Genomic DNA, 141,919 nt, shown 5'->3' on the forward strand with positions numbered 1-141,919 from the left:
AAATGCAAACAATTTCTGGATATTTATTTTGTATCCTTCTACTTCACTGAAGCCATTTATTAGTTGTAGTAGTTTTTTGGTGGAATCCTTAGGATCCTCTATATACAGTATCATGTCCTCTGCAAATAATAACAGTTTTACTTCTTCCTTTTCAATTTGGATGCCTTTATTTCTTCTTCTTCTTCTCTGATTGCTGTAGCTAGCACTTCCAGTACTATGTTGAATGAGAGAGGTGAAAGTGTACATCTCTGCCTTAGTCTTGATTGTAAGGGATACATTTGTAGTTTTTGTTCGTCGAGTATGATGTTAGCTATGGGTTTGTCATATATGGCCTTTGTTATGCTGAGGTATATTTTCTCTATTCCCACTTTGCTGAGAGTCTTTATCATAATTTGGTGCTGGAGTTTATCATACAATTTTTCTGCATCTATTGAAATAATCATGTGATTTTTATCCTTCATTTTGTTTATGTGGGTATATCACATTTATTGTTTCAGGATATTGTACCAACCCTGTATCCCAAAATAAATCCTACTTGATCATGGCGAATGACCTTTTTAATTTATTACTGGATCCAGTTTGCTAATATTTTGTTTAGGATTTTAGCATCTATGTTCATCAGGGATATTGGCCTATACTTTTCTTTCTTTCTAGTGTTCTTATCTGGTTTTGGTATAGCATAAGCTGGCCTTGTGAAATGAGCTTGGGAGTCTTCCTGCCTCTTGAATTTTCTGAAATAGTTTGAGAAGGATAAGTTTTATTTCTCAGAATGTTTGGTAAAAATCTCCTGTGAAGCCAATTCTTCCAGGATTTTTGTTTGTTGGGAGTTTTTTTTTTATTACTTCTTCAATTTCACTGGTTGTAATTGTTGGTTTCAGGTTCTCTGATACTTTCTAATTCAGTTTTGGAAGATTGTATGTTCTAGGAATTTATCCTTTTGTTCAGATTATCCAATTTGTTGGCGTATATTTGTTTGTAGTATATTCTTATAATTCTTTGTATTACTTTTTCTCTTTCATTTCTGATTTTATTTATTTGGGTCCTCTCTCTTTTTTTCTTGATGAGTCTGTCAAAAAAAATTGTCTATCTTGTTTATCTTTTCAAAGAACCAATTCTTGGTCTCATTGATTGGGGGGGATTTTTTTTGGCTCTATTTCATTTATTTCTGCTCTGATTTTTATTTCCTTCCTTCTTTTCACTTTGGGCTCTGTTTTTTATTCTCTTTCTAGTATTTTTTAAGTGTAAAGTTAGATTGTTTTATGTATTTATTTATTTTTTTAAACTTATTAGAGTGACATTGGTTCATAAGATCACATAGATTTCAAATAGTTATGTTGTTTATTTGAGATTTTTCTTGTTTCTTGAGGTAGGCTTGTAATGCTATGGATTTCCCTCTCAGGACTGCTTTTCCTGTGTCCCACAGATTTTCAGTTGTGTTCTCATTTTCATTTGTTTCAAGGTATCTTTTGATTTCCTTCTTGATCTCCCCTTCATTGTTTAGTAACATGTTATTTACCCTCTGTCTCTCTGTGTATTTCTTGTTTCTTTTTCCTTGTGATTTATTTTTAATTTCATACCATTATGGTCAGGGAAGATGCTGGATTTTGTTTCAAATTTCTTAAATTTATTAGCTCTTGTTTTGTGCCCTAATGTGGTACATCCTAGAAAATGTTCCATGTGCACTTGTAAAGAGTGTATATTCTGCTGCTTTGGAGTGAAATTCTCTGAAGATTTCAGTTAAATCCATCTGATCTAGTGTGTCGTTTAAGGCTGCTGTTTCTTTGTTGATTTTCTGTCTGCAAGATCTATCCATTGATGTCAATGGAGAGTTTAAATCACCTACTATGACTATTATTGTCAATTTCTCCCTTTCTGTCCATCAACATTTGCTTTATAGACTTAGGTGTTTCTATGTTGAGTACATAAGTGTTTATAATGGTTATATCCTCATGTTGGACTGCTCCCTTTATCATATATATGTACTGTCCTTATTTGCCTCTTACTGTAGCCTTTGCTTTAAAGTCTATTTTATCTGATATAAGTATTGATATCCACAGCTTTTTTTTTTTTGCCTTTCCATTTTCATGAAATATGTTTTTTCATCCCTTTACTTTTCATCTGTGTGTGTCTTTGTTCTTAGATGGGTCTCTTATAGACAGCATATGCACGGGTCTTGTTTTTATATCCATTCAGCTACTTTATGTCTTCTTGGCTGGAGCATTTACGCCATTTACATGTAAAGTGGTTATTGATAAGTACATATTTATTGTCATTGAATTCTTTATAATGAGGTTCCTCTGTTTTTCTTCTTCTACTTAAAGAAGATCCTTTAAAATTTATTCTAATATTGTTTTTGTTGTAATGAGCTCCTTTAGCTTTTTTTTTTTTCAATCAGGGAAGCTCCTAATTTCTCTTTCAATTGCAAATGATAGCATTGATGAGTAAAGTAGTCTTGGTTGTTAATCCTTGTTTTTCATCACTTTGACTATTTCATGCTTATCCCTTCCGGCCTGAAAGGTTTCTGAGAAATTTCTCAGCCTGAAATGAGAAATCAGCCAACAGTCTTAAAGGAGCTCCCTTGTAGATAACTGTTTCTCTTGCTGCTTTTAAGATTCTTTCTTTGTCTATATCATTTGCTATTTTAATTATGTGTTTGATGTGGGCCTCCTTGGGTTCATCTTGTTTTGGACTCTCTACACTTCCTGAACTTGTGTGTCTTTTTCCTTCACCAGGTTAGGGAATTCTCAGCTATTATTTCTTCAAATAGGTTCTCTATCTTTTGCTCTCTCTGTTCTCTTGGTTCCCCTGTGACGTGGGTATTGTTATACTTTATGTTGTTGCAAAGGTCCTTTAAACTATTCTTATTTTTTCACATCCTTTTTTAATTTTGCTTCTGATTCAATCCTCTGCTTCATCTAACCTACTATTTATTTCTTTTAGTGTATTCTTTATTTCAGATATTATATTCTTCATTTATTACTGGTTCTTTTTTTAAGGTTTCTATGTCCTTTTTCATGCTGTTGAAGTTCTCACTAAATTCCTTGAGCAACCTTATAAGAATATTTTTGAACTCTGTATCTGGTAAATTGCTTGCTTCCATTTCGTTTAGCTCTTTTTCTGGAAATTTCCCCTGTTTTGTTCATTTGAGATATGTTTCTTTGTCTCCCCATTTTGGCTGCCTCTTTGTGTTTGTTTCTACATATTAGGTAGAATCCTAATTTGCTATGTCTCCCAGTCTTGGTAGGGTAGCTTTATGTAGTAGGTGTCCTATGGGACCTTGTGGAGCAGCCTCCTTGATCACCTGAACTGGGTGCTCCAGGAATCTCTTGTGTTGGTTATGTGAGCCCTCTTGTTGTAATTGAATCTTGATTACTATTGGTCCATTTGTTTGTGGGGAGAACCTTCAGGCTGGCTGATCGTGAGAAGCAACCCTAACCACAGAGTATGAGCTGTTGTGCAGGTGCTGAGCACACGAATGGATTTTGCCTCAGCAGGGTCTGGAGCCTGCCAAGATCTCCTTTTGGATTATGAAGCTAATTGGATCCTTCTCTGATGCTGACTGAAGCTGGTCACTATATTTTTCTGTTCTGGGATGTCTTGGAAGGGACTCTGGTATAGGTTAATGTCAGATGCTGCTTATAACTGGCCCTAGGCATGCTTTTTGGATTTCCAAAGCTATCCAAACTTCGTGTCTGCCTCTGCTGGGCCTTAGTATGTGTGGTAAGAACCACAGCCAGCTTCCACCAGCAATGAGCCTGAGGGCTGATTAGCAAATTGCCCAAGGTACCCTAAGATCCACCTCCACCTGCCTCTTCTCTTGGAAGCTGCCTGTTAGGCTCAGTCAACAAAAGCCCCTCTGACAGAATTCAAGTTCTATGAGGTAAGTTTTCAGTGAGTCATCAGGGAGGGGCAAATTTCACTAGCTTGATATAGAAACTGGGTGTCAGTGCTGGTCTCAGGCCACCCAGCAAAAGTCCCAGGGTTTACCAAACTTAGCTGACTCCCTGCCAGGTGCCCACACACCTTTGTGGTGGGGCAGAGTCTCAGGGAGCCATGAGGGTGAGGTCATCAGTTTATCAGGCCCAAATAGACCAAGATTTTGCTGTGTGAAGGGAAGGTTCTGCACTGGTCATCCTACAAAGGAAAAATAGTCCCCATCTTAGAGCTGTACAACTCAGTCTGTCCCAGATTCTGCAAGGAGATGGAGCTCAGCAGGGTGAGACAGCTGAGAGTCCGAAGGGTAGGGCCACTGGGAGCCTGGAGGATGGGGCTAGTGGGGAAGGTGGTGCCCCTGGTCAGGTTCACGGGATGGGAAAGTGAGGGGAATGGCCCCTGCCCCAAAGCTACACAACTCAGTCACTGATACCCCCTGAGTCTTCCCTGGCCTCTACACCCTGGCCCAGGCAGCTGACTCCTCAGCAGGGTATGAGATACACAGGTTGGGGTGACAGGGAGTCCAGAGGGTGGGGCTATTTCATTCCTCCAGGTTGATGGCATAAGAAGGCGAGGGATCCACCCAGGAAACAGGGTGTCTGCAATGTGGAAGAGGGACTCAGCACAGAATCCTGGTGTCCCTTCAGCTGTCCCTTCAGCTGTCTCCCCAAAGCCCCAAGCCCCAGTCTTTCTCCACATGACTCTAGACTCTAGTTCACTCCACCCTCTATCCAGCAAAGCCCAGGGTAAGGGGCTGTGAATTAGATTTTGTGTGTTGGCTCTTTAAGAGGGCACTGTGTCTCTAGCATCTCTAGCAGACACTTGTCTCTCCCTGGCAGAAAGAATCCCTGTTGCTTTTCACAGCCAAGGCCTTTTCCCAGCTCTGGTGCTCTGGGCTGGGGAGGCCGGCTTGAGACCCCTTGCTTCTCAAGGGGAACCTTTGCAGCTGAGATATCCCTCTGGAACCTCAGCTGCTGCCCTTGGGAGCAGGCACAGCCCTTTTCTCTGCCCTTTTACCAGTCTCCATGTGGCTTGTTGTGTAAACCCTTGGTTATAAGGTTCATCTTCAGCTAGTCTTCCATCGGTTATTCAGGTTGATTCTCTATATTCTAGTTGTATTTCCAGTTTGGTCCTGGATGGAGGTAACTGTAACATCCACCTAGTCTGCCACCATCTCAGATCTCTATTAACTTTTTACCTGGGATTTGCTCTGATTTAGAAGCCAGCTCTAACCCAGTTAGGCGAAGATGTCAGAGGAAAATGAAAACTGCTCTCCTCTGATGACTCCCTGGAAATTTCTCATACTGTCTCAATCAAGCTACAACTCAGTAAAGAGGCATTTTGCTTTAAAACCATGTATTAATAATTATTTATTGCATGTCTCTGAATTGAATGTTCTCTGGCTAATGTATCACATTATGTTGATCTTAGATACAAACTTTATTGGTGTTTGACCTAAAAACATTTGGTTCATGTTCAAATGTGTCACTAAAAGTTTTTATCTCAATTTTTCAATTTCACTTCACTGGTGAAGAGTAATTTATGAGCTTAAAACTCACTGAGTAGAAAATAATTTACATATATATTACATGTCCATTTTTCCCTTTTAATGGCTTTCTCCTAAATTATGTTCAATATTTCAACTTGTCCTTGGTAACCATTTAAGATATTCTAAAAATTTCAGGACACTGAAGAACTGGGTCCAGATTTCTTCCCTCTCTCTCTCTCTCTTTTTAGAACACACCTCTCCCTCACCCAACTCCAGCATCAGCTCTGAGGCCGTCCCATGTTTACACCAAATAAACCCAACCTTCTCTGATGACTAAGAAGGTGATACCTGATCCATGAACCGAACAACCCGATTACTTTTCTCTTCAGATTTTACCTGAGAGACATAGGCTACAAGTCCGGTGGTGGCGGTCTCTAGAGCTGCAAGATCCTTTCAAATGAGAGACCATGACAGCCTTTGAGGACCATGCATTCGAGAGCAGGCAGAGAGGGCGGGTCTTGTGAGGGGAAGCTAGGCAAGGCAGGGGAAACAGAAAAACATAGACAAGAGAACACGTGGCCCCAGAAAAAAGCTGATAGTTCTAAAGACTTTTCAGCTTCCAGGTCTGATTCTCTATGGGGCTTGGCTGTCCTTCCTCTCTTAAATCTGACCAGGAGCTGCTGTATAATAAATACGTTTTTACTGAGTTATCCAGAGTGGGTTTCTGTTTCTTGCAACCGAATGAGCCATAAGGCAGAGCAAAGCCATATTATTTTTTTAGAAATTCTACACGTCTAACTCCCTTTAAAGCAAAAGAGTATTTGATAATGACATCTTTGAAATACTTCCACCGAAGATTTGTGGATTCATTCTTCTGAGACTACCGACATTTAAGACAGGATGTTAATTACAGTATTGGATTAAATATATATGGCCTTAGGGAAAATCAGACCGTCATATTTTGTAATTCAATTCCTTTGCTGAGCGTGAGTTGTAAAATTTATGACTCATTTAACATTCACCCTACTCTTTTCAATGTGAAGATGCTTCTGTTTTCTAGGTGAAGAAGAATGGTAGCGGCTGAATAGTTTTACCTTCTTCTGGGCATCTGTTAACACTTCCCATCTTCCCCAAGCAGTAGGCCTGTTCGTTTCATGGCGATTTTCTCTTCTAAACACTGCTAAACAAGCTCTGGTAGCTTTAGCATTTTTGTCAAGCCTCAACTTATTTGGGCCTCAGCGAAGGACTATTTCTGATATAAAGCTAATTCATGTACCTTTTTAAGCTAAGGGATAAGGTAAGAGTCGAATGAATTTGAGAGGATACAAAAATAGGGTAATTAAAAATAACTGGCAGAAACAATTGGGGTAAGTAGATGAGTTAAGGATCCACCTCGTGGAGAAAATAAGTGACAGCATAGGTTCTAAAAACATCCTTAGAGCCAAATGGAATAGGTTTAAATGTCCTACGTGATCATTTGCCTTTCCCTGGCATCTCTACAAATATGCTCTTTCACGGCCAAGGCATGCACTGTTTGAAGAGTCACAATCAGGATGCTTCCAAGCTCGTCCTGTCGGACACAGACCACTCTCTCTCCCTGACCTCCCTTGTTAACGAACGATAGGGTAGCAAGAGCAGCAAATGTGGTGGTTACGGACAGGCTCTGAAACCAAACTGCATAGTTTGGGATCCCAGCTCCACCACTTAATAGCTGTGTGATCTTACAAGAAACCACTCTGTGCCTCAGTGTTTTAATATGTAAAATGGGATAATACCACTACCTACCTCACAGAAAGGATGTGAAAAGTAATGAGTTCCGATGTATTGTATGTGCTCCACAAAATCAGCTGTTAGCATTAGTGTTGCTGTTATTAGTACTATTTGAGCAAGTCACTAGGTGTGAGGCTTGGCAGTATGAGGGTCAGCAGAAAGTTGAGTTCGAATCCTCCCACAGGCCCTTTACTCTTCCCACTGGATGACAGACAGAGGGTTAGGAGCAGGGAGGGACCTTGAGATCAGGCTTTCCCTCCTACTGGCCTCATGACCTTGGCCAAATTATTTAACTTCTCTAAGCCTTTGGTTTGCTCATCTAAAGTTGGGTGTCATAACAGGGCATACCACATCATAAGCACTCCAAGTTAGTTACAGATACAGTGCATAGCAGGCTTGAGTACCACTCAATACATATTGTCATTAAGTAAATGGTCTAAGAATTTTGAAAATGGGGAATGAAAAAAGTAACTGTCAATAGGAACACAGAGCAAAGCGAACCAGGGTCCAATTGCCCCTATTCTATTCAGGCTCCCACACAACACCTTCCTCTTCCAGCACCACCCTGGGGAAGGAAGTAGGAAGAGCCAACACATCTTTGTCTTTATCTTGCTTTAAGACTTTGTCCTTGGTTTCACCGGCATTGTCTAGGTATGGTTTTCTCCGCAGACATCTTTTTTAAAATTCTATTTTAATGTCCCATGCTCTCCCAAAATACTCAATCTTGCCTTTTAATTTCTTAAATGTATTTATCATAATTTAAAAACTTCTGTTGAATAATTCCAACATCTAAATTCCCTACCAATCTGTTTCTATTATCTTCTGTTTTTCTTTCAATTCATCTTCTTATATGCTTGATAGTTGTGTTGTGACCGTTTAAGCCCGGACAGGTTCATGGTATTCACGTAGATGGAGGAATATTCACGAGGCCGTTGGGATGTCTGACATGCCGTTATTCACGAGTGGGTGAGCCACGCACGCTGCAAGCTGCGTATCTCCCCACAAGTCTCTGCACGGCACACTTTGTGGCCCTTGCTCCCCAGAGTGACACGTGTCATGGCACCCAGCAGGGAGTCTCTACCCTGGAGGCAAACAAAGCCAGCTTTCAGCCAGAAAATTATATCACATAACATAATTCTGTGCATGCAAGTCCACTTTGTGTTATGGGAACCGTTTATCAGACCCAGTCTCAAAGCTGTGAGAACACTACTTATCAGGCCCCTTCAAGGCTATGGGAACACTGCTTCCCTCAGCTACCCAGATACCTGGGTAAGGAAGCCAGACTGCCTCCACTTACCCTACATACTTTTTAACTGATTGCAGGACTTTGATATAAAACATTTAGAGATAATTCGTGGCCCTAGGTGATGTTACTTTCCTCGAGAGAGAGTTCATCTTGCCTCCGGCAAGCAGCTGGGCCAGACAGAGAAAGTAGCAGGCACAGGTCACCCCGTCCCTCAGGCCCTGCTGTCTGAGAGGGCTGGTCAGTGTCCAGTGGACTCTTCCTCCTTGGGTTTACCACTTCAGGGCTCCAGCTGAACACTTGGGGAGTTCGCCAGGTCCCACCCTCCTTGGCAAGCTCTGGACTTTCAGTTTTCTTCCCCCGGTTCTGAGCATCTGTTGAAAGCTTTGCCCAGGAGCCGACCTCTCAGTCCCCATGTTTGAACTGGCAGCTGACTGAAGAGCAGGACAATTGCAGGCTCACTTCTCTGGGCTCCCCTGTGTCTTCATCTCTGGGGCCCACAAACCCAGTTCTTTTCCACCTGGATAGCTTTTCTGGTTTTGAAAGAAAAGCTTACTTCAAAGTATCCTCATCCATCATAGCTTGAAGCAGCACTTTTGCCTATGTTTCTGTTGTGTATCTGATGACCTTGCTTTTCAAGTTTTAAGCAGCATGCAGATTTCTATAAAAATAAGTGAGAGTTCCAAAGAGCTTGCAAACAAACTTTTAGTGGGAAAATGGGTTTTAATGACGTGGGTGCGTTGATGGGAAAAGTTGAAACATCTCCAAGGAGATCCAAACCTTTACCCAGATGGCAAGGTCAACATATTCTTTCACATTGTAAATCATGTTTTTAGTACCTTGAGGAATCTTCTGGGTGATTTCTGAGTTTTCAGAATGTTACACCAGTCCTTGGGAGTCTTTATTTCTGAACTTTTAGGTTTTCATCTTTCTCCTAGCCCATCCTAGGGTTACTTTCAATGACAAAAATATTGATTTATTACCCTTTATAAGGCAACTGCAAAGCGACAATAATCTGTTTTATGTTTTTTGTTTGTTTATTTTAAGAAACCAACACCGAATTAAATGACTGCAAGGGATGAAACTGGCTTCAATCACAGCCAGGAAAATTGGTTAGGATTTAGATGCAACATGGTTCATTACACATAAAGTTATGCAATAGATACCTGTTGAATTATTTATTTATTAAAAAAATCTCTCTTCTAGTCTATAAAGAAATCTGAGCTGATTGCACCAAGGATGGCCATGAGCTGAGAAGACCTCCCCCTCCTGGCAGGGAGCATTTGGCACTGCCCCTAGAAAAGATAGGAAAGATGGTACAATTAGAAATTTAAACATTTTCTGGAGAACAGAACTCAATGTTAGAAGCATTAAGCAAATCTAGTTGGGGATTTCTTTCCCTTTCTTTGAGTTGGTATGTGTCACTTTCATATTTATTTCATTAAGAATAATAAACTCTTTATGTCTCCTGTCCAGATGAATCCCTCTCTCATTCTCTCTCTCTCAGCTCAAATTGGCTATTCTGTTGGCAGAATTCATACCTGTTGTTGAAAGACAGGAGCCTCTGCTTCCAGTCTCTATTACAGTAACAGACAGGAAATCCCTCTGGCAAAAACAAACAAACAAAAACAATTCATAAGAATGCAGCAACAGTGCAGCATTTTTTCCCATCTCAGATGGAGGCAGAGGTGCAGACATCCCGTGGCTTTATATTCAGATGTGCCAGAGTGTGGGCTGCCATCCGGATCATAAATGTTGGAGTATACCTCCCCTGTTAGACTTCAAACAACCACCATTAATTGAATGTTTTCTCAGTGCCAGGCATTATATGATTGCATTATGTTTTAACTCACTATATGTTCACAGTGACTCTTCAAGACATGTTTGCTGTTTGATATTCTTTTACGAGATGACTATTCAGATGTGGCCATAAAAGGAGACAGAGGGAGAGGCTCAAAAAACATTTATTATACTCCCAGGTCCTTGACACAGGAGGCACATGTACCTGCAGGGCCACACAGAGAATGACAGGGGGGACAGGAGGCAGAAGACGGGACGGGGTGGGATAGGAGACACTTAGGTTTCCGTGGGAAAGGCAGGGCACGGCAAGGTAAACAGTTTAGGATTGGCTACTTTGGCCCATAGGGGTGTCCCTAGTTGTCTGGTACCGGGCCCTGAGTTGTTGAAGGCAGAGGAACATTGCCTCTGAGATGCACAGGCCTGATAGAAGAGGTGTGGCTCTGGATTGGTTAATTTGCATATCACTGTCTTGCCCCAGGCTGCGCCCTTTGCTCAAGAATGAGGTAGCCTAGGAAGAGACAGTCTCTCTCCAGAGAGAGTTTTTTATAATGTTTTTTATGTCAAACATCATAACACAGTATATAGAAAATTGTATGTACACAATACACCATTAGTATTTCTGTGTAATAGAAGTGGTAGCTGAGGTTCGGGGAGGTTCAGTCGGAGTTCAGGATATTTTTCAGAGTGGGATGAAGTCTGAAGTCTGGCCAACTCTAAGTGCCATCCTGCATTAGGCTTTCCTTAAGTAAAGTTTTTCCAAATCATATTGTATCCCTAGATGTGCATTTAGAAAAATGAGATAATACCTCTAAAGCGATTTAATTTCTTGATGGGTTATTTTGTAGATTATGTTAATATGCACATTTACCAGAGTTGAAAACACTCTGTAATCAAAAACATTGATCTACCAATGTCCTCCAACAGTTCAGTTTTAATGCATTTCACATTTCAGTTTATTTGCACTGGAAAGTAAGGCCTTGCTCATTTAATAAGCCATATGGTTTAAGCTCTGTGTATTGTGGTGTTCTGTTTTTCTGCCTGGAACAAACCGAGTTAGTGTAGTCTTAACTGGTTTAAGTTATACACCAGGAACTTTCCAACAAGGAGTTTTGAGGTCTTGGAACTGTATTTTGCATCTTCATTTAGGAAAAGACTATTCTATGGGAGACAGTTTTTATTGTTTGAACAGAGAGGGCAAAAGTGATCTGTTATAAAGAATGTAAGTTAAACATATATAGGAAAGATAGTACAGTTAGAAACTTAAACATTTTCTGGAGAACAGAACTCAATGTTAGAAGCATTGAGGGGAGAAAAAAAAACTTAATGGGAAATACTAAAACAACAAAAAACTAAGCTACAGCTTTTTTAGAGCAAGCCTAAAAATTAAGAGTTGGGAGACTGTCTTTTCATCTTGTTCTTTATTGAATTTATTTTAGCCCTGCTTGTTTCCAAAATGGACTTGAGAAAAACCTCAAAAAATGACAATATAAAATAAAATAATAAAACTCTGTTTCTTCCTATTCACAACATGTCTGAACCCAAATGTGTGGGTTTTCTATACCAAGCAATTCTCCCTCTCTCTGAGGACACCAGCAGGATGTCCTACAATTGGATTAGTTATGACACCAACTGTTCGGAGTTAGTGCAGACCCCGCAAGTAAAGCCTCAGTCCCACAAGACTGCCCCTGCTTCAGACACCAGTCACAAGTCCCAGGTTGTCACTGGTACTTCTAACTGACCAGCTATAAATCAGGGGTTCCCACGGCACTCCCATCAGGTGCAATACTTGCTAAAATAACTCACAAGACTCAGGAGAACGCTTCACTTACTATTACCAGTTCACTGTAATGACTACAAGTCAGGAACAGCCAATAGAAGAGATGCATAGGCCAACATATGTGGGAAGAGGTGAAGAGCTTCTGTGCCCACTCCAGGCCACCTCCCTCCTGGCACGTATGTTACTGAACTTTGAATGCCAGCTTCTTCAGTCTCAATGTCATAGAAATGAACACTGAACTCATATAAGCTCAAGCAGATAGAGTTTATTGAACAGAGTTTGTGCACAAGGAAGTCAACCAGAAAAGAGAAACTGAGCTCCCCAAGGGGTTCTTGTGGATGGCTTGTGTGGGGCCCTTAGGGTGGGCATAGTGTTCGGGAATGAGGATGAGGTCAGTTGTCCCATGATCATCATCTAGCAGCAGTTGATCTCAGCATAGTCACAAGATGTTTTCCAGGGTCAGAGGACAACTCTAAGGGCCTGTAAATGAACATTTGTGCAAATATTCTAGTCAACATTTAATTGACAAAACAACAAATTTGCAGAACATGATGTTAAGAAAGGATGTGTAGATCCCAGATGGCAGAGGAGAAAGTAGAAGACACACTAACCTCCTCCCAGGACCAATCTGGAATTACAACTAAATTGTAGAGAAGCATCCTGAATAACCAGTTGAATGGTAGCTGGAGAGAAGCCTTATAACCAAGGACAGACAGAAGAAACCACTTCACCACAAGGAGATTGGTAGGGAAGGCAGAGACACAAGAGGGCTGGCTGGGCTCCCACAGGCAGCAGCTGAAGTTTCAGAGTGGTATTTCAGTGGCCAGCGGCATTCCCCCTAAGTGTGGGGTCTAAACCCCAAGCTGGGCTCCCCAGCCTATAGCACCAGAGTTAGAAAGGAACCCAAATAACATCCAACTGTGAAAAGAAGCAGGGGTTCTGTCTGACAGGGAGATATGGCTGGAGGTGCAGAGAGTGTCTTAAAGGGCCAATGCACAAAATTTTGTTTGCAGCCACTTAACCTGAACTCTGGAAGAGGGAGTGCAGAGTAGACTAGAGATGCTTGAGGAATGTCCGGGGTTGGTGGCTCTGGGGAGAGAACTGAAGGAGCAGCCGCCAGGATCCTTGAACTTAGTCATTCCCCATAATGCAGAAGCCATCTTTCTCAGGCAAAGCACTCTTCTCCAAGTGGCATCAGCCTGAGGGGAAGCAACAGCCCCACCTGCAGGAATTCCTTTGCCCCACCCTGTGGAGCTTAAGCAGGCTGTGATCAGTTTAACAACTGATTAGTTTAGCAGTTAAGGCAGAAAAAACAAAGCAGCCAAAATGGGAAGACAAAGGAACAGACCCCAAACAAAAGAACAAGAGAAATATCCAGAAGAAGAACTAGATGAAATGGATATAAGCAGTTTTTCAGATAGAGAGTTCAGAGTAATGATTATAAGGATATGCAACAGCATGAAAAAGAGGCAGAAACCATAAAAAAGAACCAGTCAGAAATAAAAAATGCAGTATCTGAAATAAATAATGCACTAGAAGGAATAAACAGTAATTTAGATGAGCCGAGGATCAAATCAGTAATTTGGAAGAAAACAAGGTAGATAAAAACACCTAGGCAGACCAGAAAAAGAAAAAAGAATTTTAAAAAATGAGAGCTTAAGAAACATTTTGGACAACATGAAGTGTAACAACATCTGCATTATGGGAATACCAGAAGAAGAGGGCGAGCAAGGGTTGGAGAACCTGTTTGAAGAAATAATGACTGAAAACTTCCCTAACTTGGTGAAGGAAATAGACACACAAGTCCAGGAAGTTCAGAGTGTCCCAAACAAGTTGGACCCAAAGAGGCCTACACTGAGACACATCATAATTAAAATGATGAGGCTTAAAGACAAGGAGACAATCCTAAAAGCTGCAAGGGAGAAGCAGGTACCACATCTTGCTGTGTATAATGTGCCTTTTTTTGCCCAAATTTTTCAGGGAAAAGTAAGGATGCCCATTGTATGTGGGTAGTACCTGAAATATCTTGTATCTGTTCGTGTGTTTTGTAATTATTTGTTACATAAAATTTATTGTACCATAATATGTTCAAAAATAAATTCTAAAATCCCTTTATAATGTAAAAAACAAGTACCTAAATAAAAATAAAATAATTGAATTAAAAATTGAAACAAAATATTTTTTTCCTGAAAGTTCAGGCCAAAAATGTGGGTACACATGATGGTGGTTACCCATACAGAACCGATCCGCATGGCAATGGTGAATGTACTCAGCCCTGGTTTGGAAAACTGACAGGTGCGAGTAAGCACATGGGAGCCAAGCCCACAGATCGGCTTTCCCCGTGGGGAACCAGGCCTGCATTATATCTAGGCTGCTTTGAAGCTTGCTTTTGCTAAAACTCCCTCACCCTGGTTAAGGCAGCAAATGTTTAATGCATATCTTTGAAATAACTTCCTAAAGTCTGTGCTAAACCTCCCAAGGATGGAGTGTAACCAATTCAAACACTTTTTCCCTTGCATTTGCAACATCATTTTCTTTGTTATCTGTAAGAAGTGATCAGCAGCATCCCTTTCTTTGTTATCTGTAAAAAGTAATCACAGAAAGCAAACTTGTACACACTGAATGAGGACCTTCCTTGATGTAATGCTCCCAGAAAAGCAATAAAAGCCTGTCCAGGCAGGGGTCGGGGCACTCTCTTACTCAGAGAGTGGCCATGCCGTCGCTTTTCTCCACAGGGCTTCTGCAGTCCTTGTGAATTTGTTCGTCACATCCACAACACCGCGGATACTGCCGGTCGGAGTCCGCATCAGTTCCCTATGAAGGAGCACCAATTAGACTGTCATGGGATTACTCAGCAGACACATTTCAGACCAGAAGGGAGTGGAGTGAAATAGTTAAGGTGATGAAAAGCAAGGGCCTACAACCAGGGCTACTTTACCCAGCAAAGCTATCATTTAAAATTGAAGGAGAAATAAGGAGCTTCCTAGACAAGAAAAAACTAAAGGAGTTTGTTAACACCAAACCAGTACTGCAACAAATGCTAAAGGGCTTGCTTGAAGAAGAAGAAGAGAAAGAGAAAGAAGAAACAAAAAACAACAGAAGAAGAAAGGATGTTATTGTCCTACTTCTCTCCTTTAAGAATGTGGTTAGGCTAATTTCAACTATGGAATTTTACTGAAAGCAAAAAGTCATAATCAGGTCTCTGAGATGGAGTTCTTTCAGTCAAGATGGAGTTCAGTCCTACTCCTATCTTTTCTCACATAGGTGTGTTCGCCAACACAGAACCACTCTGAACCCAGCCTTCTAGGGATTTTATGGAGGTTTCATTGAATAGGCATGACTGATTAAAACTGATGATTGAAATCGATCATTGGAATTGATAATTTCTCTAAGCTCTCAGGGTGGGGTTGAAAGTTCCAACCTTCTAAACACATGGTTGCTTCCTCCGGCAACCAGGCCCCATCAGGAGCTACTAGGCTCCCATCAGGAGTCATCTTATTAATTTAAACTCAGGTATGTTCAAAACAGGCTTCTTATGAATAACCCAAGACACTCCTCTTACCCAGATCATTCAGGAAATTACAAAGGTTTTAGGAGCTCTGTGCCAGGGAGCAGGACAAAGACCAAATGTATATTTCCTATTATACAAAACACCTCAGATAATAAAATTGAAAGAGAAAATCAGGGCCAGTGAGAGCAGAAAAAGAGCAGACAGGCTAACCCACCACCCTAAGAGTTAAAGTAACTCTCGTGGCAGAATTTAACTCTGTGATTCCTGTTAGATGCTTTATATATATATATATATAAAATGTACACATTTATATACTTATATACATATTTATGTATTATATAACATGGCATATATTATGTATGTGTTATATATATATATAAATTGTCCTTAATTTTAAATAAGTAACAAACACAACTGCCATACGAATTATAAATTTGACAAGAATGGATGGCAAAATACATACATTATTTCTTTTTAAAAAGCACTTTAATAGACTTTATTTTTTAAAGAAATTTTAGGTTCCCAGCAAACATGAGTTGAAGGGACAGAGGTTTCCTGTACATCCCCGGTTCCCACTACCAATATCCTCTGTCAGAGTGGTGCATTTCTTAGAGCTGATGCACCAACACTCAGAACCACCCAAATGCACAGTTTACATTAGAGTTCACTCTGGGTGTCGTGCATTCTAGGCGTTCTGACAAAGGTACGATGTCATGTACCCATCCTTATAGTGTGACACTAAAGGGTTCCACTGTCCTAAAAATCCTCTGTGCTCTACCCAGGTACCCCTCTGTCTCATTAACCCCCGGCAACTACTCACCTTTTTATTATCTCCATAGTTTTCTGGCAGCTGATTTTTAAAAAGAAAGTTAATAAAGTAAGTTTACCTCAGAAAATAGGAAACATGAATTTTTTTCAAAAGAGATATTTTTTTCTTGGCCCTGAATTGTGTAAGAAACTACTTTATGAGATCAAGATAGATACATCAGATGACATATACAACAATCTTCCAAAAAATGAGGGAGCAGATCTTATTTAGCTGTATCTTGCAACAAACTCCTAAACGCTGGAAGTCCAACTCAGTAAGAAAAGGCTATTTCAGGTTCTAAGTTGAGTTCCAAGAGACTAACTTGATCCAAGGTTTATGTTTGGAAAATCCAGAGGAGTTGATGGATAACATAAGCCGTCTAGAACCGGCTTCCATAAATATCATTTATTTTAACAATGATTTTTATAAGCACTGAAGTTTTGCCTACAGAACTGGTCCTCCATGATGTTTGAAAGCACACCCATGTTCTAGAGGCCAGAAGAGTAGGTTGATATTTTATTATGAAAGGTGAAAGTTTAACTAGTACTTCTCCCATATGGCAGTGGGATGCAAGGGTATTTTAGGCAACTTTGAATTTGCTAAAACACTTTGATAAAAGCTCAGGTGAGATTAGTGATTCAAACACAACATGCCAGAGCTGGCTTAGGCATGGAAATGTTAATGCAACTGTCGCAGGCACCTGCCCTTGCACATAAAATCCTTGGTAGAGAAGCATTTCACCCCAGCAGTAAAACTTTGCCTGAGGAGGCAATCAGCGCTTGCTGAGTACTTAACTACATGTACCGTGTGCTGGACTAGGCATTTTATATATTTACCTAATTGAATTGGGTGAGCTCTATGCTAAGAATTCCCAAAGAATATATTGAGTTGCTGTTTGATGAAAATCATTGCCTAAGTGAATTTAGAAGAATGATTTTCAAAGACAATGACTTTTTTTTTAGTGGTGTCAATTATGTAAAGATTTCTCTCCAGCAGTAATTAAACGCTAAGTTCAATGGTTTTTTGAGGCCATGGCAAAGAGAGTACTCAGTAGTCAATTAGAAGTTGTCATTTTCTTCTTTGGCACACTGGAAAAATACATTTTGCAGTTATTCTTGTAATTCAGTTGAAACCTTGTGACTAGGTAGTAGATGCCAAAAATCTCAGGTCTCCTGCCCGTGCTGTCTCTGTTCTGTCCACATGGCCACCTGAGAACTCTAGGAAGACAGACCACAGGATGGAAGGAGCCCAGATCCCTGAATAGACAACTGGTAATGTATCACTTAGGAGATCCCTCCAATGTGCATTCAATTTTGCACTAACCGAAGGAATTTGTATTGTGTTAAGCCAAAGGTATCGGGGGTGACGTGTTAAACAACTAGCTAGTGTTGCTACTCCTTGTTTTATAATACTAAAAACTTACTGTCAACATTGAACAATCTTTCTACCTTTGTGCATAAAAACATGAAAATTTCTTTATACTTTGTATCAGAACATTAAAATACAATTTTAAAAAAAATTAAGATTATTTATTTATTTATTTTTAGACCGAGGGGAAAGAGAGGGAAACATCAGTGTGTGGTTGCCTCTCAAGTGCCCCCTACTGGGCACCTGGCCCGCAGTCCAGGCATGCACTCTGACTAGGAATCGAACTGGTGATCCTTTGGTTCACAGGCCAGCACTCAGTCCACTGAGGCACACCAGCCAGGGCTAAAATACAATTTTTAAATGACTGAAAAGTAGGAGACTAAAATGTAGCTCTATTTTATAACACTTGAAATTGCTTTCTAATTTGTCAGCCATCGGCGCCTACTTCAGTTCTTCAGGAGATTCTATAAGAATCAGTCTTAAATAAAATCTTCCATCGTCTTTGGCAGAATTACTAGTTGTGCCTGGACTCACTGGTTTCTCCCGTATGCTGCATTAAACCAAAGACCAAGTCCTTCAGTTTGTAAAGACAAAGCCAACACAGAAGTGGAAGATCGATCTTTTAAACTGGTAATTTTTGAATTGTATTTTAACTTTTTCATATAGGTGTGTGTTTATAGATGAGAGGACATCCCCCCAAAACTGGAATTATCTTCTGGAATGGGAAGCCCTTGTAGTACAGGCTTCCCCCACTAGATGAGTGTTCTAGGAGCCCATCTGTATCAGTGTACCAGCTGGCATTGTTGTGAGAGGCTGTGTTTGGCTTCAGTAACATTTTTTTGAAGACTCTTTCAACACCTTTGCCCATTTCATCATGGGTGATTTTTGAGCACGCCAGCCTACAGCATGCTGAGTGTTTTGATAAAAACAAACAAACAACAACAAAAAAGCCCCCAGCATAATCCCTGTGCCCCACCCACCTAGAGTAATGGTTTTGTTTCGCTGGATGAAAAAAGTCCTTAAAGGGAAACATTTTGCTGATGTGGAAGAAGTAAAACAAAAAAATAGTAGAAACACTAAAAGGCATCACAATTGACAAGTTCAAAAATTGTTTTGAGCAGTGGAAAAAACGTATTGATAGGTGTATTGCATCAAACAGAGAGTACTTTGAAGGCAACTGATGTTTAAACATGTAAAAATAAATACAATATTTTTAATAAATAAATTCTGTTTCTGGGGTACCCCCTCATATTTAAGTCACCAATTTTTGTAACCATCTTAATGAATATTCTTATATTTTCCAATACATTTTTAAATTACTACTTGGCTATTTCTAATTACATAATCATATCATCTTAGAGTACTTTACCTCTTACTTTCAAAACTTCACATTTTTTTCCTCAACTAATTGCATGAAATACTTGTAAAATATTATAAAATAAAAAGTAGTGATATGGCATTCTCATCTCATTCCTGACATTAATAACAAATTCTCCCAGTGATTACATTATACATTATTTTGGCTTTTAATTTGAGATATACATCTTTTTATCTTATCAATAGTTTTTTTTTTTAATCAGGAATCAATAGTGCTGATCATAGAGTCTGCGGCAACCTCAGGTCTTCGTAGGGTTACGAAAACATTCAGAACATCCAAGCTCACAAGACTATAATGGCATCTGTTCACTCGGGAGGATATAGGACGGGGGCAACAGTTTCCTGGCACAGCACCATCAAGTGCTCCTCGTCACTGGAACTCCTCACACGGCAGAACAGCCCAGGCGCAAGATGAGAAACAGGTGAGAGACTGCTCTGGCCTAACAACCTCAGGCTCCTCTGGAGCCGGCATCTCCTGTGACAGCGCCATAGGCACGGTGTCCCAGGTCTCTGCGTATAAGAGTCACTTGACTCAGGTCGGTCCAGTGCTATGGTTCGCTATCGGGTATATTTGGCTCTCCTTGTCTAAATTCAGTTTATCAATCAGGGATCCATTTTCATCGAAACATAGTTCACAAACCACCTTATCCGGTTGCCAGGGGAACAGAGCTAGAAAGTTAACATCAGGTCACATTCTGCTGTAGAAGGGGAAGGGGTTTTGTTAACCCTTTACCTATATAAAGGTGTTCTATAAGCTTTATTATAATGGATTCTTCTAGTATATCCCTGAATTATACTTGCTAATCTTTTATACAGAGCTTCTGCATTGATATTCATATTGGAAATGAGCTGTGTGTTTGTTGCACAGATAAGAAGGCTATTTTTTTCAGGTTTATATAGCAATGACTTCTTAGGAATGGTTTTTAAGCATTCCTCCTTTCACATTTTAGAAGAACTTAAATAGTACTGAAATGATCTGTTCTTTGATGGAATGATATGCTCTAATTGTGGTATAATTATAGCTGCTGTATATGAGCTGGAAAGCTTGTAACACTCATGCTACTTTACCAAATCATTACCTATGATCACTGGGAAGGCACAACATATGTCCAGATAAGGTGAGTATTGTTGTAAAAAATGAAAATGTTGGCTGATCCTTGTTGCTTTTAAGAAAGAGACGAGCTCAGGCAAGAACTAGCTGCTTGGCAAGCAGAACCAGAAGAAAATGAAAATATCCAGAAACTCTGGGCCCCCCAGAATTGAAAAAGACACTATTTCTATGCCCCAAACATTAATATAGTTAAAGGGTTCCAAGCCTTATGGCAGGGATCAGAGTCAGGGTGTTGCCCTCCTGAACAACCCTATTATGTCAGCTAGCCTCAAGGTGGCCTCCATTAAGATGAAAGAGTAAGGCATGGGCATATGGAAGCAAAGAAATAAAGCAGGCTTAAAAACTAGGATCAGAAAAGACTTTGGGTATGGTTATCTGCACAAAGTACTGACTGGAAGCAATTAGAGCAAAAGCCTATTCGGGTTTTAAGGATACCTTGTACTCACAGAAACCATGAGTCTGGCCTGAAAATGCCTATCTCTTTTAGCTCCTTAAAGCAACTTTCAGGACTTCAAATTTGTACCAGCAGGACAAGAACTGTATACGATATACAGTCCCCAAGGAAGGCATATGCTCCAACAGTCACTTCTGATGAGCCTTTGCATGATTAATGGACAAGGTAGTAGAAGCAGGGGTGACCTGACTATCTGACCACGGTGTCCCCTGCACTGCCAGAGCAGAGACGCTCCCTAGTTCTTGCTTAGCTGGGAGTCCGAATTGCTGTGAATGAGCAGCTGCGTGTTCCTCGTCCTTCTCTTTTCTTAATGGGAGCTTTTAAAGCAGTAGTCCTATCCCTGGGTCACCACTGCACGGGGGGCGAGAGGGGGAATGAGAGCTTGCTTTGTGGTTAGCATGACAATGGCTAGAAAAACTTGGTAGAGAAAGTACATCTCTCAGCCTCCTGCCTGGACACCACCCCCACCTCACACCCTCATTACATTCAGTCTTTGTTCAAGTGTCACCTCCCTGGAGGTGAGCAAATCACTCCACCTAAAACCATACCCCATCACTTTCTATCACCTTATCCTTCCTATACCTTCTCTTTACACCTTTATCCTGTAGCGCTTTCTGTTTTGCTCCCCCACTGCAATCCAAACACTTTCAGGGCTCAACTTGGTCTTGATCCCAGCTGAAGTCCTAGCACTTAGAAATGGCCAATACCTTGCAGGCTCTCAATAAACATTTTAGGCGGGGGAAAGACCAAATAATTGAGAGCTTCCAATCCCCAAGTGTTGGAAGTTGTGTTTGGCTTCATGTTGTTGTTTATCTGATGATATTGTGACCAGGGATAGATAATTATTTGTGTGAGAGAAAATTGGGATTACTACTTGCCAGGTGGCATTACCTTGTATAAAACCTGAACAAAAGGTTGTCCTACTGGAAAAGTATAGATATTGCTAAAAGCACCTTGTTTTGATCCAGATCTTTCTTGGTTGTTTTTGAGACAGGCAGTGAAATGTCAGTACCATGGGAACCCCACCTCCGTTTTGGAATGATCACTGATGGTTGAAACTGCAGCATATTAACCAGCTGGAGCTTGGAATTTCTTTAGAGTCTCCTCATTCTATGATTCAACAAAAACTGATATAATTAGCTATAGGTCACTTAAGGGAGAAGCTAAAGCTCACCAAGCAGATTCAGTCCAATCTAAGCCAATCTATTTAATATTTGCTGATTTTAAGCCTTGTGCCGGGCATTGAGGTGGGCACAAGGGACAGAGTGACAACTGCCCTTGCCCACCTGTTGGTTAGATTAGTGTTTCATGGGAACCCTGAGTGGTACAGATGCAACTACAACAATGCATTAAGAGTTACTGCAGGGAAGGTGGAGGCACAGGTAAACAGGCCTCACCTGCTCACACAACCACAGCAAAAATTACAACTTAATTACAAAATAACTATCACCCAGAATCCTCAGAAAATCGAGCTGCACGAAAGTCTGACAACCAAGGAATTAAAGAAGTCGCATTCATCCAGATGGGTAGGAGGGAAGGAGATGCAGAGACTCGGAAGGGGTAGTCCCACACCCACATGTGGTGGATAAAAATCGGTAGGGATACCTCATGAACAAAGGATCCCAGCCCCACACTAGACTACCCAACCTAGGGTTCCAGTGCCAGGAAGGTAAGTTCCTATAACTTCTGGCTGTAAAAACAAGTGAGGGTTGGGGCAGCAGAAGAAACTGTGAGATTCCCGGGTGTCTCCTCTTAAAGAGCCCACAATGGACTTAGGACTTACACAGACTCATTCCCTCTGGGCTCCAGCACTGGGGCAGCAGCTGGAAGGGCACCAGGAGCATATAGGGAGAAACTGAAGTGTCTGGCATCAGGGCAAGTGGCAGGGACAACTTCCTCCAAGATAGAACTCTAGTGGTCAGGCAGTGACCATTGTCCCCTTTCTGAGCCCTCTCCCACACAGAGCCACAGAGTGGCAACACCATATCCAAGACTCCATCAACCTGGTTCACACAAGTTGCCATGCCCTTGTGATTACCTAAGGCTCTGTCCCATCCAATTTATGGGTGCCCTTTTCTATAATCAGACATGTTACTAAGTCAGGGAGTCAAAGCAGCTCTACCTAATACATAGAAACAAACACAGGGAGGCTGCCAAAATGAGGAAACAAACAAATATGACTCAAATGAGAGAACAGAACAAAACTCCAGAAAAAGAACCAACAAAAGGGAGGTATGCAATCTATCAGATGCAGAATTCAAAACACTGGTTATTAGGATGCTCATGGAACTCATTGGGTAGGTACTTCAACAGCACAAAAAAGGCCCAGGCAGAAATGAAGGTCACACAAGTGAAATAAAGAAAAATTTACAGGGAACCAACAGTGAAGTGGATGAAGCCGAAAATCAAATCAATCATTTGGAACATAAAGGTAAAAGAAAAAACATTTAATCAGAACAGCAAGAAGGAAAAAGAATCCAAAAAAAACCAAAGATAGGCTAATGAGCCTCTGGGACAACTTCATATGTATCAACATTCAAATCATAGGGGTGCTGGAAAGAGAAGAGAAAGAGCAAGAGATTGAAAACTTATTTGAAAAAAATAATAAAAGAAATCTTCCCTAATTTGGTGAAGGAAATAGACATACAAGTCTAGGAAGCACAGAGAGTCCCAAACAAGATGGACTCAAAGAGGACCACACCAAGATACGTCATAATTAAAATGCCAAAGGTTAAAGATAAAGAATCTTAAAAGCAGCAAGAGAAAAGAAGAGAGTTACCTACAAAGGAGTTCCCATAAGACTGTCAGCTGATTTCTCAAAAGAAGCTTTGTAGGCTAGAAGGGACTGGCAAGACGTATTCCAAGAAATGAAAAGCAAGGACCTGCAGCCTAGATCACTCTATCCAGCAAAGCTATCATTTAGAATGGAAGGGCAGATAAAGTGCTTCCAAGACAAGGTAAAGCTAAAAGATTTCATCATCACCAAGCCCTTATTAAATGAAATGTTAAAGGGACTTATTTAAGAAAAAAAGATCAAAACTGTGAATATTAAAATGGCAATAAATTCATAATTATCAACAATTGAATCTAAAAAACAAACTAAACAAACAAGCAGAACAGAAAGAAACATAGATATGGAGATCATTTGGAGGGTTATCAGTTGGGAGGGAGAAGGAGGTGATTGGGGGAAAAGGTGCAGGGATTAAGAAGTACAATTGGGGATGGGGCAAGACTGTAAGCTTGGATGGACATCTAGGCCTGATTTTTCTCAAAAGTGAAAAGTATTTTGCATCTAGTATAACATTTACTTATAGTTTGAGGTCATGCCATACCCATTTTCAGTTTTTATCATCTGACCATGAGATAAATTCCAATTTATTATGGCCCATCACTTCCCATTGGAAGAACTCAATTGCCATTCATTATTAATTTGATTCCCACTAATTGTGCAATTGGAAGATGTAACTTTAAGGTTTACTAGGGGCCAAGATTGTAAGAACACAATGCTGTAAATTGCAATTACCATCTATAAGTCTATAAGTTGATCATCACCCAGTCATTATTATATGAAATGTCAAAGGGATTTACTTAAAGAAAAGAAGATAAAAACTATGAACATTAAAATGGCAATAATTCACAACTATCAACAAGCTAAGCAAACAAGCAGAATAGAAGCAGAATCATAGATGTGGAGATCATTTGGAGGGTTATCAGTTGGGAGGGGGAAGGGGAGAATGGGGGAAAATGTGTGAGGATTAAGAGGTGCAAATTGGTAGGTACACAATAGACATGGGGGGGTAAAGTACAGTATAGGAAGTGGCGAAACCAAAGAACTTATGTGCATGACCCATGAACATGCACTAAGGAGGGATCGCTGGAAGGAATGGTTGGTTGGTACCAGGTCGAGAGGGGGAAGGGGGAAAAATTGGGACAACTGTAATAGCATAATCAATAAAATATATATATTTTAAAAAGAGTTACTCCAGGAAATGCATAAGGTTGTAGAAGCATGTACCACCGAATTTTCAAGCAAGCAAAGAATCAAAGGGCTTTCCTGGTGTCAGCTAAGCTTGGACCCAAAGGATAAGTGGAGAGTGTCCAAATGAAGAAGGGAGATGAATGGAGTGTTTTCTAAGCCAAAGAAAAGATATGGAAAAATAAGAGGCATGCAGATGGCACATTGCTCTTTTATTCCAGATAGTAACTAGTTCTGTTTTCACTCACCACGGTTCTTCCTCTCCTTCTACTGCCAGTTTTCAGCCTGTAGATTCGCCCCTTCCCTAATCATCATTGCTCTGGTGGGGCTTATTTGCAAATTCAATCCAGGAACTGATAAACAAAGAAAATGGCTGAGGAGTAGCCACTGGAGACTGGAACCAAGCCCATATTTCACTTACAAAAATTTGATTTTCTGCAAAAAAAATATTTTGACTCCTACGTTTTTGGACTTCATTAGAAAGATCTGAAATGGATGACACCAAGCTGTTTGCCTAAAATAATGTCCCGAGCCTGAACTGGCATGGATATTTCCTGAGATTAAAATAGAAACTTGTTTGGCTAACAGAAAACAACTTGGAAATCAAAGAGTCGTTTAAGTTGAAACATTTATTTTTCCCTTTCTCAGAGAAAATTCCTGTTTTTATACACACTCAGAGATCAGGATAGTGAGGTCACTCTGCCACAGAACTTTCCATTAAAATTTTGATGTTGAGAAACCTCAAAAAGAAAATAAAGATGGGGAGAAAAGTTTGTAATGTAACAAATCCATTCAATAAATGTTCATGAGTACTTACTCCTCACCAGGCACTGTTTTATGCACTAAACAACAAGCTTGTCCTTGTAGAGTTTGCACTGTTGCAGAAATAAAACCTACAAAGAAGAAATAAGCAAATTATATAGGAAACTATTGGATCAGCGGTATGAGAAAAATCAAAGTAGAACAGGCAGGAGGCAGCAGGAGGGGGCAGACTGCAATTTTAATTAGGGTGTTCAAGGTTGGTCTCCTCAAAGAGGTGATATTTGAGCAAAGACAGAATGAAGTGACAACGTGAGCCATGCAGACATCTGTGTCCAGGGAGAAGTAACAGCAGGTCAGTGGCCCTAAGGCAGGGGCATGACTGGAATGTTCTAGAAAGGCAAGGAAGCCAAGGATTAGGAGAGGAGAGATAGGATCTGAGAGGTTTGGGAGAAGGCAGGTCACTGCCTTGGGGAGTCTTTCAGGGGCAGGATTTGGGAAGAGGGGTGACTCGATTGGACTTATGTTTTAAATGTGCATTTTAGGATATTGGTTGCGTGTTTTCATTTGAGCGCAGTTCTTTAGTACAATATGTTGTACTCTGCCACAACAGAGCGATGGTTGATTAAGATGGTTTCTAAAAGACCTCTGCGGGATCAGGCACCACAAGACTGCTAAGTAGTAACAGCCTTTCCTCGCGGGCGGGCACGTCCTCCTGGAGGGGCACCCGTCGCTATCCTCACGTGCTCGGAGCTGAGCTGGCAGAGATGGAAAGTTTGCACGTTTCTTCTTCAAAACTAGACTGGAGAGCCAAACGTTTCTTTCGGTTGGTTACAAAATAAAAATATGCCTTTGCCAACTCTGTGGAGAGGCAAACTCCTGGAGTTTCCCTTGGCTAATTTGCCCAAGTCTTGCTGTGGTTTCACTAAATGCAGACGCTGCTCCGTTCCAGCCCCATAAATCTCTCCGGTCTCGGATACCTCGGCTATCGAGGGAAAGCCGTGGCTCTTCCCTGTGTTCATCACCTGTCGGGGCCGAACCCTCATAGCGCGCTCCTAAGCCCCAGTCCTTTTTCTTTTCTTTTCTTTTCCTTTTTTTTTTGGTCTCAGGCTCACCCTTTCTTGCTGAGCACCCTGCTTTACTCGTCCAGGCCGGCGCGTAACGTTCCTCCCATCCTGGCGCTTGCCCAGCTTGGCTGGTCCCCAAGAGACTCTGTCTTTCCGACCACCCCCGGCCGCGAGCTCCCCGCAGCGGGGCCCGGCGCCCTCACCCCTCGCCCGCGGCCGGGAGGGCTGCGATTGGAGCGCACGCGCGCCCCCGCCCCTCCCCGCAGGCAGCGCGGCTCCCCCTGCAGCGCCTCCCTCGCGGGGAGGGAGGCGGAGGGGCGCCGGGCGCCGCGCAGCAGACCTGATCCGGCTGCTCTCCTCCGAGGGTGGCAGCAGCAGCCGGGGCGGCCGCAGCTCCTCCGGGGAAGCAAGAAGGCGAGCGCGCCTTCACGCCGCGCCGAGCACCCCAACCTGGTCCCCACGTGTTGCCGCGCCGCCGCCAGGCCTGGCCGCCGGACATGGATGTCCTCCTGGCGCTGGTGCTCGGGTCCTCTCTCTACCTGCCCGCCGCCGCTGAATTCGACGGGAGGTGAGTTGGCCCCAGCGCGACCTGCCTTCCGCCTTCTTTCCCACGTCGATCACCTAGAGTCCTGAGGTCCCTTCTGCCGGCGTGGTGGCGCGGTCACGGAGGCGTCTCTCTGTCCAGAAGCTGAGCCACCTCATTGCCTCGGCAGGAGGACAGTCGTCGAGCCGCTCTCTTCCCCCGGGGGGACCCCCCGCGGCTCCCGGCTTGGGGATTCGGGCTGGGGGTGAAGGGAATCTTGAGCCCAGCATCTTGCCTCCGAGGTGACGCGCGGGACATCCCTTGGCCGGGACATCCTCGCTTTGATGTAGACGGCTCTTCGGTGGGGAAACTTCCCAGTGGCCAGGGTCGCATCCGGGCTTGGAGCTTTCAGGGCCGCGCACACCGAGGGTAGCGGTGAAGGAGCCGCTGGGCTTCCAGAGGAGACCTGTTTGCTTTTCCACTTGATTTTCTAGAAAGACTCAAAATGAGGACTGAGCTGTGTAAGTGTGTGCGCGCACAGACACCCACAGCCACCGCGGAGACCTGGGGCGAGCCCGACTACGGCGTGCTCTGACAGGTTCCAACAACCAGACTCCTACCGCCGCGCCGCCGAGTGCGCTTCGCGGGTGTGTGTGTGTGTGTGTGTGTGTGCGTGCGCGCGTGTGAGTGTGTGTGTGTGTCAGGAGGGCGTGCTCGGTTACTCCTTCTCCGCACAGTTACACACCAGACTCCCCCAGCGCAGATCACTGCTGCTCCAGCGCTCGGCAGGAGGCGCCAGGAGAGATCCTCACCTGGGTCACCCCGCCATCCAGCTGCTCTCTCCAGCGACCCCTACTCGCCAATTATCTCCCTGCGGGGCCCTAAAGACTGCCGCACCTGTTTTGCTGGCAATCTTGGAACGAATCAATTCCACGATTGATTGATTTTCTTTTTTGTACCTGGAGGGGAGCGGAAGGGAACCAGTGGAGCGCAACAGCTTGTTTACCACCTGGTCGGAGGCAATAGAAAGTTCGGGGTTATTTTGTTCTTTGGGCTCGGGGGCATGGGAGAGGGGAGATAAAATAAAGTAAAAGGTTAGTGGAGACTGGGGATAGCGTCCAAAGTCTGTATTCCTTTTTGAAGCAGTTATCCCCCACGTTCTAGTATGTTGTGCATTTCTTGCACACACAGATTTGCAGCAAGAAATGCATCACGTGATTAAGCGTAAGATTTGAATGTAGCTTTAAAAAGATGTCTAAAACAGCCAGCGAAGATATTGATCCTCTGAGGGGGGGGGGGGGTCATTTAGGTGTCTAAACAAGGAGACAATTCACCAAATAAGGTGCCAAAGGGGAATCTGGTGGATGAATCAGAATCCTGAAATCGAATACCTTCTTTAGCCCTTATTTACATTACAGAGGAAGATAACATGAATTGTTGATCCAGGCAAGTTTCAAACCACAAGAACACTTGAGATGTTAGCTATGCTTTAAACTCCCTTGGTTTTCCTTAGACTTCTTTTTCTAGTACATTTTTTTTCCTGGTAACTTTTTCTGCCAAAGAGTCCTATCTCCCAAAGAGTTCTGTTTCACTTGATTTTGAGAAAGCTCCCCCTTTCCACCCTCTCCCACATCTACCTTTTATGTAAGGCAGAATTTTTTTTCTTTCTACTTTGACATGTCTTAATACTTTTCAGTTTATGATGAATCAGTGAAAACTGTGCCCCTACCTCCAAGTATGTGTGGGTCTTTGAGGAATCTGTTTTATCTCAAGCTTCAGAAACCACCCTGTGAGTGGCAGCCTTGAGAATCTTGTGTTTAGCCAGTGCTATTTCCGTTGAAGAAAGGCTCTTCCCTCTCTATTTTTGCCCTGCTCCCGAGCACTGTGTGTTTAATTGTCTGAAACTTGAAATTAGATCATAGCAGAACTATTTCCCCGAAGGTGTCTTACTCTTAAATTTGTGCAGGCATGGAAGAGTTAGTTCATAGAAAATTGGATGTGATTCAATTTTTTTCTAAAATAATAACAAAGAAGAAATGACTTTTACTTTCAAAAGTGTTTTTATTTATTTTGCATCTTTTTGTTTGATAGGTGGCCCAGGCAAATAGTGTCATCAGTCGGCCTGTGTCGTTATGGTGGGAGGATTGACTGCTGCTGGGGCTGGGCCCGCAGGTCCTGGGGACAGTGTCAGCGTGAGTATCCTCACCCTGGGGACTGCAGCTCCTTCCTTGGGAGGCGGGGCTCTCCACCCTCCTTCAGGGCTTCCCTCTGCACACCCGAGGGCTCATTACAAGCATGGCTTGATAGTGTGGCTCTGACATGGGAGTTTTCCGGTACAGTCCCCAGCTCCTTATTCTGCCTCTTTCCAAAGTGAGCCACCTGCATGTAGTAAGGAGCCAGTTTTGTTATTCACAGGATGCTTATGTCAGCATTTGTCCCCAGTAGCTCCAGCTTCTGTTTTCTCATCACGCTCACTCTTTTCTTTGCTCCAGGCTCTGAGATGGGGGTAAGATAATGAGTCTAGACTGTATTTACACTAAGTATACTCTGAACCTTATAGCACTTACAAAATCCTTACCATAGCTGTTGTGTAAAGAGGCCCTATTTGTAAATCTTTTTTTTTGAAGTGCGGTTGTATTGATTGTGTTCTAAAGGGACCACCCAGTATAATCAAACAACACCTCCGAAAAATACACATTTTTAAGTTCTATAATTAATTATACAATAAGTATCAAGTCAGAACCCTGATTTTTTTTACCTTTTCCATGATCGCAAATGGATACCTTTTATGGTGAAAATCAAAGCTACGTCAGAGAAGTTTGAGAAATTTGTTTCCAGAATTTTATTTGGATCTCAATTTTACATCACTCCTCCTACCAAAAAAACAGAAACAAAAACCAAAAACCCACAAATAACTAAGTACATTTCAGGAGCATCTTTAGAGTACTAGGTTGACGAGTCTGTCGAGATGATGGGAAGGAAAGTGGGTTCTCTATATCCCAGTGTTTTATACCAGTAAGAAAGGGGCTTAGAGGAATAGAGAAGTGTAGTTAACAAAGCTGAGGCTGGAAGGGGAGGGGCCTGCCTTAGAGATGTGTTGGTAGTGAGAGGAATAGAGTAAATTTAAGTTCCAAAAAGTTAGGAGTTCTCTCAGCTATTTCAGTCTTCGAGAATTGCATGTGATGTCTATTCTGAACTTTCTGAAGGAAGGAGAGGGACAGAGGGATGGTTACAGGGTGACTTGTAGGTCCAGGTGCAGGTTGGCCTCTGTGGCTAGGGATGGAACCGTAAAGGGGACCACTGTTGGTCTACCTGCTACCTGCACGCCATTAGGCCAGGCTTTTTGCACAGCCGGGCCATTGCATTCCATTGTAAAGGGAGTGGTGACAACTCCAATTTCTAGTAATCAAGAGAACTAGGCAAAGCTGCTGTGCTCCCCACCCCTCCCCAACTACCACCCCTCGGGCACCCGTGCATACACACACACTACTTAGTTGATTCAACACTTTTTGCGGGAAGGTGGTCAAAAGGGAGAATGGTACCTGGAGGGATACAGTCTTCTGCCAATTTTACCTCAGAAGTATTTGCACAGCTGGAGGCCACAGGTGTGGAATTTGAAGTGCAATCAGGCTTTGAAAATCAAAGGGGAAAGAGGACCCTTTTCTTGGCCCAACATGGTCATCTTTCCCAAATGAAGAATGAGTACTTCTTTGCAGGAATGGAGCTAGTTTCCTCCTTCTTTGCTGCCTTAATTTTCAGGACACTCCCAAAGGAAATGTTGAGGTGCTTTGGGGTGGGTACAGTCCCCCAACCTCTGCCAGGACAAGGCTGCGCTGGCAGAAAGCCCTGAGCACAGTGGCGTGCGCCTTCCCTGAAGGCAGAGTGCCACAGCAATGGGCGGAGGAAGAGCAGTGCATAGCTCTCTGCCAGATGTGCTAAGAATTCCACGGAGAAAACTCTATCTCTTAGAGATATTCCCCAGAAAGAACCTTGAGGAGCTGTTCTGTGTCTCTTTGCCTATTGTTAAATTTTCTCTAATATACACCAGCTTGGCGATTCTGAATGTAAAGAAAGGCCTTTCAAAGTTTCAGTGGCACTACAGAATTTAAACCTGCTAACAATCGCTTTTGCACAGTAGCTTTCCCAACAAATACAGAGTGCTATTTTATTACTTTCTATACCTTCATTTTGTTTCCAAAAGATTTAAAGTGATCAAATATAGTAGCTGATAGTATTTACATTTTCCTTCTTGTTATTCCTTAAGAATTTGAGAAAGCTACAACATGGCATGAGTTAATTATTGAAATGGTAATGTTATAAAAATGTGTTAGATGATCTGCCCAAATCACAATTGATCTTAGTTTAGATTTGGTGACAGTTTGTGGGCAGAATATAGGAGGGGAACGTGGACTCTGGAGCATGACTCTGGGTTCAGATTAGTTCTGCCGCTTGCTCACTACGTGACCTTGAGGGAGTCATTCAGTCTCTCTGCGCGTTATTTGCCTCATTTCTAAACTGGATCTGCAATGGTGCGCTAACTCATAGGTACACCTCATAGATGTAACCACAACGATGCTTAAATAATTATCTCTAAAGCACTTAAAATTACTCCTGGCACACAGCAAATACTACATATGTGTCTGGTGAAGTTAAGAGCAGGCAAGGGAGTACTGCTGTTGAACAGTGCCGTGGGATGGGCTCTGCCCGTGCTCTCAGACCCTTTGTTCTCTAGGCGTGGTATGTGCGTTTTGCATCTATACTGCCAAAATAAAAAATGGTTCCAAGCTTCTCTGTTGCAGTAAAATAAAATGCCTTTAAATTACAAAGGGCCAGATGGATCTTTACCATTAATAATGTAGATGGCAAAGTTGTAAAAACGAGTTCAAAGATGGATGTTTCCTTGTGTGTGTTTTATTTTTCCAGAATCTCAGATGGTCCAAATGTCTCTTATCAGAGAACCCACTGTCTTTGTTTTGCTATAAACAGGTAGAGGAATGCAGAGGCCACAGGTCAGCTCAAAGTGGGAAGAACTGCCCCGATAGAGGATTTTTAGGGACAAATGGAAAATTTCTGATTAGTTTTTAAAGCAAGTCTTCGTGAAATTAAAATATTTGCCACTATTTATTCAAGGAAAATGCATTTGCTGTTCTTTAACAGTTACATCTGGTAATGGATTACTTATAAAAATTCCAAAAAGCTTCTGGGAAATTTAATGTGAGAAATGTTTTTGCCTTTCTGACCCTTACTTAGATAATCTCAATGTTCTTTCTTCTAAGGAGCATTCTCCCTTTAAAATTTTTTTTTTCATTTTATGTATTTACTTATTCTTGTTTATCCTACTACAGTTGTCCCAACTCTCCTGCGTTGCCCTCTTCCTGCCAGCCCACCCCCACTCCCACAGTCCATCCCCACACTGTTGTCCCTGTCCATGGGTCATTCACACATGTTCTTTGACTAGTCCCTTCCCCTTCTTCCCATCATTTGCCCCCACCCCTTTCCTCTGGCAGTTATCAGTCTATTCCCTGTTTCCACATCTTTGGGTCTGTTTTGCTTGGTGGTTTATTTTGTTCATTAGATTCCTCTTATAAGTGGGATCATATGGTATTTGTCTTTCACCAACTGGCTTATTTCACTTAACATAATAGTCTCCAGTTCCATACATGCTGTCACAAAGATAGGAGTTCCCCTTCTTTCTGATGGGTGGTATTCCATTGTGTAAATGTACCACAGGTTTTTAAGCCATTAATCTACTGACAGGCACTTAGGCTGTTTCCAGCACTTGGCTACTGTAAATTGTGCTGCTATGAACATTGGGGTGCATAGGTTCTTTTGAATTGGTGTTTCAAGATTCTTAGGGTGTACTCCTAGCAATAGAATCACTGGGTCAAAAAGCAGTTCCATTTTTAATTTCTGAGGAAATTCCATACTGTTGTCCACAGTGGCAGCACCAGTCTGCTTCCCCACCAACAGTGCACTAGGGTTCCCTTTTCTCCACATCCTCGCCAGCACTTGTTGTTTGTTGATTTATTAATGATGCCCATTCTGACCGGTGTGCAGTGATATTTCAGTGTGGTTTTAGTTTGCATCTCTCTCATGGCTAGTGAGGTTGAGCATTTTTTAATTCTCCCTTTCTTATCAAGGGTGCCCAGCTTCTCGTTTCTCTGAATGACTCACTTTGGAATTTTCCTTCAAATCAGCACAGCAAAACAAAAGGAAGCTATTCCCACCTATCTATACCCAGGACCTCCCAATGTATCCCTACAGGGTTGTCCAACCCGTAGCCTTGGATGGCTTTGAATGTGACCCAATACTAAATTGTAGATTTACTTAAAACCTCTTTTTTGGCTCATCAGGTTTTTTTTAGTGTTTGGGTGTTTAATGTGTGACCCAAGACAACTCATCTTCTTCCAGTGTGGCTGAGAGATGGCAAAAGGTTGGACTCCCCTACTTGGAAGGTGTGTGTGTATGCTGGGGAGGCTGTTCCATTGATATATTGAATATTACTTATCAGATCTTGTGCCCTAGTGCAGGGACCATGTGCTCAGTGTTTACTCCATTGGGTTGAGCATATGTGAGATGTTTTGACTCAATATTTATGGGCTTAAATATACGAGGTCTGTTCAGAAAAGTCCAGCTATTGTTAATATAATGAGAATGGTTTGTGCAACATCTGTGTAACCTGGCATCCAAGGAGTGTGGACTGGAATGCACATGTGTGAACAATGATGACTCCACTGTACTAGTCAGCGGGGGTTGTAGAAGCCATTGGGTGAGCATGTAAACTGTGTGGCTGTCACATTCAAAATGACTGAGTGAGTAGCAATGAATGTGCATCAAATTTTGCATTAAGCTTGAACATTTCTCTGTGGAAACTATTCAGATGACTCAGAAGGCAGCAGCGATGGGCAGCTGGTGACTGGCAGCTTCATCATGACTATGTGCCACTCACGCATCACATCTCGTGCAGAGCTTTTTGGTGCAATATCACATAACTCAGGCGAATCAGCCTCCTGACAGCCCAGATTTGTCACCCTATGACTTCTGACTTTTCCCCAAAACTAAAATCACCTTTGAAAGGGAAGAGATTTCAGACCATCCATGAGATTCAAGAAAATATGATGGGGCAGATGATGGCGATTGGGAAAACTGTGTGAGGTCTCAAGGTGCCTAGTCTGAAGGGAACTGAGGCATCATTGTCTTGTGTACAATGTTTCTTATATCTTCTTCAGTAAATGTCTTTATTTTTCATATTATGTGTCTGGGTACATTCTGGACAGACCTCATACGTATTTACACAAAACACGCTGCATTTTATTTCCGCTTATTCCTTCCCCTCTTCACTGGCTTGTTTGGAGAGGCCCACACTGCTGTGCTGCAGGGCACTTGTGTTGCTTAGCCTCTGCTCTTGGCTCACGATGTCTGGCCACAAAGCTGCATTTAGCCAGACTTCCCGTCCTCCCATCTGGAACTGAGGAAGGAAGGGTCAGAGATGCTACCCAGGCAGAAATAGGAGCTGTCCTCCTGCTTCCTGCCTGTGCCACCCAATACTCCATCCCAACATTCCCGCCAGCTGGGAAACCGTGACCTATTCCAGAAATAGGCAGGTTGTGTTTTCATAGTTCTCTTAGAGGTCATACTCTGGCTTTCTTTCTGTCTTTTGATTCTTTGTTTTGTATTCTTGACTTATAAACAGATCTCCACACATTGAGGATTCCAAATTTGATTTTTCTAACTGTCTTGAGCTTTATTAACTATTGATATGGTCTTTATTATAGAGTAAATTTTCTTTGTATGTTCATAACACACTGATGGTGACGTATTTAAAGTACACAGCACCTAGTCACTCAGATTGCCACAAAATAGCTGTTTCTTGCTCTGCCATTATTCTGTTCCTTAACTTTTCCATCACATTAAGGCACACCTCATTTTAATTATTTTAACAATGTTCTACTCCAACCAAGTGGAGATCTCTGTCATCAAGATTTCTCAGGGCTTGCATATTTTATTTTAGAAAGCCGTGTATGCCTTGGCAGTAGATGTAGCAATTCCAAGCACTGGACTAAAAGCATTGGACAAATGGGGACGTCTGAGTCCGTCCAGCCCTGGCTTCTATACCCAATGAGCTGTTTAACATTTCCGAACTGCAGTTCTCTTATTTTGCAAACAGATTTCTAAGATTCCGTCATGTATGAAAGAGTATATTGGATCTGGATGTGGTGTTTCTATATGGTTGTCTGTTTACTTGGAGATTTGTCTGTATATGTGGCTATAACGATAGCGTTTCTGTTGAAAGTGCTTTATAGAGGAGTGAAGAAGAAGTCAAAATACAACTAGTTCCAGGTTTCAACAAAGCAATTCTGTTTCTGCATTCTTCGGCTGTCAGTGAGTAATTTGTGGTTTCTGAAGGAAATTATGTAAATTGGGGTGGTTTTGCATCAATTTACTTAACATCAGGCAAAATGCAGATGTTTTATGTTCCTCTGGAGATTTTGGAAAGATATAAAACTGACACCTAGAGTTTGATTTTGCTTTATTAGCTTTAAACCTCATTTTCTCCTGCCTCTCCCTGTAGTTAATAAAGGCTACAACTGTACAATTTCCATGTAAAGTGAAATGTTTGTATTCTTATCAACATTAGATACAATTTATAGGTTAGTTCAAAACAGGCACTGTGAAATAGTAATCTATTCTAAAGCTACTTTGGAGTTATCCAACGATTTCAGTTGGATGATCTATATTACTGGCTAATAATTGTGGATCACTGGAAGGAATGACTAGCAAATTGTTGAATTCTTTCTGTATTTCAAATGAAAAGCAGAGAATTTTGATTTAGAAGATGAAACATTTAAATTTCACGTTCCATCTCCTACTTGTATCTTGGCTCAGAAACTCGGCCTCATCAGTGGAACATGATTTATTAATTTTTGCTCCCTACACTGGCCATTGAGTTCCTGCCCCGAGTCACAAATTCATGTAGATTACACCTTTGATTATTTAGATTTTGAACATGTTCTTTAACACAATCAACAGTAAATAAGGAATGTTGGAATCAGCTTTGAAGGCCATACATATTGATCCCCATCAAAGACGTTATTTCTAATGAATCACTTTCCATTTGCAGTCAGTGACGGTGGCAACCTCCTTGGAACATGAGTTGGCATTTTTTATACCTGTACAATCACATGCACGCCAGGGGTAACTGGGAGTCTCACGGGGGGCTCTGCTGCCCGGAGGCGTGTTTAAGACTGCCAGAAGGTCCGGGGGCCTCCTCAATGCAGCTGAGCAGGCTTCGCTGTTGCTGTCGGTCAGCGTCCTCCTCTAGATTTGGGGTAAGAATGCAGAAACTGTTTGGTTTTCTTTTTTCGAGGTAGGAATAAAAGCAAGGTGGCGGACAATCATAGAAGTATTTTGAGTACTAAACCTGAAATCTCCATATCCTTAGAAAGTTTTGTTTTGTTTTTAGCTCGATTTCAGTAATTTCCCCTCAGTTTATTAAGATATAATTGACATACAGCACCATAGAAGTTTAAGACATTTGACTTCCATATGCTGTGAAATGATTACCACAGTAAGTTAGTAGCTATCATCTCATATGGTAGTTAAAAAGAAAAAACATTTCTTGTGATGAGAACTCTTGGGATCTGTTCTCTTAACAACTGTCATCTATATCCCACAGCAGTGTTAAATGTCGTCATCAAGTTGTGATTCCATCCCCAGCACCTCTTCATCTTAGAACCAGAAGTTTGTACCTTTTGACCACCGTCCTCCATTCCTCCTCTCCCCGCCTGAGCCCTCTGGTGAGGAAGTGAACTTTTTGGTTAGGATTATTCAACCACCACTTTCTGCAAGGTTATTTAAGAACATCACGTACTTTAGGTAACTTCAAGTGGTCTTGGAGTGCAAATTCCAGACGTAAATCAATGTTGAAGAAGTTTGACCTTTTCAAACAGGTAGTTTTTGAGCATGTACAGTTTTCAAACTTAAATCTCACAGAAATTACTTTGTTCCTTCATTCTTTGTCTCCGTTAGAACTGACCTTTATATAATACTATTAAGACCTACTAATTTCCCAAGATCGCCTCATAAAGTTAATCTGGGCAGGTCTTAACCTCTGTGAATTAAAAATCTCAGTACCTCCCAAGATGGGAGGTCAGGCCCAGTACAGGGAAGCACTCTAGTTGCTCCAAATTCAGCTGCTAGATTTGCCCTCCAACACCTGCCATATCTGGCTGGCCCCACAAATAACCCTGGTTTTCTAATTGGAAACTTTTTGATAAACTTTGAAAAGTATAGGTGTGCTTCTCCCTTTTCCCATTACAGCAAGTGCAATGGACAACATTTGGGTATGGTGCCTTTTATCTGTAGAATTCATGTTATATACATTTTCCTGGTTTCTATTCTATTTTTCAATAACAGTTTATAATCTGGATTACTTTGCATTAGTTTCAGATATACAGCATGGTGGTTAGACAATCACACACTGTACAAAGTGGCTCCCTGACCCAGCTGGCACCGTACACAGTAGCGGTGGTGAGTGACTCCATGCGCAGCCTCAGTGGGGAATGGAAGGGACTCACTGCAAAGCTGGGCCTTCATCACGGGACGGGGGGGTGAAAGGGAAGGAGAGAAGGGTTCTGATAGCCTAGTCCCCATTATCCCGCCCTCCCCCCCACCACACGCAGGTACTTTTGCCCCTTTCCCACCAATTTTGTGCAGGTTTTTAAATTTTTCATCAATGGTTTAAAATATTTATTTTGTAAGAGAAAAATGCATTTATATCCTTAAATATTCCTCCTCAAAGCAATGGGTATTATCAATTTTTTGTGTACCTTTTAGAAATATTTTACATACTTGTGGGCAAATTCCTATATATCTTGTCCCCCACCCCTTCTATACACATGAAAGCATATTGTATATACACCATTCTGTGCCTTGCTTATTTTTTCTAACTGTGCATCTTAAAAGGCTTGCTTTGTCACCAGCACATGAAGAGCCTGCTCCCTTTTTGATGGATTCATAGTAGCCCATCGTATGGCTATCCTGTAATTGTTTAACCGGTTTCTTATTTTGGACTTTTATGTTGATTGTAATATTTTATTAATATTAAAAATGTTTAAATAAGCAACTTAGAACATACATCTAAGTATGTATTTCTAATATTTCTGAAAGATCACTTTTTTTCTTTGTGGTCAAATGGCATGTAGTTGTAACTTTAACCAATTGGCCAGTGGCCTCTTACCTGGCAGTAGGTAGGTAATGGGAAAGACTGGATTGCAATGCTGGCACAAGGCCCTGGCAACCCTTTATCGAGAATCTAATCTGTTGCTTAATTCAAGGATTCTCTAGTCTCTGCTCTTTCCCTCAACCCTCTGTGACAAGTTAGTGAAGGACCACTTACCCCATTTTCCACCTCTTTCCTCTTGGGCCAGAGGTACCTGGCCGACATTGGGAGGATGGGGTGAGGTTTGTCCACTTGCCAGGGTTTCTACCTGGCTTCTTATGTATCAATTTTGTATTTTTTATGGATGAGAGTTTCTTTTATATTTGAGAAAGACTCACAAATGTCTTTATGAGTTGCTTAATTCATTGACGCTTTATTCTGTTTATAGGCCAGCCATAATTTTTATGCCCGTGTAGATAGTGTTTGCTTTTTTACTAGACTATGACCTGTTAGGGAGGATTATGTAGAATTTTGTTATCTAAATAATGTTTTGGGGACACCTGTTAAGATAAAATGATTTTCAGGAAACAGTAAAATATTTTTGTACTAAAATACTTTCAAAAAGTGACTTGAGGCCTAACCACGTGGCTCAGGTGGTTGGGCATCATCCCGCAGTTGAGGGGCCACTGACTTTGTTCCTGGGCCGGGGCACGTGCCTGGATTGTGTGTTTGGTCCCTGGTCAGGGCACATCGGAGAGGCTGCCGGTCGATGTTTCTCTCCCTCTTTCTCTCCCTGCCTTCCCCTCTCTCTAAAAAATAAATAAATAAAATGTTCAAAATGTGATTTAAAAAGCGACTTTAAAACTGTAGGAGCATACTTTTTCCATCACTTATTCTAATCCTTGCCCCAATTACCTACTTAAATTGTCTAATTAAAACAAAATAAGAAATGCAAGTGTAAGTAAAAGAAAAAAAACAACTCAGGCTGAGAGAGAGAGAAGGCACTGAGGGTCTTTCTGGCTTCCCTATTTTTCTGACTCCTACTTCCGATCCTGAGGAATTGTTACCTATTGATCTTTACAGAGATTTCTAAGCATTTTCAAAATTTTCTTTGTTCATAAAATAGCATAAAGTAAGAACTGTTCTGTAACTTCTTCTTTTATGTGATATTACACTTCGAAGACCAGTCTTAATCAGTTCATGTAAATCTAATTCATCCTTTGAAGTGCCTGCACAGTGTACCGTATGAAAATCCTCTATTTATGCACATTTGGGTGGTTTTCAATATTTTGTTTTTATGAAATATGCTGCAATGAATATCTCTGCAGCTTCATCATCACTGTTACATACATTTAGATATGAGAGATTTCTAGAGACATCCTATTTCTATGTAAGTACAGTAATTAAACAGGTCTCATTTTATTTTTTATAATTTTTATGTAAAATATGCAACTTAATGGAGATTAAATCATGGATAATATTGCAAAGTGGAAACCCTCTGTTCAGTCACTTTCTAATTTTGATTTCTTAGGAGGTACCTTGAGAGGTAAATAGAATTGATTCCTTAGTTTGAATTTGTTTATGTCCTACTTTGTGTGGGGAAGGATGTCACATGTCTTCCAGGAACGCATGCAATGAAATAGGAAAATAGAATTAACAAGGTCTAGAGGGAGAAAAAAAGAAAGGACAGAATAAAAGGTAAGATGTCAGGAAGAGAGTTGTAAAATATAGGTATATATGCTGTAGGATCCTCAGTATGTTTTGTAATTTGGCTCTTCACTTCTGGTAGCCAGGGAAAAAAGGGAAGTGGTATTGCTCATGTAATTCATGTTCTTTGTAAGGATAAAGTGAAGCATTTATTTGGGGAAATTAAGGCTTTTCCCACATATAGCTCTGAAGGAAAACTTTCGTGTGGTCCTTCATAGAGTGGGAGTGAGTGATGGAGTGGAAGGGCCACGGCGACATTTCTACCATGAGGCTGGTGTTGGTTTGTAAAGCCCTTTCATAGAAGATATTCCAGCCTTAGATGAGGCCCTTACTCTAGAAGTACTGTTCAGGAAGGCTATTCTGCATGTAGTTTAAGGAGCATTATCTATGCACTTAGCTCTCTGATGCCTCCGGTGGATCCAGCCCAGAATATCTAGCTGTGACAGGTAAACAGTTTAGGGCTTTATGGAGATTTCCAGGTGAGGTAAGAGAGTTTCAAGTTAAGATCTCTAACTCCTGAAGTCTGCTGTATTATTAATTAAAAGCCAGTCCGTATATTTTTGCTTTTCAGTCCATATTTTGAAGATCATCCCTAATCAACTGATGGAGTTGGTATATAGACACATTGTGAATGGAGTGCAGATAGGTGTTTCCTAGGATCCTCCGGTATGAGGTTCTGCAAAGAAATCAATGGGAAAATTTTTCATATAGTTTTGTATGATTTATTATTTTCATATTCATTGGATATCTTTATGTAGCTCATCACCATTTTGCTATGTTCCTATTTCCATGGAAATGATGGCTTGGGGTAGGAGGTGAGGCACAAACATTGCTTCCACACATAATTTATCCCATGTATGCTGTCATGTGGAACAAGGCCTGGTGAACCCAGGAGAACCAAAAGCTTGACCAGTGCTCATTTCCCCAAAGCTCCTGATTGTTACAGGCATGCAGAGGAGCCAGCCTGACCCTTAGTTGTTACCCTAGTTCCCCTGGGTCTGATGGAGGGCTGCTCTAAACAAGCCGCTTACGCGTGAATAGACCCAATGCAGAGCCTGTGGTAAGTCCTCATCTTGTCCCCGTCCAAACCCAAACTTAACTCCTCTTCACTGTGTTGTGAGGAAGGGCTGGTTCCATCCACAGCTGACGCCCAGGGACACTGGCACCGGAAACCCCCACGCACACATGCTCGAGGAGCTCAGCACCAACCAAGAGTCCAACCTGTCCAAGAGTGTTCACCCCTTAGCGACCCGAAGGGGAAATGGGGACTGCGCATTGGCAGGGCTAAGGTCTTTCACGTCTGCGTGGGAACAAATAAATGATCAGTTCTCAAAGATGTAGCCAAGATAATTTGGCTTGAAAAAATTGCAGTGATATTAACCACTGACTACAGGCATAGAAAAATACCGATAGCATAGGCCTCATATGATTGACAGTGCATCTCGGTATCTACCAGCCTGGGCAAATAAGTTGCAAAATGTACACCTATTCACTAAAAAATTGGTGTATTACAAAACATAGAGTTTTGTTAAGTAATATTAAATGTAAAGAAATGTTCCATTTTAGTATACTAAAAAGTTTTATTTAAAGTTTTCTGATTTTATCACTTAATTATACTAGTGCATAATCAAAGAGAAAATTGTGGTCATAATAGAATTCATAGTAAAATTTCTAACAAAGCAAGCATATAGAAGTACACTAAAAGCTAGATATGATAGAGTGCTATGTATTAATATGTGTAGTGAAATAGTGGCAGATATCTATATGTTCATTCTATATTCTTACATTCTCTCAAGAATTTTAGTTTTAACTCAGTCTGATGAAACACTGTTAGGTCAACTTGTTACTTTTAACTCTCATGGAAGAAAAAATATGAATAATCAAAACGGTTTTTTAGCTTTAGCATATGGTGGTAGATTTTGGGAAGAAATAGTTTTTCCTAGTTACATTTAACTAGAAGCCCTCATTTCCTGCCACACATTACCTAAAAGCTGGAGACAGCCAGGTAGGTGCACGGTGCCAGGGGAGAGCCAGTTTGAGATGAAGGATTTGCTATTGGTGATTTGCATGTGGATAATCTAGAGTCAACTAAATTTTAAAGCTGAACACCTCATTTGGTCAATATCTCTATCCATTCTTTAAAGCCAGTAATTTTCAACCGGTGTGCTGCAAGAATGTTTAAAACATGCAGTACCTGACTATTTAGTCGGGGCACTGCCCTCTTTTCCCTTAAGCCGTCAAATTAGAAAATGACAACAGCCAACACAACAATAGTTGTCTAGTGTGAATGAATCAAAATTATACCTATTTTTGACAGATCAGCAAAAAATATAATACACTTTTTGGTGTGCCACAGAATTTTAGTAATTAGTTGATGTGTGCCATGAGACGAAAAAAATTGAAAATCGCTGCTGTAGATTAGTGATATAAATTCTTCAAGACTGACATTGTTTTCCTATGGTAACATCACATCACAAGGTTAGGGTTGCCTTCTGTAGGTGTTATTGTCTTATTCTGAAGTTTTAGGAAATATGTCATCGCAGTTTAAGTTTGTGCTAATATACACAAAGGAAGAAACAATTAGGAATTTCTGGATTTAGGGTTACTTTGCCAAAAACAATGTTTTTCAAAATCGTTAGCCTTGTTTTCATAAATCAGAGTTCTCAAAATCAGTTTCTGTGAAAGATCCCTAAATGGTCAAAGGTGTATGTTGCTCAATTTATGAAAAACTTCATGGATAGACTTTTCAAATATAAGCTTCCTGCCACCCAAAATATTGTTTTAAAGCTCGGTACCTCCTATTTTACTTCAGTGTTAAGGTTTTGTAGGTACTCGGTAATTATCTGCCATATGCTTGCATTTCAACAAATAGCAAATAATAGAAAAACACAAATGGCAACTCATGCTTAGTTGTGTTTTTTTAATGTATGTGGCTGTTTGGGGTTGACTTTCTATCATACACACCTACTGGTGATAGTTTCTACTGGGTAATGGTTCAAGGTCCTTTGGCCCTTGGATTGAATTTTAAAATCATGGATGAATTAAAAGATTTAATGTATCTTGGTGTCTATGTTTGGCCAAAAATTAAGGCATTTTCATGTATAGTTTAATTTCCTAAATAAGGCAGATTGTTTTGAAATAATAAAATTGAGGGAAGAGAACATAAATTTACAAAGAAATACTTTGTAGATTTGCCAAATGTTCTGTTCCCTAATCTGTGTTAAAGACTGTTGAATTCTACAGCTTTAATGCTTATTGTGCAGAGTAGCGGGTTAGAAGTTGGGACCATCCGAATTCCTATGCCAAATGCTCTCCGTGGGCTCTATTGTCCTGCCTGTTGGTGTTACAAATGTACAGAGCTGAGCAGTTGTCTATGGATAGTGCTTGCCAGGCCAGTGCTAACTTTTCTGACAATGAGAGGTAGATGTAGAGCGTCAGGGTGGACCTTTCCCTCTGCGCATGCACCTGGCATTGGCCACCTGGAAGGAGGCGCATGTGTCCTGTTATGCCCTGTGCTTCAGAGGCTGTGTGACTCCTGCCTGAGTCCTGTGGTACCTGAATCCGTTATCTCATCCCGAAGCTCTTTATTGTTTCCTTTTCACAGGTTGTGATAGGCCTAACATTGGGGCCTTTTTAGAGTCCTTTACAGTAAATTAAACTATACACCAATGGATAGGCATACATTCGGATCATAAGTGGCCTCAGTTCCTTAGGGTTTCCCATCCCTTATTTTCTTTGACACTGTTAAAAGCCCAGGATTGACTCCAAGTCTGTAAACCTGTGTTTAGCAGGCAAGGAGTGATCCCTGAATAATTTCGTTTCTCTGGTTCATATTAGTCCCGATTTCATGAAATCGTCAGAGGGCTTATTATTTTTAACTGTGCCTAATCTCGCTGAGAACCCTCAGTGAAGTGCACGTGTCACCGCGAGGCCTCAGATGAATATAAGCAGCGGCAGGAGAGGGGTCTAGGTCTGTAAATTGCGGCTGAGCGGGCTCCCCGTAACGCTGCGTATACTTACTCGCCTGGCCGTTTTACACTGGCTGTAGAGAAACAGTGTTCGGAGAAAATGGGGCAGAATCTTCTACAGTAGGTGCTACTAATGAATCCTATTTTAGTGCTTCTCACAGTGGAGTTTCAACCACAACAAAGGTATGAAGGGCTTTTATTTTGGGCAACTTTCACAAAAATCATGGTGATGGTTGCCTATGAACATTTCCGTATGTGTCAATAGAAAATAGACCCCAGAAACCCCCTGGAAATAATCTATTCCAGGTTTGACTTTCCTTTGATTTAAAACGCAGTTTTGTATAGTTTTAAAATGCAAACGCTAAAATATGGAACGTTGGCTAAAACGTCAGGCTAAAAGTCTTGCTAATGGAGGTACAGATCGACAGCATAACACTCACTAAATCTACGGGTGTCAAGGCTGACTTACGCTAAGCAGGAGAAATGCGACCCAACTTTGAGATATTGTAAAGTGAAAAGAAACTCTACAGAACTGTTTGGCTGCTTGGTACTAATACAGCTAGTTAGAAAGTAATGATGTTTGCTATTCTTTATTGAGTCGTTTTATCTTTGCTTAAAATCATTTAATGTACTTTTCTTGATAAATTAGATTATTCAAAATTGGCAATTAAAGAGTATTAAAGAAACGGTATCCTTTTATATTTTTACCTTCTCATATATAACCATTGTTACAAACAGTTTTCTTTAACATATGATCTAGAATCTAATTTTTAACTTATGTTTTGATTTAATTTCAGCTTTTTTGCTTAGATTGCACCTGATATATTTCATTATTCTCTTTTAAGAAATGTATCAACATCAAGGTATGGTGAATGCTTTTGAAGTTAACAACAACAATACAAAGAAAAACATTAATTTCTTACAACCTAACCAACATGAAAAAAATTTCTAACAAGTAAATGTAGTGTGTGCCTTTCAAAATACAGAGCAATCATTCTGGATTGATAATTAAATGACTACTTTATTTGAATCAAATTGTACTTAGAATTTTTCCTTCTGGTTATTACCTGAAAGAAGGCTCCATACACCTAATTTTAAATTATACAAATAAATGCAAAAATGAAAAGTTAAAGTGAGTGTTTTATGCTTTAAAGAGGGAAGATGTTAATCCCAAAGAGAAGTAATGAAGTCATCTTTTCCCTCACCTCCACGATCTCTAGGCTGTGGTCGAACCCTGACCATTATTAGTCGTGTGAAAAATGTCTTCCATTTACTTTCATTAAACTGGGTTATTTATGTATCTTCAACTGAAGTGGCTGAGCTTTCAGGGTAATTCTTGTTGCTATTGACAACCAAAGCAGCCATGCAAGAAGAAAATGCTGTGGAAGGAAAGAAAAAAAAAAAGACGTATTATTTCTTTCCCCAAAGTTGAAGAGAAAAGGGAACATACAGTGTGTAAGAAACAGGTAAGTAAAGATTTATCAATTTAAAAACTATCAGCTCTGGTTACTTATTGATCAAAAGTTTTAATTTTTTTCAGCTACGTTGCCCAATACCCATTTAAATAAAAGGATACTGTCTCTTGGAACCAAAAATTAATATTCTGAAAGTGAAAAATCAGATTAGAAGATACAGTGTTACAGAAGGCCTGAAATATTTTAATTTAGAATTTGGACTATGAAAGAATAGCACAACTCAATTATTGGTTAATATTTTTGTTACAAAATGTTTTCTAATGACAAAATGGTGACTAAGATATTACTATTTTAAACATGTCCTAGAATTTTTTTTTTGTTTCAGAAAAACACTGAAAAGTTGAATATGTGTAAGTCTCCGGGAATGTAACAAGTTGATAAATACCCAAGTCCCGCCTCCTTACAGAGAAAAGATCTGGAATTTCTTTTTTTGGACATTTGTTTTGCAGCCTTCTACGTCTTAAGGCAGAGAATAGCCAGGATAAGGTGCCAGCTCAAAGGTTAGATGAATATATTTCTTGAAATAATTTTGGCTAATATGTGCTTGAAAGGCATAACTTCTAAATAATAACTTCACAAAACTTAAAAAATTTAACCTTAGTTGTGGTTTTCTGAATTGCTTTTTTTGGGGGGGGGAATGATATTCCTTAGAGATTTTTTTTGTTCATAATTATTCTGTTAATTTTATTTCAGTTATTATATTAAACTTTTTCCATTCAGTTTGTAATTTCTTTCTCCTCTTTTATGAATCTAATAAATTGACCTCCATTCTAACCTAAAGGACAGTTTATATTTTTAATACTTAAAGAAGCAAATAAAAAATAAAAATACCAAAGTTCACCAAATGAAATTACTAACACCAGCCTATCATTAACCTGAGGGGATTGTATTCATATTAATTCTTCATGGAAAAACGCAGGTAAGAAATATTTTTATTGTATAAAAGATATAAGATGTTGTAATAGCACCTATAGTATCCATGCTGTTCTTTTGTTACCTAAAGCGTTCCTTATTTAAAGTATTTCTGGAAGTGAATAATGTCACTTAACAAATCACCCTAAAGACACTTCAGTGGAAAATTTTGATGAAATATTCAAAATTCTATTTAATGAAATTGGTGCCAAGAAGGCAACATACTTTCACCTAATAGAGGAAAGAGAGGATTTTATTTTGTTTTATTTTTTATTTTAAAAAATTTTATCTCTACTTTATTTCTTTAAAAAAAAATTTATTGTTATTCAATTACAGATGTCTGCATTTTCTCCCCATCCCTCCACCCCACCCCAGCCAAACCCCCCTCCCTTTTCCTCCTCCATCCTCCCCCTTGATTTTGTCCATGTGTCCTTTATAGTAGCTCCTATAAACCCCGGAAAGAGAGTATTTTAATAACCACATTTGGGAATAAAAATTGATAGTGCTAGAAATAAAAGTTAAGGAATTTCTTCAGGGAGACTTAAAAAATCAAAGTGTAGGTATTTTATAGTGACAACAGTTACAGGATTAACTAGCAGAGCTACGGCTGAGTTAGGGAGGCAGTGCCGTAGAGAGTGGAATGTGGGCTTTGTCACCAACAGATCTGGGTACAGGACCTGTTCCTGTTACCAACCATGAGATACTAGATATTTCATTTAACTTTCCTGAGCCACAATTTCCTGTTCCTTGAACCTCCTTTGCAAGATTGTTGCTGCCTCTGCTTCCCTCTTGCAGAATAGTTCTCGGTACATGTTTGCTATTATTACTGCGTGGTTGATACAGAGAATACAGATGAACCCTGCACAGTGTCTACTAGGGTCCATCGCAGTATCCATAGTGTAGCATATTTTTAAGTGTGTTTTGTTTACCCTGCCCATCTTTGAAAATAATTAATTGGAAGTAAAAAATTTCTCAAATTATTCATTTCTACAGTGTGAACTTTCGTTGGATAGCTGTCTGTGCTTTGGACCATTCCTTTTCCACTTCTGTAACATCCATTTGCAAACCTCAGGGTGGAGTACGGTTTTCGTTACCTAACCAAAGGAAAGGGAACTGAAGGAACTAGGACTGGATTGCAGAATTACCTTTAGAGTTACTATGATTTATCTGACGAACATTTGAGAGCTTACTGGAGGCAAGGAGTTAAGGCAGGTGCTGGGAGAGATACAAAGGTTAGTAAAACGTGGATTCTTGCTTGCAAGGAGCTGATTTGGTAAGATGGTTGTTTCATTCCTTCCCATATTCCAAAGTAGGAAAGAGTTAGAGATGAAGCATTCGGGTTGTTCAGGGGAAGGATCACTTCCAACTGGAGAGGATCGAGGAAGATTGCACACTCTTAGTGGTGTTCAGTTGATTTATTCATTCAACAGCTATATCTTGAGTGCTGTTACCTCTGTGACCCTGGGCCATCCACTACAGACACCACATCAATAAGATGAAGCTGTGGGCATTCATGTCGCTTATGGTCAGTGTTGAAGGCCCACAGATGATGACAAAGCTGATGAGAGGTGTGTTTCAGTACAGGTGTGTTTTGAGATAGGACACTGCAAGAGCATACCTCAGGGAGAGGGGACTTGTGTGTGTGTGTGTGTGTGTGTGTGTGTGTGTGTGTGTAGCCCAGACAAGGAGTGAAGGGTTGGTGGCCCAGCTAAATCTTGAGGGATAAGTCAAGTGAAGAGCACCCTGACCAGAGAGAAAAATGCATGAAAACTTCCGGAGCCGGAGTGAGGGGCCCATTCCAGGAAATGTAAAACCTCTAATCCAGCCTTGTGTGTGTGTGCACGCAGGGCGTCTGATGAGAGTGCTGTGGGACAACTAGGGATGGATTGACCTAGGGAAGGCCTTTGGTGTCACCTTGAGTAGCCCAGCCTTTATCTCAGAGCTGTAGAGTAAACAGGGACATTATACAATCAAATTAATGTGTCAGAGGTTATAAGCTGTTGCTAATGGGTCAGATCTGGCATATAGGTGGATTTGGTTTCGATCAGAGTGTTTTAACAGTTTTTGAAACCGTTGCCAGGGTAGATGTCAGGCTTTATGAAAAATCAGTAGCTCTGCATTGCAGCAAGGAGTTGGGCTGGAGTTGCTTAGCAGCTGCCCCATTGGGAAGGGACATGTACTTCATTTCACCATGCGACCCATGTCTTCAGGGCAAATGCCTGGGGCCTTGTAGGCCTTTGAGGTCCTGGGGTCCATCTCTGAATGTTTTCTCAAGTGGTCATTTAGAGAAGAGCCATTTGAAACTTGGAGCTAGAGGTTATTATAGTAAACCTGGTGAGAAATTAGTTTTTGTCTTAAGCCGTAGTGGTGGGAATGGCGAGAAGGAAAATGCAGGAAAAGCACTAAAGAGAAAGGGCGGAGAGGCGTGCGTCAGGACAGGGATGGGAGTGTGGACTTTGGAGACCAAGAGACCTGGCTGCTACTGTGAACTGTGTTTTTGAGAAACTTACCTTACCTTTCTGAATAATAGCTTTGTTGTGGGTAAGATGTAGATAAGAGGCCTATCTCATGGGGTCTTTTTTTTTTTTTAATGAGGATCAAATGAGGCAATACTTACAAAGCATTTAGTTCAGTAACTGGCTCCTCTTAGTTCACATTCAGTTGTGAACTAAGTTGTGGTGATGATGGCTGCAGAGTTCTCACTCCACAACCGGTGTGTTGTCCAACTTCCAACTTCCGGTGTGTTACTGAGGGAGCTAGAGAACAGAGAACATGCAGATGCTGACTTCAGGTTGGATGTGGTATGTGGAAGTGCTCTGTGACTGTGAAGTCCAGAGGCTGACACATGATTGGATTCAACGCCAAAGTGAATAATTGTTAGGAATGAATGACCGCATTTTTTTTTGAAGCTGGTATTCTCTCTTAACTGAACATACTGAAAGTCAGCCCTGACTCAAGTGCCATCTGGAGTTCCACCTTCTCCCCTCTGCCTGCCTTACAGCAGCAGTAGGAAGTCTCCTCTCCTTTCTCCACATTTAGTTAGGACACTTACATGGAGCCTGTCTCCTGCTGATCCACAGCGTGCTTATCTCTGGGGCTGTGGTGTTTGTTCTGCTTGACTGGGAGTTCCGTGAAGCCGGGGGCCGTGTCCTACACACCTTTATACCCAGTGCAAGAGCTTCCGCAAGGCCTAGTCCAGTTCAGCTCGGTATACTTTTGAAGGTGGAAGGACTGCACACATACTTCTTTAGAAAAGGGATACAAAAATGAAGTGCAATTTTAATAAGCAGATTGTGCTTTACAGAGAAGATAATTTATTAGGAAAATGAATACAATAAGTTTGTCTGCCTATCTTACCGCCTTATTACATATCATAGATCTTAATCTTGATTAAACTTCTACAAAAAAATCAATTTACATGCTTGAAGCAGATGAAATGTAATCTGACTGTATCATCTATTGCTTACAATCCATTGGCTGTTTGCAATTATGGTTAGAATCCTGATTCCCGGAGTATGAAGCTGTCCAGGCTGACAACCGCCTTATCTTTGAAGGCCTATTGTTTGCTATATGGACCCCGTGGAAGGGACTGCCGTTGTATTCCCAGATGCTCTGATGCTTCATCCCCTTCTGCTCATTCTGATTAAAAGGCCCTTCACCCATCCACAAGGTGAATTTTTGCTCATCCTTTAAGATTCAGCTCATATTTCCATTGACAAGCCTTTCCTGACATTTTCTCTACTTCCTCTCTGCAGAGAAATTCCTTCTTCTATAGTCTTTAAATACCTTGTACACCTGCCATATCTGTCTTTGTCAAGAGACAGTGTGCTATTTCAGAATTTCAGAGCAAGGACTGTGTACTTAGTTGAAAGTCTAGTGAGGGAGCTAGATAAGAAAAATAACTATGATAACAAGGCATGGTGTATGTACCTATGAATATAAACATATGTAAATAATTTATGATAGAGGGGTCCACAGAGGCTTCTGAAAGCACTGAGGGAGGGCTCCAAACTCAGAATGCAGGACCAGTGCAGGTCCCGGAGATGGTAATGTTTGAGCCGAATATTGAAGCCTGTCTAGGTGTTAGTTTGGCAGACAAGGGGAAGAATGGCATGCCATGTAAACGTATGGAGGTATTAGAGACAGTGTTGTTTTTGAGAGCTTCCATTTGTTGGTGTGTTTGTAGATGTGATGGGAGATGAGCCGGGCGGGGAAGGCGGGACTCAGGACACGAAATGCAGTGCTGAATGCCATGCTAAGACACTGGTCTCCTGTGATGAGCTAAGTGCACGTGAAGAAGAGTCAGCGAGGGAGAGGAGGAGAATGGGGCGGTGACATCGCGGTCACTCAAGGCCCTTCAGTGGTCGTGCAGGCCTGCTGAGGCCCACGGTGGGAGCAAGAAGGCCGTCGTGCCGTCGTTTTTGTAACCGACCCTGTACTGATGGACATTTAGCTTGTTTCCGGTTTTTTATTTAAGGTTCTTTATAAGGTAAATTTGAAACACTTAATGAATTAATGTTTTCTTTAAAAACAGTATATTAAACCTACAGTTGCTTCACATCGTATAAGTGTATGCACAGTCACAGAATGATTCTGGTTTTCAAATAGTTAATATATGGCTCAGTTCATTGTGTCAGTGACTCTTTCAAACACAGAGATTTGGGTTGCTGAAAGGAGCAATGATGGTCACATTAGAATTTTTCTGGCCTTTTGTGATGATTGCCCAGTCAACCTGCTCAGAATTGGAGCACCATCTCTTCAGCTAAAATAAATATGATAATTTTTAACTAAAAGGAGTACTTTAATGTGTTTTATTATATCCTAAGAAATTCTTACATTATGAAACCAAATGTGTTGCAAATTTGCTTTTCTGAGAAAAAAAAGGTTTAGCATTGCTTTTTTTTCTAATACCTTTTCTGACTTTTAAAAAAATATTTTATTTATTTATTTTCAGAGAGAGGGGAAGGGAGGGAGAAAGAGAGGGAGAGAAACATCAGTGTGTGATTGCCTCTCACACCCCCCCTACTGGGGACCTGGCCTGCAACTCAGACTTGCGCCCTGACTGGGAATCGAACTGGTGACCCTTCGGTTTGCAGGTGGGCACTCAATCCACTGAGCGACACCAGCCAGGGCCCTTTTCTGACTCTTAAATCTAGGTACCTGATCCCCTTCTCATATGCATCCTTTATATGTCCTGTTAGGACATCTGTGTTTACTTCTGTCTCCTTTCTGCACTTACCTACTCGAAGGTGAGATATCTTACTGATTTTTATATCTCTGTTTATAGATGTGATTAGAGATGGTGTCTTAATATGGTGTGTTAAATACTGGGGCTTTTTCTCTCATCATTCTTCTAATTCTCATTATAATGACATTTTACTGAGGTCTTAATATGAGACAGGTACTATTTTGGGGTTTTTTTTTTTATTTAACTCTTCAACAAAACTATATGTGAGCTCTGTGTGCACTATGTGGGTTTACTGTTTTTAAAGGAAAAAATAGCTGTGCTGCTCACTTCACCTGGTTGAACTTAGGACGGCCGTTTTCGAGCAGAGCAAAGATAGGCGACCTGCATGGGCCACGCCTGTCCAACCAGGCAGAGCCAGGGCCCCAGCAGCTCCACTCCAGCACCTGTGCTCCTCGCCCCGTGTCCAGGGTGCACTGAGGAGTGAACAGCCTGCAAGCAGTAATATTTGTCAAGGTATACATTTTATCCTTCTTGTGTTTACAAATTTTTCCCATTTTTATATGTGAAAATTTCCAAATCCACAGAAGAGTTGCAGGTGTAGGGTCAGTGAATCCCCTGTACTCTTCATCTACAGTTGTTAAAATTTACACATCTGCTTGCTTCCTATCTTTCTTTCTGTTTGTCTGTCTGTCTGAACCATCTAAAGCGACTTTCAGATGTAATGGCACTTCATGCCTGAACACGTCAGCACGCATCCCTGACAACAAGGACATTTACATACAAAGCACAATATCATTACCACACTTAAGAAAGATAACGTGGCTACACAAATACTATGTAACATACAGTCCATATTTAGATTTCCCCAATCGTCCCAATCATTAGTGTCATGATTTTTTTCTCTTTGATTGAGAGGCAATCGAAGATCTCATGTTGCATTTACTTGACATTCCTCTTTGGTCTCCCTCAGCTTAGAACAGTTCTACCGTTTTTCTTCTTGACAATGACAATTTTGAAGAGTCACAGGTGGAATGTTTCACAATCTAAATTTGTCTGTGGGTTCATCATCATTAGATTCAGGTGATTCCTTTTTTTTTTAAAGAATGTTACATAGGTGATCATATGTTATGACACTCCCATTGCATGTAATGCCAGTCTGTTCTGTCATTGGTGATGGTGATGTTAAGTTTGATCACAGATTCAAGTTCTGTCTGATCACATGATTCAAGTTCTGTCCACCAGATTTTTCCACTAACAGGTGACTTCTTTTTATTAGTAGTAAGTAATCTGTGGGGTGATACATTGAAACTGAGTGTCCTTTTCTCCAGTAAACTTACAACCAGTGAAATTTTTAACCCCTTATAGATAATTTTTGATCAATTAATTATTTCAGTGGCAGTTGTAAAATTGTGTCACTCAAGTCCTATCGTTCCTTCTACATGTTCACTGGCATCCTTCTGTGAAGAGGAGCTCTGTCCTCTTCTTTTTGAATCACTTTGGACCAATAGATTCTTTTTTTATTTAAGTCTTATGAATATATTTCATGGTTCTCAAATTATCCCAAATTGGCCAATGGGAACACCTCCGAGCCAGCTCCTATGACCTTTTTGCTTATTTTCATTATTGGTTGAATGCATTCTTGCTTTATCACAGCGAAATATTTCAGCCTCCCAGCCCCAGTTCTGACTTCTTTCACTGGGGAGTAGTATTTAGAAACAAAGCTGTGGGTGCTGAGAGCTCATTGCTACTGTTACCCGACTAAAACGAACACCCCACTTCACACTTCCAAATAAGTAGTAGCGTTTTCTTATGTGTTCTTAAAGCCTCATTTGGCATGCATACAAATTCCACTCATATTACAATGAAAACAAAGAAAAATTAAAAACCCAAAGGAAATTGAAAATAACAACACTTCAGAATAAGATTTTTCAGTGGCAAGGAATAGTGCTTAATTATGATAAATATTGGGGTGGCCAAAAAGTCCTTATGGTTTCTTCTGTAAAATAAAAGACACATGTTTCATTTTCACCTATACCTTTAATAATTTGGATATTTTGAGTATGTCAGCTATCTCCTGCGTGGTATAACATTGATTGTTCTCAATTAATGTCTCGATTTGATTGCTATCAACAACTGTTCTGCCCGATTGTGGAGCATCGTTCAGTGAGAAATCCCCTGCATGAAACTTCACAAACCACTTTTGACACGTTTAATCAGTCACAGCACCTTCTCCATATGCTGCCCAAATCTTTTCTTTGTGTTTCAGTTGTGTTTTTACTTTTCTTCAAATAGTGGAGCATGATATGCCGAAAATGTTGCGTATTTTTCCTTCTTCAATATTAAAATGGGTACACAAAAATTCACCAATTTTGATGTTTTTTTAAAACCACACTGATATGACAGCTGTCACAATACAATCTAGCAAAACTGTTTTGAAGGAAGTTAAAGACAACCAAGTGGTACTAGAGCCATCTTACAGGAAAAAACCAAACACACTTTTCGGACAACCCAATAGAAGTTGTTTTGAGATACAAAGGTGCAGATGCAGGCACTCATTGTCTCTGGGCTACGTCAGGAGTTAAAAGTTAAGCAGTGTGAGTTGAAGTGTGTCTGATTTGGATGTTCCCAGATAGAAACATAAAATAAGTCATTGTCAGACTGCTCTTGGAAGACCATATTACGGTTTATAGACCAGAAACCCTCATTTATTTTAACTTCATGATCTAAATCATTGATTGGTTGACTTAATATTTCACTATAGTTCAAAAATAGTTTAAGTTCTTAATACAGTCATGTTAAATAAAATGTGACAGCAAAAAACATCATTGATACAGCAATACTTCAGAAGAGATAGCAATTGTATACTTTATTTTTGATTTGGTACAAAACAATCAAGGGAGAAAGAGATTACTTTGTGTTGAAATATTCTGGCAGTTACTCTGATTTCCTTAACTTGTAGATCGTGTCCTTAACTGCAACTTTTCCTTCCTGGAAACGTAGCTTTAATACCATGGTGCCTTTAAGTACCACTGACATTCTCTACCAGTCTCATCCTTTCCTGTTTAGTGTTTTACTAGAATCTCACTCTCCCGTCCAAGCTACTCAGATTGCTGGGCTCCCGGGCCTTCATCTGAACTAGTTGGTTGACTGTGGAACTGGGCTAAGCAATTTTTACTGAAGTCAGCAAGCCCCTTAACCTTCTGTGTTTTCACTGGTCTGCTGGTAAAATGAGGGAAATGTTGGTCTCCTGCTTTATACTGCTATCGTGAAGATAAATTTAATCAGCCATATAAAATGGCTTTGAGTTACGTGTTCATGAGAGCATTTAATAGATACTGTGTTATAGCGATAACAATCAGAGGCACTTGTGTTTCAGTTTATACTGCAGCAGGAATTTAGATTTGAAAATAGCATAATCACCACTAGAATACAGGGTGTTAGGAAAGCTGGAGAATTGTTTCCTTCTGGAGATCCGGGAATCTGTAGGATCCTTTCCTCTGGAATTTGGTGTACCTACAATCTGGGATGGCTCGAGGCCCTTTCCAGGGGAGCCCTGTAAATTCTGCCTCCTTTCCGTCCAGGTCCCGTTAATCCCGCAATGAGTTGTTTCATGCTTTTTAGCAACTTTCTCTCTTCGAAGGTCAGCTGCTCTTTGAAAAAGATATTTCTCATTGTATGTTCCTGTTTGCCTCAAATGAGTTTGTTGGTATCTGAGTTCTCTGAAACTTGTTAGATGTAAGGAGAGCTCTCTGAAATCTCCCACTTTTGTGGCCATTCATTCTTCTGCCCTGCCCTTGCATACTTCTGTGTCACCTTTGTTTCTAAATTACATATCCCAGAGGACAAGCTCCTTTGTTCTGCTTTTAATGGTGCCATGTATGAATAGCAACATGATGTAGATTGTAAAAATTACAAATGACTCTTAGGACTAAGAACAATCTTACATTAACCCTTACATTAAACCCTTCTCAGGTTACTAACAACACCTGAGGTTGAGTGGGCTTTCCCATTGTCACTTTCCCCAGCGTGATCTGCCCTGGCATCTCAGCATGTCCGTGTGTTTTCGAATGTTGGCACTTGCCTCCCAGTGTGATTAGTTTACACGAAAAGTATTGTATATATCTGATGTGTATCTAATTGTCCACTAACTTATTTGATAACTCACCACTTAATACCGGTATCAGAAGATGTCCAACTCTCAGAACCCCAGTTATATCCACTAGGATGAATTTTTAGGAGTAAAATTTTATTAGATTGCAAAGAGAAGAGGCTGGGACACGTGACATTAAGGAGCTCTGTTTGCTTTGCCAGTTGAGACTTGTTTCTTTTTCTAGTTAAAGTAACAATTTAGAGGTTATAAAAAGGACACTTTGGAGATTATGCTGGAGGAATGTTAGTAAATTTTGAGTGTGATTTGCCTATTTTAGCTTAATTCTGGCATTCAGTTTGGGGGTAAGAAAATCTGTCATTCATTGACTAGCTATGGTCCTCACCTGACTTTAATTACTGAGCTGCTAAACCACATGGGGATGACGGGGGACCGTCAGACATGGCCCCAAATTCTTGTCCCTGGACAGTGTGCAAGTCAGAGAAGCAATGCTGCATTTTCTGATTAACTGGTAGCAAACAGCATTATTTCCTCCAAATCTGTTTTTGATGTTTTTAGAAGAACACTCTAACACGGACCACTAGAAAGGACCACTTATTCTTTTTTTTTTTCCCTCGCTTCCTATTCCCAGCAGGTTGTGAGGTTGGTGTGTGCTGGCTAGCTACTGAGAGCTCACATTACAGTGGAGTACCGTATTTTGCCATGTATAATGCTCACTTTTTTGTCCAAATTTTTGAGGGAAAGATAAGGATGTGCATTATACACGGGCAGTACTAATTCTGTATCTATATACGTGTTTTAAATTCTTTTATTTATGCTTATGTGTTGAAAGTGTAACTCCAGAAAGCAATAACAGTATCCTTATGCAAAATAATACCCTGGAATATGATAATCAGTTTTGTTTCTAAATATAAATAAATAAATAATTGAATTTAAAAATTAAAATGCAAGATTTTTTTCCTAAAAGTTTGGGCCAAAAATGTGGGTGCGCATTATACACGGCAAAATATGGCAGGTGATCAAAGGTGGGCCAGTTTACACAGAAGTCGAGAATCATTTTTCTCTAGTCTCAATATGGATGTATATGTATTTTATAATCTAATTCTTTAGCTATAGAAATGAAGATTTTTGGGTGCTTCTATAATTTTATGGCATTGTAAGTATAAAATAAATTTGATGAGTTGTGTTTCTGTACTTGGATCTGCTCATAACATTTGTATGCTAAGTTTGTATTTAAAATAAACATTCACTGGCTAAATAAAGAACACACTAAGTTCAGGTTCCACAGCCTTGTGCCCAAGGATAGTCTGTTAGGAATTGCATTTGGGTGCAAGTAACACTGACACAAAGCACAGTGCCCCAAATTGCTAGGATTGCTATTTAGGGTTAATATTGTGATTTCTTGCTCTGCCCTTTTTTCATTCTTAAGATTACCTTATGGTAAGAGAGTGGCTTCTGTAGTGCACTGTGATTCATCTCCAGGCAAGAAGACAGAGGAAACATCGGGACCTTTTTAATTAGCCTTGCAAATGTCCCAGCCAGTAACTTCTGTTCACACTTCTGACCAGAATTTAGTCACTTGGCCACTCACATCTGCCAGGTGGAATAAGGAATGTGGTTTCCATTGCTAAGTCATTCCCCATGCATAGAGGGAGAGACGGAGAGACAGACAGACAGACAGACATTCTACTTTAAAGAAAAAGAGAGAAACAGAAATTGGTGAGCACCCAGCAGTTTCTTTCTGCCCTTTATGATCTTTCTAGCCTGTCTTTTGATCTCATCTGCTGTCATAAGCACTTCACATTGCAGCTTCACTAGAATACTTGGCACTCCCTGGGAACCTGCTTCATTGTCCTTCCCCCTTATTTCGCTTCTGTTGTCAAAGGCTTTGTCTCCCTCCCTAGTATCTCTGCCTCTTACCTCTGAGGTATTGCTCAGATTACATTTCCTAACCTATAGTCAGTTATTACCTGCCCCTCCCCCTACCTCTGATCTCATCTCTCTGTCACAGTTCTTAAGTTTTGGCCAATATATTGTAGTTTCATAGTTAATGTTTCATATCCTCTGTGACTATTTTGCCCACACTGGCTAGTAGAATACATTAGATATAACACATGTTCAATGCATATTTATTGAATTTCATTGCAAACCTAATGCCAGCAAGATCGTAGGAGAAAGTACTTTTGTACATTTTTAAGGGCATTTATTTTGTAAGAGAAAAAAACTCTGTATGTCAACATTATGCGTATCCTATGCCACTTAATAGCTGTTGACTAGTAAATGGGCCATTGGTTACTTCCGTGAATGGATGTTGGGCAGATGTGCACACAGCAGTTTGAAAACACTGACTCTCTGAACGTGTAGGACACATTGACAGTCTTGGCCTCTTGGAATGTGTGCGTTCGATGTGCCCAAGATTAGGGCACTCCCCTGAGAACAAACAGCAAGAAAGGGAGGGGGACAATAAAAACCTCTGTCTCTGCAAAGTACCTGAGAGCGCCGTAAGTGGATGGTCCTCCACCTGGTCAGGGGGTCAGGAGGCCATGAGGCCCGGGAGGCCTCAGGTCAAATTATTTCGCAGAGTGTCCTCTTCAAGTAAACTTTTCCATGTTTTTAACTGGTGCTTTCTAAACTGCTTTTTCATGTGTTTAGAGATATTTTTGAGTTCTGTTTATTTTGGGAGATGATTTCATTGATTTACATTAACTGATTTTGAGATGTTTCCTCTTTTTTTTTGGAATATGGCAGTCTGGGTGCCTCAGTGATGCTTGATTCACTCAGGTTGTAGCTTTTGTAAGTTTATATATAATTGTTAAGATTTAGGGAACATCTTTTTTAAGTTTAAAAAAATTCTTTTTACCTTGCATTTCTTGGTGATAGGACCAGGAAATGACATTTAAAAATGGCTTATTTCTGGGACTTGTGTTAAAAACTGCATCTGAACCATGTACGAGGTGTACAACTGACTGAAAAATTGTATTGGGAGGTACTCCTAGACAGTTTATGTTTTCTTCCAGTTCTGAAAAGTTGCTTCTCCTTGAATTTTATGAAGTGTCTAACATCCTCAGATTTTAATAATCTTCCGAGCACATTTCTCTACCGTTTACAGTTTCTACTCTTCTCGTCCTTTATTTTGGCAAGTTTTTAAATTACGTACTATCCGAGCAGCACTGGGAAGGATCAGTAGTGGTGGAGGGTCCAGGTGGAGTGACAAATAGGCGAGAGAGGCTGGAAAGTAAAACTGGCAAATAAGCCTACGGAGTCCAGGTGAAGGACGGGTTACTGAGGGCTGAGTGAGGAAATGTAGAAAGCACCAAAAATAACCTGCACTTTGGTTTCGCAGGAATATTAGAGAATTGTCAGGAACTGGGAGCATATCCCAGCACAGAGAACAGCCTGGGCTGGTATGGGAAGGATCTGGTGTCAGGGACTTGAGAACTCAGAGTCACTACTGACCCCATTCCCTTTGTCTTCAAGACATGCCAGCTTGTCACTCAGTGGCTACTGAAGCCCGTCTCTTCCTGTCACAAAAACAAATCGTGTCTTCTGCATATCAACTGGACTCTTTCCAGTCCTTTCTGCATATTGTTATCAGGCTAATAATGCCCAAGTATTGATTTTTATCAGTTAATTCTACTGATGGCAATCAAGTTTCCATTTCCTGTAGACAAAGTATGTGTTCCTCAGTCTGAGGTCGCGGGGGCATCACCGTCTGATGCCTGTCACCTATGCTTGTCTACCCCTCACTCTTCTGCCAGCATGTACCCTCCCGTTTTTGCTTGACAAGCCTCCCAGTGTCCCCTGAATAAATGTCCCCTTACTTTGGATTGTCTTCTCCCTTTTTTGTCTAGCCATGCTTCAGGATCCAACTAAAGTCTCTTCTCTAAGGCTTTCTGTAAAAATCTACATAGATATGTTTGTGGGATGATTTCTTTACAAATTTCTTGTATGTCACCTATTTCACTCGTAAATAAATGTTGCCTTCAATTGAAAACATGCCTGTTTTGTCTCTTCGTCCAGACTGTTAGCCCTCTGACGGCAGTGCCCACCCATGCAGTGCTTTCTCGTCTGATTTAGCGTCTGGTACGGCTCTGTGCACGTACTTGTGCAGAGCAAGGTCTCTCCAGCTGGCACCGTCAGGGTTCGGGCTGGATAACGGAGTGGGGCAGGGCACCCTCTGAGCGTTGCTGGACGTGTAGCAGTATTCCTGGAGTCTCACTCAGTGCCAGCAGCACCCTCTCCCCAGAGTGACAACCAGAATGTCTCCATTCATGCCAGATGCCCCGTGGGGGCACAGCTGCCCCCAGTGAGAACCACCAGTGTAAACAAAAGGTTCTAAGCAGTATCTCGGCAGGAATCAAAGACTGTGAAAGCTTCGAGTGATGATTTCATAGCATTGTGGGGTCTTGAGCAAAGACAAACTTGAGTCGATGGAAGATAGTAAATGTAAGATAGATCTTTTTATTTGCTGTGATCAGCCATAGAAAAGCCATTATAAACTGATGAGCAATTGCGATGCACCTAAGGTTAAGGTAGAGCAGGGCAACAGAGGTATTCTTAAGTTGAAATTCCAAAAATAGTGAGTTTCAGTGTTCATTTTATTTTGAAGCATTTTATACTTAAAAATACTATTTCCAAGAAAATAGTATTTTATTATTTAATTGAAAATTCATCTGGAGTTCAAACAATTTATCTGGAGTTAAACAATATCTTTGGATCAAGAACAACTTTTTGAAGTGTATTTGAGAGAATGAGTTTCAAAATATGAGTACAGGTTATTGTCAATTTATTACTATTGGCAAACATCAGTTGTGTTTCTGCATAGTTTTACATATTTTTCTGACTATTAGAGCATTGTGCTCAAGTTAGCAAATTTTCCAGCCCGAAGTGATACGCGCATGTGCACACTGATACACGGTACACGTGTGTGAGTGTGTATTCTAGACAATGTTTACCCCTCCGGGACACGGTGCTTCTGTGTATTTCTGCTACTCTCTTGTAAGTTCTTAGAGATTTTTATTATTAATATAGTCCGTGACATTGATACTGTAGGGGTGATGTCATGCTGAGCTAGAAGTAATGCATGATATTCTCTTGTCACAGCTGTGTGCCAACCACAGTGCAAACATGGCGAGTGTGTCGGACCAAACAAGTGCAAGTGTCATCCTGGATATGCCGGGAAAACCTGCAATCAAGGTAGGGGACAGTGTGACACAAGGGAAGAATCAGGGGCCCCCTCTCTTCCTGCCTGGTATAAAAATGTTGAGCTCTCGTGCCCAGCCACTTTCCTATGATTATTATTCTACATGTTTGAGCTGCCATTTGCTGAAAGATACAAATATAATAATGGCACATCTTTTAAAGTCTATTTCATGGAGGGACAATTAAATGAATTTCATCCTCATATTTACTGCTAATAATTAAAACGCATTTTGAAAAAGAGAATTGCAGCATCAGTAATGTTAGAAGCCTTACACCCGGCTACTCCCTGCTCTTCCACTAACTGGTGGCGAAGTCTTCGCACAGTGCTGGGCTGCTTGGACCCATTAGATGAAAATACTTTAATACTCAAAGTCAGGCAGGAAATTTGATGTGAAATTTCGAGGTCCCTTCAAACCCTGAGCCCTTCGATTTTGTGGTTAAATTTCATTTAACTGTTGACCAGTTTGCAATGTTCCTCTCAGAAATAAAGATTTTGATTAACTTAGTAAGTTACTTTTAATTGATCAGTTGCTTGTAAAAGCAAACATTTATTTAGCACTAACAGTGCCCCAGGTATTTTATATATATTATCTGTTTTCATCATTCCAACAATGTCAGGAGGTATTTATTATAATGTAGAAAAGCTATGGTTAGATTTCACTAGAAAGATACAAGAATAAAAGGGTCAGTGTTTTATTTATTACTTAAAGTAATGCTCCCTATAATTTTAAATGTCAAATGAAACAATCACATAGGGGTCTAACTGTCCCATAGATACTTACTTGACCTCACCTGATACAGAAATGCTATTGAAGTTGAAGTACTTCTTGTTTTGAAGAGTTGAAGTACTCTTGTTTTTCAATATCGGATACCCCTTGAGGTATGTCATGTAAACTGGTGATTTGTAGACGCAGCTTTCAGAACAATCCAGAACACTGATGTTCAAAGGTATATATCTAATTGTTCCTGCACTATCAGATGAAGTCCATGCTAGTAAAGTGTGACGTGTCCAATGGTAGGACAAACTTACTCTAAAGTGTCTTCTAGATGATCTGCTATTTGACTGATAACTGAATTTTTCCAGTGCTTCTTCTCTAATAATATTTTTCACCTTGGAATTTATCTAACATACCTGGGTAGCATTTTTAAAAAATAAATGGGGTTCTTATTATCTTAGTTTACTCTTTTAAAAATCCATTTGATTTTCCTTCTCCTGTCTAAGTTTTCAAGTAGCAGCTTGTTCGGTTCTGACTATTGAGTTACTAGTGTTCATCTCAGAGTCCCAGCATGCTTCTTTCTTAAAGCGATGAACATAAACCATCAGAGGTCTAATTACTATGTCAGCGCCATAAAACTTGGTGCCAGGAATTTATACACAGAGGATTATTAAAAGAAGCTACTGCTGAATTGCACAGAAAGGCATTTAAATTTATTTACAGAGCTTCATCAACTTTAATATGCTTCAAATACACTGAAGCTATTACTGGAACAAGGATTTATCTCTGGATATCTCTTATTTTCAGAAAACCAGCTAACTACATACTTATTTTCAGAGAAACCAGTTTATCACGAATGTATTTTCAGAAAAACCAGTTTTTCCAGTAACACATACCTGTTTCTCTAAAGAAAAATGGAAATGTCCTGAGTTGAAATCTGGCCTCCCAAAATGATATTCCTTAGGGGTAAAGGATTTCTTTAGTAGTAAAATGGGATTTTACGCCTGCAAAAATAGTGCTGACACTGAAAATGTAATTTCAAGTCCAACATGAACCTAAAACTCCAGGTCACAGTAAACCTGTGTGTTTTAATCATCTTTCTTGTCACCTTCCTGACCAAAACAGCCATTTGGCATGTTCCTGTTGGAAATGCTTATGTTCTCTGGGAGCAGGAGCCCTTTGTGGAGCTCCTGAAAACGGTCACTAAACCTGCACACCATCAGTGCACATTAAATACTTATTGAGTGAATGTTCCATGCAATGGTTCTTGGCCCTGAAAGCCACAGGAGCTTGAAAGAGTTCCATGGAGTCTTCTAGTACCTTAGTCTCTGAATCCGGGGACTGCGAATTTGTCAGGGTGAGAGCCGCTGTGGATGAGCTGGGTAAGTCGAAGAGCTGTCGAGAGACCCCCAGAAATGTTAGAGCGGATTGTCTATATCTGTTCTATGTCTACATTTTATCTGGACCATATATTTAATAAAGTGGAAAACTTGCCTTAGAGACGTGGGAAAACAAACAGGTTTCTTGTTTCTTGAGGAGAGAAATGTCAGAGAAGAGGTCCTTTGAAGTAATTTTGCAGAGCTGGTTATTAGCTTTTGAAAGCTAATAAAAAGTAGGTTTGGGTATAAGGCAAGTAACTGCTAAAAAATATTGTTGCGAATTGTGTACTTTAAGAAATCACCCCCAGGAAACTTGCTTGGCTGAGTGAACAGCTTGAGTAAATGACAAGCACTTGGGTGCTTTTAGAGCCGCCTGGGGAGCAGCCAGCATAGCAGGGCAGGCCCACTTTGGAACTGGCTTAAATTAACAGCCTGTCACAAGATATGTGTAATCTGCTCTTGGTGGTTCGCTCTCCCCACTGAGTCATCTTCTGGATTTGCTATAAATGGAGCACATGTAAAATCATAGGCATGGACTGATCATTAGCTTATTCTATAACGTACCCAGTACCTACCTTTCACAGTAGGTGAAATTCTAACCCAAGATTTGGGGGGGTTTTTCCACCTTACTTTTTCTGGTGATTTTATTCTTGTATATTTTCTCCCTCCTTGAGTCACTGTACCCATACAAGTCCCCTTTCCCCTCAGCCAAGAAAGGATACTGTTATAGATAATAATCTTTTTATAACTTTCCCACTAGGGAATTATTTTTTAGCATGTAATATATCATAGCATTGTATTTTTTCAGGAATGCAAGATATTCTTTTGAATTTATGGTGTGCTTTGTAATGAGTTCAGAGGAAACAATTTATGAGTATCAATTACTAATGTGTTGACATGGTTTGTGCTTCATATGTTGAATTCCCTATTCCAAGAACAGAATTCGTGTCCTGTAGCACATAATCAGACAGTAAACTCTGGTGGACAAGTTAAACCTGAGAGTGGATGGATCGCTTCTCTACGTCCAGCAGCCTAACTGCTTTAACCCTAATATTCAGGTAGTTTCTTACAGCCTTACTTTTTGAAGGCTGTGTGATTTTAACCTGAGAAACCAATGTTCATCTAATTTGGAATTTTAACTATTACTAATATAATAATTTTGAAATAGGATATAATTGCCTTTTTGTCTCTCTATTTTTCAGTCTTACCCATCTTATAATATTTTGGTAAGCTAAGCGTGGGAACAGTTACCTTTATTCTTTCTTTCTTTTTTTTTTTTTTTTTTTTTTGGAGAAAGCTTCTTATATATTCTAATTAAGTGTGACCTAAATGTAACATAAGCTCTTACATTTGAGGGAAACATTGATCATGGTATGTATTTAAATAAGGTATTTATGCAAATCATAACTGTGTGAGCAATTTTCAAGTATTTTAAACTATTGTACACATAATAATAAGAAAAAAGTCTTAAGTCGGTCATTCAAGACTTCAGTGTCCTGAAACAGAGCAGGTTGATCATAATCAATATTTATATAATCTGTTTGTTTTTTTGAGTTTTCCGTCTTTGCTGATAACTAAAATCATGCTTTTAAAAAATGACCATCTCTTTTTTGCTGTTTTTATTTTTAATTTATATGCAAAAAATGGATTGTTGACTTGTACGGTGTGCGTGTTCTTGGGAAGAAAGATGACAGTAATAAATTTTCAGGAAAACAAAAATTTAAAAAATGGAGAAACTGGAAGAACTGGAAACTAATTTTTGTAAAGTATCTATATTCTAAAGCATTCTTTTTGAACTCCACCAACTTTATGTAATTGTTTAACATATACTTATAAAGATTTTTAGGGCTAAAAATGACATCAGTTCAAAGTTGACTCTTATTACCTTCTTCCTGGTGTGAAGACGAACACCTCTACCCAACTCCTCACGACCGAGGCAGTGAGCAGCCTCTTTCCCAACCCCAGGACCACCAAGCCACAAGTTTGCCTTCAAGGGGTGAGCGTGCACTATCTCAGGGGGCCTGCGCCTCCCTCCTGCACGGCTTCCTGCACTTTTGTCACCTCTTGCAATTGTCCTGAAGACAAGCCCCAGGGGCGCCCCGCCTCCGCGCCCTGAGCATGTGAAGCAAGCAGCAGGGACTGTCACCTGGTGCTGACTCTCTGTGCCCTAAAAAGCCTGGAGCCTCCGCTGTCCTTTCACTGCATCTCGTTGCCTTTTTTCTTCTCTGGGTTTCAAAATGTTTTCTAAAAATAGGATAACAAAAGAATTTTTGTTTTCATATGTAGGTGAAGTCAGGAATATCAAAGCAACTGAGATTCTGATGGGGTTCTGATGGCTTTTGCTAAGTAGATTGTAGTTGGGATCAATCCTCTTCACCGCCAAATAAAGGGTGTAGAGTTCTGGTTACCAGAAACGAAACCCGTGTCTTAGCTTCCTTCCTTTAGTGCCACATCCTCTGATATTAGGAGGCCTAAGTTCTGGTTCCACTACAGCCCTTAGGTGAGCAGGTCATTTAAAACGTCTGGGTGTTAGGAAAACAATTAGTAATAGGGGGAGAGGAATTCCTGCCCTATTTCTCCACAGGGCTGGTGTGAGAATAGAAACACCAGAAATACTAGTGCCTTCATTATGCTGGAAAGCATTGTAGGAAGGTTAGGGGGTAGCATGATTTCACAGTTCTTCTGAAAACCTTTATCCCCTCTCACTGACAGATTTAGGAACATAGAATGGAATTAGAATCCTGTAAATCAGAAAGTACTCTCTGCTGAAAGGGACCTTTATGCATTTGTATTTCTTCTGCACAAAGAATAGGGCTGTGGGACTAATTTCAGTCACGTGTCATTGCTGTCTTCAAAGCGTAAAAGTTACGGCCGTTGACATACCAACATCTGTTTCCCTATGACCTGCACTTTGGTCAGATAAAATGTAAAAGCTTAGGCTTCTGAGATATTGTCCAGTTCAAGCCTCAAAGGAAAAAAAAAGTCTGTAAGTGCATTAAACAAACGAAATATTTTTTCCCTTAAAAAAATCCATTGGGTTGTCTTATTCGATGAATCTCTTGCAAATCTTCAAGCTACTTTTCAGTGTCTGCATGCTAATAAAATTTCTGACTCTCTTTTTCCCCTGAAGTGTCAGTATAATGCTATGCAGCTTGTGTTCTTGTTCTGGACCAGCTCCTTTCTCCTTCTTCCCTCCTGAATCCACCAACCTGCTTAAGTATACTTCTGACTTACAGATGTTCTTTAAGAATTGTATATTTAATAATTAAAGCATTTGAATGTAAGTGGTTTAATTGTAAAGTTCTATTCTTTGTATGATAAGATAGGTACATGATAGAATTCGTTAATTTTTTGTTATAGATTTTCCTTTTAATTTATATTACATTATGAACTCCTAGAGAAAGAGCAAGATTAAAGCAAATTTAAAATAAAAACACTAAAGATTGTTTTCTTAGGTTCTCTTATCAACTTTTAAGATTGATTTCTAAAATGTGATCAAGGAGACTTTTCATGTTTTTTATATCGTTCCACTTATTATTATATGAGCATTTACTGTAAAGTGTCATTTTTGAATTTCTGACTTAATTTGACAGTAGTACAAGTGTGACTGGTCCTGTAGTCCAAGAGATTTTGGAAGCAGCCCATATTAACTCAATTACATAAGCCATTAGATCAATGGGAAAATAAGGTATAGTAATCACAGAATAGAGAGCTGGTGAAAAATTGAAAAAGAAGTTCCTCACCAGAATATCAGGCTCTTTTAATCTTTTGAAGCTTTCTGCTTGAGCAAAAGTCTGATATTTGCTAAATATTGTAATTGTCGATTGTGGGATCCAATTTCATAACTTCTACAGTGGGTTTTGTGAGGGTTATTGTGAAGGTTTTAGGAGACAGATGCCTGTGGCAGGTGGGACAGTAATGGCAGTTCTGGGGCCATTAACCCCAGTGACCTGTCCAGCAGAATCAACCACTCCATCAGCAGCTGGTAGAGCACAGCTTTCTCAGATTGCTTCCAACATATTTGGATATTTACATGTCAATTTCATACCAGTAAAATAGTCAACAAATGTCCTACAATGACCCACTGAGTTATGCACGTTTATTTCCTTTTGTCTGAAGGAAATTATGTCTGAAGAGATTTCCATCAGCATAAATACTCCTTGTATGCAAGCTGCCTGGAGCTATAAATATCTGACCAGTTCCCATCTGGAAACCCATAGAAGTTTTTGTGGCTCTCTAAAATAAACCCAAGTTTCTTCTTCTTTTTTTTAAAGATTTTATTTATTTACTTTTAGAGAGATGGGGAGGGAGGGAGAAGAAGAGGGAGAGAAAGAAACATGGATGTGTGAGAGAAACATCCATCAGTTGCCTCTCGCACATCCCCAACTGGGACCTGGCCCACAACCCAGGCATGTGCTCTGACTGGGAATTGAACCGGTGACCTTTCAGTTTGTAGGCTGGCACTCAATCCACCGAGCCATATCAGCCGGGGCAAACCTAAGGGTTCTTAATTGTCATGTTTTATATCCATCAGTATCCTTCCCTTGAGATACAGAATTCAGTCTAACTCTGTTGTTTTGTTGTACTGTACTATTTTATTTTTGCTTGGTGCAGAAAAATATTTGAAACACAAGCCTTTCTCTAACAATGTACTCAGATTTAAATACTACATGCTATAATATCAATCAGGGATTTGTTAAAGCCCAGTGTGGATTGGCAGGGAAATATTAGCAAGGATAATCCACTCCTTCTAGAACACGAGAAAAGATTCTCTGATTTTAATTTTTAATAAACATTGAAATACAAAGTAGAAGAATATCAGAAGTGGAGTGAATTTCTTTGTCTTTCCTTCTTGATTTAAATTTTTTTCTTCATTTAACAGAAGAAGAAATCAAATTTTGATGAGACTAATCTGGAGAGCACCTTCTTTGAGGAAATTATTTTGAATTATCTTAAAATGTGATTCTGTGTTGTTATACCCCTGACTGGGCAAGACAGAAAGTATAAAATTGAATAGAGCATAGGAAATGAAAAATGTTTATTATTTAATCTTCTAGGACTTCACCCAGCTGGGGATCTGCTTACAGATGTGTTAAGATTAGGAAAAAAGACCAAGTTGGAAAGTCAGTAAAATATTTTTAAAATTTTAGATTCAATAATTTGGAGATTTTAGAAAACAAGGTAACTTGGTGGTTTAATTAAGTGAAATGTATAGATTTCTAATAAATAGCAAGTCAGGTTTATATTTGATTAGATTTAAAGACAACTTGCAACTAGATCTGTCCGTATGTCTGGTTCCATGACATAGATTAACAGATAATTAAACCATGCTGGCAGTTCCAAACAAACATGTGGTCGTATTTCTTTTTAATGAAGTCTATATTTTGGGCATTACTGTTAAGTGCTTATATGTCATTGCGGGTTTTATGTTCACTTGAGGCAGTGTTCTACTTAGGTTGAAAAAGACTCATAATGTGCACTTTATTAGTTCATTTCATATTGATATTTAAGTCAAGAATCCTAAACTACATAATGATAGTCAATTGTGTATTATTCATTAGCGTTCTCATATGTCCTTCTTAACTACCAAATGAATGAAAATATGTTGAAATGTTTTTTAAATTTTCTTCCTTAATATTAGATCAGTATATAATCTATAAGGCTGAACAAGAAAAACCACAATTGTGATCATTCCAATTCAAGTAGCTCTTATCCTCTGAAAATATAGCTTTATTTGGGGAACGTCAAAGCAGTCTCACGTTAAAATCCAGATACTTTCTAGTATCTTCTTTAAACACAGAGAGGAAGAAATCAATAGAGGAGGAACACATTGTCAGGAGGGACTCCAGCAGTAGACCCCAGGTATTCTGAGGGTACTGAAGTCAGACAGACGATTCAGCACCATGAGGAGTCAGGGTGCTGCTCTTTCTAGGGATGAGGAAGTAGGCAGTATGTACGTACTCTAGCTGGCCTTGGTGGGCAGAGATCACATTTACTATATAATTTAAGCTCCAGAAATTCATACAGCCTCTTCATTGTCATAAGTAAGGCTTTCAGTCACCTCTGAAAGGAAAAGAAAAAAACCTCTTGGTAACCTCCAGCATAACAGTATTAAAGTAAGACAGTGTAAACAGGCTCCCTCTCTTTTTCCTATAAATGACTGGCTAGTGAAGCTTGAGCTACTTTTCTCCTTCATTTTTCAACATAGAGAAGTATTTTAAATAGTTTACGTTTGTACAGAGGTTTCATGATTATTCTGCTTCGACTTCCGCTCTTTTCAGATCTGAACGAGTGTGGCCTGAAGCCGCGTCCCTGCAAGCACAGGTGCATGAACACTTACGGCAGCTTCAAGTGCTACTGTCTCAACGGGTACATGCTTATGCCGGACGGGTCCTGCTCAAGTATGTCAAGAATCCTGACTGTTTTCCAAGTGCTGTGGGCTTGCTTTCTTTCGTGTTGTGGTCTGGTAGTGTGAAAATGAAAGTGGCCTCCCAGGCCCTCCCCCAAACAGGATGGATGTGAGTGTGTGTTTGGGGTTTGCGGGGGAGGTATGGGTCCCTAAGGAATGGAAAATCAAAATAAGAGCTGTCCCTTTTAGATGGCTAGCATTCTTTTTACCGTGGGTGCCAGTGTTAAATTGATTAGGACATGATTTTAGAAGAAGAATAACAAAAGTAAGTGTGTTCTCTAATCTTGTTCCCTTTCGTCAATGTGGCATAGAGCTATTCCAGCTAGAAGAAGAACATTAGTGATTAGTTCAGGACTGTGAGCTGTCCGTAAAGATGGACTGTAAACTGTGTGCTGCTAGTGCATCCATCAAGCTTGTTGATCGATTAAAAACCACTCACAAATACCTTCTCCCCTCATTTTTACATTTCATTATAATAGTCTAAGGACTAACTTATGTCCCTTTCCTTGAAACTACTTCAAATAAAAAAAAAGAATTTTAAAATAAATTATTTTAGTAACATAAAAGTAGATTCCATCTGTGTCTTTGTAGGGAAGAAATGTATTGTGTGTCCTGCTATCATTTGGTTGTGTTATAAGTCAGATGATGCCCTAAATATCTCTGAGGGCCAAACATTGCATTGAGGTTGCGTTTATAGGATATCCAACAATCGATGGCTTGAATTTTATTTTTACAGAATTATCAGTTAAATTAGCTAATTATCAATTAGTTAATTATCACTTATATCTCTGAGTTGCATTTTATAAAATAAAAAAGTTTAGCTAATTTTATTCAGTATTGCATATTTAGCATGGGGCATTTTGAAATGAGGTGTTCCATGCTTAGTAACAGGAGTCAGTGATGCTGGAAAACTCTAACATGGCGCAGCCCAGTGGGAAATCTGCTGCCCCTGGAGAAAGTTAAGGTGAGGCTGAGACCATCAGGCGGATGTTTCACTTCAGACCAGCACTTAGCATGCGCAATCTGGAAACATGCCTTCTTTTTCTACTTAACTTGGCCACTGGAAAAATTTCTGGATAATCTGTGAGATCAAATTTTACATGTGCCTTTGAACTCCTCCATTGCATTAGAGGCCTGCCCCAGATGATAGCAGGGCTGGTTCCCTTCTGAATCTTCTTAATCCCTAGGGGAAGAAAGTCTTTCTCTCTTCTCCCTATTTTTGACTTTCTTTGGACTGTTGAATGATTGAGGCCTTTTTGTCTTCATTGTCGGCTGAGTGTCACGGATTTCAGGACAAGTTAGAGGCATAGTTATTTCAGTTGTGCAACTTGTTCTCTGAGTCAGCCAGTCACACTCGTTCCAGGTGCCCTGACATGCTCCATGGCCAACTGTCAGTATGGCTGTGATGTTATCAAAGGACAGATTCGGTGCCAGTGCCCCTCTCCTGGCCTGCAGCTGGCTCCCGATGGGCGGACCTGCGTGGGTGAGTTGTGAAACCCAGTGTCTCTGTCAGCAGTCTCTCTAGGAAAAGGAGGAAAAGGAAACGGGATGGGAGCGGGAACAAAAGGCAGTTGCTTACATAGGGTGATTCGCTGTCCTTCAGAAGCTATCAGTTGTCTCAGAAGAGGACCTCTCCCTGTGAATGGACTGTGGAAACCTTATTTTTTCTAAAAATGGGGGACAGGAGAAAGCTTTAGGCAGAGGGAACCACATGTGCAAAGGCATTGAAGTTTGAAGGAGCACAGTGCTCAGGGAAACAAGAGCTTGGTTTTTCTGGCACGTAAGGGGCAATGATAAAGCTGAACAGGCAGATAAGGCTAGATTGTATGTTTTTCACTCAGGAGATTTTTACCCCTGTAGATTAGGAAGGTAGTGTAGGATTGTCATTAAGAATCAGGGCTCTGGTTTCAAAGCTACCTCTACCATATACTTTTAAAAAAGATTTTATGTATTTATTTTTGTAGACAGGGGAAGGGAGAGAGGAAGAGAGGGCGAGAAACATCCATGTGTGAGAGAAACATTGATTGGTTGCCTCTCACACACACCCCAACTGGGGACCGGGCCTGGGCCTGTAACCCAGACATACCCTGACCGGGAATCAAACCGGCAACCTTTCGCTCTGCGGGGATGAAGCCCAACCAACTGAGCCACAGTGGTCAGGGTTTCTCTGCCATATATGTGCAACCTAGGTAAGAAACTTCCTATCTTTGACCTTGAGTCTCCTCATCTTTAAAATGGGAGTAATGGCATATTAAACCATTTTGAGGATTAAAGGAGCTCAAGTATGGAAAGAGCTTAGCATGGTACCCAGCATGTAGTAAGTACTCAATGAATGGAGGTATTTGGTGATTCAAGAGACATTTATTGGTTACTGTCTATATTCCAGGCACTGTGCTAAGTGCCAGGATGTGCAGTAATGGACAAAGCTGACAAGATTTTGATCCTCACAAAATTGATATTCTGTTGGGGCAGACAGAAAAAAACAAATAACCAATAAAATTACAAACAATTCTAAGTGTGAGGACTTACAAGAGAAAGAAACAGAGTTTATTTTAGAAAATAATGGTCATGGAAAGCCTTAAGCTAAGACCTGGACCATTGGCCATGTGAAGAATCAGCCAAGCGGGTGGAAAGGATGCAGGCACTGCGGTGAACAAGGCCTGCTTGAGGTCCCGGAAGAAGGCGGGCCCAAGGTGGCTAAGCACAGAGTGGGAGTATGGGGGGCAGCGGCTGGAGATACAACCAGAAAGGTAAGGGGGGTCTATTTATTACAGAGCCTTCAAGGACGTGATGAGGAATGAAGATTTAATTCAAAAAGCAAGTAGAAACAGTAGAAGAGTTTTAGGCATGACGCTAATCCAATTTTATGTTGTGATGAAATCATTTTGATGGGTGGGTGGGAATGCTGTGGGAGTGGGGTGAGATTGGCTGGGAAAAAATCAGGTTAGGAGGCCTGGGAAGTGGCAGGTTAGATGAGTTAGTGGCTCTAGGTAAAGAGAAGAGGAGACAAATTCAAATAACCTTTCAGAGGTAGAATTAACTGGGCCTGATGATTTAGGGTAAAGAGAAATAGGGCTGTCAAGGATAACTCATGTTTCAGTTCGGGCAGCTAGGTGGATGCAGGTGCAGTGCGTGCTGAGATGTGGTGGGGGGAGCCCGCAGCCTGGGCTAGGAAGATGGATCGAAGGATGGCGCTGTGGAATTTATGGGGCCTCTGGGGCAACAGCTGGATAATATTTATGATGCGTCCCTGTGTGCCACGAGGGAACTGTTTGCAGTTATTTACTTTAAAATATGCTCCATCGGAACATGTTATTGCTCCACCTAAACGACAACTGACTTGTGTTTCTAGATGTTGATGAATGTGCTGCTGGAAGAGCTTCCTGCCCTAGGTTTAGGCAGTGTGTCAACACTTTCGGGAGTTACATCTGCAAGTGTCACACAGGCTTCGACCTCATGTACATCGGAGGCAAATACCAATGTCACGGTAATAAGCCCCATCATTGCGTTTTGCCGTTTCTTCCTAAGGAGTAGAAAGGCCTCTCAATTGTGCTGATGCCGGGGATGTGGGGCTGGGAGGGTGCTGGCATCAAACAAACAGAAGTCCAGTTCAACCACTCGTTGTTCCAGGTGCACAGGTACTTTATTTCTTCTGTTTATCTGCCAGTTTTACATGGACACTCACATGGCAAAAAAAAAATTTTGTGTGTGAAACTGTATGTATATTTTTATGCCTTCATATTTATCTACTGGCCCTTGCTGGTGTGGCTCAGTGGATTGAACCCCGGCCCATGAACCAATGGGTTGCCGGTTTGATTCCCAGTCAGGGCACATGCCTGGGTTGTGAGTCAGGTCCCCAATAGGGGGCGTGGTTGAGAAATTAAAAAAAAATATCTACTCTCATACTCTCATTTATCTACCAAATAAACCTCTTCTTTTTCTCCTTCCCGGTACAGATATAGACGAGTGCTCCCTCGGTCAGTATCATTGCAGCAGCTTTGCGCGCTGTTTCAACGTGCACGGGTCCTACAGGTGCAAATGTAAAGACGGATACCACGGCGACGGACAAAGCTGCGTGTGTGAGTAACGCTCATCTCCCGGCTCTAAACTGCAGCAGGAATGCCCATGGCACAAAGGCCATTACCAGGGAAGATGAGGAACACAATTAATTTATCAAAGAAGTACAATTTTCATAACTGGTAATATTGGTCTCTGCTTTCTATAAACAAAATCACTTGTTCAGGTATTTTAAAAAATTAAAGGCTCAGTAATACATTCTATTCTTAAAAGCATTCAGTTCCTTGGCTAAAATTTCTCAGTAGCTTCCCTTTCGCTGGCAAGAAATTATAGAGTCCTCCCAGAGAACTTGATTTTCTTAAAATTAGAAATAAATGTTTGTTTGGCATTAGCACTTGATTGTGATGGTGGGAGAATCTGAATATATTCCACATTTTCGGTTCCTCTGTTTTATTATTCCTCCTAATTCTAAAAAATTCCCATATTTATTTATTTTCTCTACATTCAGTACTGTTTTGCTTTTTAAGTTTTTATAAACTCTGTAGTATGAATATATTAGCAGATAAACATGAAAAAAATGCCCTCCAAGATGAAAGCCATAATTTAGCATATGTTTCATATAACAAGAATTTATTAAATTTCTGGAGTAAAATATTTCCTGAAAATCTTGGGGCATAAAGTCATATGGATTAAGGATTTTTAAAGGGGCATGTATTCATCTGCCCCGGGAGTGTATTGTTCCAGGTAGATTAAACATTAATTGCTTTGGGTGAAGATAATCAAAGAAAGGTGTTCCACAGCTGATCTTGGTGACCTCTTAAAATTTCTTTTAAAAAAGCTATTCTATAAATTAATAAGAGGAAAGAAAAACCAACTAAAACAATATGCAGAAAATTGAATAAAAATGTTTTTGTATGAGTCAAATACTTATAAAGAAGAGATAGTAGTCTTTAGACTATTCTAAACTTGATTTTATAATATAGATGTACCATTGGGATACTTAACATAAACTTTTAAAATATAAAAATTTCTCATATTTTAAAAATGTTTAGAATATCTCTGCATTTTTAAAAATATCATTGATTGCCATTTGTTTCCACTTTACAAATACAACTTTTTTTGTTTCAAATAATACATATTTGTTACAGAAACACAAATGTAATTTTTGCATTCACCCACCAATTTGTTGAATGTGTATCATGTTCATATATGTGCATATTTGTTATTTAGAAAACAGAATGACTTACAGATGGGGAATATTTTAAATGTGAAAAGTAAGCCTAGTTGGCACATATTTTGATATATTTGGTTTTTTTCCAATTTGACGTTTTACCTTTGGGGGAAGAGATGGTTCAACACTAATTTAAACCTTTTGACTCTTTTAGATATTCCAAAAGTCATGATTGAACCTTCAGGTCCAATTCATGGACCAAAGGGAAATCTTACCATTTCAAAGGGTGATGGGGGACACAGTAATTGGATTCCTGATGTCGGAAGCACTAGGTGGCCTCTGAAGACACCGTATATCCCTCCTGTCATTACCAACAGGCCCACTTTTAAGCCAACAGCAAGACCTACACCAAAGCCAACAGCATGGCCTACCCCACCCCCACCCCCACCCCCACCCACAGAGCTCAGAACCCCTGCACCACCACCCACCCCAGAAAGACCAGTCATCAGACTGACGACTTCAGCACCGGCTGCCGCCACATCTCCAGGAGAGATGACAGTTGACAACAGGATACAGACAGACCCTCAGAAACCCAGAGGAGATGTGTTCAGTAAGTCATACCAATGTTTGCACACTTTTTGAGTTTTTGTCAGTTTTGTTGAGATATGATTAACTTACAGCCCTGTGTCAGTTTAAGGTACACAGCATGATGATTTGACTTACATACATTGTGATATGATTACCACGATAACTTTAGTTAACGTCCATCACCTCATATAAATACACAAGAATAGAAACTTTTTTCCTTGTGATGAGAACTCTTAGGATGTACTCCCTGAACTTCCCTATGAACTTCCCATTGGTGTTGACTACAGTCACAGGTTGCACATTCCATCCCTAGTACTTATTTCTAACGGGAAGTTTGTACCTTTGGACCGCCTCCACCGATTCTCCCTCCCTTGGCTCCTTCTTCTGTTAACCACAAATATGATCTCTTTTTCTGTTTTCTGCTTTAGGTTCCACCTGTACATGAGATCTTGCAGTGTTTGTCTTTCTCTTCTGACTTGTTTCAGTTAACATAACGCCCCTAAGGCTCATCTGTGTTGTTGCAAATGGCAGAATTTCCTTCTTTTTGTGGCTGAATAACATTTCATTGTATATATTATATCTACATATATACCATGTTTTCTTCCTCCATTTATCCATCAGTGGATGCTTAGGTTGTTTCCATGTCTTGGCTACTGTAAATAATGCTGCTAGGACCATGGGATGCAGATATCTCTATGACATAGTGTCTTCATTTCCTTTGGATATATTTTCAGAAATATGATTCTTGGATCATATGGTAGCTCTCTTTTTAATTTTTTGAGGAACCTCCATACTATTTTCTGTAGTGGCTGTACCAGTTCGCAATCCTGCCAACATTGCGTGAGGGTTCTTTTTTCCCTTTCACATCTGTTAACTCTTGTCCTTTTGTTGCTACATATGAGATGATATCGTACTGTGGGTTTGATTTGTATTTCCCTAATAATTAGTGATGTTGAGCATCTTTTCATATACCTATTGATCGTATCTTCTTCAGACACTTGTCTATCCAGGTTCTTTGCCCATTTTTAGTTGATTATGATTAATTTTTTTTGCTAGTGAGTTGTATGAGTTCCCTGTATATTTTAGATATTAACCCCTTATCAGATATATTGTTTGTAGATATTTCTCCCATTTCATAGAATGTCTTTTTATTTTTTTATGATTTTATTTATTTGTTTTTAGAGAGAGGACAAGGGAGGGAGAAAGAGAGGGAGAGAAACATCAGAGTGTGAGAGAAACATCGATCGATTGCCTCTTGCACGCCCCCAGCCATGGACCTGGCCCACAACCCAGGCATGTGCCCTGACTGGGAATTGAACCAGTGACCTCTCAGTTTGTGGGATGACACCCTTTCCATTTAGCTACAGTAGGCAGGGCTTGTTGACTTTTCTTTTTGTTGTTGTTATGCAGAAGCTTTTTAGTTTGATGTAGTCCACTTGTTTATTTTTTATCTTGTTGCTGTACTTTATGTGTTATCTCCAAAATACCATTACTAAGACCCATGCCAAGGAGCTTTTGACCTATGTTTTCAGGTCTTATGTCCAAGTGTTTAATCTATTTCAGGACAGTTTTTTGTGAGTGGTATAAGATGTGGGTCTAGTTTTATACTTTCACATGATTATCCAATTTTCCACTTTACTCCATTGAATATTCTTCATTTCCTTATCAAATTAGTTAATCATATATGCTTGGGTTTATTTTTGGACCCTCAATTATGTTCCATTGGTCTCTTGTGTCTTTATTTATTTTTTGCCAATACCATACAGTTTTGATTACTATAGTTTACAGTATAGTTTGAAATCAGGAATTGTGATGCCTAATATTTTGTTCTGTTTTCTCAGGGTTGTTTTGTCTTTTGTGTTAGCACATTTTTAATAAGCTCCTAATGGTGACATTTTAGCCATAGGCCATGCTGTACAAAGTGTAAGTCGTGTACCCCCACTGTTAATGTTATAAAGGGCTGAATAAAAGTCAGAGGGCTGGGCAGATAAGAACATGTGTAGAAATGACGGAATATCACAGTCCTGTAGTAGTAGATCACGTCTCCTGTCCAGTACGAGCATCTCCTAACATATTCACATTTACCTGAAAGCTCTCAGAGACGGGGAACTTACGGAGCACATACCATTTAGCTGTCCATGTGTTTAACAGTAAACACTTTTAGTGAGCTTTAGAAGGCCAAGCCCTGTATTACGCATTGAGCTGACATAGATAAAACAGAAAAGGTCCCAGTCTGGTAGAAGAGGCAGAAGATAACTGAGGAACTTTGTCAGTGGAAGAGATTTGTGTAGGACGTTCTGGGAGGAGAGAGAAGGGGACCTAATCAGTTTGGGGACAGGGAATATTTGGTGTGGGGAACTTCCTGAGTGAAATGGGGCAAAGAGGATGCAGAAAGAGAGGCATTATAGTTCACAGGGACAGTACAACAAAGGCACAGATGTAGGACGAAGCATGGCACGTGCGACAAACTACCAGTACACTGGAGGCTAGAGTTAGGGATCAATGAGAAAAACTGCACAGTTATCCCTTGTACTTTCTGAAAACTTGTGGTTAGGTCTGGAATAGGGCTAGATTAAAGAATCCCAGATTGTTAATGGGTGACTGCATAAACGGTGGTGCCACCAATGGAGACAAAGGCTATAGGCAACAAGCAAGCTTTGAAGGAGGAAGAAGTGGTTCCTTTATTACCAGACCAAAACTTGGAATTTTACCACCTTATCTGTTCCCTGTATTTTTCCATTGGTCACATTTCACTTTGTTTATTCTTAGCTGCTTTTGCGTTCAGTCCTCTCTCCTCTTTTCCTTTTGATGTTACTAGGTTCTTCTTTTTCTTTCCCCATTCCCCCATGATGGAACTAAACTTTGACCCTTTTAATTAAACACTTTTGAAAATTTTTACCAGGTTTTTACAAGGAAAAGAATACTGACATTTGTGATTTTTTAAGAGAAAAAGCTTTTTTTCCCCCTTATATGTGACTCCCAATTTAAAAGGAAATTGAGATTCTGTAAATTTGATATAGTTGTAATTGTGTATTTTGGGTACAGTTTTTAGAGGAATTAGATGGTAGATCTAATAATATATTTTATATGCACATATCTCTTATTTTTGAAAAGCATATTTTTTGTAATTTGTATCCTCCCACCTTTTCTTTTTTGTGTTTTCCCCCTTCTTTCTACCCTTCTTCCTCTCTCTCCCTCTCTCTCTCTCTCCTATCTCTTTTTCTTACTCTATTTTTTTCATCTCTTTGTGATCATACACTGGAATTTTTAATAATGATTACTTAAGTACAGTGTTTATATTATTCTGCTGCTTAAGGTAGGGTCATCAAAACTTGGCTATTTAATATAAAAAGTTCCTCTGACATAGATATCAACATTTTTCTGAATCTTTTAATGTTTTCTTTTTTAAAAGGCCTCTCCCCATTATTCTTCTCCATACCAACACACATATGAATTAAATATAACACTGAAGCTCACCAGCAGAATGTAGCAGGATAAAATTGGGGAAACGTGGAGTTCAGTGATGTTAGGGTACTCATTCTAAGGGAGTATGATCCTAAAGATAGGCCCTGGGAAAGAATTGCGCCGATCCTGTGCCAAGGCCATTGCATGCCGCAGATAGCATTGCTGCCTTTGGACACTTCTGCTAGAAATTATACCCGCCTCTCATTTCCCCTTTGGTCCCAGCTGCTGGTGAGCCTGAGCACAAATGGGCATACTTTGGACACTTCTTAATTTGCTGTCTTGGGATTTTAGGGTATATTCTGAATAAAGTAAATGTTCCAAGTTTTTAATTTAGGACAAATAACTAGTGTTAATTCACTGTGAAAACAGAGAGAAACCTTATCACTATTTTAGTTTAACACCATTTCTTTATTTAGTATTTTCTTCATTTCTGGCATAATGAATTCTTAAGATGTTTTTATTTGCCACACAGGTCTGAGAATAAAATTTGGCTTTCCTCATTTCATGAATTTTCAGGTGGTGTTAATTACAGACACTGTCTAGCTCCAGATAGCCCCACACTTCAATAATTATGTTTTTCTTTACATTGAAAGATACATTATTTTAATGGAAGAGATTGTTAAACGGTGCTTTCCTTTATAGTATGTGTGTGTTATTGCTCCCCGGAGAAAAGACTGTAAAGATATCCTACAAGGAAAAAAGAAAGAAAAAATTACAACAAAACTACACCTCCAGCTCAGACCTCTCCCCAGGTTCCAGACTTGTGCGTCACCTGCCTATGAAACCTCTCCAGTTGCGTGAAACTAGATGTTCAGACGACTGGTTGAATTGTGCCACAGCTTTGTCCCAAACACATTCTGCCCGTGGTCTTTCACACCCCGTGACAGCACCTTCATCCTACGGTTGCTACAGCCAAAGAACTCGGAGTCATCTTCTTATACCTGCATCCAATCTGTAAAAAACCCTATTAGCCTTGACTTTAAATTATATCGAAGTTGTGCCCACTGCTAGCCATCTCCAATGCTGCCACCCTGGCCCAAGCTGTCCCTACCCTGGAGGACACGGCCCAATTCTCAATCCATATGAATTGTACAATGTAGCATTTTTCAGATTTTTGAAATGTAAGAAGCTGCACATGCTATATATGATATACTGAGGCATGCCGATGTTTCTGCAGTGGGACACATGAATACTTACAGTAATTTGGCTGCTAAAGACCTTGAGGTTGGGTCAAGTAGAGGTGAGCTTTGCCACCTACTAATGTGTTACCGAAACAACTTTTGGATTCCAGAATTACAGGGAAGAACAGCTTCTTCCTGCTTCCCCCTTTGCCCTTTTCTGTGGTCTCTGCTCAGCTCAGCAGCCAGAATGATCTTTCAGAAGTTCAATGAGATGTCGGCGCTCCAAATTCTGCATCGGCAGCAGAACTTGGTTAGTTCAGGAAGAACTTAAGCCCTGCCATTGTCTCACAGAGCCCTGAATGATCTCATTCCCTAGCACTTTGTGCTTTCTCACTTCACTCCAGCCGCTCCAGCCTCCCCGCTGTTCCTCACACTGCTCCCAGCTGAGGGCTTGTACTCCAACTGTGCCCTCTTCCCGAACAGGCTCCCCTCAGCTGGCGGCTGGGCTCACTTTCTCACCTCTTCACACAGACCTCAGCTTATCAGTGAGGCTAGCCTGACCACCCGCCTCATTCAGTACTGCGACCTCCCCAACCACCACCCGCACACCTGAGCTCGCTGCTCTTCGCTCGCTCTTTTTTTAAAATAGTATTTATCACCTTCCAATACACTGCACTGTTTACTTATTTATGTGTATTTTTGTCTTTCCTAACTAGAATGTAAGCTTTAGAGACAGGGGTCTTTGTGTATTCCCTTCATGGGTACACTCCCCGCACCTAGAATAATACCTGGCACGTGATCGGCACTTACACACTATTTGTGGAACCAAGAGATGAGTGAATTGATCGATCACTCATAGCCTTTTCAATAAAATAAACTGTCATCATATAACTATATTTCCCATACAAAACCTAGTTTATTATAATAATGCATTAATTTATTTTTAAGAATTAAAAAATATATTCTTTTCTGATTGTTACTATTTTATACTATGGAGAACTTTTTTTTTTATTATGCTTCCACCATTTTTTCCCTCACTCTCTTTCTCCCTTTCATCCTTCTTTGTGAAGATTGGTATTCTATTCAGTGGATTTTAAAAAAATAGATATTAGCACCTTTATTTTACATTTAATATTATTCTGGACTAGTTTTGGGTGTACAGCATAGTGGTTACATAGTCACATACTTTATAGCGTAGTCCCTCTGATGTATCAAGTATGCAACTGGCCACATGCACAGTGATTATGATATTGACTGTATTCCCTGTGCTATAATTTATATACTTGTGACTATTCTGTAACAACCAATTTGTATTGTACTTCTTAATCCCTTCACCTTTTTCATCCAGCCCTCAAACACCCCTGCCCTCTGTCAGTCTGCTCTCTGTATGTAGGGTCTATTCAGTGAATTACCAAATCTGCAAATTTGATGTTAATGAGAATGGAAAGTATGTCAATTCAGAGATAATGTCTCAAAGTACTTATTTCCTAGGTTCTGAAACTAGTTCAAATAACTTTTTAAATTTTTATTATTGATTTTTTTAGAGAGAGAGGTAAATATTGACTTGTTGTTCCACTTATTTATGCCTTCATTGGTTGATTCTTGCATGTGCTCTGACTGGGGATCGAACCCCCAACCTTGGTGTATCAGGACGCCTAACCAACTGAGCCACCCAGCCAGGACCTAATTTTTGCTTTATGCTTTCACTCTGTGAAAGTTGGCATGTATGAAGGTACACACATTTTTTCAATGTAAGAAATATTTAAGAAACCACCCCTTAAAACAATGCTTTGTGTAGGCATAAACAAAATATCACTGAAGCTACAGTTTTTGTCTTCACTACTCCTGCTTAAGAAAGGAGTTCAAACCAGCAAAAAAGCTATTTAAACTTTAAGTGGTACAGATGGCTTAGTTACAATAGCCGTTTGCATTTTAATTTACACCCTAAGAAATTTTATCTAAATCAATTAATTACCCAAGTGTGATATTCTTATGAGGTTTAAAAAATTCATTCCAATTATACTCAGATCTCTAAGATGACTAAAGTCCCTTCCAATAACTCATCCCACTGTTGGGGTATTCTTACTTATATTTAATCCGAAGTCATGAACTACAGCTCTGTCTCGGTTCTTGTCATTACTGTCAGGGGCTCAGCGGGTCACTGTCACCCGACCCCACACCCCACGTCGTCTCGGAACACTCTCAGGAAACTGCCTGCTTCTTCTTGGGCTATAGTAATTTCGGTTTCATAAAGCTTTTCTTAGAAATATTGTTTTTTTAAACTCACTTAGTAATCGTTTTCAGCTTGCTCTTTGAATATTCTTTGTTTTTCAATCTGTCCCAAACTCTGGGTCCCAAAGGTACAGAATAGTCAGATCTTACCCAATATCGATTGCAGAGGGGATCTTTTAAAATTTTCTGGTCTACATCATTCCTCTCTGTCGGAGTGCAGCTGTTCAGCCCCCAGACACTTCCCCTCAGACAGGCAGACAATGCCCGGTGCATTCACAGTGGGCACAGAAAAGCATTTGTTGAATGGAGTGAAATGAAATTTCGTATTGGATTCATTTTTTTTAATTCTAAGTAATCCCTCACATGCTCAGACTAGCTAAATTTAACGTGTTCATTTGACAGTCACTCCTCACATCATCGAAGTTATTTCAACTTATGGTCTTTCCCTTATCTCGATACAGTTTAATATAGCCATTGAAAAGAAGTATTCTCTAGAAAACTCTAAATTTAACGTAAACTTAACTTCAAAATTTTAAGCAGAACGTTGTGTAATAGCGAAAAGGCTTCAAAAGGGATGTGAAAATGAGCTCGAGGCATTTGAAGCTGGGGATTTTAACTACTGCTAAGGACCGAACACCCTGAATCCGAAGATCTAGGTTTGATTCTTACCCCTGTTATCTGTGAGTTATGTGACTTTGGATGAGTTGCTGTGCTTTCCACCTCAATCTTCTCCTCTGTAAAAATAGAGGTGACATCTCTAGCTTTCCATGTGCATTGAGTGCTTTCCAGGATCAAACGTGATACGGGTAAAAGTGTTTATGAATGTTTAACTACTATGAAATGTAAAAGATTACAGTATTTTACAGGAATAACTCTGTTGGAGAGCATTGAAATAATGTGTGATGAAGGAAATAAGCTTTTATATGTGATAGGAAATATTAAGCATCTTTTTAAAAGAATTCCAACTTGAGGGACCCTAGGTCTTTAAAATTGTGGGAATAGAATTATAATCACATGTATTTGCAGTGCTAGCACTATAGGCCTGATTGAGCAACTCTACAGTCTGCAGATAACACGAAATTCTTGTTCTTTCACTTATGGACAAACCAGTACTTCTCAAAGTGTGTTTAATTGACCATTACTTCTCTGGGATAGGATGCAAGTGTGTGCCCAACAGAGTTCTGAGGTCAAATAAATTTGAGAGACTCTAGGTTTAGTAAACTTAATAGTTTTTTTAACTGTAGGACTTGTTAATATGCTAATGATCATTGTGAATCTCTCAGAGTGGCATATCATGTGTATTATTTAATTGTTGGGATTAGAGTTCATTGTCACCAACATCAGGTCAGGCTGAGCTGAACTAAGTGTACAGACCAGTCTGCATAAAGCTGAATAGTCTTCTCATTACCTGTCATTTGCACGGCTTCTGACACCAGCGGGTTGGGCTTGGACTCTGGAGGACGCTGGTAGAGGGGTGGAGTTGGGAGGACCGGAAGGTGGTAGGCGGACAGAGCAAGAAAACCTGGTCAAATTTATGGTATGCCTGTCTGGACGCCAGAGGTATGCTGCAAATTGCTACAAAGTTGGAAACCAAGAACCAAAGACAAAAGTCTGGTATCAGAACAGGTAGGGTCTATCCCAGAGCAAAGAAAGAAAGGCACACTTTATGCAGAACCTAAAGTGAAGGAAAAGAGGGGGAAAGGCATTCTAGCCTAGCAAGATAATGAAATACTATGCAGTGATGGTTTTTGAAAAATAATGACTTGGAAAAATACCCGTGTTATAAAAAATGTTAAGTGAAAAGAATATACAAAACTGTATATACCAGTTGGCCCCATTTTGGTATAAAATGTGTTCCTACATATGTCTGAATGAATTTGAAAGTCTGGAAGAAAAGAGACCAAAATAATAACCATGTGTCTATCCAGTTTCTGATATTTGGGGTGATTTTCCTTGTCTTTTTGTTTTCCTCATGCTGAGTTGTTATTTTTTTTAATCTTTCCATCCCCAATGTCATTAGTCATAGTGATTCAGTATAGCACTAATTCCTTGAGCGAGGGGCCCGTGGTACTTGAATCCCATTCTCTCCAGCAGTGTGTTTGTGTGGGGGTTTTTTGAAAAAGTACACCAACAGATTCTAAATATTAGTCATGTTAATTTTATTTAGAACATACTGGTTTTAGAAATTTATAAAAGGGCCTGGCTGTTGTGGCTCAGACGGTTACAGCGTCGTTTGTAGACCAAAACGTCGCAGGTTTGATTCCTGGTCAGGGCACAGGTTGCCTAGGTTGCCGTGCATCCAAGAGGCAACCAGTCAGTGTTTCTCTCTCATATCGGTGTTTCTCTCCCTCTCCGTCTCTCTCCCTTCCCCCCTCTCGAGCGTCAATGAGCATGTCCTCAGTGAGAATTAAAAAAAAAAAGAAAAGAAACAAAATTAGGGTAAGGGCTACTGCTAGGATTAGGGTTCAAAAAATAAATAAAGATAAAAATTCATTAAAGGTTTTATTAACTTCTATTTTTTACCTTTCAAATTTTTCTTTGCAATCTAATGTCAGGAGTACCCTGTTCTAGCTGGGAAGCTCAGATTGCTACAAGAAATATTATATCACTTGGCCCAGGGAGCAGATTTTCATCAGTGTTGTCAGAGCCATTTGAACAGCAGTAATTTAGAATGCTTATCTGAAACAGGGTTCCCAACCCCCGGGGCTGGTATGGGTCAGCAGCCTGTTAGGAACCAGCCGGGAAAACCTCACCTTATCTCCGCCTCCTGTCCCTGCTGCACCCGCCTCATCCACCGCTGGAGGTGAGCACAGGTGAGAGCCTGAGCTCCATCCCCGGCCCAGCCTCCCCGGAAAAATTGTCTTCCCCGAAACCGATCCCTGATTGGTTAAAGGTTGGGGACCGCCGATCTGAAATGTAGATTCCTAATCACTGCAACACATATACTACATCAGACTGTCTAGGGAAGTACTGCTCAGTCTCTGCTGTGTGGATCTTGTGAAAATGAAACCTCCCACCCAGTGAGGCTGTAGTAGGACCTGTGACTCCACTGTCTAACAAAGCTCACAGGTCCCACTGCTGACCTGCCCGCCACACTGAATAGCAGTGCTGTGAGAACGGTAATGGTAGCCCCAACCCCGCAGAACCGGTCCTCCATGGAGAGAGAATTAGCCATCTGGGAGGTTTTTAAATGTAGCAATTTTGCCTAAAATGTAGCATGTGGCATCTGGCTCATAGAAAGTGAAAAAGAAAGGTGTTGCAGATACCGGTTATTTATAGAATACAATGTAATATGTATCTGATGCTCTCGGGAGTGGCCCTATCAGACACCAGACTCAGTGTTGCTAGGTTATTCTGAATCAGGAGGATGTGCTGAAATTCCAAGTGTCATGCAGGAAAAGAGCATGGTTTCCTTTTCACCGATGGCTGCGTTGCTGCATGCATGCTGTCCACAGGTTCTGTCTCTCATTTCCCGTCAGCAGATTTGACAAGAGTGTGTGGCTGGTGCGATTACATTGTTCTTAGTCCCGGAAACACAGTCTCTTTTCTGATTCTCGGTGGTGATGAGTAAAAAGATTGTTTCTGCTGAGGGTTGAAGAGGTCTTCAAACTAGTTTGCTTTCCAGTAAACAGCAAGGCGTACAAAGACCCTGAAGAGATGCCTGACATCTCCCTGAAGATTAAATTTCTGCTAGTGTTTTGAAGGACCGAGTTGTCAATGCTTACAGGTCAGGACCTGGTGCTATGAATTCTGAACGTTTTCAAGATTTTTGATTTGTATTTTAATTGGATCCTATAGTGCCTGGCAAAAAAAAAAAAAAAATTGTTCCCTCTGGAAAGTATAAATTGAGTTCTTGGTGAATGTGACCAAAGGCAGAAATTAGATTTTTTTTTAAAGTTGTATACACATTTGTCTGCAGTGTTGTGTTGAAAACTATTGTGCTCATAGTCACTCTGCTATTCGAGTCATGTCACTAAGTCTTTTTATGCCTCTGTTTCCTCATCTGGACGTGGGGATAATAACGGCATCTGCCTCCTTGGGCTGTTGTGAAATTAGACGAGAGAGTGCAGATAAAACTCTTACCCCAGTGCTCGGCATATAATAAGAACTCAGTATGTTCTAGCTATTACTGCTTCCACTTATGTGGTTGAATTCACTTAAATGGTAATGATAGCATTTCCTACTTACCTCACAAAAATACAGCCCTATTTGGGGTTATTCTAAATGTTTATATTTTTCTGATGCTTTTTATTGTGGTTCATTCAAATTTTAATGTTATTTTTGGCTAACCAGTTCCTTTTGAAACAAGCTGATTTGCCAGTGCAAGCTATTAGGTGAGCAGATAAAATGAAAATAGAAAGCTGCAACTTCCTATGTCCTTTCTTATGACCAAATACGTGGGCCATCCTGTTAGTTTAGGTGCTTATAGTGCCTGCGTGAACAGCTGTGATGTTTGAGGCAGCATCACCGCGACTTCTTTGCTGTGCAAATAGTGACCACAGGCTTTGCAGAGACAGTGTCCAGAAGGAAAAGTCATATGATGGGTCTGATAAAAATCAGAAATCAAAGCCCCCTTTCTTCCTTTAAAGGGATTCTTTTGGCCTGAGGGCACTGACACCTGTCACCAACAGTCCGCAGGCAGATTCTGGAATGCTCCAAGTGACCATGCTGTGCCCAGTGCCAGCATACGCGTTGGGGTCTGCTCGCCACCTGCATCTGGTGTGCAGGACTCGGTCCTGACAGAAGCGACCCTCTAAGGTTCCTTTGGGTTAGAAGAGAGAAAGTGCTCCCTTAATCTGGAAGAGCTGCATTATTGTCCCCATGGTCATCCCTGCAGAAGAACCATCTTTTACAGGTTCTCTTCTCCTGGGCAGGGCTTGAGGTAGTTCTGAAACTTCCTTAAAGGAGGAAGAGGAGAGTCACAAAAACAGGGCTTTTATCGAGTGGCAGTGTCTGTGCCACCTTTCACCAGAGATTTAATTTCTTCCCGCTCTGCTATTTACCCTCCACCCAAAGGCGTTTTTCAAACTTTTTAGATTCTCCTGTGGGGTGAAAGCGTTGGCAAACAGGGCTTATTTCTGCGGATCTCAGCAACCTTTTCCTTTTTGCTTGTAATCAGTAGGCAGCTAGGAATTTTCTCTAATGTGGTTAAGGAAATCTCAGAAACTCTTTTCCAGTCCCTTTTGTTTGCTTCTCTCTGGTCATTGAAAGCTGTAATACATATGTTCTTCATCTTGAGAGGGAAAATGGGGGCAGGAAAGAGAGGAGAGGGGGGAGGTGGAAGAAGGGAAGAGGGGAAACGGGGGAAAGGAGGAGAGAGGCAAGGCTGCTTCATAAAACCCTTGTTGTTCATCTGCACGCTGAGGTCTCTAAAAGTCCCCAGGTTTTGCCGCCAGCACACGCCGTCAGAACATTAGGAACATGTGCCGTTCTCTCCGGAGGAACTGAACCTCGAAGCAGAGAATTTAGGACATTGTTATCTTTAACCCTCTAGTTCAACAGCAAATGCCAGAACTGGCCTGGGCCATGTCACGGGAGTCACCGAGAACAGAAACAGAATTTGCGGGCCTACGTTTAATGAACAGTGCTTCCATCCGCCTAGTTGCCCTGTGGTAACGGGCTGGCCGTGGGAGGTGCACAAGATAATATTTACATCCACCTCGCTGTGCTTACTCTTAGCGCTTTCTCAGTAGAATTTACAACTGACCATTTGGGAAATTTCATCTGTGAACTCAGGTTATATATTAATATGACCATATTCATGGGGAAAATATATTTAACAGCAAGTGCTGGGCCATACTTTCTTTTAAGAAGTTTTCTGCTTATTTGCTTGGCCAATTCTTCTTGAAGGCCCCAGGATTCCCAGGCATTAGAAAGCATCCTGGGCCCCGAAAACCAACCCCACCCCATTTTTATCCAGCTGGCTCCTTCCTTCAGTGCCTGTGCACCCCCTCCCGGGTGGTTCACGCAGAAGGTTGGAAGAAGCACTGGGCAAGGGGACTTTTAGTAGGAGAAAACATTGGCCAATGGGAGGAAAAACTGTAGGCAATACATGTTTCCAAGACTGATTCTTGAGTTCACGTTGTTCATAACTGTCCCCCGACACCGTCTCCCTCCTGTCCATTCTCCACGCCACAGCCAGAACGGTGTGCCTCATCTTGGCAGTCCTCTGTTAAAATCTTCCAGAGGCTTCCAGTTTCCACCAGAATAGAGTCCAAAATCGTTACACGTTTTTAAAAGGCCCAGCAGTCTGCCTGCCTCAGTCATTCGGTGCCCTTCCTCTCCTGCGAGCTGTGCCCCTGCAGTGAGGATTCAGAGCCACACCCCGTCATCCTCCAGGGTGCCAGCTTGCAGTGACCCTGGTGTAAGCAGCACCTCACAGAGGTTTTCATGCTTCCGTCCCCCTTCTAGCTCAGCCAGCCGGCCCCCTTTCTTCTCACCCCTGTGTTCTCATAGCTTCCTCTACCTCACGTTTAAAGCATTCATTTGCTGGGGAAATGGTTAGATGCCTGTCTTCACATCTGCAAGGTAGATCCTGTGAAGGCAAGACTGTGCGCTTTGCTTTACGACAAGCTCTCAGCCCCGTGCCTGGTACCCAGTGGGCGACTGCTTTCTTGGTTGGTTGCATGAGCCTGTGGATGGAATAAGGGGTGTGGCTGAGGACGTGATTGTATTGTTAGATTTCTCATCCTTTTTTTAACCTCTGAAATTACACCGTTCTAATTCTGAGGATGAATGGTGCAACTACAGAGCACATTTGATATGTGTGTGTTTTTATAAACTATATGTATATGTATTTAAAATGGATATTAGCCAAAATATGATGCCGGGCAGGATAAGGAGGAAAACCAGGTCCCAGCCTCTATCCTGATTATACTGGTGTTTTCAGGCATGGCTAGTCATTTATTTTAATTAAAATTTTCTGCATTGATTAAACTAGCTCTCCCGACTAAAGAATATTTTCAAATTACACAAACACATTTCAGCTTCACAGCCTCATATTTAGCAACTGTTACCAAGACCCCCGTCCAGAGCCCTCTGAGCAGTCGGATACAAGTAACAGACACAGCTGGGGGGGGGGGGGGGCGGCGGGGCAGGTGTCCTCATAGAACTCTTTTCTTTCAATGTTTTAGGTTAAGTTTTTCCATAATAGAAATTCTTTTTATAACAATCTTTAAAATTTAGAATTACAAAAGATGACACATTTCCCCCCCCAAATGAGAAAATATCGCTTTCCTTTCCAATAATCAGACAACACTATTAGCACATTGGCGATTTACACTTATTTATTTAATCCTCACCAAGGACATTTTTTCCTTGCTTTTTGGAGAGAGAGGAGGGAGAGCAGAAGGGAGGGAGAGAAACATCAGTGCGAGAGGGAAGCACAGACCCGTTGCACTCCCCCTCACTCCAGTGTCCTCCACCCCGTTTGCACCGGGCTAGGGCTCCCACACCTGGACTGGGGATGGCTCGTGTCTGTACAGGGAACTGAACCTCAACCTAGGCATGTGCCCTGAGGAATCGAACCCGCAACTCTTTGGTTACAGGTCTGGGCTTCAACCAGCTGAGCCACACCGGCCAGGGCGGCACATTGGCATATTTTTTGCCATTCTTTTTTCCAGTCCAACTGTTTGGTTTGTTCATTTTTCTTGTACCCAGTGGAGATCATTGCTTGATTTTGTTCCCACTGCTTATTTCACTCAGTATTTTCTCTTGACACAGCAGTGGGACGCTGTTAGCAATCCAAACTGGTATGTGTGAGGAGAGAGAGTTAATTAAATAATGTGGCAGAGTTACAGAGTAGAACGCGCACAGTTGTAAGAACTAATAGCTGCTCAGCATTTCAGGTCTCTAAATTCCTCGGAATGCTTCCCCGTGAATTAGAGTAATGGTGTGCATGATCGTTCACTTCTGAATCAAATAGTTCTTGAAATCCCAGTGCTTAAAAGACTAATGGACCGTCTGACACTTTGCAAGTTGTTAGACGACTAATTCTTTGGGTTGCTGTGTTCAACTGTGTGCTCTGGTCCCTTCCTTTCCCTTCTGCTTCATCCTAGGCTGCCTTTTGTTTCTCAGCCTCCTCCAGCCACTGTGAACACCTTTCCTCAACTGGCAGAGAGGCCTGAAGTGCTCGCTCTTCCCCCATCCCAACACTTTGCTTGGAAGGTTCCATGTTCTTCCTCTCTCCATGCAAATGGAGCTTCCTCAGAGAGGACCTCCTTGATCTCCCTGCACCCAGAACTATTTGCCCGCTGACAGTTCTTCGTGTGGAAAAAAGGGACCTAGCAAACTCTCATAATGTCCCTAAAATATGGCACTTTAAGATTTGAGCTATTGCAATCCAGAAATAATCTGCATAAATTGCAGCAAGATTAAGGGAACAACAAAATGATGGTTCTATAGAGTTTTTCTAATTTTGTCATCAGAAATGAAGCATGCTTGCTTACAACTTTGTAGTATTTCTAGTAGATAAAAGGCAGTTACCCTCTCAGAGGCCCAAAGAAAGACAGAGAAGCTGTAATTGGATGTCTTTACTGTCAGTCATCTGGGTATAAAAGAGGGAAGGCAGTTGCCTCAGTCCTAGAGCACCTGGGATCAGGTTGTGGCCCTAGAGCTTCTCTCTGAACTGGCTTCTCTTCTTATGCCCCATAGGCCAGGAATATGTGAGTGTGTGGGAGGGGCTTTACTGGCTGGACTTTTGAAACAAGCAGGAAAAAACTTCAAAGTAGTAAGCTTAAAAAATATCAGTGTAAATATTATGGAATTGTTCATTTAAAAAATTCTTGCTAAAAATAATGGGAACATGATCAAAAAAGAACCCATTTGATTAATATCTGTTGCTTGGTGTTCTACATCTTTCACTCTCTGCCTTATAAAAATAGATAATTCATTTAAGTTCTGTCAAAGAAAAGGGAGTATTCCCTGGTCTTTGGCCAAGAATCCCCCACCCCCAACCCCTTGCCAGCTCCCACACTCCCCAGTCCCACCCTAGCCACTCCCTGTGCCATTGCCTGGTGTTTGCCTCCCTGGCCCTTACCAATGGTCAGAATCATCCTGTTCACTGACCTTTGAGCTTCTGTCTGCCCCTCCCGTTAGCGTGCAGGCTCCTTAGGGCCAGGTCCTTGCTGGTCCTGTTCACCCTTTCACCCTGCCTCCTCCGCCTCCCACAGCGCTTGGCATCTGGGTGGTACTCAAATACACATTAAGTGAATGAAAAGCTAATGAGTTAAATTCATCCAGGTTTTACAAAGTGTCTACTTAAGCTCTGCCCCACTTGTTTCCAAGAGGAAAAGGGTTGACTGTAGTCCATGGGTTTCTTGACAAGATCTTCACCCTTGTTCAGTGAACACTTACTGAGTGCCTGTCACCCGGTCATGCCCTGGAAGTGCCACGTGAATAAGACATGATTGATGCTCTCTAGGACCTCAGGGACTGGCAGAGGGACTCACATGTATGACTCACATGTATGTAAATTACTACAAGTCTATGAAAAAGTGGAATGGAGGTGTGGACACAGGAGTCTGTGAATTAGAAGGGGGAAGAATTTAATGTGCCTGGGCAGGAAAGTGTTCACACAGGCAGTGACCGTTACGTTTGCACGGGGAATGAATGAAGAGGGGAAGTTTGGCGGGTTAATTAGCAGGAAGAGCATCTCAAACTGGGGACAGGGCAGAGGCTGAAAACGAATGCTGTGTTTGGGCCCTTGGGGTGGGAGGAGTAGGACTGTAAATGCTGCGCCAAGGCCTTTGGATTTGATCTTAGAGGAGCCAGGGCACCTGCTTACGCAGGGCAGGCCCGGGTAAGAAGCCCAGATCAGCGTGCACCAGTGCGCAGTGCTCACCGGAGGGGTGTCAGGCTGTGGTTGGAAAGCCAAAGCAGGCATTTCAGTGAAAGTACCCTTAATCTAGAGTTCCGAGTGCATCTTTCATAGAGACGACATTTTGAATTTCATAGAGATCAATATTTTACTTGTAATTGGTAGCTCTTTTAAAATGTATTTTCCAGATGAAGACCTTTTAACATATTTTGTGTTGCGTATTAGAAACTTCTGGAAACCATGTTTTATTCGTACCTGGGTAAATGTTGCAGAACACATCACTGTAGAACAAACTCTGTGCATCCTCCTGTGAGGCAGTTAACTATTTTGCATTCTTCCAGATGAGTGAATGCCTGGGTTTTTCTCCCCTGCCCCCGCTGGAGGTAGTGCCTCTTTCTCAAAACCTCATCAAAGCAAAACATCTTCCTCTCTTGCAGTCCCACGGCACCCTTCGAATGACTTGTTTGAAGTATTTGAGATTGAAAGAGGAGTCAGTGCAGAGGATGAAGCAAAGGATGATCCAGGTAGACTCTATTCTTAGTACCATTAGACTGACATTGTATTATTTCTTTTTTTCATGAAACTAACTTTTAAATTGTAAATTGTGAGGTTGCACCTAGGAAAATTTTAGATATATATATTTTTTTACAACTTGATTTCCTCTGCAGTTAAATCAGCTGGGCATAGATAATTGAGTTATTATCTTTTTAAAAAATATATTAAACTGCATTTAATAGAAACTCTGGGGAGGAAATCATATTTTATAAGTGACGATGTAACAAGGTCATAATCTGGTAACATTTGTGTGCTGTGTTTTTACAGCTGAGCACAGAGGCACAACTGTGCTGAGGAAGGATTTATGTGACTTCCTTTTGATCTCCGGGAGAGAAGTTCTGGGGGGTTAGTTAAGTGTGGATGGGAGAGAGCATGCATACAGATAACCTTGTTAACAAACACATTCTGTCGTTAGTTTGTGGTTTACTTGCCTTTCTGGTCCTTTCCTTGCAGGTGTCCTCATACACAGTTGCAGTTTTGACCATGGGCTTTGCGGATGGATCAGGGAAAAAGACAGTGACCTGCACTGGGAGCCAGTGAGGGACCCAGCAGGTAAGACGGATGATGCAACTCGAGCACACCTCGATCTGGTCCCGTTGGAAGACCCTGGAGCTGCTAACCGAGTGTGCTGTCATGTCCGTGTTCCCCTCACAAAGAGGGTAAAGAATCATCTTGTCCAACCTTCCCATGTTCCATTTTTTAAGTGAACTAAAAATGTTAGCTGTCAACTAGAATTACACTCTGGGAAGATGAGTAGTTCATTAAAAGGCCAGTAAGTACCTCTTAAAAAGCTTGGTAAATAAAACAAGTGGACTTACTCTAACCTGTTTTAGCTTACTTTAGCTTACTCATTCCCAAACATAAAAGAAGTATATCAGCCATGGTAGAAGCCACTGGCTATTTTCCCACTCATGTCTTTTTTTTTTTTTTAAAGATTTGAGACATAGTTGAAGGAGACTGACATTTCTGTGAGGTTGTGAATACCTCTCTGAAAAAAAAAAAAATCAATCTAACTTGGATGTTGGAGAAATTAGTTATACATTACCACTACTTATTCCTAGAGAATGTTCTTCGTAAGGTGGATTTAGACATAGTTCCTTGGAAAATTAACAGGCTTTTAAATCTAACGCTTTGAGGTTTTAATACTTACAAGCTATTTTGTTTTCTTGTTCCAGAAAGCAAAGCTACATACTGTTGGTTTTTTTCCCCTCCCCTAAGTAATTAAATCTTTTATGGATGATGTCAACTTAATGGAAGGATGAGGAGTCTGGATTCCTCTTTTTCTTTTTTATAATCCTGATTTTTAATTTAGCAGTGAAAGAGACAAAATGTGAAGAAAAAGTATATTGTTAACTAAAAAGTATGTCATTAATAAAAAACGTAGTTCTTAAGACCATCCCAGCAATTATATAGAAGAACACAAAACACACAGAAGTTAACTTGAGAGAGGATATGGTCTGTTAGACCAGTTATTCTCAAACGTCCGCATTTCTACAATTCAGCTGGGGGCCTGGTTACAATGCAGATTTTGATGCATTTCTGACAAGCTTCCTGAAGATACCTGTGGTGCTGATCCTTGATGTACACTTTGAGTAGCAAGGTATTAAAATATAATATTAGATCAAAATATTTCATTAGATCCCCCAAGATTGAAATATTAGACAGATATTTTAAAATAAAAATTTGAGGTAAGCTTTTAAAAATACGAATATTCTACAAATTCAAATTTGTTTTAGATTTCTTTTAGCTGTACAATGATTGTGAACGACGCGCCAGGCACCGAGGACAGCCGGCCCCCTCATTCTCGCTCTGCTGTTAGCTCTTGTGCGCTGAGGGCCGCTTGGAGCAGGACCGTGCTGTTGTGATAGGCGGATGTGGTTATTGGTTTTAGAGGGAGAGAGAGACCGGGTTGTTGTGCCGCTTAGTTATATGTTCACTGGTTGCCTCTTCTATGCACCCCAACAAGAGATCGAACCCACAGCTCTGGTGTATCCAGACGACACTCTAAACCTACTGAGCTGTCCAGCCAGGGCTATATAGTTTTACATTTTATTTTTTAATGAGTTGACTTTCAATATTATTTTACACTAGTTTCAGCTGTACAGTACCCACCCACCTGGCACCATACATATTTATTATAATATATTGACTATATTCCCTATGCCGTACTTTACATCCCTGCGACTATCGGGACATTATTATTAGTGTCACGTATATCTGTGAATTAGAAACCAACATTTATTTAATACCTCCTATAGTCTTGAGTCATTCAGCATCTCATTAATTTTATTTAATATCCTCTTATCCACCCTGTGAAGCAGGTAGTATTGTTTTTATTTTGCAAAGGAAATACCGAGGCCCAGAGTTCACATAACTTTCCTAAGGCCACAGAGCAAAAGCACAGACTTCATGCCCAGCCCTTCCTGGGCTGCCCACGTGGCCTCCGAGGCCGTTTAGTGTCCAGGACAGCTGCAGCAGGATTCGGGGTGCTCGCTCCTCTGCAGCCTGGCCCCCGTCTCCTGTGGCAGTGCGCATGACCGCATCACCAGGTCTCAGCCCTGTGGGCTTCCCTGGCCGCTCACCTGGGGTCGTTTCCGCCAAATGAAGAATCCTGAGCAGCCGTGCACGTTCCGTTCACAGACATAATGAATAACTCTTCCAAGTCAGGCACACCGGAGAGGGGAACTCATGCTAAATCAGCTCAAAAGAATTTGTTACAGATATATGTAAATAGTCTATGTAGATAGAGAAATGCTTGTTTTTTAGGATTTACATACTATTTTGTAGGACCAATTTAGTACTTTCAACTCTTTTTATTATTCATCTCATTTGTGAATATTTAAATTTGTTGTGACCCACTTGCCCTCTGGTAGAAAAATGAGAAGAGTGTTGGAAATTAAAATGTCAGGTGAAAAAAGTTGGAAGTGGCGACTTGGCTGTGATGGCGCAGAGCACAGGGGAAGGAAGCGGCGGCTGCGGGGGTGGGACTGGAGGGCTCCCGATGATTGCTCTGGGGGCTGCTCTCCCGGGGCTGCTCTGGGTTTTCACCGACGGCATGGATGGGCTGCATGGTGGCTGTGGTTATCAAGGCATCCTCCCGGAGCTGTGGAGGGCTCGAAGCCAGAGTAGAACGTGCTGACCCAATCAGCTCCACCGATTAGATTGCCTGGCCTCACTGAAGAGGACAAAATCTAAGGGGGATGAATACGCAGCATGACCCATGGTCGGGAAACCAGTTACTCAGACGCGGGAGGGGAATGCCTCAGTAGTAAGTGTGAAAGGCTAGGTTTTTAGTGGATAAAGAAATCAGTGAGTGAACCCGGTGTTGTTGCTGCCAAAAAGTTGAGTTATTTCCCTAGAAATATGCAATTTTTTGCAGAATGGAAACTCCACTTTGCTGGATTCTTTCTGGTCTGAGAAGAATAGAGGTAAGTGCAGGTCATTCAGAATGACCTGGATGGAGAGGTGTCTCAAAGCCTGCAGAAAGACAGGGGAAGAAGCCAGCATGTTTATCCTGGAGAAGAAATAGTGGAACAGGGCTGCTTTTCAAATATTTGACTGACAACATCTATCACCATTGTTGTGTGACCACAAAGGGATGGAAGTCAGATCAGTAGGTGAAAACCACAGAGAGATCGATTTTGCTTCCAACAGAACTTCCAACAGAACTTTCCAAGAGAGCTATTTACAGAGAGCTCAGGCTGTCATCGAAGAAAGGAGCTCTCTGTCAGTGTACGCATATGACTGGATGACATACGGCAAGATGTTTTGAGCACTGGATTAGTGTTGGGTTAGGAAACCTCTTGCACCAGCTCTGAGAGCCACTGACTCGGAATGGAATGCCCCAGGTAGTCCCGAGGAGAGCGTGTGAGCTGCAGGGCTCCAGCTTGGAGAGCGGAAGGGAAGACCAGAGGAGGGCAGGGAGTTGGAAGGAGGGTAGGGGGGCACACCGTATAGCAAGGTAGGATTGCAGATGGACTTTTTAGAATATGTTGAGGAATTCTCACCATATTCTGATGGAGAAATACTCATAAAGCTTCTTAAGAAAAATGCCCATTTTTCTTCTAGGGCATTTAAGTGAGGTTGTGCGTGTATAAATATAAGCAATTTAATGAATTATTTCTGTGTATTATCTAATTACCAAGCTAGTTCTTTACTTGTTCCTATTTAGATTATGCCATTTGTAAAGGAGTGTATGTTTGGATTTCCACAGTTATGACTGATTTTGATGTGCATTTCTTATCCAAGATCCAAATATGCAAATATCCATATATGCTAATATGTCTGAGAAGAGAAAACCCACAATTAAATAAACTTACAAATTTGAGAAATAGCTGTAAATAATTGCTAGCTGCCCAGCCAGGTGCTTATCACATTCAGTCTTGAACTTACTCGTGAGATAGTGAAATTAATACATTCCTCTAAAGCAGTGGTCCCCAACCTTTTGGGCACCAGGTACCAATTTCATGGAAGACAGTTTCTCCACAGACTGGAGGTGGGGGGATGGTTTCCAGCTGATTTTAGCGCACTAGATTCAAGCTTACCTCCTGCTGTGCAGCCCAGTCCCTAACAGGCCGGGACCCCTGCTCCCGGGAATGGGAAGTTGTGCTGCCAGCAGATGCAGAGATACACTGCAGGCCTGTGGCTGTGGCCCTGCACACGCATCCTTCTGCAGGTGTCAAGGCTGGACCTGGGCCCTGTTCCTGGAACCCTGATCACTGGGGATCGGGGGTTAAAGGCAACTCAGTGCCCTGCCTGCTACTACTAGCTACAAAGAATTCACTTAAATATAGACTAAGTATGCCAGCGTGTACATACAAGTATGTTGCAGCAATAAGCAGCATTATTTTGAAATACTTGTGAGTGGAAAGCTAAATCAACCATAAACACAAATGCTGCCTTCCAGCCCTGGCTCTCAGTTGACCCGGGATGCAACCAGGTTCTTGGTTATCTCCCTAGAGATGCATTTGTCCAAACCACAGCGAAGCACCCCCTTAGGTACCTTGCTTTTGTCACTTAAGGATATTATCTTAAGAGTGCACATGAAGAACAAGGACATTAAATCCAAAATGCCTGGGCCGAAATCCAGCGCCACTGCTCACTAGCTTTGACCTTGAGCAAATCACTTAAGGGGAGATAATCAGAAGTATCTATTCAACATATGTAAAGTGTTTAAAGCAGTGCCTGTCCCAGTTACCATTAAAATAGCGTCAGCCATTGTCGTTGAAGACGGTCCTACATCAGTCATACAGAACACCCTGCCTCTCGCCCGTGACCGTCACTCCGTCATTCCTCAGATGTTCCCTTGCCTTTAACCAGCCATCTCTGAGGAATGTCTCAGTTGTTTCCAGCCTTTTGGGAGTTCGGACGATACTGCAGTGAGACGTTATATACGTGTTATTTCATGTGTGTTCGAATAGAATACGTCTGTAGAATAAATTCCCAGACGTGGGCTACCGAATCAAAGGGACCCTGCGTTTGGGTTCTGATGGGTTTCACTCAATGGCCCCCATGACGGTTATACCAGTTTAAACTCCCACAGATAAATGTTTAAGGGCCATCCCAACAAGAGATCTTATTCAACTGCTTTTAAAAATCTTTGCCAAGCGTATCAGTAAAAAGTCATCTCATTTTCACTTATATTATTGTGAAAAGTTGACCATCTTTTCACATTTGAAGTCATTTTTTCTGAGATGCTTTGTATTTATTTGTCTTTTGTGTTCTCTTTATTGTAGGTGTGTAAGCTCTGTGTAAAAAGGAAATGGTCCTTTTTCACATGTTATAAATATTTTTTGGCTTGTCTTACTACTTTATAGTGTTATCTTAGAGTGAAAATTTGGAAACAACTTAAATGTTCTTCAGTAAAAAAAATGGCTAAATTATTAAAGGCATACTTGAAGTTATGAAAAATGTCTATTTGTTGACATAGAAAAGTGGCTGATATATTTATGAAAAAAGCATGTTATAACACCGAATAAACATTCACAGAGCAGCTCTATGGAGGAAGAGCAACTGTGGCCTCATTGACCACGTGTTACCTTTAGGGTTGATTCTTTGGTTAGGGTGCCTTGGTTTGTTAGGTTCCCTTACACACAGGCAGCGTCTGGCAGTGATATTAGTATACATTCCTTAGAGACTTAAGATAATCCTTGTTTTCTCCAAACTTGCAGGTTAACTGTAATAACCTTATATCTTAGTCTTAACTAAAATACCTGTGATGATTCAAAAGCTAACTTAAGGGGAAACATATAAAATCCATCTAAATATTTTGGCCTAAAATACCATTTGGATTAATTTGGGAGGATGGGGGTAGTGGGATGAGGTTAAGAAATTGTGTTTGTTGTTGATGATTCAAGTATATGACGCAAGGACCTATTTCCTTGTAGGGCTTTTTTCTGAATTCTTAGAACATCATTTATTCAACAAATGGCATTGAACTCCTACCATATACCAGGAGTGTAATGGGGTGGCTTGGAGGAACCGTTGGTTATGACATCAGAGAGTGTGCATCTGGGGGAGAGGAGCATGCAAACCAGCGATCCAATCAGAGGGCAGCAAGTGCTGAACAGGGGGCCAGGCAGCTCTGAACTCAGGCCTTTACCCTGCAGGCCCCGGGTAACACCTGGGGTGACTTCACCTCTCAAAGCCTTCCCTTCACAGGCTTGTGAGCAGCGTCCATGAGGTGCCTCCATGGAGCCCTCAGCGCTGCCTGGCACAGAAAAGTGCCCAGAAGTCATCTTTTTGGTCCTATGGCAGCTCAGAGAGCACTTGGAAGAGCCCTCACTTGAAAAATAGGAGGACATCCCAAACCTTAATCGTGTCTGCTACAGAGTACACGTAAGAAGGAAAATGGTTGTCTTTCCGTTGAAAAATACGTGGGGTTGCTACCAGAACAGATGCATGTGTTCAGCCTTCCAGCCCCGTTTTCCTGTGGTTAAATCAGTGTTGAAACACAGGGTGTTTTTCAGTTGGCTACAGTAAGAGAGCCTGAGAGGAATGTCGTTTGTACTTGGATGGAGTTCCAAAATAGTACCTGCAACTTTCCCCCTTCAGAAGCAGCTTTCCCGCACTCCCTGCTGCTCAAACATTCCTTCCCCTTAACTGCAGTTTATCTAACAGTGGGGACGGCGAACGCTACAGTCCAGGGGGTCTGAGGACAAAGTGACCTGTGGAAGGTGACAGTTTTTATTAACATTTTCTGTTCATGTGCATGTAATCACGTATGTTACATTACATATTATATAATTGTTACGCTACAAAAACATTGTAAACTACTTATCTTCAAATAAAACTGATGCTGCCAGAAACGGAAACGAGGGCTTCCAGAGCACCTCTGCCTTTTCCTGGGGTGAGGTGCTCTCCAGTGGGAAAAGCATAGAAAACTCTGGCATTTTTAAAGGGCTGTTTTCTCTCTAGATTTAAAAAAAAAAAAAAATCAGAGGAGAGATAATAAACAGATTTAGGACCCTTTAAACCACCACCTGCCCTGCTGCCTGGAGGCTAATTACCCACATAGAAAATCCTCCAGGCAGCTCAGAGTCACCGGCCCAGCCAACCAGGCAGCCAGCCTGGCGACATAACACCACTTGGGGAGGATCCGGAGGTGGCGAAGGCGTGTGCCCGTGCATGCCTGTGTGTGTCTGGTCATATCCACCGGCAGCGCTGGCGGTGTTGGGGTTCCTAACTGCTGCGTCTCTGGCATACCTCCTCCTGCCCATGAGCACGTGGGTGCGTGTTTTCTGTAAACATGAAACTATGGAATTTGAGACAGGCACGGAACACGTCGTATTTTTCTCCTTCAGTAATCTGAAATTCTTCACAAATGACCGTCACAGTTTAAAGTTTACTTAAACAAACAAAAAAAGTGAAACTCTTGTCCATACTTTTGTGCTTCAAGGGATGTCCGCACGTACACCCACGGCCCTGCTTTTCCCCTTGCAGGTGGACAGTATCTGAGTGTCTCAGCAGCCAAGGGCCCCGGGGGGACAGCTGCGCGCTTGGTGCTCCCTCTCGGCCACCTCAGGCATTCAGGGGACCTGTGCCTGTCGTTCAGGCACAAGGTAACTGGGCTGCACTCCGGCGCGCTCCAGGTGTTCGTGAGAAAACACGGTGCCCACGGAGCAGCGCTGTGGGGAAGGAACGGTGGCCGTGGCTGGAGGCAAACGCGGATCACCCTGCGCGGGGCTGATGTCAAGAGCGTAAGTAGGACGCAGCCTGGGAGCTTTCCTGTTTATAGGAGAACTCTGGGGTCCAGAGTCTTGTTCTCTTCGTTACCTCAGGCTCAGACAAAAGTTAGTGTTTTTTCTGGGTATGATGACTCCATTCCTGCCTCTATCTTTAATCACTTTTTGCGTGTTTGTAACTTGTCATTGTAACCCATGACCACCTTCACTCCACCCTCCCCAGGGTAGATCCCGTACTTCTAGTAAAAAAAAAAAAAAAAAGTAACTGAAAAAGTAAAAATATTAAGAGAAACTTCAAAGGGTGTCTCCTTTCATGCCTTATACTTCAAACTCTGGCCATGAGTTACCCTGAAGTGTTTTTTGTACCAAAATTCCATTTAAATTCCATTTTTTTCCTCTTTGCTTCAGTTAAGTAAGACAGGATGTGGAAAAGCTTTGATTGAATATATAAATTTTATCTTAAGTAATCAAGTCAAATGTACCAATCAGGGGTCTGTAACACCTCACCGAAATGATATATTTGGGAAAAGTGTCTTCTTTATGTTGATGCTTATACAACTTTTACTATTGTATTCCGCATCCATGCCTATAGGTGTAGTTTCTTGAAACTCTTTTAGAAAGAAAAGGTAGCCTGCATTAATACAGCTCTGATCAGTCTTGAAATTTTTTTACTCTGAATTTTCTTAATATTTTCCTTAATATTTATATTTTTAGAGAAATAAAACAAGATAAATCATTTCAAATCACAGCAGAGACTGTTTTTTTTTTTTAGCTTTCATTTTTTTATTGTATTTTTTTCCATTACCATTTAGTCCCTCTATCTCCATCCCCCCCCCCCCCAGCAATCACCACACTGTTGCCCATGTCCATGAGTCCTTTTTCCTTTTTTGCTGGATCCCTCCACCTTCTAACCTCACCCCAAGCCCCCCCCCCAAAAGGAGCAAGGATGCTATAAAAGATAAAATGCGAGGATAGTGAAAGCCCTTGGTCTTTATACAAGGAAAACAACACTGTGGTTGGTTTATGGAGTTTGATTTTCCTCCATTCTGCAGCAAAGCTGTATGAACCCAGTGGAGGAACTGGAAAGCTTCAGGCTGCAGGACTGTGATCCTCTAGATCCCTGGCTCTCAACTTCTGCACTTTTACACTCCCTCACACTCTTGGCCTCTGACCTCGGTGATGTTTGGCAGAAGTGTCCACACCATAAGCATTCCTAAAGTGAAGCAGTCTATAGTTTAGAATGGCTTTTAAAGGATAACTGATTCTGAGTAATAACAGTTGACTTAAGTTTCTACCAGATGGCAAGCCCTGTTCTCTAGTTTTCCTTCTGTTTAGTAAGTTTACTATTTCATTTTGGGGAAGTTTGCCTTTATATTGCTAAATAAGCAGGCATTGGGAAGGGCAGAAGAGGCCTGACCAGTGTGTGTGTTCTCTCCCCAGGTCATCTTCAAAGGTGAAAAAAGGCGTGGTCACACCGGGGAGATTGGATTGGATGATGTGAGCTTGAGAAGAGGCCACTGCTCTGAAGAACGCGAGCGACTCCACAACTAGTCATGAACTCCTATGTTGCTCCCTCTTCTTCTTCTGGTCTTCACCTCCTGTGTCCTCCTCCCTTTTATCAGGCCTAGCAGAAGAGTGTGTCAGTGGGCCAGAGAAAGTGGTCACTGACCCTCATCTTGTCGGCCTGCTTTTGTGCAATCCCAGTGAACAAGTGACACTCTCCTTGAAGTGGAAGGGGCACCTGCAGACACATGCAGTCCATCGTTGGGTGTCACCTTGTAGGAACTGGCCTTCGGCATGTGTAACCTATGTCACCCTTCATCCTGGTTACCAGGTGTTCCTTGTACAAGTTATGGGAGACGTCTTCAAAAGAAATTTGTGCAAATGGCATTCTGTTATCTGTTCAGTGTTGTACCTTGAGTAGTATTGATTTCCCCAAAGATATGTCGTACAATGTGCTTGTGAAACTGGTTTCTCCTCTTCCATGGACTAACCTAAACTCTTGTCCTGCCATTCACTTTCTAAAAGAAGGGCGTGCAACATATCAAAATGCATTTACTCTTGTTATCTGTATTTTTCTTTTAAAGACAACTATGTAAAGTGGGCACGTAACTCCGTGTTAGTGGTATTGTGTTTTGTGTAAATGTGCTATTGATATTAAGTAGTTATGTGTTCCTAATATTTGCAGACTCTAGTTGCAAGAGAAAAGGCAGCTTGTGATCTCTTGAATTAAAAAATACATGGAAATGTTATGCAGTTCTGTGACCTTATATTGGAGTAGAAGGAATGTGAAGAGGTGTCAGGTTGTGTAGTGGAGGAATGAATGTTGGAATAACCTTGAGTTTGATCCCTACGAAGGATAAGAAACCATTTACTTAGGTAGACGAGAAGCTGAAGTTAGCCTATGAAACCCCCACTATTTCTAGTTATAGTTTTAAACCAACAGCTTCCCCCCCCAGTAGCCTGGTCCTCTCTGGTAACTATAAGAAGCTTGGTAAAAGTTCTGGCTGTTTCAGAGGAAAGATTCTGTTTAAGGAAACAGGGTGAGGAGAAGTTTGGAAACAGCCCCATTGGAACCGAGTTTCTTACTAATTTTAAATCAGTATAAATTTAGGCAGGTCTGGCTGATAACTTTCGTGCTGTCATGTCGGGGTGGGACAGGAAGCAAGTCACAGGCTTTGAGGTATTGAATGTGTTGGGACAGGGTCCACTTACGCACTAGAACAATGGGACAAGGTTGGGATTCTAAGATCTAAGCACCCTCGACTAATATGTTTCCTCCTTGCATATTTTAACTTTATAAGAAAAGTATACAACTTTTAAAATGCAACTTACTACTGAGGCTTTTCCTCATTAAGTAATCAAAATATTTTCTGCTACTTTTGCCAGGAATCACAAAGATGATTAAAGGGTTGGAAAAAAAGACCTATGATGAAAAATGAAAGGAACTGGGATTATTCAGCCTGCAGAAGAGAAGACTAGGGGCAAATCGTTGCTGGTGTCAGGTGCACGAGGGCTGGTTCAGGGAGGGTGGTGGCCAGCTGCTCTGCACATGCGCTAAGAATAGAGCGAGAGGAAGCAGGCTTAGCCTGCGGCATGAGGGAGCGTTTTTCTGGCAGGGACAGTTGTCAAGTCAGAATCCCTTATAAACAAGTGTGACTTTGTCTCTCTCTTTTGAGGCTTTTAAAAAATTAGATAAAAATTTGTGTATTTCAGGTGGTTAACGATGTTCAAGGTATAATAACAGAGGACAGAACGTCCCAGAAGATGTTTCGATCCTATTGGCGTGTAATGAAAAGCTCCAGCACAACGTCATCTGGGCTAGGCCAGGGTTCAATTTAGGCATTTCCCTCTGTGGCTTTTTGATGGAGAGGAATCAAAAAGGGGAAAACCCACCAAATGTTGGGCTCTCTCAAATGTCTCTCCCTTTATGGCAAACCTAGCAGTATTAAAACAAAAAAAAGAAAAAAAAACATATATATATTTATTTATTCCAAAAAGAGAGTATAAAAAATAGATGCTTTAGTATCTCAATGTCCTAATGTGGTGGTGTTTATTTTTTTTTCTTGAATAAATATAACCCTTTCACTTGCCCAATGGATGATACTTAAGATTTTTAAAAAGACCATAACAAAGAACAGAGTTTACGGAGCCTCTTTACTGGTGCATTCTCTGTGCAGAGTGTGACAGCTTAACCCGGGTACCCATGGAGAGTGCCGCGCCCAGGCCCTCTCCTTCACCCAGTTGGCCTGATTCAGTTTCTCTTATCAATTGAATCTCCCAAATTCCACAGTGGTAATGTTTTTTGAACAGTAGGTATAATAGTATATCTGTCGTCATTGAACTTGGTGGAGGTGGGGCAGGAGGGGAGTATAAATCAGTGAGCCTTTGAGTAGGGGCCAGAAAATATGGCCTTAGAGCCTTTTTAATGATTTGCTACCTTTTTTTGGTCATGTAACTACACAATTGAGGATGAAAGGGGAAAATATGAAATTTTCACTTTTAGGTGCCAATAATACATTGCACTAAACTGATGAAAGAAGTTATCCAAAGTACTGTATAACATCTTGTTTATTATTTAATGTTTTCTAAAGTGAAAAATGTTAGTGGTTTTCCAAACAGCCAAATAAAAAATAATTCTTTGTAAATAAAAACACTGTTAATAATACCAGATGTCTATTTCTTTTTGTTTTGACTTTTTTTTAAAATTGGGGAAATATATACTGCTTACATGATTGGGGACAAAGATATTGCCTACATTATTATGCTTTTTAGGTTATAAAGTATGAGATATTGGTTCAGCATGAATAGGGGAAGGTCAGATCATGTAACACAATCACACCTTTGCATGTGGCTTTTAGTTTTCTTCTGTCTCTTAGTTGTAAACATTTGCCTCAAATTCTTTTATGGAAATGCAGGATTAGCTATAAGTAAACATATAAATAGATACATATTATAAATGAAAAGCCTTTTTACTCGTGTTGATTTTGTTAATTTATGACATTTTATTCAGATTCCAATAACCTTTTCTAAGGAAGAAAACTACTATAAAAATACAATAAAGATTAAATTCAAAAAAATAATGAAATGCAAGATTAAAAATTAGTCCTACAAATTATAGAACATATGCTTAATGGCTTTTTTCTTTCCAACACTAGCAGCTAGGACAAGTTTTGGATAAGTATATACATTAAGCAAAAGGTAAAGAAAAACTGCAGTTCCCTTTATCTCAGAGATATTCCCTTATCTCAGAGATCCTTCTAAATCATTCCTAGGAGATTTTAGAAAACTCCTGTTTTCTGAGTGTGTTAAGAAAGTACAGTGTTTCTTGAATCCTGTATTTTCTTCAATAAATGTCTCTAATTTTCATATTATATGACTGGACACTTTCTGGACAGACCTCACATGGCACCAGGTGGAGACTGGAAATATTAGGGGGAACATTTTGTACACTGTGTGATTGTGGCCAACCACTATGCCATACACTGAAACCAATAAATAATAACATTGAAAATAAACTGCTGTAAATGTAGCTTGGTATACGAGAGTTGAAAGCAAGGAACTCAAGACACCTTAACACCAAAAGAACCCAAACAACCCAATTACAAATGTGAAGAGGACCTGAATGGACATTTCTTCCAAGAGGACATATAAATGGGAAACATCTATGAAGAGAGCTTGATGTCACTAGATGTCAGGAATGCATGTGAAAAACACAGTGAGATATTACTGGTCAGGATGGTTGTGATCAATAAGTCAACAAACAAGTGTTGGTGAAGTTGTAGAGAAAAGGGAACCCACCCTAGTGCACTGTTGGTGGGACTGTAAATTGACACCACTATGATGGAAAACAGTAAGGAGGTACTGCAAAAAATAAAAATGGAACTCACGACCCAACATTCCACTTCTGGGCATATAGTCAAACCAACCTATAACACTAATTGGAAGAGATATATTCACCTCTATGTTTATGGCAGCATTATTTACAATGGCCAAGATAAAGGAGCAACCTAAGTGTCCATCAGTCATCAAGTGGATAAAGAAGTGGTGGTACGTATATACAATGCACTATTACTCAGCCATAGAAAGAATAAAATCTTGCCATTTACAACACAGATGGACCTAGAAGGTATTATGTGAAGTGAAATAAATCATGGAGTAAGACAAATACCATATGATTTAACTTATATGTGGAACCTATAAGTGAAATAAGTGAACAAACAGAGCAGAAAAACTCATAGGGAACAAATTGATGATGATCAGATGGGAGGTAGGTTTGGGGGAAGGTTGAAAAAGTTGAAAGGAATAAAAAAAGTTTTCCAGATATAAAAACAGTCACAGGGATGTGAAATGTAACTTAGGGAGTGCGGTCAATAATGTTGTAAGTACTATGTGTGGTGTCCTGTGGGCACTAGACTCACCGTAGTGATCACTTCATAAAGTTTATAAGTGTCTGATCGCCATGTTGTACACCCGAAACTTACGTACGACTATATGTCAACTATGAATAAAAAATGAAATTTTAAAAAATAGAACTGCAAGATGATCAGCAATTTCATTTCTGGGAATTTATCTGAAGAAAATGAAAACAAAACTTGAAAAGTTATCTGCACCCTCCTCAGTATAGTGTTACTTACAAAAGCCGAGACACAGGAACAACCTCAGTGTCCATAGCAAATGAATGGATAAAAGAAATGTGAAAGAATGAAATTTTGTCATTTGCCACAACATATATGGATCTTGAGGGCATTAAGTGAAATAAGTCAAACAGAGAAAGACACCAGATGATCTCACTTATATGTGTAATAGAAAGCAAAAAAAAAAAAAAAAAAGCAAAACCAAAAGAAAAACTGAAACCCTAGCACATATACAGAGAATAAATTGGTGGTTGCCAGAGGTCAAGGGAAGGTAGGGAGTGGGTGGATGAGTGAAGGGAGTCAAAAGGTACAAACTTCTAATTATAAAATAAACAATTCAGAGGATGTAATATACAGCATGCTAACTATAGTTAATAATACTGTATTGCATATTTGAAAGTTGCTAGGTGAATACATCTTAAAATTTCTCATACGAGAAAATAATTTTTACAACTGTGCATGGTGATAGATGTTAACTAGACTTATTGTGGTGAACACTTTGAAATATATACAAATATTGAATTATGTTGTACACCTGAAACCAATAAATGTCACATGTCAATGACATATCAATCATACTTCAAAAAAACTCAGTTGTTTTCCTATGCACCAGCAATGAACAATACAAAAAAAAAAAACAAAAACAGAGAAAACAATGCCATTTACAGCAACATCCAAAAGAGGAAAATAACTAAGAATAAATTAACCAAACTGATGAAAGACTTGTGTATTGGAAACTATAAGACATTACTGAAAGAATATTAAGAAGACCTAAATAAATGGAGGGACATCCTATGTTTAAGAATTAAAAGACATAGTATTAAGATGCCAGTACTACCAAAAGGGATCTACATTTTCAGTTCAATCCTGATCAAAATTCCAATGACCTGTTTTGAAAACATTGGAACACCAAAGCTCAAATTGATATTAAATTTCAAGGAGACTCAATTAGGCAAAATAATCTCGAACTAGAAGAACAACATTGGAGGAGTCACACTTCCCATTTTCAAAACTTGCTACAAAGCAGCAGTAATCCAAACAGTGTGATACTGGCATGGAGACAAATGGACCAATGGCATAAAGTGAAGAGCCCAGAAATAAACTCATACACCTGGGAAACTGCTTATTTATCATGCTTTCAAGATCATTTAATGAATTAAGGACAGCCTCTTCAATAAATGGTGCTGGCACAACTCAATATTCATAAGCGGAAGAAGGAAGTTGGACCTACATCTCAAATCATATATAAAAACTCAAAATTAATCATAACATAGATGTAAGAGCTGAAACTATAAAACTTGAAGAAAAAATTCAAGTAAATTTCATGCCTTTCATATTTGACAATGGGTTATTAGCTATGACACCATAAACATAAGTAATAAAAGAAAAGACAGGTAAAATAGACTTCATAAAAATTAAAACATTTTGTGCAAAGGACAATCAAGAGAGTATAAAGACAATCCACAGAAAGGGAAAAAATATATGCAAATTGTATATTTCATAAGGGTTTAATATCCACAATACCTAAAGAACTTTTACAATTCAACAAGATGAATCCAAATAAAAAATGCATAAAGAATTTGAATACAGATTTCTTAAAACAAATCTATACAAATGGTCAAAACACATAAAAACATTCAACATAATAAGTCATTAGGGAAATGCAAATTAAAACCATAATGTATCACTCAGCACTCACTAAGATGGTAATAATCAAGAATATAGAAAGTAAAAGTATAGGTGAGGATATAGACAATTTGGATATTGCAAGTGGGAATATAAAATGGTGATAAACAGTTTGGCAAGTTCTCAGAAAGTTAAATATTCAATTACCCTATAAGCCAGAAATTCCACTCCTAAGTATATGCCTGAAGTATTGAAAACAGCTACTTGAACAAATACTTGTACACAAATTTCAGAGCAACACTATTCACAATAGGCAAAGGGTGGAAATAGTTACAATGTCTTAACAGATGAATAGATAAGTGAGTTATGGTGCATCCATAAATGAAATATTATTCAGTCATAAAATTGAACGAATTACTGTTCTATGGGCAATGTGGATGAACCTCAAAAACATTATGCTAAGTGAAAGGAGTCAGGCACAAAAGATCACATGTTCTCATCTACACAATGGAATACTACTCAGCAGAAAGAAAGAAGGAGCTCCTACCTTTTGTGACAGCATGGATGGAACTGGAGAGCATCATGCTAAGTGAAATAAATGAGTTGGAGAAAGACAATAACCCTATGATCTCACTTATAACTGGAATCTAATGAACAAAAAAAACTAACAAGGAAAATAGAAGCAGAGACATGGAAACATGGAACAGACTGACAGCTGCAGGAGGGAAGGAGAGAAGGAGGGAGTAGGGATCCGTGGAAGGAAGAGGAAGGAATTAATCAAAGAACATATGTGAATGACTATGGACATGGACAACAGAGAGGGGAATGACTTTGGGCTACAGGGGTGGGCTGGGTAGAGGGAGGCAAAGGGAGAAAAATTGGGACTAGTGCAATAGAAGAAACAATACAATAAATTTTAAAAAAATAAGCATATGTAAAAGAAACCACAGTGAAAATAACCGTGGGAATACTTAAATTGAGGAAGGGCTCTAACTCTATAAAAATCTTATTTCTTAAGGAAAAAGATAAAAGACCAAAGGTGAATAAGCAAAACATTAAAATCTACACCTGGGCACATGGGTGTCTGCTTATTATTTTCTATGCCTTCTGTTTGTTAAAATTTTCCATAATTTAAGTAATAGCTGTGTATTCATTTGTTTGTTTTAAAGTATCTGTGCGCTTTTGCCCTCTGGGAAAGCCATTTGTAGCCAGTCACAGAGGTCGCAAATACATGTTGCACTTGGAGATTTCATGTCAGTGAGAAATGGGTAGAAAGGACAGCGTGGCTGGAGAGAAGAGGGCACTTTCACACCCCGATTCCACTACACACTCTCCCATAATCTGCAGCTTCTCAATGCTAAGCCTTCCAAGTTGTCAATAAATGAATAAACATAGCAAAGAGATTTAAAAAAATCACACATTCTGTTATTCCATTTATATGGAAATCCACAATAGGTAAGTCGATGGGAACAGAAAGCGGATGGAGGGAGGCCATAGTGGGAATGGAGAAGGCCCACTTTGTGGCAGGGGCTTTGTTCTGGGTGTTGAGAATATGCTGGAACTTAACAGAGGTAGTGGTTACACAACATTTTGAGTGAAGTAAATGCCACTGAATCATTCCCTTCAAAACTGATAATTTTTCAGGTGCCTTTCATCTTAATAGAGTGTTTTAAATTCTCAGATAATGTAGCAGAAGAAAGGAAAACAGATGAGACAAACAGAAAACAAAGAGCAAGGTGGTAGATTTAAACCAAATTCTAACAATAAGGTTGTTTTTAAATGGTCTTAGGCACTCCAGCTACAAGGAAGGGACTGTCGGACTGGATAGAAAAGCAAAACTCAACTATATGCTGCCTACAAGATGCAAATAAAAAACCCAACTTTGGGGCTTGAGCTATTTAAACTTGCTAACCTGGTACTGGCTATGGCTTTGTCTAACAGATGGCAGGGCTTTATCAATGAGGAAGTCGTAATTGAGGACACTTAACTGTAAGCGAGGCAGTGACCCAGGAAGACTACATTCCGGAGGACAAAGGGACATTCATGAACTGGAGATAAGTGACTAGAAATGCTTTTTAGGGCTGCAGGAGGCAGAGACCTGAAAGCAACTTGGAATTACAGTGGTTAGTCTTTCTGGGTCCATTCATTAAAAGCTAAATGTTGGCCTCCACTCATAAAGTGGAAATGGAATTCAGAAGAGAGCAGGCTCTGCCCATTTGATCTGTATCTTCATTTTCCAGACCAAGGCCCCTCGGTGTCCTGGGTCTGCTTACAGTTTCTTCAGCTGTGTTGAATGATCTACAGGAAGTGGCTTCCATATGAGGACAATTTTGACCCTCAGGGGACATTTGGTATTGCCTGGAAACCTTCCTAGTTGTCACAATTTGGGGGTGCTACTGGTACCTATTGGTCAGAGTCTGGATACGTTGCTAAACATCCTATGAATCACAGGAGAGCTCAGAGCAACAAAAAACTATGTGGCCTCAAATGTCAATAGTGCTGAGGGTGAAACAGCCTGATCAAAATCCATGATTCTGAATCAGAGATTTCTAACGAGTGGCCCCCAACCCAGCAGCGTCAATACTGGGAACATACTAGAAATACAAATTCTCGGGCTCCACGTCTGACCTAGAGAGTGAGAAACTCCAGTAGAGCCCAGCAACTTGGCGAACAACAAGCTCTCCAAGTGATGCTGTTAAGCGCAGGTCTGAGATGAAATCTTACTTACTCTCTTCATTTTCCACTGACTCTCTAGTGGGACTTGCGTGAAACCAATCCTCCAGGGCCTTACTACCACTGCTGTGGTATCACTTACTATCACTCCTTAACTCTGAATGGCAACGCCGCTGTTCCACCACATTGCTCTTTGAAGGCTGCTTGTCATCTTGGCTATGATTCCACTACTCAAGACACACAGGCCATCACACCAGCAGCATCTGGGTCGGGTGTATGCCCTGATTCCCTGAAATCCTCTTCTCCCTTGGCCTCCATGAGCCACAGTCCACATTTCCAACCAATTACTGGCAAAATCCTAGGAGCTCCAAACTCACTAAGACCCAAACTATATTACTACAGTGTAGTTTGAATCCTCCCCTCTCCCCTCCCCTCAAACATGTTTCCCTTGCTAATTCTCCCTTTCTCTGAATGAAAATAACTTATCAAGGTCATTAATCCTTGAAATTTGCCACTATTTGATTTTTTACTTTTTATTTTTTAGTTATTCAAATCATTGAGAAATTCTGATAGTACTGCCTCTGAAATAGTTCTTCTGTTTCTTCTGTCTCACACCAAAGATAAAAAATATTTGAGATGACCTTTTTTTTTTATTTGAAGTTGAGAGAGGATTTCATTTCCCAAGGCCTTTTAACTGATGAATGAAAAGTACTGCTCTGTCCCTTAGGAAATTGTTTCGGCTCTGCGGCAGTCAAGAGCTGTGGGTCTGGGGCATATTTTTCAGTTATCTTTTTGTATGGTTTGTACTTTTGTAAGCTCCTTCAAATCTGTTATTAAATAAGATAATTAACACAAAGCAGCAAAACATACCTTGGTTCCTGAAGAGTTGAACACACACTCCAAGTTACCTGAAGAGCAGGCTAGCAGCAGAGAGCAGGAAGCTCAGGGGTTTTAGAAATAAATAGGAAACAGCTTTTCCATTTTCTTTTTTAATAGAAATCAAATGTATAGCCCTGAGTTGAACTTTTCAGCCCTTTTACTCAGAGTGTGGTCAGCAGACCAGCAACATAAGCATCACCTGTGCGCTTTGAGAAACAGTCATGAGCCCACCTCAACCCTAATGAAGTAAAATCCACATCTAACCATAGTCCCTGGGTGACTTGGATGCCTGTGAGGGTTTGCAAAGCAGGTCTTTAGCATAGGAGGCTGTCCTATAGAGCTTAGCTTTCTCCCACACGTATCCCCTGTGAAACACATCTGCCCAGCCTGACCGTGCCTGAGAGTCGTGGGTTCTCAGAGTGTGGTCCTGGAGCCAGCAGCAGCCGCATTACCTTGGAAGTTGCTAGAAATGCAGATTCTCAGGCTCACTCTGACCTATGGAATCAAATTCTGGGGACGGGGCCCAGCAGTCCAGGTTGTAACAGCCCTACAGCTGTCCTGATGCCCACCTCTGTGGTCAAGCATCGCTTTAGAGATGGCAGCTCTGCATCCCAGACAGGCACGCAGAGACTCTGCCTTCCCTAGCGGGTGGCCAGCGCCGCGGAACACCAGCACTGCGGTGGGCGCCATCACATCCCCACAGGGGCTCAGTGTGGTGTGAGGGCTAATTCCTAATCAGGGGGACCTGAGTTGATGTCATTTCATTGGGACTGTGAATAATAACATTTTGCATATACACATAAAATTTATAGTTTATAAAGCATTTTCCATGGTATTTACCTTAATCCTCCCTGCAACACAGGATGTGGATATAATCACCTACTTCAACAGATGAAGAAAGTGAGCTTGAGAAAGATTAAGTGACTTTTTAAAGGGAAAATAAGGATTAAGGGGCAGGGCTAGACTTGGAACCCAAAAGCCCCACAGCAAAGGCACCTTCTACCAGCCATTTGAAAAGTTAAATGGAGAAGTTTCAAATAAGCTAAAAATGTCTAAATAATTGTTACCTTTTGGGAAATAAAATTCAGGCACTGGGATTCATGCAGAAAGACCCATAAAAAATAAAATTCACAAGTTTCCCTCTAGAGGCTCAGCAACAACAACAAAAAATATGAATATATAGAAAGAGATAAAGCAAATGGAGTAAAAGGTAACAGTCGGTAAATCTAGATTTATGAGATTTCATTGCACAATTTCTGCAACTTTCCTGTGAAAAAATAAGACCCACAGGGCCGTCAATATCTGTGTGTTCCAGTAGATTAGACGCCACTCACCTGTCACTGTGCGTGTTTTCAGGGCTCTGTCAAACAGCTTTGCTATAGAAGAACTCAGCTCTGCCTGCACTGTGGGAAAGCAGGTATGAGACACAAGAAGGATGCTTTTCTTATTTTCCCTTCTGCAGTGAAGCTTATTCTTTTGTGCTGTCGTTCACTGGGGTCACTGCCGCAAAGGCAATCCTGGGGTGCAGTAATCAGTGTGGTTGTGTTCTCTCTCGCCTCAGGCAGACCACCGGTCTCCTACAGAGGAGCTGTGGGGATTCTTCGACAGCCTGTTTCTTCCTGTGCCGCAGCCCGGCTGCTGCGACTCTCAGACTCTGTAGCCAGTGGCCACACGTGGCTCCATCCAGTCCGCTTCGAAAACTGCGCTACTTGCATGCCACTTTCCTCCTGTGTGACAGCCAGTGTTCCTGACAGACTGCTTGTGATAAAATACTGGGCTGGGAAAAAATAATGAGAAGGACATTGAAACAACTAGGGAAATTTGGTTTAGGTAAGAGCATTTCTGTCAAAAATGAATGATTTGCCTCCATCTATCCCTCACCTACTTGTAAGGCCACACTGGGCTCGGGCCCTTTTGACTTACGATAAGAGTTAACATTTACACATTGTTTACAGTTCACAGATACTTTTCTCTTTAGTCTCTCATTTGGCATTTGATAATATATGATTTCTTCCTTTGACTACAGTGCTTGAGGGTACGTAGGATTAGGTTCCTCATTTTACAGGCAAGGGTCACTGAGGGTCATTGAACAACCAAATTCCCAAAGGTCATTTGGAAATGCCAAAAGTAATAAATGCCTATTGTAGACTATTGAGCAGATTTAAAAAGAAATAAAGAGGGAGGCAGGAAAGGAAGAAAGGAAGTCTCATTCTACCCCAACCTAGAAATAGTAATGGCTGTTGCTTTGTTCGAATGTCCCCTCACTTTTCATTCATCTACACCTATGCTCTGCAAACCGACAGGTAAAGGAGTATAGCTCACACTGCTTCACAGAAGCCTTTCCCTGAAGTGGGACGCATTCCTACTACCTCATTTGAATGGCTGCATAGTATTCTACTGAGTGGATAGGCTACAAACCTTGAGCTGTTTCTCCGGGCTACGCACTGCCTCTGCAGACAGTCCCTCTAGACATTCCAGAAGCCTAATTATGCTGCAGGAAGTGATTCCCAATTCCTGTGTAATCACTGGCCTCTTCCCTTTTCTTTTCTTGCTCCAGTGAACCATGGAAACATTCCCTAGAGGCCTGGGGTTTAGTGTAGGAGGTTAGATTCCCAGAAAAGCCAAGGCTGAGCGGTTCGTAGTCCTATAGAAATAGAAATGGGAGGGAGAACAAACCAATAGGTGTTTTCCACTTTAGATCCAAAAACATTTCATTGAAAAACAGATAAGAAAAAGCAGCAAACCTTGCTGCTCCCTCCCAGCTGAGGCCACCTGAAGAGGACTCAGCTACGGGCAGTGACTGAAGTTGTGGGTGTGCAGGGTGTGCGGTTGTGCTCAGCGGTCATTCAGCTAAGGTTTTGGATATGAAAACATGATGAGAGTGAGGCCAACATCAAAGCTGCGATGCTTCTGTGGGTAACTCAGCTTCATTCTGGGAGCTTACTGCAGGAGGCAAAATGCCTGTGAGCACACTGCATGTGGAGATCGAGTAAACCTGTGGCCAGACCAGCACCAGTGCTGGAAGAGCACCTTGCAGGACTCTGTGTCTCAATGACTGCAGCCCTTCCGATAAGCAAAGTACAGCATACTGTGTTCTACATTGGCTTTGCCTTTAAATGGCATTTTATTTCAACACCTATCTAAACGACTAGATGTTAATGAAAATTGTATTGCTTAGGATTAAATGCTAAGAGAATTTTTCATACAAGTGCCACTAAGTCCAGGGGCTTCTGGGTAATATAAAAAAACAAAATAAGCAAAACATACAAACACAAAACCCCTTGCCTTATTTAGCATGGAAAGGAGTCTACTTTTAGCCTTGACCGTGTTCATTGAGCAAAGAAGGATTGTCAACACAGGTTAAATTCCTCTGGGAGGCAGTTTGTTCCCCTGCTCTCAGGCCCCTGTAGTGAGCGTTCTCAGAGATGCGTGTGGGATACCCATGCGCCTCGGCTCCCTGCTCCTTGGGGTTCCAAGCACACCAGCCAGTCTCACTCCCCCATCCTGATGGACCCACCTTCAGGCTCTTTCTCTAGTCCACACTCAGCAGCCCTCCCCAAGCTGGTGCAAGCTAGCATCGCCCACTGAGACCTGTCGGCCATCCTGGAGCTGGAGTTTGTACTTTCACTTCCGAACAATGGTCCAAAGGGTGCTGTGGCTTTCAAAGAACTGGGGGTCCTTGTCCTGAGCTCTGGCATTACTTTTAATTCAGGATGACCCTGGTCAATTCCCTCATTCTTCCTCATATCACACACAGTTTGATTTTCTCCAAGCAGAGGAGATGCCGCTTTACAAATGAGAGATCCTGTTTCCCATTTGGAAAGTGAATGCAATCAAGCTTTGTGATATATCTTCCCTCAGGTTAGGGGAAAGCTTGGCTGTCAGTTCTCTCTCAGAGTAATGTGAGATTCGGGTCCCCTGGGCCTCTGCTTCCCTTTCTCCTGGTGCTGGACAGCTGGGCAGAGCCGTTTTCAGCTGCACAGGACTGCTCCAAAGGGCCTCCCACTGCCTCACCATGAACCTGAAGTCATACTGTAGAGGCAGAAAACAAAATAGGGAGAAGAAAATTTGCTTTGAGCAGTTTTTTCTTTTTAATTTAGCTTTTTCATCCCACATCATGCTATGTTGCTAACAAAGAAAAATAACGACCTTTGAACCTCTGTTTTTATGAAGTCTGTTCTTTGTTTTAAGGAATGAAAAAGATGTACCCACTGTTGCTGTATTTGCATTATGGTTAAATTTTAAAAGTATCTTTTGGTCTAATAAGAACTATGTGGGAAGTGGACTTTCTCCAAGGTCATTTGGAAGCATGATACGAACATATTGCAGAGAGTCTGTTGTCTGATCTTCAGGGCCTACGGCGTTCTGTGTCTCCAAGGCACGCACTGCATTCAAAGTCCAAAGAACTTCCAAATGCCTAGCCTTCCTCAGTCTACGTGGTGCCTTGGTCCTGGTTTGCATTAGACCCTTGGGCATTGCTCTAAAGTTGACTTAAGGTATTCATACCACCATCTGCACATTTGACTCTCTGACAGACTTTAAAGATGTCCTCTGACACCAATGACTGACAGTCATTCCACTCTAGAAGAGAGATTATATTAGTTTCCTACTGTGTGTAACAACATTTCCACAAACTTAACAGCTTAAAACAACACACACTTGCTATCTCTCAGTGTCTGCGTTAGGAGTCCAGGCGCAGTGTGGCTGGGTTCTCTGCTTTGGTGTCTGACAAGGCTGGGAGCCCATCCGAGGCTTGACTATTGACGGATGCATTTTCCAGCTCCGGGCAGAATTCAGTTCCTGGCATCTGGCCCCTTTTCTTACTGGCTAGAGGCTGGAGGCTCAAAGCTGCCCTCCACTGCTTGAGGCCTCCCCCAGGTCCCTGACACAGAGGCTCCCCTGGATGAATTCTTTCTTCCTCAAAGCCAGCAAAGTAGAGGGAGACCCCAGGTGGGTGCAGAAATCTTGTGCCATAGAATCATGTAATCATGTACATGTAATCAGCCAATGGTCCCTTTGATTACATCTGATTTGTAATGCTCCAAGAGTATCCTAAGTACTGCCTATTAATATGCTTAAATGTGATTTGTGCCTATTGTTCCTGTATGAGAGTCATCAACCTTGGATTCTTCCTCTGTCTCCTGTAAGATCATAAGACAGGCCTTCTGCACACAACAAATGTTCAAGGAGCTGTGCTAAATCCTGGGAGGAAAACTTTGCAAAAATTCCTTCCACTTTGATGTACCAGCTTTTACCCTAGATTCAAAAGCAAATGTCTCTCTAGTCATATTTATGAGATCACTGAGGAACAGAGCTGCAATAAATTTCTCTTCCAACAGGCCACACTTGTATGCAAAGAATACCAAGTTGCTAAAAATGTGAAGTCTCTATGTATTTTTATAAATAGTATTAATGGGGAATTCTGTCAAGTTCACACTACTATTCTTACCAAGTTGGTTCCAACTTGATTTATGCAAGAACATTGGCCAGCTGTGCAAAACAAGTCCTTTTTGCTCCAAAGCTTGTATGGCTTTCTTAGAACACCTCTTGGGAGGCTTGCCAACCCCCGCAGTTAAACACTGGTTTGATTCCCACCTCTTGTTCTCCTCTTATACAAAATCTGGGATTTCCTTGGGAGTGGTTGGCAGCTTCTGCTATGAGATCACTGGCTATTCTGTCCAAGGTGCCAGGTTTCCCTCTGACCTGGCACTGCCACTTCTAACCTCCCAGCATTGTCAGAGGAGATGAAAATAGCACCCTACTGAAAAATGAGTTAATCTCATTATTTTAGCAATTTTAAAATCCTGAATGAATTGAATAATGAAGATAGGATCTTTGTTTATATTCTATAAGGCTCTTAACTACTTTAATAAAAAGTATAGGTCATTAAAAAAATTCCAGTCTCAGCAGAACTTATGCAAGGTACATTTTTGAGTATACGGTTTATTATCTGAGGTCAACCATTCTTCTCCTTTCCTTTGCTGTAACCTTAGTGTGTTCAGGTCATAGTGTATAATGTTTAGTAATTTTAAAACTGTCTAGAACAAAGTAGATATTTGGGTCTTTGAATAATTCTTGAGGGTGTTGCATATTTCTAACATTGCCTTACACTTTTCTGGCCACCTTTTTCTTCCCTGTAATTTTCACTCGCCTCAAGAGTCTTTTCATTTGCTGCTTGCGCATACAACTCTTGGATGTGTGTGGAGAGGGGGTTCGGAGTGAGGTTGGGCTGATAGCTGTCCCACTTCCCCGGGTTCCCACCAGCCCACGAATTTAGAAACATCTGCATTCTCTGATGTAGCAAGAAAGTTGCTGCATTCTCTCTCCTTTCCTCTCCCTTCCCTTGGCCCCAAGAGCAAGAACTGGTGTCAGGCCAGACTTTCGATCCATGATTCCCTACTGGGTGGAACTCACCGACCTCCCTTCTCCCTCTCTCTGCCTCCCTGAAGTCTCCAAGTGTCTTTCTCCACCCTGTAAGCCCCCCGGGGTGGGGTGGGGGGTGGAACATATGAAATTCTGTAGTGGTCTAGCTGCTCAGGCTAAGGACATCTCTTAGTAAAGAGGGAGGAAGCCATTTGGGTTGCAAGCCTAAGCTGCCTTCCCAAAATTTGCTTTAGAAGTGATACAACTAGTGTTTGCTCTCTAACTGACGACTGGGTCTTTTTCAGTTTATTCTGCATCTCGAGGAGAAAGGGGTGCTATGAATTAATATTCTTAACTACTAATAAAGTGTGACATACCTGGCTCTCCTCTCCCCTGTACCTTGCAGGAAGAGAGACTGCAGCAAAGGGGAAGGGAGTTAGTGCTCAGCAGAGCTTGTGAGCAACTTCATGGGGCCTGGTCAGGAAGGCAGACAAAGAGCCGGATGTCCTGAAAATGAGGGCACTTGGGATGTGGGCCAGTTGGCCAAGTTTAGTCCTTCCTGCCTCCAGCCAAATCACAGGAGGTAGGCCAAGGTTTCGGTGGAGACTCTGGGCCAGATGCCAGGCTTAAGGAACCTGCTAAAAATGTGCCTGGCGAGCGCCCAGGGCACAGCTCGATACGCCCAGAAGGTGGGCATCCATGGTCAGGCATGCTGACAGACAGGTTAGCTGGTCATGGCCCTGAGGGACGCCGTGCTGAGTCAGAGCTTCCATCGGGTGATTCCAGCATCTTGGAGATGGGAGTGACAACGTGCCCCCAAACTACTGTGTTCTGAATTAAGAGTGATGACTTGGGCCACTCAGACTCCAGTGAGGTGAACGTATTTCTATATTGAAACTCAAAGATTCCCTTATGGAGAGGGGGGAAGCCCTTGATTCTATGACAAGGAAAGTGGTAAGGCCAACAGGATGATGTAGAGAACCAACTGACCAAACAGAACCTAAAATGTTCTGCTTCTCCCAAAGCGTGCTTCTGAAAGAACTCCTCCCAACCTCCTGTGTATTGGCCGTGGATGGGGCTTAGCAAGCCTGCTTGGGCAGGCAGAGAAGGGAGAGATGAGTCTTTCCTATTTCCTCTTTGGTGATGGAAGCCAGTTTATTGAACAAGATGCCTCAAGGCCACAGGAAACAAAGCATCTTTTCCAGGATGCTGCAGTGGGGTCTCCATAAGCACCCAGAGCAATGGTGGAATCACTGGGCCCCGTCACCACCACGGTGTCACCATGGCAGTGGCTACAGCCCCCCAGGACCCACATTTTCAACTGGTTCTCCACAGCCCAGCCCTCTGCCCTGTGAGCCTGCTTGTCTCGGGGAGTGGGGTGGATGGAGTAGGGGTAAAGCGGATGCAGGGCTCCTGCCCCTATTGGCACTACCTGTGTGCTCCCTCGCCGCTACCTAAGGCACTTCATCCTCATCCTGCTGCCCAGGTCCTGCTGGCTTATGGCCCAGGAGGCTCCTCATTATCATCACTATCACAGCCTTTTTCCACAACCCAGTAATGCCCATTGAATGCTCAGTCAGCTTAGATACCCCCGAGCCAAAAGGCACGGGGAATTCGAACTCTGCCTGGGCGGGGAGGGCTCAGATTCCTGAAGAGCATAAACCTCTGGCATCCCAGCTAACTAAGATCATTAATTAACCAATAGGACAAGACAGAGTGTTAGAAATGAGTTACAGATTTTTCATGTTGTATGAATCTAGTAAAGGTAATATAGGGACAATGCAAATGCCTCCCTTCAGTCTACCCAAGACTGGAAAAGAATCAGAGAAAAATTAGAAAGCCAAAAAGCACACACACAAAAAAGAGTAACAGCTGTTTGTTAAGTGCTTGCTATGGGCCAAGCTGCTGAAAAATATGGTTTTATTTGAACTTCTCAGCAATCCTTCAAAGAAGTACTACTATTGCCATTCTGGAGATGAGGGCACTGAGACCGAGAGAGTTTAGACCTCCTGGCCAGGGTCGCACGAGTTAGTCAGTAGCAGTGGGACTCTGGTGTTCACGCTCTTTCAAATAAACTGTGTCCCACTTCACCGTTTATCTTGTTGGCCCCGTTACCTCTCTAGCCAGTCGTACCATGTGCAGACACACCATTTAAAGCAAATAATGGAGGCGATGGAGGCGGCGTGGCGTGGAGGGGGCCTGGGGGCAGGGCATCTGCATGACTCCTTGGGATGCTCCCTTCTCACAAACCCTGTGATGGCTTCCTCGGTCCCTGTTTCCATTAGCATTTATGTTCGGCTGATCACCAACCCTCGAGCCAGATTTCAGAATAATACCGGGCACTTTCACCAGCTGGCCCTTTTAAAACAACACTAAATGTTTCGCTGTTTAAATACATTTCTTATTTAAAAGGTAGTATAGGTGTCAGAGCCCATATTCCAAAACACAGCAATGATTCTGTATGATCAAAACATTTCCAGTTAAATCTCACCTCTAAGGCTTTGGCAAACACAGTCCCACCCCTGACCCCTGTGCTGGGAATGGAGCCAAGTACTTTTCATCAAACTGACCCCCACAACTGTCCTTCAAGGTACCCACACTCTCTTTTACAGATGAGGAAATGCACGGATGCCTAGTCCAAAGTCACATAGGGCAATGGCACCAGAAATGCACCCCAAAGTGTGGTTCCGCAGCAGCGGCTGCACCACTGGGCTGGTTTCCAAGGGGTAGGTATGTCCTAGGTGGGGCCACAGCCTCCTGCAGAGGAAAGAGACCAGAGCCTGGGAGGATTTCTTGTGGTGATTGACAAATTTCCCAAAACAAGGTTTTGCTTTGTACAGGGGTTGATGCTTCTGACTTTCACCCTGTTGGAGTAGAAGTGGTGGCTACTAAGGAGACAGCAAACCCTCAAATGATGATGAGGAGACCCCTCAGTTCACCCTGGTACTGCTGGGTCCTGTTCCATCCTCCCAGGGACAGCAGAGCAGCCGGCTCACCTGCTCATGGGATTAGCAGTTTCGGTTCACCTCCAAATCCTCCCCCGCCCCAGCGCGCCTCAGTTAACCACCTCCACTTCCCAGTGCCTTTCTACCCCGCGGATACACCACCACCTCTCGCACACCCACCGGGCAATTAAAGCCTGCTGGTAAAACTTCCATCTGTTTACCTGGAGCAAACTGGGACGTAGCTGGATTCTCCACTAACTATGAGTGTTATTAGCCTCATTTTATACAAGAGAACATTCGGGATCAGAGATGTTAAGTAATTTGCCCAAAGTCACACAGTAACTGTGAAGCCAAGTGACTCCAGAGCCCGCGTGTGGACAGTGTCTCTAGTGAATTAGCGGCACAGGCCAGACTAGACGCCGAGCCTTTCGGCTTCCATTTCAAAGCTCCCACACATTATTGCACTGTTACCTCCCCGAGATGAACGAACATTACCTCACCTTTCACGAGTAGACCTCGGTGCACATTATGAATATGTTCTTACTGTGAGTTGAAGAAACAGCACCGAGGTAGGTGCTGGGGACATAGATCCACTGGCTTTGGTGCCGACAATAGCCCCGAATCCAGTTTTCTTCAGATGACTCGGACTGCAGCGTGCTTTTTAGTTGGAGCAAAACACAGCGTTCGTGGCACAACTGCCTTCCAGCAAAATGACCCTCCAAATGAAAGCTGATGCAGCCCTCTCACAGTGAACACCTTCGCCACAGCTAATGTGGCACTGCCGGCTGTCAGTGAAAATGTCACCTAAGGTGCCACAAACAGGTCCTGGTCAGGGGCACCTTCCCATCCACCTCGCCTGAGCTCACTCCTAGGCAACTGTCAGTGGGTGTTTGGGGGTTGTTTCCCTACTTCCCATTTGCCCTCCTCTAGACTACAGAGGTCTGACGTTACTGAGGTCAAAATGCTCTGTCCCCACCCTTGACAAGGGCTTTGGATGGAGCGGACCCCACCCTAGCTTCAGGCCAGGCAGACTCTGCTCAGCTTAAGCTGATCAATTAGTGTGAGTTTTGGAGGCCTATAACACAGACCCCCACCCCCAAGGCAGAGAACCCCATACCCCTCACTCTAGTGATGGCTACAAATGTGGGCCTGCAGCTGAAGCTAGTTAAAATCAAGCCGACCTCTCAATTATTGCGAAGAAATTAGCATGGGCTCTCCCTTCCCCAGACAGTGTGGTGTGAAGGTGACAGTCTTGTGGCAGTGGCAGTTGCTTGCCACCATCAGGGGAACATCTGAGGCTGTCACAAGAACTTTGGAGCCTGACAGTCAACGTAACCCTGCGGGAAACAGAGAGAAGGACAGAGGAAACATAGGTCCTTGGAGATGTGCCTGAGCCCCAGTTGAGGCCAGACTTCTCCCTTGGCCTTTGAATTCTGTGAGCCAGGCAGTGTCTGTGGTTCCGGCTCGTCTTCTGTCCCTGTCACCCAGACCCTATCCTGGCGGGCTGCCGCCATGAGCCTTTGTCTGTGCTTCCCCCACTTCTGCTAGCGCGGTGCCTCGTTCAGACTAGGTGCTCAGTAAAGGAATTGTGAATGAATAACTCACACACTTTTGCAAAATGATACTGTTTCGTTATTCAGAACTCAGTGCAGCTGTGAAACTGCCCTGTGTTGTTGCCGTTGTACATATAGTTTGTTCTCCTTGATACACACATGCTTTTTCACAGCCAGAGCCGTGACCCGAACCTGCCACTGCAAGTCTGAGCGCACTCCCAGTCTCCAGCACACTCTCAGCGCCGCAGGCAGGGAGCACATTCAGAGTGGGAGTCGTCGGCTGTATCGTGTTGCCCTCAACTGGAGTTACACTGGCCCTCACATCGAGCACTACGGGGGCCATTCAGAGAAAGCTATGTGAATTCTTTTTTATGATTTCTTTCCCCTATACATAATTGCCATATTCAAAATAATTTTTGACAAGCTTGAAATGAATTAGAATGTTCTATACAACCAGAGGAATCAAATGCTTGGAGTCTATTATTATGATAGAATCTTGAAATATAACTATTTTACTGAGCAATGTATTTTTTTTGTAGTGCTCGTCATTGAGGAATGCAAAAGTTTTACAGTTTTTTACATACAGGGTTGCAATTTTGATGCCTGGAAAAAATACCGTGTCCCCCTCAGCAGCTCATTTAACTTCTCTGGGTCAGACCTTCCTTTGTAAAGTGAGAGAGTGGGTCTCAGGAAAGGTTTCTGTTTTAATATCACTTAGATGCTCATTGTGCATGGTTAGCATCGTGAATATTCACTGGCGTGTTCTCCAAGGGACTTAGAAGTGGTTGGGATTGCCCTCGCCCATGGAGGCCTTGTCTGGAACAGGGAGACCGGGGGCCCTTTGCAAATGTTGGCTCAATGACATTAAGCAGGAAGAGAAAAGCCGTTTGGATGGATCTACCCCAAAACCTGCTTGAGCAATACCTCTGTGCTTTACTCTGGCTAGGGGTAGAAGCAGAAGTGTATCTGGCCCTCAGCTCAGGGGGTGCGTCACAGAAACAAACCCAGTGCACACGGAACGGTGACAGGGGCAGCTCACAGTTAGGTGCCAATGTGCAGGGCACGGACTGCGAAGTGCTGCCAGAATTTAGAGAACTGGGATATCTGAGCGGGCGGAAAGAGGTCGGGAGAGGTTTCCTGAAGATGGACTTCAGGTGGTCCTTGAAGAGAGGGGTTTTGTGTGTGTGTATAGGAAGAAGGCTCAGGGAGTGAAGACAAAATGTAGTGTTTGCGGCTCTGCTCTGCCCTAGCTCCTGGCTCGGAAAGCCAGCACTCCTGCTGCTACTGTGTCTTTAAAGCCTTTTTGCTGCTGTGGAAAATCACCACTCTTGGGGGTCAGAATAATACGGCCCTGACCTAAGCCTGGGCCCCAAAGAGTGTGCACATTTCCTGCATGGCAAGATAACACCATTCGTAACATAACCTGCACATTAGGGAGCCAGTAAATAAATAAACCTTTACATTCCAGATCAATCCACCCAGCCCCTGACAATGACTTACGGCTTGTAGTGCTGGGTTAAATATTAGTTGAGGGCACACCAGGCAGCTCACACACTGAGATTTCTGGAGGAAAAGGACATCAGCCATGAGCCTGGCCTGTGAACACAGCCTGGGCCCGGAAAGGAGATTTCTTGGACCTGAAACACTGGAAAGACTGGAGAGAAACTACAGGATTAAGATGCCTTTAAAACACAGCAAACCCATTACCCAGATGAAGCGGAACTCCGTCCACACTCACTTTAAAAGTTATCACAAAGCAGAGTGGTCCTCAGGGTTCGTCACCTTAATTTGTGTTCCAATATGGCAGGGGTAACCATAATAATATCAGCTTCTTTCTGGAATACTCTGGAACTTTTTATATTCCTTTCTTTGTGTAACCCTACAACTCTGAGCAGGAGGGCTCACTTCCATTTTAAAATTAGCAATGGGTGTCAGTGAGAAGAAATTCCTTACCCAAAGTCAGTTGGAAATGCGAGTACCCATTTATATAAAGAATTAAGAAACCAGCCCAAGGACACAACTGCCCAACCACGTACCAAGATGCTGTGTGTAATGACAAGCCGTTGTCCCCCTTTGGGCTTTCTAAAACACATCACGGTGCACCCGTACAGGGGAATCCTCAGCAGCCACTAAAATCTACTTTGTGGACCTGCGTCAATTAATATAAAAAGATATTCATGCTATATTACTTAATCAGAAAAGCATCCAGAACTATTAGTCCAGAACTATTCAGAATATAGGGGTGGGGTGGGGTGTAAGCTCTGTGCGGAAGTAATGAAGGAGCAGGGGCCAAGGTGGAGGCTGGACGGGTAGGAGCCACAGAGCCCTTGAGGAATTGACCTGAAGTACCTATGGAGCCACCTGAGCTTTAGTCATATTATTTGACCTAGTACTTTCTGTTGTCTAAACTAGTTGAATCAAGGTTTTCTGTTACTGGCATCAAAACCGTCCTAACAACTCCACCCACGTTTAATGAGCCCATGTAAGCTTCAGGCATTGTGTTATGGCTTTATGTGTATTACTTCATTCAGGCCTCACACCACCCCGTGACATACATGCCATCATCAGCCTCAGTTGGAAACTAGGAAGGCGCAGCAGCCTAGGGAGGTTCAGGAACAAGCCCAGGTTACCCAGCCGTGGAGGCACAGGGTTGTGTTCGAACACAGACCAGCATTCATGTTTCTGATCTATTAAGTAACAGAAGATCTCTCAGTTGCTGTATTTAATCTAAGAGTTATTAGTAAGTGGGAAAAAAAGAATTTGAGGGTAAATCCAGCCACTATTCTGAAGCATGTCCTCCCTCCACTCCACAAACACTGGTCTCCTTTCCAAAAGCCAAACTTGGTGCAGCCAACACCGGAGAGACAGTTGGTGGCGGAGTGGAGGAGGGGATAGGTGGGGCAGCTTAAGAAGTTCACCTCCTGGCGGTGGACTTAACGGTATGAGAGGTATTATTGAAATACCTCATGCCCCAGTTTCCTCATTTGTAAAAGGGTGGTGGGGGAGACATGTCTCTCAGAGTCAGTGTGTGGGTTAGGAGAGCCACGATGTGAAAAGCGCCCAGCACAGCGCCCCCGCCTGTCACAGCGAAGAAGGTGCTTCCTGGCAAACACGGTCCAGTGCCGGACGCCGACCCAGGCTTGGGAGTTCGGGCCGGCCAGGACTCCAACCTGGCCTGAGTTTTTACTTTCTCTCTAAAAAGAGGATACTCATTCATGTATTCAACATATACTTTTTGTCCTTCACTCTGGACCGTATATGCTGAGATAATGCTGAATTACAACTTTAAAGATAATAGTCTCCATCATCTTGGAACTACAATCCGGTAGAGAAACAGAGACAAAAAAGGAGATTACACTACTGTATGTGAAGTTCTCAGATGGAGAAGTACAAGGTCAATGGGAACGCATGGGAGTTAGAGTCAGCCTGGACTTGGGGTCAGAGGAGGCTCCCTGGAAGAGAGACTTTTAAGATGAACACTGACATGAGTTGGAGCGATCCAGGTTGAGGGGCACGAAGACACAGGGAGGGGAACGAGTATGCAGGTCTCAGATTATCGGGAAGGCAAGGTATGACGATGTATATGGATAGTTTAATACAGTGCCCAACAATTTGTATGTGCTCGATGAACAATCCCAGTTTCCTATTTTAGGACACTTGAGATACGTTTATTTTTCTATCTGCATTTCCAGCTTCAAATGAATGCTTCCTCTTAACTCTGCAGTGGCTTCCTGACTCTCACGCACAGAATCTCAGGTGTGGTCGTCTAAAGAACGTGAACGCACTCCGACTGGAGCCTGAGCAGCACTGCAAAGGATGCTCTTCTCCGCCTTGTCGCAGACGGTGCGTGGCAGGCAGAGCAAGACCTCACCAAGTGAAGGCAACAGATGTTGGTAGTCCTCTGAGTATTTCTAGCTTTCTTCATTAGCAGTTCTATTACTTTTCATCCATGTGAAAGGAAAAACCTAGAATTTCATAATAGTGAAGTGGAAGGACTGGTGGTACCATATCTTGCTTCTGCTTCTGCTCTCTTGGCAAGTGGCCCGCCCCCTGACATAGCATTATGATGCTTCAGAACAATTTCTTCTTAACCCTGATTTTCTACATGCACCCAATCAGTAGGGGAGGACAACAGTCAGCTCTGGGAATAACATCTTAATAGAGAGATTTGAACGAAGTGAAGTATATGCTCTGGAGAAGATCCCACACTGTGAAGAACCTTGGAACCACATTAAATGAAACCAGATTTGGGGCGACTCTGTCACTTGAATGAAAGGAGGCAATGGCACTAATGCAGGGGTTTGTTCTTTTAGGCTGTGCAGAAAGGGTACGCAGTGAAGATGTCACACTAAGCTTCACAGTCCTGCTTCACTAAAAGTTAAGGTGGAAGCTCTGGGGAAAATCAAATCTGCAGTTGGAAAGTCTTGTATCACATGGTTGGGAGGCTGTAGAGCCATGGCGCCCTCACCCACTGCCGTGGGGAGTGCAGATTGGTACAAATCCCTCTGGAAAATGGACTGTGCGGTAGAGGTGAAGATGTGTTTTGCATGTATCCCAGCAGTCCCCCTTCTAGTGAATTTCATGCCTCGAACATATATACACGAGAATGTTCAAAGCAGCAGTGTTTATAATTATGCAATGCCGGAACCAACCCAAATGTCTACAGAAAAAAATATAGTTTTAAGCAGCAATGTGAATTTTATAAATACAATGTAGAAAAGAGTAAGTTCAAAATAATACGTATTGTGTGCTTGCATTTATATATAGTCCAAAACTAAGTGAAACTAAGTTACGATTTTAGGGATGTCTAAATACATAGGTGGTGGAGGTATAACAAAAAGCAAGGAAGTAATTATTATAAATGTCAGAATAGTGGGGAGGGAAGGGATACACCGGAACTTCTGGGGTCTAGCAATATTCTATGGCTTGAACCTGGGAGATGTTATATGGGTATTTGTTTTATAATTATTTGTTAATTTTACATTTGTGTTTTATCCATGTTTCTGTATATAAAATGTATAAAGAATTCTCTATGACCTTCTGAACAAACAGTGGCCTGTAGAGTAAATCATTAATAAAATTATTTTCTAATGGGCTTCCAAAGAGAAAAGTTTTCTCAAAGAGCCTCTGTTAGGTGCCTCATTTATCTCTAAATTCAAGACCTTTGGACACACTGGTTTTACTATAACCAAGAACAGCTTCTTTCCGGAGACCTCAGATAATCCGGCTCCAACTCTGAGAAAGCACGTTGGAGCACTGCAGGGAAGATTTTCCTCTGTGATAGCCAGTTGCTCGTGAACAAAATGAGCAGGTGGGAGCTGGTGTAGACTAGAAAGCCGTGTGTTTCTGAAATGAGGGTGATTGTTTCTAGAGAAATATTAACCAGTGTCCCCAGGGGAGGGCTACCGGAGAGACTGTGTTTTGGCTTCTTATTTGTGCAGACTAGGAATAAAACCCGAGATTCGCCTTCAGTGTCCTTCTGCCCTACATTTCAAAATCTATTAAACACATAAACAACTAAGATAAATGAGTGCTAGGTGGCTGCCTTTAGTGTGTGCCGTGCATTTTTTTATTGCAGTCATTAAGGACCCCAGGGCGTCATTTGTCTTAGGGGATAGAAATTTTCAGGCACTGGTGACTGGATGCCAGAATTATTCCAATTGGAAACCTTTTAAAATATGTATAGATGAGCATCTGATACTTTAGACCACACATTTACATACGACTTTCATGTTTACAAGTACAAAAGTCAAAGAACCACAAAGAATCAAAGTAACCATAATCAACTATGTTTAATATAGATAAACATGTTGGCCCTGTGCTCTATTTTTTAATTTTAGGAGAAAATTGTAAATGTCATCTCATAGGTGACCTTGATGTTTAGAAGCTGGGACTGCAGGCAGTCCGCACACGTCAGAGCTTCTAGAGAACTGACGCCAACGTGTTCCAGATCGAGTTGGACGAGAGGGAGTCATTTGTTGCTGGAGTTTCATTGATGGCGAAGAGCAAACTCCCCAGGTTTTCACAGCCAGCTCCCATTGTGTTTGGGCCCATCGAACCTTGCTTTCTAGAGCAGGTGTATCTGGCAGTGGTGGTTCCTTCTTTGTTTCTACGTCAGACGAATCGGCACTCGCGGGAAAGCCGGAGTGTTTCCGAATACGTCCCAGAGGCAGAGAAGGGGGGGTTGTCTACCAGAGGGTTAGCTTGTCTGTGCTGCGTATCAAAAGTTTCTAGGTCCAGGAAATCAGGATTTCATCCAAAGCTCTGGGACTAAGACGCGTGCAGGTGAAAGTCGGCTTGGGTTCCTACGTCCTGTGATTCCAGAACTGGCTCTGCGTTCGTGTTGTGAAGTGTGCTTTCCAGTTGGAGTCTGGATTTCTTCAGGCTGAGAAGAACTGTTTGATATAGAAGTGGATTCTGGGATTCTGTTGGTTGGGATGGTTGCTAAGTGCTGGTCCAGCATTCATTTCAGAGCAGACTTGGATTACCCAATGTCTGACCATGCAGATCATGTGACAAGATAGTGTCTGATTTGACAATTTCTGGCTGTGGTCGGAGCTTCCCATTTTCTTTGCCTTTCTAGGCTGATCCCTCAGTTCTGCACACCTCTGAGGGACTCCACACCTTTTCAGAAAACGTGCGGCCTCCAGGAGGCTCCACTGGCCTCAGGACAACCATGTGTACACTGGAAGGGCTCGCCAGAATGCTCTGAGGGTGTTCAAGTCCCACCCAGCCCTGTATCAGTTTGGGACATGTGTGCTCCATTTCAGCATGCATTTTTGCAAAGGACAGTCTTATAAAAGAAAAGAGTGTGTCTGGGCTTCTAGAGCATCCCTTGATGGGACGACAGTAGTATTTCCCAAGCTTTCGAATCTTTTCTCAATGTTGGATTTCCTCTGGCCCTACGGACGGTGGCTCCTCCCAGGGTGCACGCCCAGCAGCGCCGCGCTCAGCAGGGATCCTAGGGCATGGCTCCCCACTCAGCTGCAGCAGCCCCTCCGCCTTCTCTGCTGCCGGAGAGAAGAAATGTTCACCCTCACTGTCTCTATAATCCCTTACGGAAGAGAACACTTAATTAGGGGAAATTATTTCCTCTAGGGATCATTTTGCTCTATGACTGAGGTAACAACTTTCTGAGTACTCTGCTCGAGGTCCCACTTGCTATGAGGTTTCTCCACTGGCCCTTCCGAGCTCTGGGAATCACACCACCTGCTTCTTTCTGGTGCCTTCCCCTCCGGCCTCTCACAGCTTTCTGGTACCTGCTAATCAGTACTCGGCTGAAGGCTGGGCTGAGTTCTCTCCGCGTGGAGCTGTCTCTTGTGTTCTGCCCTGAGGATATTCTGTCTCCCCAACTCAGGGAGACCATGGGCTGTCTGTTTCTTCCCCCATGTTGCAGCCTAGCTGCTCTTTAGGAAGTAAGTTGGGGTAATTTTTTCCCTTCTGTCTGTGATCAGTGTCCTGCCTTGTCTGTCAATCAATATCTGGAAACCGATTTTTTACCTATTTTGTCCAGTTGTTTAATTGTTTGAGGTGTGTATTAGTTTTCTAGGGCTGCTGTAACAAATTGCCCCAAACAGGATGGTTTGAAACAACCTAGAACAGCAGCAATGAGTTTTCCCACAGTTCCGGAGGCCATGACTCTGAAGTCTAGGTGTCAGCAGGACCCCACTCCCTCAGACGGATCTGGTGGAGGATCCAAACCCACCTCGTCCAGCTTCTAGTGGCCTTTGATGTGGCCCTGTTGGACTGCGGCCACATCACTTCAGTATCTCCCTCCAAGCTTTTCCTCTGTGTGTCTCTGTTAACTCCTTTCGCTTCTCTCTTATAAGGACACTTGTGACATTTTGACCCACCCAGAGAATCCAAGGTAGTCTCCTCATCTCAAAATCATCAACCTAATTACGTTGGCAAGAACCCTTTTTCCAAGTAAGGTCCTATTTATTCGTCTGAGATTTAGGACTTGATATCTTTGGTGGATAGTATCCAACCTATTACAAGATGTCAGGATAAAGCAGGCTCCTGTTATTCCAGTTTGGCCAGAAGCAGAGTCTGGTGGGAAAGTAGGACATGGGACAAGAAAAAGGTAGATGGAATGAGAAAGGAAGAAATCCTGGGGGTTTCACTCATGACGTCATTTGTTTAAAACATTTTTACCAAATGCCGAATATGTAATGGCAACATAGAGTTGAACAGAATGTTCTTGCTTCATGAAGTTAACATTCGAATGGGAAGAGACAGATAAACAAATCAAACATATAGTCTTCACATGGCAATGAAGGCAATGGAAAAAGAAAATGAAGCAGGGACGGGTATGAGAAGGGCTTCAGAATGGGGGAGAGTTTACAATTTTAAATAGAGTGTACGGGAAGGTCTGAATAAAAGGCAGTGTTTGAACAAAGACCGAAAGGAGGTAAGGAGTGAGGCGTGTGGGTGTCTGTAAATAGGCATGTAGATATTGCAGGAAGATGGAATAGGAAGTGCAAGGGTTCTGAGACGCGAGTGTATCTGGTGAGCTTGGAGAAACTGCTAGAAAGTTAGCGTGAGCTGGAGCAGAATGGGCCACGCTGAGCGGCCACGTGAAATAGGACACTGAGGGCGATTTGGCTTTTACTGTGAGTGGGGAGGGCAGTCATCTGGAGCGCCACGGTGCAGCTCAGGCTTTAGCGGGACTCCTCTGCCTGTGGTGTGGACAGCAGACTGCTGGGTGTGGAAGCAGAAAGATCTGCTAGGAGCCACCCGTCCGGCGACAGGGTGGAGGTGGCTGGAATGCGACGGGGCAGCCACGGTGGGAGAGCTCGTTAGATTCTGGAGTACTGTGAAGGGAGAGCCAGAAGTACGTGCTGATGGGTGGCCTGTGGGGTGTGGGAGAAAGAGAAGCAGCCAGAACAAGCGTGAGATTTTAGAACCGAGCAATGAGGGGTGCAGCTGCCGCTAACTGAGATGGGAACGCAGTGCGAGGAGCAGGTTTAACAGGGGAGACCAAAAGTTTCTTTATTGGATATCTAAGTTTGAGATGCCAATTAGATGGCCATTCGAGATGTCAAAGAGACTGTTAGACATACTGAGTCTGGCATTTAAATGATAGGTTTGGTTTGGAAGTATATACTCAGGAGTCAGCTGATAGCCAATGGAAAAGAAAATAATTCAGTTTAGGAAGGGGCAGGTATCTTCAAGCATCCTCTCTCCTGACCTGAGGGATTTTGTGAAAAATGTTTCTAAGCACATAGTTGTCCTGCCTGTTCAAAAATTGACAAAACTGAATTTAAGATATGAAACAGAAAAGAGTATAGAGCACAGAATCAAGGTCTAGAAGTATAATGAGTGGTGAGCGTCTGAAATTCAGCCTAAATCAGATTATTAAATCTTCACAAGATGGGATTATTGTCTCTATTCTGTAGATGGGGACACTAACTTTCAAAGAGGTGTACTGACTCGCCCTAAGTCACAGAGTCAGTGGGTGCAGAGCTGGAGTTGAGACGCAGCTGGCAATGCTGGCGCCCAGGCCCTTCGTATGGCCCGACAAGGCCCCCTGGTCAAACGGTTGGTTCAAAGGATAGGACCCATGGCATCTCCCGGGGCCAGGGCACACTTCTTTCTGAGGGCAAGGTTTCTGTCCTGGGGAGAGACTGGACTGGCTTCCAACAGATGGGGCGAGGGAAGCCAGAACTGGAAATATCCATTACTTGATCACTATTTCCACTATTAGTCTGAAAACAAAGGGGATGTTGTGTATTTCACCACTCAGTTATGTGAGATCATGAATGAGTAAAATATGATTAAGGTTGATCAGGAGGAGAAACCTGGAAAGGGAACCTAGCCCATTAATTAACATTACTACTATTGACAACAGGCCAGAAACCCTTTCAACAGAGGGGCAGCGCATTAGCCAATTTAAATAAAGTCTCTCAAACTCGAAGATACCTAGCTCCCCTCTCGGAGACCCGCTCCTTCTATCACTGCGCTCTGCCAGGTTAGCGAGGCCTTTGTAAGGAAGGAGAAGCGTTCCGGTGAATAGGCCGCCTCTCTGTCAACAATGAGCCTGCTTATTCTTATTATCCTTTCTTCTAAGATCCTCTATGAAAGGCAAAGTTGTTTATCATCTATCTTATACCTCAGAATCAAATGTCAGTGACATCGATATGGGAGGATAAGAGGGCTCATTCCAGGTGAAACGGATGACACTGTTTGGCTTGTGTATCAGACAGTTCCAGGGGAGGGGGGGGGGAAGCGGGGAGACAAAGGGACGTGGGTGAGAGTGCCCCAGCCTTGCCTTTCCAGAACACCAAAGAAGCTATTGTTACCAACTCTATTTTGGCCTCGACAGGAGTCACCTGATCCCAGTTTAGAAATTTATTTCCACGGCAGAACTAAAGCAGTCTGTCCGGACATGGAGGGGCCTGGAGAGCACCCCGGCTCTGCCGCCTGGGCTCGGGGGTGGGGCTTTGGAGAGTCCCCCATACTCACGGGGCGGGGGCTACGCCCACTGGCGTGGCCTTCCTAGGACACTGCAGCTCTGGGGTCGTCAGAAGTTCACTGTGGCGTCTGCAACTCAGGACTCACTTACTCTCTCCCTCTGCCTCCATTTCCTTGAGTCCCCTTTCCAGCATTCAGGTCCCCTCTCAGCAACGACTGGAAGGGCAGATGACAGGGAGAATTTTTGCTGTGGGTTCTCTGGGAGGTGGGTAGTTGGAAAGGGCTCTCTGGAATGAGGTAGGTCGTTTGGGTTGACAGGACTGGAAAAGATTTGTGTTTTGACTTTCCTGCTACCTGTTGTAGGAAGTTCAGTTAAAACCTGATAAGGAAAGATAGGCAAGATGAGGCTTGTATTACAGGAGCCAGTGGCACAAAGCCACACGGGACATGAAATAGTGGGCATGGAGCCATTGCCAAGAATGTTAGTATCTCTGTCCCTCTGTGGGTCTGATCTCTGGCTGCCCTGGGGGAGGTGATACCCTCACTAGCAACCAGTGTCGACAGAATGCCTAGAGATTTCACTTCCAAGCTGAGGGTGTCCGGGGTGAATTAGTGAAAACATGATACTTCCCAAAGTTAATTTTCTAGAAATCTTTCTGGAGAATGAAATTCCCAGAGACCATAGCCTAAAAAGTAGCAGTGTTCACACTAAGCTGACATCCTGGGGAGGGGGCGGCTCCCTGAGAGGAGCGGACGTTCGGTGTGGGCTCCAGCCAGGCCCTGCCAAACAAGCCGCTGCGAGTCTCCGGCAGCCCCAGCCAAAGCCTCCCCAGCTCTTTCCTTCAGTGAAACTGAAGGGTGCAGTTCAAGGTTTCCATGATTTGGGGCTTCACTGCCTGTAAGTTACAGGAGGGCAAACAAGTAGGGGGCAAAAGGGAGAGGCCAAGGTTTTAAAAGTTATGACCTTCAAAGGAGGAGGAATAAGTCCGACCACAGGGAAAGCGGTCAGAAATGTGACACCCTTTTTGTGAAAGTGTCCGCGACCCCACATCGCCAAACCATTGTATCCCAGGAGACATTGCTTGGACTGAAGCTTCCAGAAACCTTTGAATGGCTCATTTATTTAACCCGGGGCTGAAGTTGATGGGGTAATTGTCAGGGGGGCTGTGGATTTGACTGATGTCCGAGCAGGCGGGCTTTCATTATCATCCAGGAAGCCCTGGGTAATTACCCACCACACGTGCCACCCAGAACTGTGTGTGTGTGTGTGTGTGTGTGTGTGTGTGCTGGGGGTGGGGTGTAAGGGGAAGGGTGACCCCTCTGTGTGTTTAAATCCAGGCCAAGATTTTTCTCTGCTTAGTGTTTATACCGCAGAGAGAGATGAAGGCATGAAAGTCTTCTACGAGCTAAACCCTGCACTAAGAAAGAATTTCCATTCCTCCTGTAACGCAGGTTCCCCCAGGCTGCACTAGCCTAACAGGATTAGATTAATGGTAATAATCTAAACATCACAGCCTTTCCCCTCAGCGCCGTGGCTGGAGACTCCTGCTCCACTAAATTCTCACTCACTTTTGGATATTCTCCAGGGGGGCCTCACACGACCTCCGGAACAGCCCTTTGATGCTCTTCTTTTCAGGGCCCCTGGCTGGGAACGAAGAAGACACCCGAGGGTGGCTGTGCCTCTCCTCACCTCTGATCAGCTCCAGCAGTCCCCTTGACAGTCCGGCTGTTCGTGCCAGGAGGGTCACCTTCTTCCAGTGGCCACCTCAGCAGGGCGCCGAGGAGGTGCTGCACTTTGGGAGCTCTCACCGGGCAGAGGCCTCCTGTCCCCCTTGTTCAGTCACTTTTGCCTCCTCAGTAGGCAGGATCAAGCTCTCAGGGCTTGCATAACTTCGTGAGAACATTTCTTTCCTGGCTGCTCAGAGCCCACTCTTTTCGTGCAGTCCGGATAAAAATTCAGGAGGCCAGCGTTCTAGACCAGTGCTTCTCACACTTGAGCTCTTCTCATAGTCACACGAAGGCTTTGTTCAAACACGGAAGGTTTCGGTAAGTGCAATTTGGTACATCTGCTGTGGGCCTCAAGGCTTTACATTTCGAACATGTTCCCAGGGGATGCAGATGCTGCTGGTCTGGGGACCACTTTTCAAGAGCCCCCATCAAATCGGCACTGCGCTGCCCCAGGTCCCCTGTCTCTGCAGGACGGGCGTGCCTAGGTGTGGGCGCATCTCAGCAGAGGACCCACTGTAGGTTCAAGCCGGCACTTCCATGGCAATCATAGAAAATGAGAAAATACTTTTACAGTTTTGCTTAAAAAGAGGCATTACTTGCGTGCATTGTGGCAATTTAGGATTTGACTTTAGAACTTCAAATCCACACATTCCTTATGTATGAATTGCTGACCAACGTCACTCTGGAGTGAGGCTCCCTTCAGTGCTAAAGGACAACCATTGTGTGGCCTTCTCCCGCGGAGGGCAGAAATCATTATATTTGGGGACAGCGCATTTTTTTCCTCCTTGGTTAACTGGTAAAGTTACTGCTGGGCGGGAGTTCTGGAAGGTGAGATAAGAGGGGCTGTCCACTGCGAGAGGAACTACAGGCAGAGGTTGAGGTTTGGTTGCAGGCCACCATAGCAGAGTATCGCAATAAAGCGTGTTGTAATCTTTTTGCTGGTGGAGGATCTTGCCTTTAATTGTAAAACCACGCCTGTGAAGTGCAATGAAACGAGGTACACCTATAGTTTCATCTTGTATTAAGGGGGCTGGGATCCAGGGGTCTTCCTGTGAGCCTGAACCACGTTGAACATTTCTGTGGAGAATGCGTTGTGAGAACACACAAACCAAGTTACCTTCCAGATGAAGTCAACTTGCTGCGTATCAGAGATTCCAGGAACATGCTACAGGTCTTCTGTCACAGGTGAACATTGCTTTGCTCTCGTATGTTTATCATTCATCATGCCATGGGGTAAGCTCAAATTATATCTGGCATTTGCTAGGCTGTTGAACTACTGCTGTTATAGTTGGGTTTCCATGTGTTTTCTGTGATCACAGAGATCAACACCATGGCACCCGCTGGGCCTGAGATGGATCAAAGCTGAAAGTTTGGATGGGGAAGCCAGGCTCCTGGAGACAGCTCATCCACAGGGTGAGGTTTAATCTTTCGCTTTCTTCCAACTTTCGAGTTTGGCTTGAAGTGACTCTTGGCAACAATGGGACAAGAGCAGAGCTCTGGGAAAGGAAATGTGGATGAGAAATGAGGCCCAGCGTGTTAGCGTGACCACGCAGCCTGAGTGTGGCCCACTGGCACCACCTAGGGCTCCAGCATCACAGCTGCCTCAGGACAGGAGATGCTAGGTAAACAAGGTTGTGAAATACTAGGTTAATCCTTAAATGGATACCTTTGTGGTAAGACCTCTTTCAGCTTCAGTATGAGATGGGTACTCTGAATCTCCGAGAAGAGTGATGGTAGACAGCCTTTGCTTCCCTAGAGCATTTTGTAGAAGTAATCCTCCATGGAATTCCCTTTGGGGAATGCTGTATTATGTACCTACGTCTTATAGTCTCCTACCCGGGTCAGTTCCCTTTAGAACAGATTTGCCTGAGATCCTTCCAGGAGGTGCACTGGGAGTAAGGTTGATAGAATACAGGATGTTCAGTTAAATTTGACTTTCAGGAAAACAAATAATTTTTTAGTGTAATAGGTCTCATGCATTATTTGGAATATACTTATACTAAAACAATTATTTATTGTTTTTCTGAAAGTCAAATTTACTGGGGCATTCTCTATTTTTATTTGCTAAATCTGGCACCCCTGACTGGGAGAGCCTTCCCTACCGCCGCTCTGGATATTAGAGGAGGAAGAGAGGGAAGCAAGGGCCTTCGCTGGCAGGCAGGCAGGCCGGTCCACCTCGGGAAGGCAGCAAGCACGGGCGAAGGCAGCACCCTTTGGGTGCTTTGTGCTGAGGCAGGAGCCCAGGTGTTCCTGACCGATGTAGAACACAGGTTCTCACACAGGAGTGGCTACTAGCTGCCCCATTTTGGAAGTCTCCGGGGGGAGTTTTGGTTGTGACAACTGACGGACAGAAATGTCTGATGTCTTTAATGTGCGGGGCAGTCTGCAACTCACCCCGCATGCCTTTTCAGTGTTCTGTGTGATGTGCACATAAGTGTTGTGTATTTTTACCTTTCTTAAACCCGAGCTTATCTATTATATGTAGGTGCAAGCACCTGACAAGCTTCATGTCTTCTCGGGTAGTCCTGCTTCAGCACTCCTGCGCTGAAATACGATATTTTATTATGGGCTGCTTTACTCTTATTTATCATTTTAATGCCAGTTAAGGCTGTGTATATATATATATGCGCATACATACATACACACATATATAGTGTGTGTGTTTAATTATTCATGCAATATTACCTCTCATTTTAATTTCAGGTGAGTAAAATAGGTGTTACAAAGTATAAACGACCCTCACGCAGTATGGGGTGAGGAGTGTTGACTCCTCATGCAGCAGAAAGTCCACACGTAAATTTGACTCCCTATATCTTAACTACTGATAGCCTTACCGACAACATAATCAGTTAACATGTATTTTCTATGTTATATGGATTATGTAATATAAGTGGACCCATGCAGTTCAAACCCATGTTGTTCAGGGTCAAGTGTGTGCACAGCAACGAGGGGACATTTGTCTGATAACAGTGAGAAACACTGACGGAGCCGCACGGCTTTCCTTTGCTAGAGCAAAGCGCGAGCCTGCTTGCTTCTTCTTCCCTGGTTGTACTAAGATTAGGTTTAGGCTTGGCTGAATATTACAGAAAAGCTGAACAAACCAAAAGAGCAGTTGAACAAAGGACACATCTATTTCTGTTCCCCACAGAAGACACTCAGCAGTGAGCAGTTTAGGGTGGGAGGCTTCATCCTTCCATGTCTCTGCTCTGCCATCCGTGTGGTCCTCGTCCTCCTTGTCACGACGGCTGCCAGAAGGCCCTGACCACTTGGAATGCTTCTTCCTGGAGGCCACCCTCCATTGGGGGAGGCCAATCCGCCACACGGATCATCCAAACCTGCATGTCCAGCCCAAGTTGCTACCCAGCCCTTGGCTCATGTATCCAACTCCCTTCCGAACAACTCCACTTTGGTTTCTACCAGGCAGCTCAAGTCCAGAGCTAACCCCAGTCTCCTCTAAACCCCTCCAACTGAGATATCTCTGTCTTGCTTTGTGTCCTTTCACCCCCACACACAGCTGCTTAAAAAATTCACTAAGTCCTATTGACTCTACATCCTTCATATGTTCTGTCTGTCCTTCCATTTCCATCCCTGTTGTTCTTTCTCTTGTTCAGACACGACCTCCCACACACTCCCCACCCCCTTCTCCGTGCCCCTCCCCCACAGTGCTAGAAACCTGAGTGGGCTCCCTGCCCCCAAGCCTTTCCTCCTCCACTCAACCCTCTTCGGTGCTGTAAGAGGGGCACGCCTCGCATTTGCCTTGACCGGGTCCTGCTGGTGTTCAGAGTTCTTCAATGGCCCCCGCTCTGGGTTTTACTCCACACTGCGGTCCGTGCCCCGCACAGCCCCAGTCCCCTTCTGGCCGTGCCTTGGGATCAGGGGGATGTGCCAACTTGAGCCTGTGACCCCAATCCAGGAATGCAGCTGGGTTTCCCTCTGCACACAGGGCCTCCATCTGTGTTCTTGCACAGGCCCGGGAAGTGGCAGAAGTAAGCAGATTTCCCCTCCTGCATTCCCCACCGCATCCCCCATTTCACCTCCCCCAAGTTCCCACATTCCCTCATCTCCGAGCTGCTGGGCATTCTTTGTCTTCTAGCTGCAATGCCCTCCCATTCTACCCATCAGAGTAAAACTCCTCCTCCTCACTAGGCTTCGGTGAGAGGGTCTCCCTGCCACCCCCGCACACTCAGCAAGTGTTCTCTACACCCGCCGTACTGTGACTCGCCTACGGGTGCAAGGTGTGCCCTGGCTCCTCTTCCAATGTTAGAAAGGCATTTCAACACACAGAAGAGTATTCCTGGGGAAGCAAGGTTCCTATAGGGTTAGTCAGTACCTTTTCTTTGGGAAAGAAGATAAGACAACAACAAATACAGATAAACATAATCTACTAAATTTTGACTCCAGCTTTATTTAGTATGAGTGCTTGTAATAAGAGACATGTTTAAGGTAGTTTTGGAAATTAAAAGTCCTGATATAAAACTTATTTTAAGGAATTACATAATGTGTTGTTTTTTGTTGTTGTTAAGCAATTAGGCTGCTTTTATTTTTTATTTTTACTTATTTTTTGCTCTATTTTATTTTATTTTTTTATTACGTATTGGTTTTGGGTGTGCAGCCCAGTAGTTGGACAATCGCACGCCTTACATAGTGCTCCCCCGCCATTCCCAGTGCCCCATCCGGCACCGCACGCAGCTGTCGTCATTATTGACGGTGTTTCCTGTGCTGCACTCACTCCCCATGCCCATTTTGTACCTACCAGTCTGTGCTTCTTAATGCCTTCTTCTCCTCCACCCAGTGCCCCAGACTCCCCTCCCCGAGGCAGCCACCAATTCTCTCTCTGTGTCTATTGTCCATTTTAATTGTGTTTGTTTACTTTGTCCTTCAGAGTCCGCATACAAGTAAAATCGTGCGGTACTTGTCTCTTTCTGACTGACTTATTTCACTGAGCAGCATACTCTCTAGGTCCATCATGCTGTCACAAATGGTAAGGTTTTTCCTTTTATACGGCCAAGTAGTGTTCCACAGCTTTTTAATCCTACTCCTGTGTCAGTGGGCTGCCTCCCTAGCTCGGCGATTGTAGATAGTGCTGCAATGAACATAGGGGTACATATACTCTTTTGAATTAGTGTTTTCAGTTCCTTCGGCTAAATTCCCAGAAGTGGAATCACTGGGCCATGAGGAAGGTCCACTTTTAATCTTTTGAGTAAACTACAAGCTCCTTTTAGAAAAGAAACAGAAAGAGAGCAACTCTGTTGTGAATTAAAATTTCTTCCCTCTTACCTGAACCCATGAATTCTCAGATAGTTAAAATATTAACTTATTGCTAATATCAATAATTCAGCAGCAAAGGAAAGAGTTATCATGGCACTTCTGTGCTCAGCGGCATCAGAATGGTGCATCCAGATCAAGTCCCCCCACCGAGGTGCCCGGGCAGACGCGTCATCACTACCTGCACCAGACTGCACTTCTCTGCTTTTTAGGAAGGGGAAGCATGCGAAGGACAAAGGCAATCGAACATGCTGGCGACAGGCAGAGGCTAGAAGGGAATGTCAGCTTGCTGCTTTTTATAACGGACTTTAAATAGGGTCTTTGAAAATTAAGAAGTCAGAGCTGGTTGAGCAGCTTGTTAAGGCAGAAATTCAGTGGGGCAGCTGCAGCTGGCCACTCCGTGTCCTTCTTCCAGCAGGCAAATGCGTGGTAGCTGTCCGAATGCCTGGCAAAGAGCCCTGGCAAATAGGTGTCATTTCCCAAAAGATCAGCAAGAAATGCACCGAATTCCACAGTGCCCAGCTCATGGCTCTTTAACACTCCCAGCCCTACCTGTGGCCCCGTGTTAGGGCAAGCTTTTAAAAGGAAGGGCCCGGTTTCCTTCTTCCTCGCTGGCCTTTCATCATGCCCACTGCTGGCCTGAGCGCTTTTTCTGCCTTGGCTAGTTAATTCCCACCTAATGGGTGGAAAAAGACCTTAACAAGGAGACATTGTGAGTTTACAGAGCTCTCAAGGGTGAACTAATAACAAGGCGAAAAGCTCTCTTCTTGTAGGTTAACAATGAGAAGTATAAAAATAGCTACCTTTATTGTTATGCGTGCTCTGTGCTCAGTGCTGTATGTCTTCTAACCATTTTCACCTTTGCTCCTTGCACCTAACCTGCAAAGCAGGCGTTGATTTGATCCTGTTTAGCAGATAAGGAAACTGAGGCTGAAGGAGGCAGAACAACTTGTCCAAAATCACACATTCAATAAGTGGCAAAGTGCCTGAGTCCAACCCACAAAAGCCCCCACCCTGAGAAGTGGTTTCCTGAGCGAGAGCCCTGGCTCCCAGGGAAGTCGGTGCTGGCCCAGCTTTTGTGAGCTCACAGGGCATTTGCAGCCCGTGCCACACAGCATCGTTACTGCTCCCTTTTAAAATGCCTCTGTTTGTGCCGACCCTTGTAACAGGCACCCTGCACTATCTCTATTATCGCCATCCACGGCCTGCCCCAGGGTGCGGCCGCATACCTGGGGCTAGATCAGTCATTGCTGATTGACGCTTTTTATGTTGTGAGCAGTGATTCTCTTGGTTTATTCAGTAACATTCATCGGAAACCTCTTTGGTGCCGACAGTGTGCTAGTTTCTACAAGGAAGAGGGAAGTGGAAATTACCGTCAAAGAAACCTAGAGAGGAGAGTCACAGGATTAAGAAAGAGGAGCCCCTTTTGCATTTTGCCTGTCCTTCCTTGTTCCACCCCACAAAAGGACAAAATGCTAATCTGATTGGCCTGGGTCTGGAACATTGGTTTGGGGCCACACTTACTATTGGGCAGGCGTCATGATTAATGTTACGTGTCACCTTGACTGGGCCACAGAGTGCCCTGATATTTGGTCAAACATTATGCTGGGTGTGTCTTTGAGGGTTTCTGGATGAATTAACATTTGAGTTGGTAGCCTGAGGAGAAAGCAGGTGGCCCTCCCCAGTGTGGGTGGGCTGGATCTAGTCCGCTGAAAGCCTGGATAGAACAAAAAGGCTGACTTCTTCCTTTTTGATAACTTTCAGAAATGGGACAGCAGCCTTTTCCTGCCTTTGAACTTGAACTGAGACATCAGCTTTTTGGGGGTCTCAAACCTTGCTGGCCTTCAGGCTAGAATTATAACGTCAGTTCTACTGGGACTGTGGTTTGCCACCTCACCCTGCAGATCTTGGGACTTGCCAGCCTCCATGATTATGTGAGCCAATTCTTTATAATAATAATTATATATTGATATATATATGTGTATATATCTCACACA

General features: G+C 42.1%; 1 protein-coding gene and 1 long non-coding RNA gene across 6 annotated transcripts; one reads left to right on the plus strand and one right to left on the minus strand.

Moving 5' to 3' along the window:
• Positions 1 to 9,477: 9,477 nt before the first annotated feature.
• On the minus strand, positions 9,478 to 26,667 carry LOC123478130 (uncharacterized). Its single transcript, XR_006653265.3, has 5 exons — positions 26,492 to 26,667; positions 25,435 to 25,510; positions 24,866 to 24,970; positions 9,977 to 10,040; positions 9,478 to 9,730 (listed from the first exon to the last, which is right to left on the minus strand). It is a non-coding gene; the product is annotated as an uncharacterized lncRNA (long non-coding RNA).
• Positions 26,668 to 26,672: 5 nt separating this feature from the next.
• Positions 26,673 to 104,507, plus strand: NPNT (nephronectin). Of its 5 annotated transcripts, XM_053923125.1 has the most exons (14): positions 26,673 to 27,011; positions 29,058 to 29,158; positions 45,727 to 45,777; positions 60,589 to 60,681; positions 64,686 to 64,778; positions 69,064 to 69,183; positions 70,555 to 70,674; positions 72,544 to 72,678; positions 73,148 to 73,270; positions 74,594 to 74,989; positions 92,040 to 92,126; positions 92,611 to 92,709; positions 100,099 to 100,355; positions 101,781 to 104,507. In XM_053923125.1, the coding sequence occupies exons 1-14, from the start codon at positions 26,941 to 26,943 to the stop codon at positions 101,889 to 101,891; spliced, it is 1,857 nt and encodes a 618-aa protein (XP_053779100.1). In that variant the 5' UTR covers positions 26,673 to 26,940; the 3' UTR covers positions 101,892 to 104,507. The 5 variants fall into 5 exon arrangements, with proteins under 5 accessions (XP_053779100.1, XP_053779102.1, XP_053779101.1 ...); XM_053923127.1 differs by lacking the exon at positions 64,686 to 64,778; XM_053923126.1 differs by lacking the exon at positions 45,727 to 45,777.
• Positions 104,508 to 141,919: the final 37,412 nt, after the last annotated feature.

The sequence above is a fragment of the Desmodus rotundus genome, chromosome 4 (genome assembly GCF_022682495.2).
Source record: "Desmodus rotundus isolate HL8 chromosome 4, HLdesRot8A.1, whole genome shotgun sequence".
NCBI classification, from domain to species: Eukaryota; Metazoa; Chordata; class Mammalia; order Chiroptera; family Phyllostomidae; genus Desmodus; species Desmodus rotundus.

Excerpts from the sequence above, each read along its gene's own strand:
- NPNT (XM_053923125.1), top strand. The coding sequence starts at position 26,941 with ATGGATGTCCTCCTGGCGCTGGTGCTCGGGTCCTCTCTCTACCTGCCC. Across the intron at positions 60,682-64,685 it reads CGGGAAAACCTGCAATCAAG|ACGAACACCTCTACCCAACT; the intron begins GTAGGGGACAGT and ends CCTGGTGTGAAG. Across the intron at positions 70,675-72,543 it reads CGATGGGCGGACCTGCGTGG|ATGTTGATGAATGTGCTGCT; the intron begins GTGAGTTGTGAA and ends TTGTGTTTCTAG.